The sequence below is a fragment of the Nymphalis io genome, chromosome 6 (genome assembly GCF_905147045.1).
Source record: "Nymphalis io chromosome 6, ilAglIoxx1.1, whole genome shotgun sequence".
NCBI lineage: Eukaryota > Metazoa > Arthropoda > Insecta > Lepidoptera > Nymphalidae > Nymphalis > Nymphalis io.
The window spans coordinates 9,724,692-9,868,870 of record NC_065893.1 but is presented as its reverse complement, the minus strand read 5'-3'; the positions used below and the strand labels follow the sequence as shown (position 1 = coordinate 9,868,870).

The following is a 144,179-nucleotide window of genomic DNA, read 5'->3' as shown; positions in this document are numbered from 1 at the left end:
TAGTCAATAACGGAATCTGTTTGCTTTCTCCTTGCATGTTAGTGAATTGACAACGACACAAATAATATTATACAAATATATATAGAGTTCTTAATTTTTGATGTTTTTGTCCTGTTATTATATTTATATGCAAAAATAAAATACACCTTTAAAAGTAAATATATAATTTCCTTTAACAATGCACTGGCTACAATTTTAATTATTAAGCTCGGAACAAACTTAGTCTTCTTATATAAAGACAATTTCCGGAAAAGGAATTAGAAGGGAAAATAAGCTGAGCACGCAGATTGTCCGAGGCAACGTCGCGTTGCACTTTGGGAGCTCTTGGGACGGGTTATACTGGGTGAGGGGGAGTAGGTGGTGTAAAATCACCCGCAATCATTTATACCCGAACTGCCTGTAGAATTACTAGCTGTCACTAAGCTCTCTAAAATTTTCCAGAGCTACAAACATTGCTTCGCCTCCTCTGACGTGTATCCACAAACTGTGTTAAACACAGCAATGTATACGTTTCATGGGACTGTTACCTTTAAATGTAGACTCAAATACAACAAGGCAAGTGTACTGCACATTTCGCTTCTGTATAATATATTGTAGAACACTCCCAATCGTAGGGTGTGTCGTGCACGTTAGGACGATAATTAATTTTATTATATTTAAGACAATGTAATGCATCTTATAATATGAAACTAAATACAAAGAGCAAAAAATATATAGACATATACAAAGTATAATTATGCTGACACAAGTCTAAATAGTAAAAGTTTTTGAAAAGGCACTATCCAAACAATATGTATATGTATTTGTACTTCCTTAAATTGTATTTTGAAACACCTTTTAATGCTAGTAAGCTCAAAGGTGATAAAATTCTTATTTTATTAATTAATTATAAAAACAATGTAAACAAAAACAGTAATGTGTTGTATAATTTGTAGTTATAAAGATAATAATATATAATAGTATATAAAAATAGAAATCTAACTATAATATACCAATTCAATTCGGTTGAACCGAAATTCAATTAGCAGTGTAAGAGACGGTGTAGTAGTTATATGATGCTACGCCACGTGAGATGCGACGCTATTCGTGTCAGGAGCTTGTATCCGTGACCCAGTTGCGAACACCCCTTCCCTTCCCGGACCCCGCCACTACCGTATATTTTGGTCTAGGTTATGTCATTCCTCTTTATAGCACTGTGCTTCTATTTGGTAGGACAAATCGTAAGATTCATATAAAATACAAACTGTTTGACTTAATGTTCTTCAAAGAACATCAACATTAATTTCAGAAACTAATTCTACGTGAATTCAAACGTATAAAAACATGAAAAAATTTTCATTGAGGGAAAAATAGCTAATGACTATTAGTTAATGACTGACAAGATCAATGCGTATTTACAAATCGCATGTCTTGCAGGACCAGCAGCCGTTTATTGCCACTTTTTGATTGGAATTTTGTAAAGGAACTTTGAAATCCTACTTAATCAAGATCACATGAGTATTTTAAAACTCATTACAAAATACCTACATACTCTCAATTAACTATAAATAATTAACAATATAATACGTTTTATTCCTTTAAAATAAGGGGCGGTTTTTTTGTGCCCCACGCGACAAGTTCTAAAACATGCTCCTAGATAATAAGATATACTTAAAACGGGTTTATCAATATAAAGGCGACCGCTCGTCAGGCGAATTTCTGCTGACTTCTGAGGTATTTGAAGAGATAAATCTAAAAAGACCTTCAGTTAAGTTTTCGATTTTACTTGGTGTAGCCTTTACTTTGTTATAGCAAGTAGTAGTAGTATTAATGCAAACCTAGTTGGTTTATTTAAAAAAAATAGCCGAACGCTGTACACATAAAAATAGTTGATGCTGAGCACATATTATTATTATTATAAGATGTTTTTAATATTATGAAAGTAAGCACATATCATAAGATACAACTCCTAAAATCAGCATTACTTAATAGAATTAATTATTTATTTTATTGATGATTGAAACAACTTGGATCTGAATTTTACAATTACAATGATGCAGAAAACATAGGTATTTTTTTAATAATAAAATTGCCATTGATTTATACATTAAATCTTTCGTAAAAATCATATATACAAGCTTTTTAAGACGGATAAAACATATGTTTAAAAGGTTTTTTAATTATTTAAAGAGTCTAAAAATCATAAATGTAGGTATTTATCAAGAGGACGTAAAGTATTAATTGAGCATAAAATTACAGACTGCAGACATCAAACCCAATGTATTTGAGTGATTACGATATATATTCAAGTATTTCAAGAGTCGACAATTTCTATTGTAACTGTTTCATTAAAAACTATCATTACAAAAAATATTACCTACATCGAAATCAGGGCATTTTAATAAGATATAATGCAATCAAAGGCTTATAATAGCGATTAACTAATATTATATACCTATTTGTTATTATAATAATTACTATTCGACCCTCTTTAAAAATTATTTTAGAAATGGAAAATTAATTTTAATTTAACTCACAACTTTCGAAAACATCGACGCAATTCTCACACTGAAAACTACTTAGCAACGTAAGCCATAATTAAGCGCAACAAATTAAGCAAACATGCATACGTAAATAGCGCTCGCATGGGTTTCCGTCGAAGCCCCTTGAGGAGGCGATTTTTCCGAGATTATTGTATGCGCACGGTAGCGGTTCAAATTAGCATGAGTAATGAGCGGTTCGCGCTGACGGTGTCACGATTGCCTCTAATTGCAATATCTAATTAAATGGAATATCGTTATGATCGCACGGTGTATTCTTTAGCTCGTATGGAAAATTAGACGCATCGACGCGATTTCTTATTTTTAATTAGTGTAAAAAAAGAGTACAGTTTTTTTGAGAGAAATCAATGTGTAATTAAGTCCGTTTTGTAAACGGATTCGATTATTTTTTTAACAGTTATATAAGTACAAGTTAAAAAAAGAAAATAATTGCTAGAAGTCGTTTAATAAAATTATTAATATATAATACATTTAAGAAAAAAAAAGCCGAGATGGCCCTGTGGTAAGAACGCGTGAATCTTAACCGATGATCGTGGGTTCAAACCCGGGCAAGCACCACTGAATTTTCATGTGCTTAATTTGTGATTATAATTCATCTCGTGCTTTACGGTGAAGGAAAACATCGTGAGGAAACCTGCATGAGTCTAATTTCACTGAAATTCTGCCACATGTGAATTCTACCAACCCGCATTGGCGCAGCGTGGTGGAATAAGCTCCAAACCTTCTCCTCAAAAAGAGGAGAGGAGGCCTTTAGCCCAGCAGTGGGACATTCACAGGCTGTTACGGAATACATTTAAGAGCATAATATACATACCGATTTCGAAATCGATTAATTTCTCATGTATACATAAGAATTTTGTTTCGTTTTACGTATAACCTTTAATACAAAAGACGCCGATATAGCACAGTATAAAAACACCTCGATAACAACCGAATATCGCAGTTTTAAAATGCATTTCAAAGTCTCACTGCCTTTCGAAGACTTAATTTGCGTTTATAATAAAATTCATCTTGCTGCAGCATTTGTTACATGTGGCTCAATAACCTCTACCAAGTAGCATTACAACAGCATGGAATAAACTATAAACCTCTTGAAGACGAGAACCCCTTTCCCACTAATGGGTCAGTATAGGCTGTTACTTCAAGAATACTCTATATGTTTCCCAGTTAAATAAGTAAATTATGCGTATCATGAAGGTATCATGTCGCATTAGAATGTAATGAAGGTAAACCTCTGACGTGTAAAAATAATTGATTTGTTAATTGCATCACCCAAAAACTTTTTGTAACAAATACTCTTATTTATAATTACCAATAGGTTTATTTTGTTTAAATTATATATAACGGAAAATCTTAAGGACGTAAAAATCACATTTACGGAATCCTTACTGTTTGTAACTGTACTAAACTATACTAATATTATAAATGCGAAAGTATATCTGTTTGTCTGTTACGGTTTCATGGCTTAACCACCGAACCACTGAATTTTGATGAAATTTGCTACGAAGCAAGCTTGAACCCCAAGAATAGGATAATTTTGTATACATAACACGCGGTCGAAGCCGCAGGTAAAAAGTGGTCATAAGCGACATGGGTGGGCCAGACTAGCTTTCATAATAATGAATCCTACAATCCCTTTAGATTACGTTTTTAATAGGAATTAACGTGACAATTATTTGGAATAAAAAATTGAGTATTGTTATAAAAATTAAGTAATTAAACTATTATCAAATATATTTAATGTTGTAAGCTATACCTGTCTAATTGATAATATTATAGGTACTTTATCAGCCCATCTATATCTGGTACATAAACAAATAATTTACACAGGCAAAATACGGAACCTTGACAAATTTTTAAAAAGTGAAACTAATAAAAATAGCAGTTGTGTTTCAAAATTTTATTCATACTTTAACGCCTTATGTAAAAATAGGCAATTTTTTTCTTCTATCATTTTTATAAATGATGTACAAAAAACATCATGAAATTGTTTAAAACTGAGGATACTTGTTTTAACCAATATATTACTGACTATTGACTACGTTTGTTAGTGTTTGACTCTGAAAGGTATAATCGGAAACATTTATCTATAATCTGTAGAGCAAAATAAAAATGATACGCTTGAATTTCGGAGTAAAATAGTAAGCAAAGATCGAGCTGAATGCTCGATAATTCAAACTTTTATTTAGCAAAATATCCATACGGGTATTTTATTTGCGATGGCCTATGGACACATTTTTAACTTTGTAAATCAAAAACGGTTCAGAAGACGTGATTTTTTTTAAAAAAATCCCAGTTTTACCTTAAATATTGCCGCTGCGACCGCTGGCAGCGATCGCTTCGAAAGCCTAAAATTGTTAATAGGCTTTCAATTGATAAGTAAAAATAACTTTCATAATCTGGCTTATCTGTTTTAGCGTTATACATCACAGACACGGTTCTAGTTAGTATATACGATAAATAAATTAAAAAAGATTTCAATTTAAAATAATACTTTTATTAATATTACTGAGGTGTGTCAAACATTATAACGGCTTAAAGTACGAACAGTTACAAATCTACCCTGCAGTAGATACGAAATAAACAGGCAATTAATTTATTAGAAAATATAAAAACACTGTGTCTCACACATGTTACTACAAAACACGTAAATATCACGTATTTTATTTATTTTATCGATTATGAAACATACTTACATAATATTCAAAAAATTGACTTATGTATACGATTAAAATTATTTACATAATACATATATGATCAACATAATTTCTATTAAAACTATTGTCCTTAACTCATAAGATTTCACTTTAAAATACAATGATAAAACAATTTCAGTCTGTTAAGGTCCATGTAATTTACTCAATACTGACTCTATATCAATATTCTGTATGTTGGCCGAGTTTAGTAAGTACTGAGTATCAGGTTTTGTCTTTTTGTTAAGCGACTCATCGGAGACACCGCTTTGTGCCCTTTTCCTCTTTTTCGTTTCAGATTTTTCTTTTACTTCTACATTTTCAACTTCTAGAACTATTTCAGCAACTGTTGTTTCATAAACAATTTCTTTATTACTTTCTTTTTTCAGCGGTGTATCTATACTTGTTAATGTTGAATCAAATATTTCAATACACTGTGCCCTTCGATCTTTCATTGGTGTGTATAGTTTATCTATGTTACATATTGAACTTACTGCTAATTCTGTTTCGTTCGTGTTAAAATCTTTATTCGGTTCGAACGAATTTTCTTCAAATAAACCATTAAAAGGAGTCGCTCTCAGCCTTATTGGAACTCCATCCTCTATGCATACTTCCATAGAAAATGTATCTTTCAATTTTGAAATGTGAACACTAGGTACAAAGCTTGACTCCTCAAATTCGCATGTAACAAAATTCTCACACTCCTCATTACATTCGTCAACCGAAAGTTCTATTTCTTCCGCTTCATCCTCTTCTTGTACTATAAGCAAATTATTTGAAATACTGCCATCTGACTCAACCTTATCACTAACATTTTGAGAAACCGCAATTTTATTTAAACTTGTAATGTCACTCGTAGACTGTACCGCAGTGTCTTGAACTGGCGTCGCATCAAGCAAATCACGCTCGATTATTTTTGCAGTCTCAACATCAAAACCTCGTCTCACTAAATCGTCGTGCAAGCTACCTTCACTTTCAGAAACCTGCTTTTCAATCACAGATTTTTCGATAAATTCTTTTATTTTACTAATATCGTCAGTATCAGTGTTCGATATCGATTGATTTTCTTTGTACTTAGTTTCTTGGGAACCATCATCAGACCACAAGAGAGGTTGTTGCTCAGTATCAGACTCCTGAGGACAATACGCGTTTTTTTCTCCAGTTATTTTTTGCGTGCTTTTAGATAAATCAGAAGAATTTGGATCAGCACTATCTGAATTAAAAGGTTTTGTACAATGCAGTTTTCTAGGTGTTGATGATTTTCTTCGTGATTTTGTAGGAACAGAGGTGAGAACAGGTATAATATTCGTACCTTTTTCCTTACTAGTTGTTCGTTTTCTTGAGAGTGATTTTGCAGAAAGCGTATGAAACAAGTCAGCAGTTTTTTTTCTACCCTTATTCGGCGTTTCTTTAACCGGTGTTTTTCGAAATGCTTTTATTCTAATATACTTCTTGGCAGTTTCATTCTTTAAGGGGGACTTATGTATGCTTGTAACTAACTTTTTAGTATCATTTTTACTTTTAGCTTTTAGTCGATTACGTGGCTCCATTGATTTGTCGGCTTTTCTTTCACGTGAACTGGCATTGCTCGTCTCACTTGACACAGAAGCAACATCTTGATTTTCAAGGTCCTTGGACCTTGCCGTAGCATTAAGACTTTTATAAGACACGTTTTTAGTGCACTTCCTCTGCGGCCGACTAGATTTTTCAGACTTATCTTTGACGTCAACCTTTGATTCCTTAGGTTTTTCATTTACAACCTTAACTGGTTCTTCAACGACAGTAACAGCGCACTCTAAAACTTCGCGTGCCGGAATATAATCTTGATCGTCTGGTTTATAATACGAACCTCCACTAGAATAATCAGTAGTACGGGACGAGTATGATGGAGTTGCTTGTAATGGTTTAGGCGTAGCTAGAAATCGAGGTGTAGGTATATTCATAATTTTTATATCTGAAATGGGTTCGTCAGGTAAATCGGCACCTAAAAACTTAGGAGTTTCCATTTGAATATCATACAATACTTGTTTATAAGGTGTCTCTAAAAGATCAGATATATTGAGTTTCGCTCCTATTACATTCTGTAATGAAAGTCTTTCCGTTTCTGGTGTATCGACCCTTTCGTCGCTATAATTAATTATTCCTATATCTGATTGATTATCTGTATTCTCCTTTGATTCCATAGTATTCCAATCTGTTTCTCTTATTATGTTAACCGTTGGATTCATGGAGCATTTTAAAGTTTTTTTGTCAGTAGGCTCTTTTTCTTCTGTAGATTCTAAAACGATTTTAGCAGATTTCATCTTTTTCTTGGATTTTTTTGTTTTAGGTGACAATTTTTTTTTACTCTTCTTATTAGTAAGTTTATCTGTTTCTGAAGTCTCTTGAACATTCTCATCTTTCGATGAAACCTTTTTCTTATTAATTTTGGCTTTCTCGGGTTTCAATTTAGGTGTAAATACAGCTTCGTCGTCGTTTTTCACGGCAAGGGCTCGTAATTCGGCATCCCAATTTCTTTTTTTAAAACTATTCGACTTTGTGGGAAGATTAGCATTAGAAGTATTGGAATCAGCCTGCTGAATTATTATTTTATCATTATTGACGACACTATCTTCAAGTGGAAAGTCACTATTTTCATTATTGACTACCTCATCTGATATGATTTTATTTGTATCTTGTTCGTTAATTGTTTCATGTAATATTCTTCTTGGTGTTGTGAAATCTAAAACTCTTACGTGCGACGTTCTTCGCGGCGTAGAAGAGGACTTTCGCGCTGGAGGTAAAATATGAGGTGTACTTGTCTTGTTTGAAACGGTAAGATTTGTGTCTTTTGGAACAGAGCTATGTGTGACATCTATTGGCTGCACTGAACTAATTTCTTGTGCCGCTCTTGAAGGATCTTTTGGTATTACTTCTTCTATTGTTTCAGAATTATGCGCAGGTACGGAATTATTAGAAACAGTATCTATCATTAGGGGCCCTAGCATACGTGCTGCAGAAGTAGTGGTTGTTTCTACAGTATTTACACTTTGGGCTGTTGAACTTTTAGCTGTTGTTGCGCTCTGCGAAGCACCTGTCATAAGACATATTACATTATACTTAACAATTTAGTGGTTCAAGTATTAAATTTATCATTTTATTATTTAGTATTAATATTACCTGATGCAGGGACTAAAATGATAGTAGGCATCGCCATAATTTCATCTTTAGTATAGCTAAAGTTTGCCCCTTGTTTGTTCTTATACGCGGGTGTACCATTAATAACAATTGTTTGCATTTGAAACAAAGGTGTCGATGTAACAGGTTTTACTGTAGGAGCTTTTTTATTATTATTGCTTTTAAAGCTTTTGCCTACTTTTACATCTGATAGTATTTTAATTTTTGGGTCATCAAACTTCTGTTTTGATAGACTTTTGATTTTAGGCAATTCACTTTTTGGTGTATTTATCGAATCATTAGTATTGCTTGCTGGACCATGTTGTGAATTAGCAGTTGTAACTTTTAGTAAAAATTGCGTTTTTGATTGACCTTTAATATGTGTTATTTGGTTTATATTTACTTTATTTTCTGTTCTTGCATTGTTCCTAAAAATTCAAGAAAATGATGTTATTTTAGTCAAAACTTGTTGGATTCTATGATAATAAAGATAACATAGACCATGGAGGTAATTCGTAATCCCATTTTCGGTCTCAGACAGAATCTTACATTACTGTAAAATAACGTAATTATTTAATAACACATTTACAGGTACGTAGATTAATGTTTATTCAAAATGATCAGAGATCCAAAATCCACTGAGAACATTTCTATTAAAACTTACTGTATACTAGAATTTTCTGAAGTACTTGAATCAGGAACAATTGATTTTTCCCTATCATTGCTCTCTGTAAACAACATTTAATATTATCAGAATTTATTTAAAATTTACATTTATAATAATGTTATAATATACTAGTGGTAGAGCTTTGTGCATAATGGTGGTAGAGCTTTGTGCAAGCTCGTCTGGGTAAGTACCACCCACTCATAAGATGTTCTACCGCAAAACAGCAGTACTTGGTATTGTTGTGTTCCGGTTTGAAGGGTGAATGAGCCAGTGTAATTACAGGCACAAGGGACATAACATCTTAGTTCCCAAGGTTGGTGGCGCATTGGTGATGTAAGCGATGGTTAACATTTCTTACAATGCCAATGTCTATGGGCGTTGGTGACCACTTACCATCAGGTGGCCCATATGCTCGTCCACCTTTCTATTCTATAAAAAAAAAAAGATTTATACCCACCACCTACGCCTGTTGCAAATTCTTGGAAAGTACCAGCATTAGGTATCGTTCTATTGGTAGAATCTTGAGAATTATAATTACTACCACTTGTTGGGGTTGAAGAATTATTATTGCTGCAAACTAAATTTAATATATTATTAAACTCTTCAATTTTTTGCTTTGATTCATCTGATTTCTGGAATATAATAAAATTAATCATTATTTTTTAAATATTACACTTTTCCCATTCAATCTTATACAAAATCTATAATTAATTGAATTGTTTTTTTCTTAGTTTATTTTATATTAAATTAGTATTTTTTACTATCATCATTTACTTTGTAGTAATAAAAAAGCACAGGCTTGCTTGCTTGAAACAAGTACTTGCTGAATAAGCAAAGCAGTCATAAGATGATGAGTAATTTCCATTATAGAAGAAGGTTTGATTGATTGAAACACATGACATAATTTCATCTGACACATGCATCGTCTGTTTCCTTACGTTCCTTTACCACCGCGCACGAAAAGTCAATAATAATTACACGCAATCTTCGGTTAAATTTCAATTGCTCTGGTCACTGGGCCATCTCGGCTTCCAGAGTAGAAAATTGTCAGTTAAATTAATGACACAGAGGTCGTAAGGATCTAACAGATAGTAGCCCAACAAAAATGAAAGATATATTAATTATAAATCTGTTAGAATATCATATAGAATAAAAACATTTAAATCTTAAATTACCAGAATTATAGAAAAATGTTCTTACAAGTCTTGAGCCTTGTTTTTATGAAACCTTATATACTGTATGCTATTAGTAATATAAGGTGACAAATTAAACGTTATAAGTCGGGTTATTTTTGTAAACTCTGTACACTGCACTGGTTGACAAAAAATAATTAATAAATGATTGGGAGTATTTATAAAATGTTAGTATATACTCAACATTTCGAAACACAAGTTGAAGACACGCAAGGCAGGTCAAAGGCGAATTCGTGTACATAACCCACTCATCAGATGTTCTACCGCAAAACAGCAGTACTTGGTATTGTTGTGTTCCGGTTTGAAGGGTGAGTGAGCCAGTGTAATTACAGGCACAAGGGACATAACATCTTAGTTCCCAAGGTTGGTGGCGCATTGGTGATGTAAGCGATGGTTAACATTTCTTACAATGCCATATATACATATAAAAACTGTTTCATACTTACAGAGATGATAATATCCTGTGTATTAAAATTTATAGAATTATTTATATCTTGCGGTGGTACTGAAGGCAGCTGTGGTTCATGGCTTGTACTACTTAAAGTGCAAGTATTCCAACTTTTTAAATTGACATCAGTTACTTGTTCAGTGGAGCTAGTTTGTGATGGCGCAATTTCTATCTCGGAATCCTTGGTAATTTTCTTTTTCGTCACTAAATTACCTGTAAAAGAAACACGTTTAAGATATATTGAAAATTGTTCATTTTATTTAATTGATGAAATTATCTATACTGATATAGTGAAAAACAACTGAACCGTTGAGTAAATTTGGTATGAAACAACCTTGAACCCTAAGAAAGGAGATAGGCTACTTCTGCCCTAATACCTGCCTCCCTCCCTCAAACACGTGGGCGAAGCAGAAAAAAAAGAAGCGAACTAATAAATTTAAAAAAAAAGTCTGAGCAAACGAAAATATAAGTTTGTTTTTTTAACAATAATGTTGATAGACAGACTGTGACATGGTGTTTTTATACAACGAAAATAAAACCAAAGCCTTTTAAAGGGGAAATGGGAATGCCTGCTTTAATATTGACTGGAATCAACATATGAACTTTAGGTAACGGTAAGGTACTTTACATTAATCTAATAACTATGATTGTATCTATCTAAATCAGTACATTACTGTGCAGTTACAGTTCAAAAAAATTATACAAATTAAATCTACTTGACCAACTATACTACTTATCAAAAATATTAGTTACTCAATCTTATATTTTGAAAAAGAATAATAGTTTACTAAAATTAAGTATGAAGTCCTTTTTTATTTAATGATAAATGTTTATAAATTTTAGTTTAAAATATTTGAGTAATATTTGGCATGTGTAAATCAAGAAAAATTTCTCAAGAATCACCTTTTTGATGGTTGTTATAATATTATATTCGACACATACATAAATAAATTTAAGAATGATATGAAAACCCAAATTTACGATGTTTGTTTGTATGAAATGTTCCTACAAACAAGGGTGGACCAAAACTCCGGTAACATTTGAATCGAGCGCTGCTTCCAATTGCGGGGGATAGGGGGGAGCGGGGCGTTACTAAGCGCGAGAGCGGCTAGTTGGAATTCAGTGCAATGGCGTCGTTCAGCGGAGCACAACGCGCGTTTTGCGTACGCGAGTACAATCGCAACAACGATTCTGCGACTGAAGCGCAACGAAAATTTTGTACACAGTACAACATACGAAATAAAAATCAAGCTCCATCAACTCGTGCAATTAAAAATTGGGTACAGAAGTTTGAGAAGACGGGTTCAACATTAAATCAACCACGATCCGGCCGACCTAAGACGTCGAGAGAGCCCGCAAACATAGAAGCGCGTACGAGCATCTGTTAAAGAACAACCTGGCCTGTCTACTCGAAAGCGGTCTAGTGTTTTAAATGTGTCTAGGACATCTTTAAATCGTATTCTTCACAAGGATTTACATTTACACCCGTATAAAATTCAAATTGTACAACAATTAAGGCCAAATGACTACACTCAGAGACTGCAGTTTGCCAACGAAATGCTTGCGAGGTTTACGAGCTTCAATAACATCTTTTTCTCAGACGAGGCACATTTTCACATAAATGGGCATGTGAACAGGCAAAATTGCAGATACTGGAGTGATGCTAACCCGCAATTGAAGCACCAAAAGCCCTTACACTCGCCCAAAGTTACTGTATGGGCAGCTTTATCAGCCAGTGGAATTATCGGTCCGTATTTTTATGAGGATCAGAGAAGCCGTCCCGTTACCGTCAACACACAGCGATACATTGCCATGCTACAGAACTTTTTTGCTCCAGCATTACAGGACTACTCTGGTTTTAATCAACGGACATGGTTTCAACAAGATGGGGCCACATGTCACACCTCCAACGACTCAATAGCAGCGGTTCGTGAAATTTTTGGGCAAAAAGTCATATCCAAAAGAGGTGACATTAACTGGCCACCCCGCAGCCCGGATTTGTCACCAATGGACTTTTTCCTTTGGGGATACCTCAAAAGTAAAGTTTTTAATAACAACCCTCAGTCTATTGAAGAATTAAAAGAAAATATACGCGAGGAAATTCAGAACATTTCTCCAAACACTTGTCGGGTGGTGATGGAAAATTTCCGCTCTAGATTACAGGAGTGCCAAACTAAACAAGGGACACATTTGGACGACGTTATTTTTAAAAAATAAAACCCTGATTTTTGTACTTTTAGAATAAATAAACATATTTTCTCTCATATCTCTTTTGTATTTTTTATAACCATTCGAAATGTTACCGGACTTTTGGTCCACCCTGTATAATATATGTACAAATTGTAAATATCCCAAAGCTACACAATAAGGCGATAAACGACAATTTATGTGTAATGGACATAAAATACTGTTAATTTTTGCAATAGTATTTAAAAAACTACAAGATTATTTTATATATACATATTTGAACTTTTAGTAAACATAATAATAATAATAAAATCCTGAGACATTTTTCACACACGGCCATCTGATCCCAAATTAACACGTTGCCTGTCCAGAGTACTTTGGGCACGGTTGTCGTGACGTCCAATTTTTGTTTTCGGCCAAACTGTTTCATTTTATGTACTTTATGTACTTACAAAGAATTTACAAATTATTATCAATAAAACTTTCGAATTTACTGAATTTCAGCATTGCATTATTTTTAATGCACGGACGTGACAGCTAGAATACCGTGCATTACAAATAATGCACAGACGTAGTAGCAAGAACATTATGGATTACATAAAATGCACGGACGTTACGAATTTAAATTAATACATTTTTATGAACTTATTATTGCTTTTCGTTCATATCATTGTCAATGTCATTCAAACTTTTCATTGTTATATGTCATAAATGTCAGTTTTACCGCTAAAACGTATCTTTTCGTTAGTAATGTTTACTAACGAAATTTTTCGTTGGTTCTTGTTATTGTTTTGAAGTGAAAATGCCTCTAAAACTTCTATCTGATGAACAAATGCGACGTATTTTGGAAGATAGTGATGGCGAAGACGAATTCTCGCGCCAACTAGAAGATTTGGACTCACACGATGAAGACGATTTAGAATCAGGTACATACGTATATAATGCACAAGATATCCCTATGCTTTCGGTGGAGGAGGATCTGATTAGTATTCAACAATTTATTGATATTACTAATACACCGAATGTAAACGCCGCTATTGCACAATCGGGTAACATAACCGCTTCTGCTTCTGATAATGACGAGCTTGAATGCCACCCTGCTAGGTCTCTTTCTCAGCCGAATGAAGTAAATGCTGGTAGTTCTGGTTTGCCTGCTGATGCTTTACAAATGTCTGCTGCTGATGATTTGCATATGTCTCCTGCTGATTCCATTTTTTCTACTCCACATATCCCCCAACTTAGTACTGAATGGCAGAGTGAGATAAGGAGTTTGATATGCTTTGCAAACCACAGTGAATGATTTGAGGCCCAACAGTCGTCTAAGGAGATGGAAACCAATAACAGGAGATGAAATGAGAAAGTTTTTAGGTGTTTATTTACTGACGGGAGTCATCAATTTTCCAATGCTCGAAAACTACTGGAAAAAGGACAAATTACACTATCATCCACTTCTTCACGAGATAAATATGTCCTACAATAAATTCGCGCTGATATTAAAATGCTGGCATTTAGATAACGAAGCCCCACGTAATGAAGGCGACCGTTTATATAAAATACAGCCACTCATCGACAAACTAACAAAAAACTGGCGAAAAATATTTACCCCCGGAGAACGTATAGTAGTCGACGAGTCGATGGTTGGTTTTAGGGAAAGAATTAAATTTCGAACTTACAACCCACAGAAATCTCATAAGTACGGCATAAAAATTTATAAATTATGTACTGATAGTGGTTATACCTGGAGTTACCGCGTTTATTCTGGTCAAGACGACCAAATAACTGGATTAGATAAACCGGGGTCAGTTGTTGTTAGTTTGTGCACAGATTTGCTTAAAGAAGGAAGAATCATGATAACGGACAATTACTACACTAGCATACCTTTGGCAAGGTACCTAAAAGAACAAGGTACTGATTTGTGTGGAACAATACGCAAAAACCGTCGAGAACTGCCCCAAGAAGTGGTTCAGCAACGTTTAGAAAAAGGTCAAATTTCTGTGCAGCAGAACAACTTTGCGACCATCCTAAAATGGCATGATAAACGGGATGTGCTTATGTTGTCGACGTGTCACAACCACGAAATGCAAATGTCAACTGGTTTTCGAAGAGTTTTGAAGCCTACTATGGTGCTGACCTACAATGAAGGGAAGAAAGGCATAGACTTGGCTGATCAACTAGCAAGTTACAATTCGCCGGCGAGGAAAACCTCTGTTTGGTATAAGAAAATTGCTGCGGACCTTGTATATAATATAAGTGTAGTGAATGCCATTCTGATTTATAACGAGTTACATCCACAGTCAAAATTGAAGGTTCTGGATGGTCATCAAATCATTATAAAGAAATTACTTAAGGTTGAAACTGAGAACTGTTCAAGTTCCAGTTCTGCGAGTTCTTTGCGTCCTACAAGTCACAAGTTAACGAAAATACCCAAGAAAGCTAATGGAAAAATTTGGCAAAAACGTTGTGCCAGTTGCTACAAAAAGCTGAAAGAATCGGGATTCACAGCTACTGATGCAAGGAAGAAGACTTCACAAGTTACAACTGAGTGCATTCCATGTAAAAAACCATTTTGCTTACAATGTTATAACGAATCTCACTAATTGCCAGTGGACTTTATTCAAATAATAATGCTTTTCAATAAACCAGTTCATGCTACCAACCAATAAAAAAAAATTGGCGGGACATTGGTGTTTTATTATTCCCAATTCACTGCTCATACGTCTGCAAAATATTATAGACGTAGCTCTCACGTCCAGTTTACAAAACCCCATTCAAAAAGAATAGGCTCGTGCATTATCGATAAAGCACGGGCGTCACAGCAGTAGCCAAAATGCATTATATATAATGCACGGACAGGCAACGTGTTAAGCTTGTACAAAGCTTGTGCTATGGGAACCAGACAACTGATATACTACATATACAATTTTTCTTTTGTAAATACATACTTATATAGATAATTACACCGACTTAGGACAAACAGAAAAAAATATATATAATATATATAATCATCAAAAATCTTTGTACTGTATAAATGAATATTGTTATACAAGTTCAACACCTATTGCAGTATGAAACTGATTGGTTGCTTAAAGTTTAATGTCATACTGCAGTCATAGTATTTATAAGAAAAGCTTTAAAAAAAAAACATTATATATATCTTTATAGACTTAAAATTTTATGAAATATATTAATAGCAAAATTTTAATTGATGATCTAGTCAACTTTCAATTGTAATTTACAAATGAATATTGTAACATGTTTTTTAATTTATATATTGCGGTGTGACACTTTATTTGCTTAAAATTCAGTGTCTGTAGTGGCAATGATAATACTTGCTTAACAAAGTATACAAACAAACCAATAAATTAAACTTTAATAAACTTTTAACAATAAGAATATGTTTATCGTTTATAATTTTGACATCTGTTGAAATGTCATAATGAACAATTCTCAAATACAGTTTTTACTTATGTAGTATGTTTTCATAATACCTTTTTATTATTTCTTTCAGAAATTTAAAGCAATATCAGACACATCATTAGCATATTCCGAGAACTTGTTAAATATACATAATTACTAAAACAGAACACATATATAGTAATATTTTTATAAAATAGCTAAAAAAATAATTAGTGTTTATAAAATACAAATCATATAGAGACAAACTCGTCTGTATTATTAACACAGTGCAAGTATACTTATCAATAATATATTCTTCTAGGAGGCCAATGAAACATTCAATCTTATTTTATTGAAAACTAACCTAACTTTTGTGAATGTTGTCATCAATTGAAATATTCAATCAAATTATTTTATTAAAAATGTAATATTTCATATTTCAATAAGAATAACAGGTATATAGAGAAATGAAATGTTTATGACACATGCCTGTATGCATATCCATACTATGTATCAAACTTTTTAGAAACAAAGTCTAAAATATAATTTACATTTTAGACAAATTTAGAAATAAGATTTAGACATATTTAAAAATTAAAAATAGAATTTCAATTAATAAACACAAAAGTATATTTTGAACACACATTAGCAGAAGAATAATGTCTGAACAACTTTAATTAACTATTGTGAACTACTACATGTTTTAGATAACATAAAGTGTACAAAACAATTAATAAGGAACTTTGAAAAAAGCAGTAAATACATATAATTAAGAAAGGTTTGTTTTTTTTTTTATAGAATAGGAAGGCGGACGTGCATATGGGGCACCTGATGGTAAGTGGTCTTCAAACGCCCTTAGACATTGGCATTGTAAGAAATGTCAACCATCGCTTACATAGCCAATGCGCCGCCAACCTTGGGAACTAAGATTTTATGTCCCTTGTGCCTGTAATTACACTTGCTCACTCACCCTTCAAACCGGAACACAACAATATCAAGTATTGCTGTTTTGCAGTAGAATATCTGATGAGTGGGTGGTACCTACCCAGGCGAGCTTGCACAAAGCCCTACCACCAGTAAATATGATGAAAACATAGTTGAAGATATGTATATATGTATGATTTACTCCAGAAGTTAAAGAGTACCCAGGTTAGAGTAAAAGATACTAATTACAGGATTACGAATATAAAATTAATAATATAAATGTAAACTTATAAACTTACCTGGCAAATCTGATAGTGCTGTTGTTTCTATTGAACTTTCTAAAGTAGATGCCTCTCTTTGACAAGCGGGATGTATCGTAGATACTGGTTTAGGAGATTTAGCCTTGCACATGCAGGTTTCCAAACTTAACGAATCGCAAACATCACACACACTGATTCTTGTATTTGAAGTATATTTGCTTGAACTAGAAAATAGATTTTTTATGAGATATAATGATCCATCGTTTTTCAGTTTAATTTAAATTATGTAAATAAAAGAAATGAATAGACTGTTAAAATTATTATACCTTATTTTATCTACATTTAACTCCTGTGCATGTAGTCTGTTTATATCTATATAACTAACAAGAAACTTTACAATTTCTAACAGATTTGAACATTGAAATAATTTCTTTCTTAACAAAAATGGCTTACATGTTTCCACTGAAATAGAAAAGAAAACATAGTTTAAATAGAGTATGTAAATAAATACAATCATAACAAAACAATGTAATTGTAATTTAATAAATAGAAATTGTGTAAAGTGATAATTAAACGCAAGATCAAATTGTGTATAAAAATAACTTTTTTCTCCTAACATTAGTTTATTAGCAGATACTCTTTAATAATGGAATTAAACACATTAACCAATATAAGTACTAATATAATATCAAACTGATGTTATAAATCAATATACCATATATTTTAATAGCCCTATATTCAGCTAGAATGTTCCTAAGTGATGTCATAAAGATCCTGTCATATTCATTTCTAAGGGCATCTAAATATGGGCTAGCCAGTAAAAATTCATCATAAGCCGTCATCAACTGTTCTTCGGCAAGATACCCTGAAATCCAAAACGACAATCAGAATGAGAATCGCGCAACAACAAATTCCGTTATGACGGTTTTCGCGCTCCCGCCAAATAAAAACAACTTACCTAAAACGAGTTTTGCCAAATCTTGTGACGGAAAGGGCGGTATAGCCATTTTTTCGTTAATAACAATTGTAATCAAATTAATAACGCATGTTATTTAATATTTTATTTCCACAATTAAATTATAACACCAAAGTTCATTTTTAAAAACCCAAACAAACACAGTGAAACCACGCAAAATTGGACGTCAAATGACATTTGGTATTTGTCAGATCATTTTCATTCAATTTTCACAGAAAATTAAAGAGAAAAAAATCGCTCATTTACTAATATTTTTAATAACAGTTATTACTAGTTCTTTTTACAGACCACATTTTATTAGACCGTAGCTTAAACATCATTATAAGATGTAACATTTTATATACTACTGCTAAGCACGTTGATACCTATTTTTCCTCATTGAATGATCAACTATCGTGTTCAACAATTAAAAATTTAAAGAAGCCGTAGTATGTAATACACAAGCATAAAATTTTGTAATTATAATTTAATTTTAGTTCATATTAATCGGTATTCCGAGTATGTTTTGATTGATAAGGCTTCCAAATTTTTTTACTGCACCTAAATGTATCGAAATTTACAAGTCTGCGATGAATTCATTAAATTCCCGATTAGCAAATTTCTAATTTAATGGTTTCCGTGTGGAAACCAGGAAAGTAAAGACAAAGGAAGAATAAGGTAAAACTGAACACGATTCTTAAAATATTAAATATCTCATAAACTATGAGCAATTACAAAACAATAAATAAATATCTAACAAAACATTTAGAAATGAACATACAAATCTTAATAATGTGCATTGCGCATTATGTTAAGATTTACAATTTATTGAACGATCTGAATTTATATAGAAATCTTAAATCTTCATTCATTCTTCATTCTATCATGGCGGTTATTCCTTTCGTCATCTACTTTGTCATAATTTATATTTGAAGTTTTCTAGCGTTTATTTGTGTTTTTTGAAAGCTTTGTTATTGTAACAATATTTGTAACTATTTATCATACTTCAATCATTTAAAACAATGAGTTCTGCTACTTCAACTGCTCTATTTGCGTGTTCTCGTTGTTTCTCAAGACATCCATTTGAAGAATTATCCCCTGGAGAACAACTTTGCAAGGTAATATACCTTATTTAAAGATTAATTCATATGACCTTCGTTGCTTATATTTACTCAAAAATAAAATGGCCCTTTTTTAAAAAACAAGTACTTACGTACTACGTTTACTGTTTTATTGACGTCAGATGTGACGCTGTAATTTTCTGGGTATTTCAGGAATGTCGTGGCTCTTTCCCGGTCGTCAAGTGTACGTATTGCCGTTCTGAGTTTCAACAAACAAGGTCAGTGCCATATGCCAAATCATGTGATAAGCTAGTTCAAATGCATACGTATTCATAAAAATTTTATCATAAAATTAGAAAACATTAGCAATCAAGCCGAAGCTTTCATAAATTAGTCTTAATAGTTAACAATGAATTTGAAATGTTAAAGGAAAATATGAAAATTAACAATTTATATTGGCCTAAAATACAAACGTTCTAAATAATTAAAATTACCAATATTTACTTTTAAGGGTAGGCTTTAGTCTTTTATTTATTTATTTAATCTTAGGAAGACAAACAGTTATGACATATACAAAAATATTTATCACATTAAAAAAAATCATATACCAATCAAGTCTTCACAAATAATTAAATCAAAAATACATAGCAGAATAATACAATTAAAATTAAAGATCATTTTAAATTTTACAGAGTATGACCAAATTAATAGATAATTTTGTAAAAAATGACAAATACACAAATTCTATTCAAGGTGACAATTTATGTTGACATTTTATTTCCTTCAATGGCATAAAAAATAAATCAAGATCATTGAATTTATTATCATGGTCTATGCATGATCTGTAAAGGAAGCTTTTGCGTACATACTTAAATTTAGATTTAGGAATATCGAACAAAAATTAAATTTTGTGTTTGCATGCGAGGACATCTAATGAATATATTACTAAGTAAGAAAGGAGATTCAATATAGTTATTCAACAATTTAAATAGAAATTTACATACTGGAAATGTAATATTTATTCAGTAAATATTTCTAACACACTCATTGATACATATATATTTACACTAATTTCATTTTCAGTAAATCAAATACTTCTTCAATTTGCAAAAAATGTGAGGCCAATGTTAAAGCTTATGGCAAACCAACAGCATGTGAATATTGCAACATTATAGCTGCTTTTATAGGTATGTAAATAAAAACAGGTAATTAAAACCATTTTCAAAAAGTATATTTTATTATATATAATATAAATTATACTCCTAATTTTAATTCTTGATACATGTTTAAAATAGCTGACTATGACTTTACCAAATAAATATTTTTTAAATGGTCTTAGGATATTATTTAAATTACTCTAAAATACAAATAATTAAATTAAAAAAATATATATTGTTATAAGGTAGATTAATTTTTGTTTACTCAAAGCTAGGAGCTTTTTTATTTACTTAAATTTTATTTTGACTAGGTAACAAATGCCAGCGATGTGCTAATTCAGAACGCAAGTATGGACCAGCTGTTACATGTGAGCAGTGCAAACAGCGCTGTGCTTTCGATCGACATGATGATAACAAAAAGGTTTCATATCTTATATTAAAATAAATATTTTCTTTTTTTAAAACTATTGCTTATTATTAAATAGTTTTCTCTTCAAGATTAAAAAAAGAATGGTGTTTAATTAACAATATTTAAGTGCTTCCAGGTGGATGGCAAGCTGCTCTGCTGGTTATGTACTCAGTCACTTAAGAGGGCCTTGGCTCGAACCAAACAACATCTTTCTTCTATTGATAAACATAAGCATCGTTCTCACAAGTTAGTTGATAAAATTTTTACATATGTTAATGAAATAAATGGTAATAAACAGATGTGTTTTATGTCCAAAGGTCGAAAAGCAGTCATAAAGATAAACGTAAATCAGACATGATGAAATCAATGAACTCGGGTGATCTCTCTCTAAGTGACTCGCAGCCAATGGAAAAGAAATCAAAGCTGAATCCACTGCAAGGTTTGTTTCATTTATTTTCAATAATCTTCTTGTGGAATTTTCATTACTTATCTGATCTGACATATATATTTTATTTGAGACTACTCAATTTTTTTTATTTTTGTCTATCATTCCTATTGGTGTTGATGGTGACCACTTAGGTCACCATCACCTCTTCACACTGACAGTAAGCAATATAAAATACTTCTTATGTAAGGTAAAACATGTCACTTTAGTTGTTGTTTCCTGCTTGTAATTATATTGATAATTTGAACTCCAAATACAAAATATTTAGTTAACAAACTACACTTCTAAGGTTCTGATGTTATGTTTAGTTGAATATTCTTCAAACTTTGCTATTGTTTCAATTTTACAAACAATGAAGCATTGCGAAGGAATTTAAATATGTGAGCCTCCAAGTGGATTTTCGCGAAATAATAATGACATTTTTGTACATGTGTTCATATAATTATAATCATGATCAGTACTCATTTTAATTGCACTGGAATCATACAAAAAATACTAAATTGAAAAAGTTAATACATTTAAAAAAAAAAGTTTTCTGTATGTTTTAAACTTCTCAAAATTGTTTAGTTTATTTTTTATATTATATTTTTATGTGCATTATTATGCATTTTCAGATTTTATTATTTTCATATGTTTTTTTATTTCATTTGTATTAAAATCAATTTCTCCTTATAGATATGTACTGTTTGTTAGGTGAATTAGACCCTAACAGTTCCGACCATGTTGTTGCCATGACTCAACTAAAAGAAACAATTGCAAGTCTACAGAAGAAAGTACAACAGAAGGATAATGAGTTACTTTCCAAAGATAAACTGGTATGTTTTGTTCTTTATGAATATATTAATTTACAGACCAATTATAAGTTAACTTTTGTTACTTTTTAGATAACTGAACTGAAGGCACAGCATCACAATGATACAACAGATCTACGTAATGAAATGAAAAATAAAGAACGGTTGAATGAAACTAAATTTAATCTTATGAACTCTAAAATTCAAAATTTACTCAAAGAAGTGGCAACACTGAGCAAATCTGCTAAAAAAAATAATAAATTTACAAAGTCCGCTCTCGCAAACACCGAGAACAGCGGCAGCGGCACGGACAGTCCGAGCACCAATTAGAACAATTTCTCACGTATTATTTATAGTGATATTTCAATGGGAAATAGGCATTTTCCTTTTATTTTTTTACTCTACAAATGGTTTCATTTGTAGACATATTTAAAACTTAAGCGTAAGTAGGTTTCCATTTGATAATTTTCTTTATCTGTAAGCAACTTACCATTGTTTTGTTTTTTAAGATGTATAACTTATTCGACTTGATGGTGCGAGATGGTTTCATTGGTAGGTAGAATGCGGGTGAATGTCATTAAGACATTCTAACACGGTTGCCACGTCCTACCTCTGGTTAATAAAAGCACCAAATGTGATTTCAATAATGTAAATTATTATTAGTTATATTTAATAATATCATTGTATTCAAAATCGAATTCTATTTTTATTTTTTTTATAAGTCATTTTAAAGTGGCAACTTTGTATCACGAAAGACAACCTTAGGAAATTGTGAGATTATTTTTGTATATTTTATTTTGAGAAATGCTTATTTGAAATTTGCATTGTGTCAAATATTATGTAACTGACAAAAATTTTTATTGTAGTTTTTTAATAATTTGACATAATTGTCTTCAACATTTATTAAATGTTCATGATAGTTCTTGTTTAGTATCTAAGTCGATACCATAATTAGATTTATGATAAATTGTCATATCAAAATTTTTTCTGATTTTTTCGTATCAAAGATATCTTCGTTTTACTTTTTAGTATCCAATAAACATTAAATCTTAACAGTAGAAATACATGCTTGAATCAGGGATACCATATTTTTAAATTAAATTAATATTTTTTGTGCAATTCTCATATAATTGTGATACATTACAATTTAATTATAATAAGTGCAAGAGAGTTGTCGTTTATCATTTCACTTAGACGTTACCTTGATCACCTGAATGTACAAGAAAGCCTAATGGTAGACCTGGTTGAGACAAAATTAATTGGAAATTAATGTGAGTTTTTGTAAAGGCAATTAATATGTAAAACATTTAATTTGTTTAATACTTAGATGTGATGTACGTATAAACATAATGTCAAAAATTTAAACTAATTGGTGTTGACTAGGTATATAGAATATATTTACAAAAGCTATTAGGTATCACTTTGTAATATCGGATGTTATCGCTATCGAGAATTATTACACTGTAATACGGACTTCTACGAAATTAATTTTGAGGCTGAAACCGAAGACTACGAAGTAATTTAATAATGAACAAATTCCAATAGAGAAATTTGACTTGTAAGAACGAAATTTTAAGCTTACGTTGAATTTGTATTGATATTTAAAAAAAAAACAACAAAATTGAATTTAAATCAAACAACAGACAGTATTGAAAATTATGAAAAGAGTATTTCAGATTCCAATAATTGTAACTGGATACATAATTATTAGAGACTAAAATGAATACAATAAATGGTGTTGAAAACATCTTTTTTTTTTATTCAAACCCTTCAACTTCAAATAAATTACATTAATGAATATGAATTATATAGGATAAAAAATATTATATAAATATTATTAAATAAAAACAATAATACATATTTTATGACTAAGCCCTGTTATGAAGGAAGGATTTGGCTGCTTGCTTGTGATCAGCATATTAGCTCGTCCGGAAAGATAATTTAAGACTAGATTTAAATGCGTGGAATAGAACCGCAACTGTATAATTTAATTTTAATATTTAAATTTGTTATTAAAATTCAAAATTGGAACGAACGTTCCAAACAACCATACAAATCGCTAATACCGCTTGCCTAATTGTATGTATGTATGTGTATAACCTAAAGAAATATCTTTTGTAACTGAAAACATAAATGTGAAGTGAGAGCCAAGTTGAATATTATGATATATGCCTTGGTTGTTGACTTCAACGACAAAAGAAGTAAGATCTAAATGGGTGCCACATTCAATGGTTAGTCCTGAAATTTATTTATAACAACATAAAATATTTTACAACAATTTACAATATCATTTCTTCTATAACTTAGGATAATATATTCAAGCCTAAGGTCTGACTTTGCTAGATTTCATATACAAATTATATTATAGCCTTCGCAAGTTCTAAAGCTGTAAGTTCTTATTTTATTCTTCCGAAAATTTGGCTTGCTGGTATAAACTAGTCAACGAACATAAGGCTCTTCCATGATTGTTTTAGTAGTTACTTAATAATAATTCGTAATATTGAACTTGGCTCTCGTTTCGCTCGTGGCGTTTCACATTTATGTTTTTGATGGGATATCATTACTTTTTGTATAGATTGTTTTATCGCATCACTTCGCTCGCATTTACTGGTGGTAGGGCTTTGTGCAAGCTCGTCTGGGTAGGTACCACCCATTCATCAGATATTCTACCGCAAAACAGCAATACTTGATATTGTTGTGTTCCGGTTTGAAGGGTGAGTGAGCCAGTGTAATTACAGGCACAAGGGACATAAAATCTTAGTTCCCAAGGTTAGTGGCGCATTGGCTATAAGCGATGGTTGACATTTCTTACAATGCCAATGTCTAAGGGCGTTTGGTGACCACTTACCATCAGGTGGCCCATATGCTCGTCCACCTTCCTATTCTATAAAAAAAAAAAACAATTCCCACCCCGCTACTCCATGGCCGCCGCACTGTGCACCGTGGTCCGAAATACCTATTGCTTAATTATTTATAAGTAATGATCTTACACTATTGATGTGCGCTTAATATTGAAATAATTATTAATACTAAATCCCAGTTACTTACGTAATAAATAAGAAAGTCTACTATACTCTTGGTTATAAGTAGTTATAAGTACTAAAACTGATATGTTTGGATTAAAAAAATATAAAGGTTGGTACAGAATCAATTAATTAAAAAATTATAATAAAATGATAAAAATTCACAAGTTTCTAATTTATTTCTTTACATTCACACAACTGCCTATCTGGATGCCAAATTTGAACTTTCTAGGTCATCTGGAACTAGGTTAGAATTTTGATCTAGAGTTCATTCAGTGATAAAAATGACGATTTTTGGAAGTTAATATCTAAATAACCGTTTGAGGTGTGTTTATGAAACTTGGAGCACATATGTAACTTGCAAGTCTCAATATATGAGCCAAATTTGATATGTTTATGTGAAATAGTTTTTGAGTTATGAGAGGGTCAAAAGTGGCTCCAAAAGTTTCGTGTAATATTACACACGGTGCTGCTCGCCAGTTCTGGTAGCTTGAACTTGGCTTGGTACGCTGCCGCGTGTCTAGATGTTTTGTAATTGAATTCATTTCATTAATATTTTACTTAGTTGCAGTTGTTTATAAGATAATTTCATAGCTAATAATATAATATTCTACATTTACCCATGAGTTTGCTTGTGATCTACTATGGGGTTCAAATTTGGAGCAGGAATCGAAAATCATACTAGAAGAAGTAAAATAATATATTACAGTAGTTTAAATCACTATTGCAGTTTTGTCACCCGCCGTCGAAAATAATTTGTCGTCATAAAAATTTGATTTAATCATTTTATTCGTTTGTATACATTTTGTACAAATATGAAATAGTTTAAAAATATTTACTTTATAGAATATTCAACTAATATATAAAATCAAATAGTTAAAACTGGTTATTTTTGTGTTCCGGTTTGAAGGGTGAGTGAGCCAGTGTAATTACAGGCACAAGCGACATAACATCTTAGTTCCCAAGGCTGGTGGCGCATTGGCGATGTAAGCGATGGTTAACATTTCTTACAATGCCAATGTCTATGGGCGTTGGTGACCACTTCCCATCAGGTGGCCCATATGCTCGTCCGCCAACCGATAATATTAAAAAAAAAAATTGACAAATTTAAAAATCAACAATAACGACAACTGAAAAAAATATCTAACTATTACGTCGCTAATCACTTGATTCACTCGTTCAACTCACTGTATCGTGAAACTATATATAACTACTAACGATAAATTTGATCATAATGAAATTAAATTAAAATTTTATTACATTACTAAACCTAGGTTTCACCTATGAGTAATATAATATATAGCATTTTTTTTTTTTATATAATAGGAAAGTGGACGAGCATATGGGCCACCTGATGGTAAGTGGTCACCAAACGCCCTTAGACATTGGCATTGTAAGAAATGTCAACCATCGCTTATAGCCAATGCGCCACCAACCTTGGGAACTAAGATTTTATGTCCCTTGTGCCTGTAATTACACTGGCTCACTCAACCTTCAAACCGGAACACAACAATATCAAGTATTGCTGTTTTGCGGTAGAATTAAAAAAGAATGTAGAATTAAAACGCATAGATGACAAACACTAGCTATCTTTTATTAAACGTTTAAATACACACTAGTATCATCTCTTTCACATGATACCGCAATGTAGTGAAATGTAAAACAATGCCACGGAATATTTTTTTCGTTTTTGTTAGAATGTAACACATTAAGTCCTTACATATGAATTTAGCGTGCGTCATACTGACCACTTTGATCTGAAATATCTCCTATTTGGTTAAGAATTCCAAATTCAAATTTATAAATTCATTTAGCTGGTACATTTGAGTTTTGAAAACAGTCATTCATTTGTTTTTTCCTCATTATTTTTTTCTTTGGCGTCGCTTATTACCGCACAATGGAAAAAATTAAATATCGGTATATTTACGAGTACGAGTTCTACCGTGGCACCAGTGCTGCAGAAACAGCTCGAAGGATTAATGATGTGTACGGCGCTGGTGTCGCAAAAGAAAGCACGGTACGTTTTTGGTTTGAACGTTTTCGTTCTGGAAAATTCGACCTTCAGAACCAACTCCCTGGACGGCCTGAGACCAAAGTGGAAAATGAAGAATTAAAGACTATTGTGGAAGCGGATCCATCACAAAGCACTTCAGAGATATCTGCAGGCTTCGGGGTAAGCGATAAAACTGTATTAATCCTCTTGAAGCAAATCGGGAACGTAAAAAAACGTTGGGTACCTCATGAATTGAGTGAACCGAACTTGCAAACACGCGTCGACTGCTGTGTTACTTTGCTTAACCGACACAATAATGAAGGGATTTTAAATCAAATCATTACTTGTGATGAAAAATGGATACTGTTTGATAATCGGAAGACACTCGTCACAATGGCTGAACCCTGGACACCCAGCCAAATCCTACCCTAAACAAAAATTATGAGTGTTTGGTGGACTAGCGCCGGTGTCGTTCACTACAGCTTTCTAAAATCTGGCCAAACGATTGCAACTTCAAACCATGAAGGAAGAACTAGCTGCTAAACAACCGAGATTGGTCAATTGCTCTAGGCCACTGCTGCTTCACGTTAACGCAAGATCACACAAAAAATAGTCGCATACAATATATAATATTAGGTATATGTTACTAATAAAATACTTGACCAGACTATTACTACTACTATATAAATTATTTTGTTTATTTTTGTCACACAAGCTATCCTCGCAAAGTTTAAGATTGAATAAAAACTGCTACTTACGAACCGTCCTTATATAGTGATATGGACATGATAAGAAATCGTCATAAATATGTTTTGCTGCATTCCGCACGTTTATCGCATAATACGATTTAGTACGCTGTCTATCTTCTGTCAGTTATTATGTTTGTCTATCACATTACAATGTCCTTAAAATAATATTTCAATCTTTTAAGAATCATACAAGAGTTTAACAAAGCGAAGGTCACTCTACATCTCTGAGAAAAACATAAAATTCTAGAAAAATATAAAGAAAAGGTTTTAAAGTATTGAAAAATTTTGTGTAACTAAATTAAGTAAATATAATTTTACATTGTTTAACATTTTTTAGTAATGAATGATATAAAAAAAATTGAACCACTGAGATGGAGCCGTAATTTGACTTATTTACATATTTTATATAATAAAGTTGTATTTTTTTTATTTTATTCAATCTCTTAACTAAACTTAATTGAAAAATCTAATCATATTGCTGTATTTTTATAATGTATGAAGATAAAAAAAGATGCATTTCAGTTCCGTCAGTAGATTGAGTACAAAAAAATTGGTACTATTCGGAAGCTAGAAGGTTATAGAGACTAATGATTGTTGCCATTATAATCATGACAAAGAACATAATAATCTCAGATGTATAAAATGGTATTTTTTGGTTTGATATAATAATTTACGTGGTTTACTTAAAACTCGTTGATTACTCTCTGACTACCCACGGTGTTTTTATTCAAGTTTTGGTGTAATGCATTTGTGGTACTGAATTTGTAGGGTATCTAACTATTGTGTGATTGTCAGGTCACAAAAGTCTTATTTTTAGACATTAATTTTTGTTCGTTTGATTAATAGTGCATTAGTAATATTAAAAGAGTTTCGCATAAATACTAAGACTTACTTATAATTAAAATAACATGTATATGCGATTCAGAAAAGTAACATTGAAATTAAGCTTAATAATAATTGATTGTAGGCAAGTAAAATTGCATTATGTATAATTAATATTATGTAAGTTGAAAATGCAATACCCGATCGTAATTCTTACCTTTTCATTTTTTTGCAAACCCTAATATTTCTTTTTATTTTAAGTATTCTTAATATAAACGTATTTTTTTTTACAAATTAAAGTGTCATTTTAAATTATAAGAAAATAATGTGAACAATTTATTGTTACAATCCTAACTTTGCTGAAGCATTTCTCGTCATTTGTGTATTAGCAATGAATAGGTATGCTGTTTTCAAGTCTACAAATTGAGTCAACTATATAAGCTATTTCACAGAGCAACGTAAACAAAATTCAACAGTTCAACATTTGCCGTGAGCAGCCTGGTACAGTAACAATGCATTTCCGTGGATTTATACTATTTGTTCTTCTACACTTTGTTCATCCGAAGGGTTAGTAATTTAATGTAATAAATAATACGATAAGAACTTGTTTAATTTTTATTTTTGTTTAAAAATAATTAAGTAATTGTTATCGTCATTTTGTAACTCACTTCGTATCTTACTTGTGAATTGATGAAACCGTCTTAAGCTATTTTGATGCGTATATTCTTTAAATGTTTGAAATATTATAGTCAAAGTTGAATATGATGCTTTTGTTTGTACAAATTAGTTTGTAGATTGTCTTAACTAGATAAGTACTTTAATTTATATAAATAAATAAAAGGTTATATAAATAGTTACTGTATTATGAAAACCATTTATAGGAATATTAAACGAAAGAAGCAATATATACACGATATTAAATGTATAGAAGATAAAGTTCGATGTTTAATTTTGTAGTTTCCTTGCATTTTCAATCACTTTTCAAGAAATTATATTATTATTTCAGTATTAGATTTATCATGCAAAGAAATCCGTGCTTTTATCGACGGTCATAACTCGCGCCGCCTCAGTTTGGCTAAGGGTAATGTTCAAAAACAACCTGCAGCATCTGAGATGAAGTACATGGTAAGCAACTACATTTTAGCAAACAGTTAATTAATAAAATTAATTAAATTATACACATTTTTAATGCCTTACATGACATAAATGCGAATGTTTTTTTTTAGATTTGGGACAAGGAGTTGGCAGCGAAAGCATCCAAATGGGCATCGACTAATCAACTGTCCCACAATCCCGACAGGACTATTGGTAACTATAAATTATCAGTCAATGTTTAATCGTCATCATCGTAATGTCTTTGAATAGTTCTTTAGACCGATTTCGGCCACGGCGGCCAATCTTAAGAGAGATTAGCCAACTGCGCAGGAGATATTATATTGCAAAAGTGTGTGCGTAAAATAGGGTGCACTATTTCTATCCTAGGTCTCATAATCCGATGGGACCGCAATTCGACACGACCGGAAAGAGTTCAGACGCAGGACCAACGGCTTTAAGTACTTTCCGAGGCACGGGAGTGAACGTACTTCCAACTTCAAAACTCCGGGCTGCTACTGAAAATTTTTTCACAGAGAAACCCTTTGACTTTAATTGGCCGACCTGGGAATTGAATTCTCGACCTCCGGGTCTGCTGCCTTACATCAATACACTAGACCAACGAAGCAGTCATAGTAGTAGATCTAGTTTGAAAATACGCTACAAGGCTATGTACTACTACACAAGATAACTCCCACACAATAACTCTTTTTTTATAGTAGCGGTAGGCGGACGAGCAAATGAGCCACCCAATGTTGAGTGGTCACCAACGCCCATAGACATGGGCATTGTAAGAAATGTTAACCATAGCTTAAGTGGGTGGTACATACCCAGGCGAGCTTGCACAAAGCCCTACCGGCTTTGTGCAAGCTCGCACAATATAAACCAGTAAACCTATAAGTACATACCTACGCAGAGTATTAGAGAAATATACGAGAGCTTATTATTATTATAATAATACTTAGATTAACCGAAATTAAAAAAAATATCATTTTCAGTCATTTAAAAAAATAAATTAAAATGGATTTTTATAATAGGATCCGGAAGATTTACAACAGGAGAGAACATATATATGGCGGGTTCCACTGATCTCAATTGGAAAATTAATGTTGATAGTGCGTTACAATCTTGGTTTGATGAACACAAAGATTACACCTATGGACCAATCAAAATTTCCGATTTCAACGGTTCCAACAAAGCTATCGGACATTATACACAAGTAAGAAATAAAATAAGTCTGCCATCAATTTAACAATCTTTATTATAATTGTATATAATCTTCTTTTTATAATCTTTATTTTCTTGGTTCTTTACGTATGTGTTATGTGATAAAGTACATTTATAATAGGCTTCCAAATAAGAAAAATGGTATTGTTTTAAATTCGTTTTGGCACTTAATGATCTGTATAGAATTGTATAGTAGAAAATATTGCTCACTGAATATTATATAAAGAGGTTCTATATGTTTCATGTTACTATTATCTTACAAAGTAATGATAAATCTAATTTTATTCCAGGAAGAGTAAGTTAGCAATTTGACAATCTTTATGTGAGTTTCTAGATAGAATAAAAATTATGTAAAATTATTATTTTTAGATGGCGTGGTCTGATTCGGTATATATTGGATGTGGAATTTCCGAGAATCAGAAAAACGGCATGAAAGAATATTATGTTGTCTGCAACTATGGTCCACCGTAAGTAATACAAAAACTTTTAATAAACTGGAATATTTCATACATTGAAAAATCTCTGACAACAGTTAAATACATATTTTAAAACATGGCAACTTTCTTCCCATTGTATAAGTAGGAATCCACGCCAGAAAAGAGAAAAATAAAGTAGGTACGGATGGATTCTGACTGTACACGAAGGCATTTTGAAATAAACAAACAGTTCGATTTGGAATAGGTTGATTAACTTTTGAATATTTTATGCACAATAAGATAAATCATGTTTAAGTACATGTTTATTCAAACTTCATATAGTTAGCAGTAGTATGATTGAGTTTTAGTTACCAAGTAAAAACGTGCGCTAGTAAAAATGTATTGATGTGTGAGTATTGCCTTACGAAAAGTGTAAGAAGTTCATAATATAACAGTAGTAGAATCCCATGCAGACTGAGACAAAAGAAAAACTCAAAATGGAGTCGAAGACTTGTTAGTAAACTAAAATATTTTGAAATAATTTAAATAGCTTAGAAGTTACAATAAACAACCTTTCTAGTCCCGAGCCCGTGCTACCTCAATAATTTTTGATGACACATTGGAACGTGAAATGTTACAAGCATTTACAAACTTGTAATGTTTTTTCCACGGTCAACAAAAACGTTAGATTCTAAGTTATAACGTAGCTAGTTACAAAAAAAAATTCTCAATGTTATTATTAAAATTTTGACAAATCATTATTGACTACCTATCTACACGATAATTCGTTTTTTGCTTTGTATTAAAACAAAAATGATGATTTCACTAATTTACATGCATAGTTTTGAAGTTTATAACAATTGTATTTAATTTCAGTGGAAATTATTTAGGTCAAACTCCATATAAAGCGTCTGGTAGCGGGAGTGGAAAACTGATTTGTTCTACTAAAGATTGCAGCCGCCCATACGGAGACAATTGTAAATAAAAAAATAGAGCCCATAACTATTAACTACTAAAAAATTATAGTCATATTCATTTGTAAATTTATTTATTAGAATAATAATATAGATGAAAATGTATTTGAACACTAATAAAGTACTTAGTATAATTTCGTTGTATCAAGCAATATTTTACCTCATTTATTTTACTTTTTGTATAAATTTATTTAGTAATAAGGTTATTAAAATTTATTTAAAGAGTGATTAGGGTCCGCCGTATATTTGAACTTGTCATGGTTATCTCAATTTATATGTACCGAGCATTGTTAACTCGAGATAAAACTAACGATGCAAATCTTTACGTATAAATAGTCTCTAAAAAATAAATAGATGAAACAAAATAGTGAGAAAATAATTAACAACTTTCTTGTGTCCTTTTGAATTTGAAGAAACATTCATATTTTATAACGATGTGAAATAAAATTACCGAATGATGACGTCTTCCAATTTAGGGGACACTAGCCAACTGCGCGGAGCATAGAGAGTGCATTTGTAATGTACTCTCTATTTCCTTATTTTCATAATCCAATGGGACGGTAAATGTAGCACGACCGGAAAGTGTATTTTAAGTCACCAACGGCTTTACATGCTGTCCGAGACTTTTGTGTAGACACTTCCAACTTCTAGGAAGTTCTAGTAAATTAATTTTGTAAAGTGAAAAGTGTATGTGCATCTATAGTACCTTAAAGCGATACGACTAACTAACGTAGTAGCTTAGCCCTTCATAAGTGCGATTAACGAGCTATAGTAAACAAAATGACAGTCGTCAATTTTTACCCCGACTATGGTTACATAATATCTTCTAATAGATTACAATTACATATATATATAAATAAAGGAATTTAAAAAGACATAGACATACATTAAATGACTAACTGGCTTCTCAATTTGGGCTATGATGAGACTGAATCATTACTAAAACGATCAATATAATATTGACCTAACCTATTCTTTCTTCCTACCCAATCCCTTCCTTATAGTATATATATTTAGATGTATATATTTATATAGTATATTTTGTTAAATTAAATGATATTTGATTGTTATGTTTATAATGAACAAATAATAAATAAATGTGCTGTCGAATTGGAGGGCGATAGTAGCTACGACACAGTTTTATACTAATGTAGTTCCTATCGTATTTATTGTTTAAGATATGTATAATTTGTTCAAAATAAATAAATAAATTAGATAATTAAACAGCTTGAAACTGATATCATGATGTATTTATAACATACTCATATTTATAGGAGTAGTAGATAAAGTCTCATCTTGATTTACCTCTAAACAAATTCAATCTGTTATTAAAATAATCTCATAAGTATAACCTATTACTCATACAAGAATATAATATGTCTGCCTAATATGATTACCTGGTTGGTCTAGTGGCTAGCTGTAAGACCGCAGGCTGTTTAGATTTTGATTTGTATTATAAACAAACACAACTTACGTATATATAATAATAAATTAATTACATATTTATGGCAAAACCGATATTTTGTGCATTGAATAAATTAATGAGATATGCCTAGTAGATAATCATTGTATATCGAGTTATTTTATCGTTTTAATCAGCGATAAGATGTCCCCAATTCACATTTCGGTAGTATAATTATTAAAACATTCATTTGTGTTTCATAGGTCAAAGATAAAATGGTAAGTAAAATTATATCACTATGTAATTGTATGCTTATTATATGTTTCCTTTTAAAGTGAATTGTCAAATGAAGTATTAGTATTAAAATATAATAAATAATCGCAAATCTTAAAGACTTACATGACTGTCAGTAAATTTAACAAATTAAAATTGACATTCATAAAATAAAGCTGGTCATAAAAAGGACATACGACTTTATTTATATAGTTACATGGGTTGGGGAATTTGTGTCCGAATTTATCAGATGAAATTTTATACAAGTTTACTTATGCGGCATTTACTTCACTGCCGAGCATGAGATAAATATTTACAATCACAAATATTTAAACAAATCGATACTTCTCCAGATTTGAACCTACAATTTTCGAAATATATTTAGGTGCTCTATCCAATGAGCTATATTCAAGGCTCTTACTTTGCAATCTTGGCTTTATACTTTAATTGTAATTGTATTTAATTACAACAAATATTTCAGATCAAGTTTTGCGTGTTAATGAACATTCTGACCTTAATATGGGCTGAACCACGTGTGATAGATCCTCCTCTGCGAGTAGATCTTCAACCGCCAGAAGAGTTTCGATCTCTATCATCAAGACATGTTAAGACAGCTTGGATTAATATGCCCATTGATCATTTTGATCCACAAAACAAGGATACATATCGAATGGTAAGTGCTTTACTTGAAGTGATATCTTCATAAAATTGAAACAGGTTTTATCAAGCGCTATTGAAGAAAATGTCCCATCTTTTAGAATAATTAAAAAAATAATATTATTTTATTTTTTAATTTTTTGGAAATTATTTTTATTATTTCATAGGCAGGCGGACGAGCAAGTGGGACACCTGATGGTAAGTGGTCATCAACATCCCATAGACATTGGCGATGTAAAAAATAATAACCATTCCTTACATCGCCAATGGACCACCAACGTTGGGAACTGAGATGTTATGTCCCTTGTGCCTGAAGTCACATTGGCTTCAAAACGAAACGCAACATTACTAAGTATTGCTGTTTAGCGGCAGAATATCTGATGAGTGGGTGGTATCCACGCAGACGGGCCTGCACAATGCCCTACCACCAGGTATAAATTTATAAGAAAAAAAAATCCCACCTTATACCACCAAGTAAAATGTTGGTATTTTTTTTTAAAACAATATGTACCATATTTTAACAATTTCGTTTGATTTGGGTAGATAGGTTAAATACTAGTTAATTTAAATTGAAAATCCTGTGTATTGTGCTACATTTTTAAGTTCTTACTGTGATTACATATTTGTAAATCTTACTGTTATTTTTTTGTAACGTTCTCCAATAAATTAGTATTTTCAATAACTAGTTAGACATAATCCTAACAATATCTAATACTGAACTATTTATTTTACAACACGGAATCTGTCATCTATGAAGTTAGATCATTTGAGTCTGTTTTTGCATTGGCTCCGTACCACTTTAAACTGAAACTAAGCTATTCAGCTATGATGGTAGAATAATTGATGAATGTTATGGTATATAATGGTAAATTGGGTGGATTATGATGTGGATGAATAATCCTTTGGAAGATGTTATGTTTAAATATTATCATTTCAGCGATTTATGTTTAACGATGAATTCTTCGGTGGAGAGGGTTACCCAATATTTATACTAGTAGGCGGTGAATGGGATATAGTACCAGGTTGGTTGCAAGGTGGAAACATGTACCTTATGGCTGAGGAGAACAAAGGGTACCAGATATACACTGAACATAGGTTTTACGGAGAGAGTCTGCCCTACAAGTAAGGAATTTTACTACAAATATACTTAATTAAATAAATTAAATCACAAAAGCATAATCACTAGCGCGTGGGTATTACTACAATATTACTGAGTATTCATGTACGTAATTGGTGTTTTCAGTTTATTTTGTGCATGGCGCTGATTAAAAGCGTCATGAGAAAAACTTTTTTCAAAATTCTGACACATATGTGTATGACCAAAGCTGATGGGTGAATAAGTCGTAAAGACAATACCTTTTTCTAATAGTGGTTTTGGGACAGAACGTTACTTTCCTAAAATTCTTAAACAACCCTATCGTTTAATAAAGTCATCTAACTTTATTCAAATATGTCACTAATAATGCTTAATTATTACCTACTTAACTTTTATTTATTTTAACAACGGGTATTGTATTGACACTTGGTTTAAAAACATTTGTTCCAGAAACTTCACTACAGAGAATCTTCGTTTTTTAAACGTAGATCAGGCATTAGCCGATCTCGCATACTTTATAAAAGAAATTAAGAAAGGGCCACGGTTTGCTAACAGCAAAGTGATATTATACGGAGGTTCGTACGCTGGCAACATGGTTTTGTGGTTTAAACAAAGGTACCCACACTTAGTTGTTGGTGGCGTTGCCTCGAGTGGACCAATTATGGGAAAAGTAGATTTTACAGGTCAGTATTTTTTTAAATTTAGTTTTCTATAATATGAAGGTTACTCATGTTCGTTAACGTTATTACGAAATTTATTAAATTAATTTTCCTAAATATAAATTCAATGAAACTTTTATTATATTTCCAGGATATTTGGAGGTAGTGCACGATGCATTTTTATCGGAAGGCGGAGAAGAGTGTACGTCTATTATAAATCAAGGAATAAAGGATACTATCGCCGCCTTAGCCACAGAATCTGGTCGACTGTCCATACAACGTGCCTATAAGTAACATAATTATGTTTTAGAAAAGTCGCACCTTGCAAGCTAGTGTCGAGAACTGTATAACATTTTCTTTAAATCCAGGTCATTTATTATGCAATAACTCTGTAAATTTAAGCATTATAAAAAAATACTAAATGCTGGATTAAGACCTCCTCCTCCGAAAAGGTTTATAGCTTATTCCACCACGCTGCTTAAATGTGGTTTGGTGGATAGATATGTGGCACATTTTCATCGGACACAAGCAGGTTTTCTCAAGATGGATCCCACCGCGAAGCACGAGCTGAATTATTAAATAAATCAAGCGGTGTTTGCCTGGTTTTGAATCATCGGTTATAACTTACTTGTTCTAACCATTTAGCCATTTCGGTTTTTGTGCTGTACAAATAAAAACTCTCCTAGATACAATATTTAAAAGAAATATAAGCAAATAAAGAATTACATTCATTTTTTTAACTTATTCAATGGTTTTTAACTTAGACTATGCGCTCCTTTGGTCCATACGAACGAGTATGATCTTGGCTTCTTTTCGGGACTCATCAGTTGGACCTTCTCCACGTCAGTGCAACAGGCGCGGCCTAGTACTCTCACCGCTATATGCCGTAACTTTGAATCTAACAGTTATGGTAATTTCCTAAATAGTATATTATTATTAAGTTAGTCGCTATTATCATATAACCTACATATAAACAAAATATTATATACCGTTATGCACTTAATTTTTTTTTGGTTACCAGCTCAGCCTCAACAGCTGTTAAGGTTTTATTTGTCTCGTTTTTCTACTACTTGGTTTAACTAATTTGGTTTAGCTAGCTAGCGCACTTAAGATTACCCCGATAAAATATTTTGGGTTTTCCTAAAGAAGCGTAGAAGGGTAATATGGGCTGTAAGTTAGAGCGGTAAAATGGACTACGTTTTGAGCAGTAAGTCCTTAAGATTGATTACTTATTAATTGATAAAAAATTATAATTTTAGGCTCGACCCCGATGGAACAGATTGGTGGATACATAGCTGCAACTCGAAATCTTGGCAACGATTGCTGGCAGATTGACTACGAGACATATGTTGAAAGATATCGCAATGAAAATTCCAATTGTAAGATTAATATTTTCTAATAAAATATAAAAATAATTTTCGAAATATTCACTAACGTCCAAAGATTGCTAAAATTTTTATGTATTATTTATTTATTTATTCATGTAGGTAAATGTAATTTAAAATATAAAATTACATTAACTTTCTGATCTCGGTTTTACTCGCTGTTCATAATGAGGTATTTCTCAACTGATCGAACGATCTACAGCTCCCATTTTACTTATTTACAAAATATTTTTAAATACACTTTTTTGTTAAAATTTAAGTATCTAATTTGTATTGGACAGTTTTGTATTATATTTATTTCTCTACCCCATTTTATCTATTAGCACTATATAAAGGTCGTCAATAGCAACAAAAATATGAAAATTGTTGGACAAATTAGGAAGAATAAGATCTAATCGAGTGTCGAGATTCAATATCATATATTATTGTATTATTTTCACTATAAATATTAATAAGTGACTGCCTTGTTGATCTAGTGCAGGGATACTTAGACAAGCCGATTGTCGTGGTTCCCACCCAGGACAGACATTTGTGTGCATGAACATGTCTGTTTGTCCTGAGTCCGGGTGTCATTATCTATATAAGTATGTATTTACAAGAGAAAAGTAGTATATGTAGTATATTAGTTGTCTGGTTTCCATAGCACAAGTTCTGCTTAGTTTAGGATCAGATGGCCGTGTGTGAATGATATCCCAGGATATTATTTCTTACTGGGGCCACAAAAAGGTTTCGGGATTAAAACAACTATGAACGGATTTATCGAACGGTGTTAATAAAAACCTTTGAAATTAAGAATAGTTTGAAATAAAGTAACATTGAGTGGGCCAACCAGCAGGTTGAGTACAGCTCGTCTATTGGCTAGATATAAGGCCGCATACCTCGAGGTCCTGGGTTCATATCTCATACAGTAACAGTAACAGTAACAGCCTGTTAATGTCCCACTGCTGGGCTAAGGCCTCCTTTCCCTTTTGAGGAGAAGGTTTGGAGCTTATTCCACCACGCTGCTCCAATGCGGGTTGGTAGAATACACATGTGGCAGAATTTCAATGAAATCAGACACATGCAGGTTTCCTCACGATGTTTTCCTTCATTCTTATCTCATGTCGGGCCAATAAAAAATTATTGGGTTTTTCTGTCGAGAATTATCAGTAGCAGCCCGGAGTCTGGAAGTGTGGACAATTCCGTTCCTCGGAAAGCACGTAAAGCCGATGGTCCTGCGCCTGAACTCTTTCCTGTCGTGTCGGATTAGGACGTTAGGGAATAAAGAGTGCATTTGTGTTTGCGCACACACTTGTGCACTATAATATGTCCTGCGGAGTTGGCTAATCTCTCTTGTCATTGGCCGCCGTAGCCAAAATCGCTCTGGAGGACATTATTATTATCATCCCTATAAGTCTTTAGTCTTATTTATCTATCACTTTACTATATATAAATATTATGGCAGTGGTATCCAGTAGAACTTCCTACTATGCACATCACCTTCTGGCGTATGACTAATCAAAGATGACAAAGATATATAAAACCACAGACAATTTTTTAGCTTTACTGATTTTACATATTCTTAACAATTTGCAATTATATTTCAAAGCTCGCGCGTGGTATTACCAAACGTGCACCGAGTACGGCTACTACCAGACAGCCCCGCGCTCTGGGACTGTGTTTGATCAACTCAGGTGGCTTAGCGTGCGTTTTTATGTTGATCTATGCCAGCAAGCATTCGACCAAAGGTAAATGATATATTTTTAAATCTTTTTATTTAAAGAAGACTTTAGACAAAAACTAAATTATTATTACTACTATTAATTAGACAAAAATAATTTTTAAGGACTACATTTTTTATTGGAATTAAACATTTAAAGTTTTCGCTATTGTTTTACATGAACGAACAATATTTAAATCGACTTAAAAAAAGGAAAATCTTTTATATTGCTCGTATGTTTGCACGCACTATTATTTTGTTTAGATTAAATTATTCACTGGATTAATGGTTATTATAATTAATTATGTTTAATATAAATTAATAATTATTAAATTAAAAAATATATTAAACTAATAATGTATTAATAATTAATTGCTAGAACAATATGGAACCAATGTTTTTAAGCCTTTAATTTTGGTAGATAATTTATAATTAAAAAAAAAATTTAGAGTGCTACACATAAAGATGTTTTTAAAACTACAATTACAAATAATTATTTAAAACTAAGATCTCATACTTAGATTTGACGAAGCGTTCGTATATGATGCGGTGGAACGAGTGAATCTGGTGTTCGGCGGCCTGCAGCCTGACGTCAACAACACTATCAACATCCACGGCACCGTCGATCCGTGGCACGCGCTCGGCGTGCATGACCGCGACCTCAAAGAAGGATCGCCTACCATCACCGTGCCCCGGTAAGCTCACATTTTACCTCCAGTATCGCGATTTATCCGAACAACATGTAATTAAGATTCTCACTTAATTCAAATTACATTTAGGAATCATTTCTAATAGGCAGGTCTTATAGTAAGTACACTCACGTCGGTTGTCTAAATCGGGTCGGGCCGGTCCCGGTGTTTTGATCTCGGAAAGTTGTAGCTGTACTCGACTGAAAAATTGGGTTTTTGGGTAGAGTATAGTTATGTATTCACTGGGAAACAATTGTTTATGAAAACGTCAACGTAACATCTACGTACTATCGTTTCTCTATGAGAATATTGCTTAATTTTCAATGGCAGCCCGGAGTTCGGATTTGTGTGATGGCAGTATTTACAGTCTCGAGCTTCGGAAAGCATTGAAATCTTTCCTGTCTCTGTGATTTACCAAAACTTTCACTGCAAAGCTCATTTACAAAATAAAATATTTACATGCCGCAAAATAATTGGTGAATATATATATAATATTCGAGTCTCATCGTCGCGGTGATCATCTAATGACCGCTCGATGCCACTGCATCGCGTTCACGTACTATCGAGAGGATTGTCAAAATTACTTTCTACAATTTTATTTTGTAATCTAGAAATTTATTTAAGATTAAATTTTATTCCCAACTCTATATTTTCTAATTTTAAATAAATTAATGTCATGTTAGGTTACGAATAATTTAATCGTATTAAAGACGAGATATCTTAGTTTTCAAAACCTATAATTTAATTATTTGCAAGGAAAAATTTATTTAAGTGTTAATGGGACTTGCATTATCATGGTTTCATTACATGCAGTATTTGCATTTAGTACGATACAATTATTTTATTCTATTTATGTATATGCTAGCTAATTGTATTTAGTTAACCAAACCTATTAGCTTTTCGCTCGTTGAGATCGGATCGAGTTGTCAACTATTACACGTATAGTAAATATATGAGCTCTTTTGGTAAAGTATTTTAAGTGAATATGTGATTTAAATTTTCCTCGGCAAGAGTAACAATTTCTTTTATTGCTTTTTCCAGAGCATCTCATTGTTTTGACATGGGCAATTGGCGGATCACTGACACGATTAGAATGACCAACGCACAACAAGCAGCCAGAAGACTTGTGGCTCAGTGGCTTTCGGAAACTGTTTAAAATAGAGATATTTAATAATAGTCACATCTTTTAAAATGTTATATTTATTTTATTAATAGATTATCTTATACTGTAAGGGTTTTATAAATAAAAAATCACTTCAAATTCCCGATAGTGTGCCGGGAAAACACAGTTTAATATTAGTTTAAAACTCCACATTCAGACAAATTGAAAATACACAGAATTTAGGAATTACAACTTCAACAGGTCGAAAAATATAATCGAAATGAACTCTACTCTCCCTACAGAGCGTCTAGGTTAATTTAATAGATTATTTCATTTAAAGTAAGAGATATTACGACTACGCTTATCACTGGCGGAATCATAATCCATATCGTATTAAATGCACAGTGTACTACTGCCCCAGACGAGTCGGTGTGTTTTCAAAATGGCTCTTTTCCACGTCGAATCCTTTTCAGAAACACAACACAAATGGTACTATGAAGAAGGCGACACGGGATATTTTTGTTAGGTGCACTTACAACGATGTATACGACACTTAATATCTTATTTAGTAAATAGTATGCTTAAGAATGAAAATAATGCCTTACTCCACAGTACTATATTTGCAGTGAAGCAAGAAAAGGAGAGACGATGTCGTATCGTCTCCCTCACTCGCTCTACTGTGACGCAACCGGGAAAGTAGTCTACTCTACAGGAACATCATAGCACTAACATTATCACAAGCTCACTCACAATGAAAAACATTCGAGATATATTGGCAGTCCATTGTTTAAATTGCTTAACTTTGTCAATGTAAAATGTGACAAATCAAAAAAAAAAAAAAACGGGAAACGAATTCAACGATACAGATATGTTAAATGGCAGGCAAATTGTTACAATGAAAAATAAATAGGACTGCCCCGTTTGTCCCGAACTAACTCAAATTCATAAATGACGCCACCCGTTACGCCATGAATCAAAATTTTAACGAATACTTAACAATAAACTGAATCACGCAAAGAACGGCGAATGGTCAACACTGTCACTAACATCCGCGAGATTGGTCGTATTAACAAATAATAATAGTCTATGTTTATAGAGAGTCGTCAGCGATGGCGGCCTGGCTCTCGTTCTACAGAAACACACGTAGACAAAGAGTTCAAAATAAACTGATGTAATATTTACAATAATCTAGGTAAATCACGTTACAAGTCAATCTACGACAAGGGGTTTGGGGCTCTCCCATGGGAAGCCCTCTCTGCCAAAGTGTCCGTAGGTGCTTGTTTTCTGATAGATTGGCGCTCGGAGATTTAGTTCTCTGAAAATTTAAATAAACCATTATTATCAAAATTCACTTTTATATTACCATATATACATATATGTATAACGAAGTTATTCTCTTTCAATACGTGTGGTTAAAAGTTATAACTAATTATTGACAAAACCATTTGATAATAAACCAAAAAATAGGTGTGAACAAATGAATTTTTTAAAAACAAACTTCTGTAAAACAATAATAAAAAAAAAAATCGATTAAGAGGTAATAGTAGGGACTCTCTTAACCATTTTATTCCAGAATAATAAAGTAATCAACTAATATTAAACGGTTCTAGGAAAAATCGATTAAATGGTATACATACTTGACGATTTTTCCCGGTCGAAGATCAAAGTTCTTTTGTACAATAGCAAGTAATTCTTGCTGAGTCTTGTGTGAAGTACCGTAGTCGAAGACAGTGATAGATAATGGCTCAGCGACACCAATAGCATAGGCAACCTGAAATTACAAAATTTAAAAACAAAGCGTTACTTTCAAGGCTACTCCTTGGTATACATTTTATTTATTGTCGCTGTTATATTCAACATAACGAAACTATTTGTAAGTTTACACCTTTGCATAGGACAAATTACGACTTAACAGAAGTAAATAAAATACGTAATTTTGAAAATAAAAAAGGTTATCCTTTTCAAGAGCTTTTTGTACTTTCAGAGATGTAGTTATAGTGAATATAAGTCATCCCCAGGAACATGAACAAAGTATTATGTACTCCTTTTACTATGCTCATATATAAATCTCATTGACAAAACACCTTTTTTATCGCTGGAAAAACGCATTACGCGTTTCCTCTACGGAAACAGTGAACCGCATACCCCATGCGGGACTTGCCGGTGTCCGAGGTGCCGAGTGCGCCCCGAACATCGAAATACCGACTAAAAAACCAGCCGTACGATCACTTGCGCATGCTACCGTTAGAATTGACAAAACACCTTAACTAACTAGACCAAAGAGATTCTTATTGATCTGAACTTAAATCCCTATTAATATTAAAACATGAGAAAAAATTATGGATATAATACAAACATAACAATACTCATTTTCTAAAGCAGTACAAATTATATTACATGGTACACGTTAAGATAGTATTTGTGTTGCAACATACCTGGACCATGCAGCGACGGCACAGGCCGGCGCGCACGAGCGACTTGGCGACCCAGCGCGCGGCGTAAGCGGCCGAGCGGTCCACCTTCGTGAAGTCCTTGCCGGAGAACGCGCCGCCGCCGTGCGCGCCCCACCCGCCGTACGTGTCCACGATGATCTTGCGACCCGTCAGGCCCGCGTCAGACTGCCGAGATAATATATTTATTAAGTTTTTAACTATTCCTATTCATACATTTCTAAAACATAGATAACGTTAGTGGTATGCGTTAGCGCATTAATTTTATTACATAATATTAATATTCGATCTATTACATTAATAATAGATCGAATATTAATATTATGTAATATTTGCATAAGACACTATCTCAATATTTCTATTTACAAAAATTAAGACTACTCGATAACGAATTTTCAATGAACACGGCAGGGTGTTTAATAAAACTACCAAACGTTGCATTTTTTAAACTGTAATATTTTATACGTTTGCATGCTATGGTGGTTAAAGATGGAGAAGATATAAATAATAGATAAAGGGATATATTTAATTTGCATAGGAAACTCATCATAATAAACATATTAAAGGAACTGATAGCAATGCTATAAATTAAAAAATATACAGAAAACACAAAAAAATTGCTTTAATGAACTTTTCTGTTAATCGTTCAATTTACATTTAATAACCGATGTTTGCTATTTATATATTCATGATTTTAGTTAGTAATTAAATAACAAATTTAAGATAGTTGACATCAAACACATTTTGTCTTTATTGCGTCATTGCCATCGACACGTGCTAAAATAGCCGAAAAACAATGGATTCATATATAAAATTGGGAGACTTTTATTCCACTCATTGTTTTCTGTCCGAAATTTGAAAATCAGGTAAATATGTGCATTTACCTGATTATCTAGGGAGAGTTTCGCAAGGCAGTAGTGGCCTGAAGATTTTAAATCTGAAGAGATTTGAGAATCGACGTAAAAGCTAAAGATATATATAGCTTTTTTAAATAAAACGTAGTATTTTCTTTTGAAAAGAATAATAGCAATGCCCGTATTTAAATAATTCCTATTCTGGAGGTTACGCATACTGCTTGTGCCAGGAGTCGAGACGACAATAGTCAAAGGGGTCAGGTTCGAACCAACGACTTTAACATCGCTCTAGACGGTTTCAAATTACCTACTTAAATTGCAACTATCAAGTATAAAACAAAAATTTTATTTCCGCGATTATTCAGAAATTAAGTGTATTCGGCATGTTAAAGGTTACTACGAACTAAGTTCCTAATTACTTGTACACTGGCCGCCAAAAAAATCGACCCACCCGTATTTTTTTACTTACAAAGTTGTTATCTTAACTATGCGACGACCTAGGTGGATTGTTTTACTTATGGGACATACATTTAACATTTTATTACCCACTTGATATTGATTTGGAGGAGTTGTAAGTGTTATTGAGGATATTTGGAATATTTTTAAAGTATTGATAAGAAAACGTTACTTTGTGCACAAAGTGCATGGTTAGTTTATTTCCAGTTCTTAACGCGGAGTCATCTCGGTTCGATGTTTATTATTGATTAAGTGTATGAAACTTTGTTGAAACAATAATTTTAATAAGTTTAAACATAAAAAATGGATACTACTGAAGCAGAAGCTGCTCAAGTCGTAGCTCTTATTCATGAGAGGTTAAGTCAGCGAAATGTGGCTAGAACACTAAAATTAAGTCGTTCAGCGGTGCGAAGAGTGTACAAACGCTACTTGGAGACTGAGGAGTATCGCCGGAGACCAGGATCTGGCAGGGGGTTGTCACGAACCCGACCGATGACCGTTTTATTGGTTTGACGTTTTTAAGAAACCGACATCTTTCGGCTGTTGACGTTCAAGGTAGACTCCGAGAAAGTCGTGGAGTGTCTGTGAGTGAAAATACTGTAAGAAGAAGACTTCGAGAGCAAAACTTAACCCCTCACAAGCCAGCAACAGGACCAAAACTCACAGCATCCCATCGACAAGCAAGACTACAATTTGCTAGGCAGCACGTCGATTGGACACTGGACCAATGGGAGACAGTATTGTTCAGTGATGAAAGCAGAATGTCTCTAGTAGGCTCTGATGGACGACGTAACGTCATGCGAAGGCCAGGAGAACGCTACTCTCAGTGTTGCATTCGAGAAACAGTCCGATTTGGTGGAGGCTCTACAATGTTTTGGGGAGGTATTTCTTTGACGGGACGCACAGAGCTGGTTTTTTTCCGTAATCGTGCTGTTAATGCTGAAACTTACATAACGGACATTCTGGAGCCTCATGTGATGCCTTACGCTGGATATATTGGGGATAATTTCCAACTTATGCACGACAACGCACGACCTCACGTCGCTAGAATTGTTAAAGACTATCTCAGGGAAGTCGAAATTCCAGTTATGCAGTGGCCAGCCAATAGTCCGGACTTAAAGCCGATAGAGCACCTCTGGGACCAGCTAAAACGTACGGTTCGAGCACGAAATCCAATTCCAGAAACCCTGAATCAACTGGAAGCTGCCCTAACTGAAGAATGGCAACGGACCCCACAGGAAGACATTAAAAAGCTAATCAGGTCACTTAATAGGCGTATGCAGGCAGTGATTAGGTCAAGAGGAGGAAACACTCCCTATTAAAGTAAGATTTAGGCACCCAAATTTAAAAACAAACGGCATAATCGTTTTGTACACAAAAAAATAAAATTGCGTAAAATTTTATGTTTTCGTGTTTTCTCACATATTTACCTAAAAACCTATTTTTTGCGCACTATTTCTGTTTTTGTACAATCCTACAATTGCATTTTTTCATTATCAATCTTAAAAATATAAATATGTGGTAGTTTAAAACCATACGATAGCTTTTTTACAAAAAATGTAGGTGGGTCGATTTTTTTGGAGGCCAGTGTATAATATAATATAATAATTTAGATAATCAAATATAATAAACTTGTTGTAAAAATCAAATTTCATTCTACATTCAAAACCGTTTACAAAGACACCCCTTTTCACTCCGTTGCTCCAAAATAAAATGTTGCAAACCCATGTTCCTGTTTTTTATCCAACACATCATTATTATGTTTTCCATCACCGCTGAGCATGAAGAGGAATTATAAACACAAATTAAGCATACGATAATTTTGCGGTGTCTTGCCCAGGTCTGAACCTAGAAACTTCAGTTATTCTAACCACTGGGCTATCTCAACTTGTGCCTCTCACCATTCTCGGTTTGTGCAAATGATTATATACAACTAAAAAATATATTGTCAATAAAGAATTGACAAATATGGGACAATGGTAAATTTGATATATTATGGATTATTAATTTACCTGTGGTCCACCAATAATGAAGAGTCCGCAAGGATTGATGTGTATAACAGTTCGTTCATCCAAATACTGAGCAGGAATAACTTCATTTATCACCTTGTTTTTGATTTCCTCACGCAGTGTTTCAATAGCAATCTGTTTATGAAAAAAACAACACAAACTTATAGACCAATTTTGTTATTAACAATTAAATTTATTTCCTATGACAAATGACACAATATAATTCATGTTGGCATAAATTCTACTTGATATTGCTGCATTTCACTTTACTATTATAATAATGAATTAACCATTATTTATAAATTATTATCAAATGCAGTCATGAAGTATGGAAAAAATTACAATATACATTTGCTGTAGTAGTAGCCTACTACAAATAAACGTAAGCTTTATTCAAGTATGCAAGTACAAGGAAAAAAATGAGTAGTTACTATTTTCTTCAAATGAAATTACAAAGTTAACTTACATATACAAATAAGTTTACATTTCCTGTATAGAAGTATCCACATTTTTTTTATCAATTGTATATTCTTGTATTGTGTCATAAGTCTTACTGATTAATGTTTTTATTTCAACTATGATAACAATTTATTAAGAGGCAGTTTGTTTAATTTCAATGAGATTATTTTTACAGTTTCATCAATTCAAAGTTAAATTATTTTGAGTCTGCAAATTTAAGATATTAATAAATAATTTAAGAAATTATAGTTATTGAGAATAATACAGTTTTCATAACAAAAACCTCAAAAATAATGTTATTGTTCCAATTCATTGTTGTGATAATATGTTAACAATACCTTCTCAGAATGCTGAAGTGAGACAACAACAGTGTGCACCCTTTGAGGAACTGTTGCACCTCCTGCAAACACATACTCGCAGGTCACCTAGAAAAAGTCACTCAGTTATATTGCTGGTAAAATTTTTATGCAAAACATTAAATTAAAAGATCAATTGTTATTTTGTAGGTCTATTGTTTTGGAATCATTCATCACAAACTCATGAATGTAGAAAAAAAATTACATTCTTATTATTACCTGTGTTTTGGAGTCAGGTCGAGCCCACCAAAATTCACCATTCCTTCTAAGTTCTGCAATCTTTTGATTGAGTCTGTGAGCAAGTACTACAGTGAGTGGCATACATTCTTCTGTCTCATCTGTAGCATAGCCAAACATCAACCCCTAGTAAAGAAAAATTTGATTTAGTAAATGAAATTCAATACTACAATTGTAGTACTGAAATATTTTTAAAACATTTAATTCAGTGTGCATATTATTCAAGCCCAATATTATAAAAAATTCAATCAATATTAATAAATAAACTGAAAATGAAGGGAATAATTTATTACATCACAATAAAACTAATGTAATTCATAGTTTCACTTCAATTTAAATATTAACCAACACAAATTTTGTTTAATTGCATTCACTTAAGCAAACTTAAATTTAACATAACCAGGAAAGCCCAATCGATTGTAGGTATCACATGTGCTTTTGGTGAGTTTTATTTTAGACCAAAATGATGATGAATGATTATTTTGATGATTTTTTATTTATTACCCTTAATAAAAAAAAAAAAAAATGAATAAAATTAAAACCATTTAAAAATTCCGATGATATTGTTAATTAATTTTAAATTTACTTTAATTCATAATTCTATTTTTAAATTACTGCAATTTAAAATAAAAAAAATTGTGACTCGTTTGCGTGCTATTAAACTCCTTTATTTAATTACCTACCTGATCCCCAGCCCCAACTTCATCTTCATTTCTGTTTTCATGCACACCCGCAGCAATGTTCGGTGACTGTTGGTCCAGTGCGAGCATCACACTGCATGTCTTGTAATCAAACCCTGGCCCAACATGCATATAATGATAATAAATGTTGCAATATGATACATCAGGTAAAACTATACAAATATAATTTGTACTTTATGTTTAACCAATTATCTTGGATGAGTAATACATACTGTAGAAAAACATCATCATATATTTGATTGCCATCTCGTGATGAAATACCCATAAGTTACACCAGATTTGATTTATTTACATGCAAATTTATTAGACAATTCAGACTGGTAAACCCAATTTATCGTGCATGAGACTCAATTTGAATACCTGGTCTCCAGCCCCAATATCAATTTCATCTCTGTCCTGATAGACCCCCTCGGCTATGTTTGGACTTTGTTCTTCAATAGCCACTAACAAATTTAGTGTACGCCAATCAAAACCTAGTGTACGAAATTATTATTTAAACTGTTCCAATATATGGAGGTCATGCTGAGAAATTTTGAACACTATATCTAATAGTACTTGGCAGCGTGCCAATATTATATGTTAATATTGTTTGTTTAATCTTATCTTACCTTTGGAAGAATCATCGTAACCAATGTGTTTCACTGTTTCTCTGACTACTTTTTGATAATCAACATTGGCTTTTGAGGTAATTTCACCGCACAGCAAAATCATTCCCGTCTTTGTGACAGTTTCTGTGGAATATATTCATATTTGAAACAGATGATGATTAAAATCTGCACATATAAACATTGAAAATATATATATGAAATGTACTCACCGCAAGCAACTTTGGCATCAGGATCTTGTTTCAAATGCGCATCAAGGATAGCATCGCTTATTTGATCACACATTTTATCTGTAATACAGGTTGTTGATTAGTATCCTGTTTACTAATCGGTTTATTCACTCACAATTATGATTATTGCAACTACTTTTAACCACGTGTTTTGATAATGTCGTTTTCTTTGACCGTTTCATTAATAATATGATGTAACCTAACAGTAACTTTGCATCAAAATTTATAGCACATGACATAGAAATGGTTAAATGAAGTATTTTAAGTTTATATGAAACAAAAACAAAATTCAAAACCAAAATATTTTGTATTGATGCAATATCTGCGCACATGTTTAAAGCGGCCATCTTTCATAGATTAGACCATTCCTCTACTCTTGGGAAAAACTAACCTGGATGACCCTCGCCGACAGATTCCGAAGTAAATAAGAACACAGATCCATCTTCCATATCATAACTATGACCATTTGTTTTAGCATATCCATTCATTTTTGAAGTTTCCGGCATTCTGAATTTAGAGTTAGCTCACTAAAATAACACGACAATTATCCCCTTGAATTAATACTGTGGAAAAGAGGCCCGGCGCGAATATGCGCTCTTATTTATAAGGTCGGGGTGGCGCTATTGAGCCAAGTATATTCACCAATCAGAGTTCGTCTTTAGTGACACTACACTACAACAGATAACCTGCTATTGGTCACAATATTTTGTTTTGATTTTGCTATAACCATAAAAATAATACTCACTCTGATTAGAAAAATATATTTAACAGTTTTCCACCCTAAAAAGTTTTCATTAAGTATATTATTCAATATTATACATTGAAACTAACCAATATAAATTTAATTTAAACTTCTAAAACATTATTAAAAATAAACTGTATTAAAAAAATTTCATTTATTGTAGAGACCGTTTTTTTCGTACATGTATTTAATTAGTGTATTATTATTCTTGCTGTGTATTTTTTTACAATTTGTTTATATTACCTTATCTCCAAAGAATAATTTCAAAACTTTTAGCAAAATATAACGATATTGTAATAAAGACACTTAATTTGCTAAATTCATGCAGACTTCTTGAACACTTTTCGCAAACTGAGTTCAAAACATGATATGTATTTACTTAAAAGATAAACCTTTATGCGAAATGTGCAGTTCATTGTTATTGTAAAATAGTACAAGAGCATTTTTATATTATTTTGAATAAATCTATTATAAATATATTTTATCATTTCATTTTTTTTCCTATGGTATAAACTGGGTAACTTTATTAACTTTAACTTGTAAATTTAAACAGAAGTTTACTTAAACATTTAATTTTTCAAAGAAAATTAACTTTATACACATAACATATATCGTATCTTTAAAACAAGAGGTGTGTGTCGGATACATTGGCCTTCTGTAACAGCCTGTACCTAATTGTCCACTATGGCAATATGATACGGGTGACGAGAGCAATAAAAGACGTCAAAGTTAATAAAAAAATATATTAAAACTTTTTTTAGTTTAAATTATAATACCTTTTCATCCTTGGCATCGATCTCGTTGTTTGTATTACATTGCCCTTGCGGCGAATTTACCAGCAGTCTGAGAAGGTTTTGCTACCATCCAGAGTTTTAAGGATCTTTAAGTTTAGGGATCTTTTTTATTAGGTTTGTAGCTACAAGGACACAACGAACAAAATCGGACTTCTGATGTCTTGCAGGAGGAAGTTTTCAACACGTCTTACCTTTATATATAGTGTTTCGTGCTTCCCTTTCATTGTATATTTCTAGTGGATAGCAATAAGGCCGTAGATGCTCCTAATCCTGAATTCAAACCCCGAATCGAACCACTAAAAAGTTATTGGAGTTTTTCAGTGGAACTTTTTTAGTAGCAGCCCGGTGTCTGGAATTTCAGAGTGGGTAACAACTCACTCTCATATGTTACAAATATATATTTTCATAACATTTAAACAACTTAAATTTTTAATACACAATACTATAGCTGAAAAATGTAGCTCCTTGACTATTAAAGATCAAACTTCGATGAAAGTTCAAAGATTATTATGATCTCCTGATAATATATTATATGTTTTATTATTTAACTATTTGAAAACAATAACAAAATATATAAAATCTTGTGTGAGAGTGACTTGTTACTGATGTCTTTATTTATTAATTTAAAAGTAAACTGAGAACTTCGCTTGTTTGTTCAGATATTTTTTGCATAAGTATTATGTATATTACTTATGTATAATAAAATATATTTCTTATACTTTTCTGTGGATCATTGTCATTATGTAAATCTACACGCCTCCAGCAGCAACTTTCAGCGGAAACGAAAAAGGTTAGCTAAAGTAGTAAAAGATTGTACCTACTTAATTTTATTGATTGAAGTTCATATATATACATACCATCTTCGATCGAATATATCAATTTCAATCAATTAAATTCAATATCAAATAAAATTAGCATTATCAAAATCGGCACGAGCACTAAAAATCAAGCATACTTTTTTATTTTTATTGTTTCATCAACAATGTGTAAACTGATTAAAATAATATAATATAACAAAAGTGAATTTTATTGTAACTGTCAAATTCACTTAAAGGACACAGAGTGCACAAAAAGAAAACAAACCAAAATCTTGACTAATATATAGTTTTTTATATTTAAAACTACTATAAAAAATATATATGAAACTTACACATCATTTTCGCTGCCCAGTGCGATCCTTTTCATAGATGCAGTGGACGTAACATTTAGATCGACACTCTTTTGATACTCATCATATCAGCTGAAAGACGTCCACTGCTGGACAAAGGCCTCCTCCAAGGATTTCCACGTTGGCCGGTCTTGCGCTGCCCGCATCCATTTTTATACTCATCATAAGCATTTGTGATAATGGCATATGTAATTTAAGATTGAACTTGAGCATATTTAAATTTTTAAAGTTTCTTTAACTTCTCTTTGAAATCGACAAGAAAAAATCAACTGATGTCTGAAAGTATGAGTACGTTGCACTAATTTTGACACCAAACGACATTAGTAATGTATTAAAAGTTAAAAAGTTAATAAAAAAACATATACGAGTATTTTGTAATATTTAAACATAATTTTAATATTTATAAAATTGATTTCAACATACTTTTATTTTTAGTGGTAATGATCTTTTTTTGTTTCTATAAGCCTATTTGAAGAATAAAAAAATTACAAAATGTACGTTGATATTATTATTGACTTATTTTTAGGATGATTTGATCCCAACAATAGAAATATTTCAACAAGGCTCTGAACGTGAAAAAACTAGTGGCGATGACTTTTTTTATTTCATTTACCACGAGAGGCTCATTTTTGGTAATAATACATTATTGTAGTAGGACTTGTGCTGTTATCAATTCTTCTTTCTCTTCTTTTTCAGGACAAGAAAGGGAACCAATAACATGCAGGAAGAACATTGGAAGTGCTGGTGTAAAGTTGCCACAAAATATATCTTTGTTTGTATGTATTTGTTTAATGGATTATGATAAGTTTTCTGACCCGGTTAAGCATGTAATAGACTTCATAGTCTAGACAGTCGGGATGGCCTTGCGCGGCCACTATGAAATAGTGAGGACTGCGGAAGAGGGGGACGAGATAACCTTCATCCCCGGAGGAGAGCTCCGCCGAGCCACGAGCGGAAAATAACAAGGAAGGGGCCGCATATCCGTTATCGACAAGATCCCACAACTTCTTTGATCCGTGCTGGGGAAGTGTTTAAGTTCGTAAGAATCCCACATAATCTGGTCCCCTTTCCCAAGAACCTTTCAGAAAGTTTACACTGAGGGAAAAAAATCAGCAGAGATCAAGAATGTGGACTGTAGATGGGATGGGTTAACAAATGGTTGGTAAGTAAATTAGCCACATAAAGAGCTTTACAGAAGGATAATATCAGAAATTATTCGACAGATAACTGAATCATTATAATATGCAAAAATGCAATCGACATAACCCATATATTAAAATTAAAAAGCAGATAGGCAGTTGACGTTGATGTCTTCAAACTAGGTGAACATACGAATATTTTTAAATATTTACATTTTTACTTTTTTAATTATGTAGCCAATTAATTTATTTTGTTTTAATACTCTCTTGAAAAGAAAGAATAATAAGGTTGGTAACTGTTATTTAAAACAACAAAAACAAAATGTAAAGGGATACGAAATGAGGATTTTGTTCTTTAGGTATAATTTTGTAGGTACATATTGCATTGCCCCCGCCAAATCTCACACAGTCGTAGCATCCTTTTCTCGAAGCCATTTAGAGTTTTCGACCTATAAATTAATTATGAACAAAACTACTAGCTTGAATTTTCAGTGACCAAAAAGAAATTATGTTCCCAAATTTCAGACTATTTGAACAAATAGTTAGCGAACTATCGCCGTCGAAGTTCTCTAATTTTGTCTCTCAGTCACTTAACGATCATCAAAATTCTAAGTTACTCCTAGAAGCCACAATAACTGCAAAATAAGAATTCAGTTAGTATTCTCCTATAAAAAAATATAAACTGAAACATTCCAAAATCTCAGTACCGATTTATAAATTTCAGTCTTTTTTTATTTGCGGTTAGTAAACTCTTCACAAATAGTTTATCTGGTAAAAAGTTCCTACTAAAACCAAAAGATATTGACAAATAAATAAAAAAAAAACATGTAATGCTAAGTTATACTGAGCTAATGTAAATCGAAATACAGGTATACAAATACTACTATTTGTAATGACTGATGGATAAGTACTTGTACTAAAGATGTGTTTGTAAAAAGCGCTGCCATCAGTACTAGATAGTAATAATTGTACGTATAGATACAAAAACATACCAATGTTGGCACTATAAATTACATACTTACTACATACTTACTATTTTACATCGCAATTTTCATAAAACTTGACATACCTATGTGTTTGTTTTTCATTAAATTTTACTCATTTCATCATCTTCATACATGTTTTATTTATTTTTGCTTCATTTAAAATATCGGTCAGTGATATATATGGAGACAGAATTCAAAGTAATTTGTCTATAAGTGTGCCGATTATGTATAGGTTGAAATAATGACCACAGGCATCGCTGGTCTTCGGGGCGATTAATCAATTTATCAATCGCAGGATGATTAATCGCTTTTGTTGTCACGATTTTTTTTCCTTTCGTTCATTTTATCTCAGATAAACGGAATTGCTATTCAAATAGGGAAATGCTGCTAGTATTCTTTACATCATTTCACACGGTCTGGTTTTCAAGTAATCATTTTCGGATTATAAATAAATAAGTTGTATTTTTTAATATTATATTTATTTGCACGGTTTTTCTGTTAAGCATATTAAATTTGTCGTTAAATGAAGTTCATAATTATGCAAAGTTGGCCTAAAATTACTTATCTCATAAATTATATAACCCGTGACTAAACAGCGACGCTAAATAATGTGATAGGAAATTGAGTTTATAAAATAATTTAAAAATTATCACTTAATTTAAACATACTCCTCTTATCATTATAAGTAAATATTGATAAACTTTAAACTTTAAATAGCCGCGTAAATATGATATTAGAAATTGTTAATGATGTAAGAAAACAATCAAAATAACTATATTCCTTAATATAATACAATTTCTATGAGTTACTTTACGTGAACATTTTATTTTTATTTTATTTACTACTTTGTTGTATTAATAAAGCCTCCTCTCCCTATTTGAGGAGAAGGTTTGGAGCTTATTCCACCACGCTGCTCCAATGCGGGTTGGTGGAATACACATGTGGCAGAATTTCGATGAAATTAGACACATGCAGGTTTCCTCACGATGTTTTCCTTCAATTAAATTAAGCACATGAAAATTCAGAGGTGCTTGCCCGGGTTTGAACCCACGTTCATCGGTTAAGATTCACGCGTTCTTACCACTGGGCCATCTCGGCTTCTTATTTTTTTATTTTCTTTCTTTCTTATTCTCGGCCTTAGCCCAGCAGTGGGACATTTACAGGCTGTTACTACTACTTGTTGTATTAATGCTACTTCGTTACTATTGCTTTCGAAGTGGAGATGCATTATTTAAATGTCTATAGAATGAAAAAAAATATGTATCTGAAATATGATGCTTAGACATTAAATATTAACCTTAACCTAACACATTGTTTTTAATTCAATAGAACTAACTAACTTTAATTCAATAGAACTAACTATTTAAATAAAAAAATGCATAAAACACTTTGAATCCTACATACATTACAAAACGTAGATAATGACTGTTATTGGAGTTCAAGTTTGCTCCGTAGAGAATTTCATAAAAATTGATTCAACGGCTTAGCCTCGAATACGTAACAAGCAAACAGACAAAAAATGGTTGTTTGGTTTTGGTAACTCGCAAATAGCCATATTAACTCAAATAGAGGCAGTTGTTTTGAAATCACAGACAGACAATTTTATTTTATTTATTTGTATAGAGCATTTGCGTTTTGAAGATTATATTGGACAAACGTGAAAAAAAAACAGACAAAAATGAAAAAAAAATGGTTATTTTGGTTTTGTAACTCACAAATAGCCAAATAAAGTTAAAAATGGCACCTACTATGAAATCACAAACGGACAATTCAATATCATTCATTTAGACTAAAACTTTGCGCGAAGTCTAATACGACCAATAGTAAGTACTTAATTATAATAAATTATGTGTATAAAACGGGCATGCATAATTCAGGCGCAACCACGAGACACAGCTAAGACATACCGAATCTTATTGATGTTTTATCTATTAGACTTATTTTATATATTTGAATTGCAATAAAAATAAAGAATCCTTTCTTCTTTAATTTCTTTTAGCAACAGCAGCTTAAATGATGTATATAGCCTTGTTTTAAAAGTAGTTATAATACTTGTGGTACGGCAAGCTCGCCTGGGTAGGTGCCACCCACTCGTCAGGTATTCTACCGCAAAACAGCAGTACTTGGTGCTGTTGTGTTCCGGTTTGAAGAGTGAGTGAGCCAGTGTAATTACAGGCACAAGGGACACAACATGTTAGTTCCCAAGATCGGTGGCACATTGGTGATGTAAGCGATGATTAACATTAACTTACAATGCCAATGTCTATGGGCGTTGGTGACCACTTATCATCACGTGGCCCATATGCTCGAGCGTTCGCCTATTCTTTAATATATATATATATATATATATATGTACTTCAATTTAATTGACAACATTTAATTAATATCGTTAAAGGCTTAATTTTTACTATTTTGATATAAAACATCTATTGGCAAGCCTTGGGGGTCTAACTGGGGGTGTACTAAGACCTTGTGTTAAGGTACACCCAATTGTCGTCATGGCAGTTATTCCATGACGAATAATGCTCTCTTATCGTGTCAAATCCATTGTACATAAGTATATAGCATACGGCACGAGTATTTATTTATTTTTAATTGTATATTATAGGTTTTCTTAAATTATATATCATATATTCTTTCAATGACCATTAATTTCGATGATTCACTTCTGCTGATTTGCCGGCCCGTGACGTCTACATTTTATTTTAGTTAGTGAGTAATAGGTGGGTGCAACTTGCCTCGGAAATAATTAATTAATTGCTATAATTCAAAATTACGTCTTTCACTAATTATTATTGCGAAATGTTACACCAAATTGCGCGTGATTTTAAGCAATGCTTATTTTTTTAAAGCTTGTTTTTTGACATGTTATCATATTATAAGACTTAAGTCTTTGGCCAAAGGTTATGAAGAGGTTGATATTGATTTTTAAATATTTTTATATTTAAAGAGATGCTAGTTTAGGGTGTTTTTTGCGTCCTATTTTAATTCAAACACGTGTCAATTTCAAGTTATGTAGGACATAATAGTGATATGTATATTTCAAGTTATCAGAGGAAAAAGAAAAAATTAGATAAGTACGCACCAAAAAAAATAAATTAAATTAAATAAAATGTATTGACGATGACAAAGCATTTTAAATAGTAATCATTTAGGTTCTGTTTTAAACTTTTCCTAAGTCTATTTAATTTAAGTGTATAAGTAAGCTATATATAATACATGTTGTATTTAAAGACATTTGCAAAAAAATACATTTTTCAACATTTTATGTATGTAAATGAGATTATTTATTTTAGTGTTTGGTTTAACTGATTTTTATGATTATCGATTTTTAATAGATTGGTAATACGGATAAATATATATCTCTAGAGTCATCAGTTAGTCAGTTCATATTCTGCGACAACATCGTGGAACACACAAACAATTAGACCGTATTGATAACGGTGCTTTGAAGTTAAATAAAAATATCTAATCACTATTACATTTTCAAGATGAATGGATGGAGACATACGTATAAAAAGTCAGTTTTGTAGAGTAGGTTTGAAGATACACATGGCAGATTTTCATATGCCTCGTGCGGGCTTCCGCACGATGTTTTCCTTTACCGCCGAGCACGAGATGAATTATAAAAATAAATTAATCAAATGACGTCCTTTCCCGGGTTTGAACTCGGATTGGTAAAGTATTTACGTTTCACGTGCTCGATCCAGCGGGCCATCACGGATCCTATACATAATAAAATTTAGTTATTTGTTATAAACCAACAAACAAAAATCTAAATTAAGTCTAACAATTCCAAAAAATTATTAATTATATAATATCGCCAAATTGTAAAAACCTTAAACAATTTTATACTTCCCAATTATTTAAACAAGACAAACAAGACTGGCCTTAACTAGTGATTTATCTGTAAGGGAGGTTGAAGGTTATCTGATATTTTCTTAAATTACAATCGTTTTACAAGAAATTTGTTCAGTATTTAATATGTTGTTTTGTTAATTAAAACGACATGAAGACACATCAATACTGCATAATCGTTGGTCATTATTTATAAAGTATCGTTTAATTTTAACAGATGATATAATTATGCAGATTGTATGAAAAATAAATCAGATCTTCCGTCCGCTAGTAATTGAGCTAAGTTCACAATACAATGCCAATCTATATTTTACTATGTATAACCAAGGTTAGTTAATGTATAAATACGTAATATCGTCCAATAAATTACACCGACAGAAAGTTTCATTTTTAACGTTACATATAAATGTTACGCTAAAATTTGACCTTGCACTTATTGCACTCATTTGAACGTTGATTCGTTTTTTATCGTCTCATTTTGTCCGTAATGAAAGTATATTTTCTTTTTTTATGTTATAGGTAGTAGGACGGGCACAAGGGCAATGATTTTAAGTGGTCTCAACAGCCCAGAGACATTGGCGATACAAGAAATATTAACCATTAATTACATGGCTAATGTGCCACCAACCTTCGGAACGAAGATGTTATGTCCCTTGTGCTTGTAGTTACACTGCTCCTTCACCGTTCAAACCGGAACACGACTACTAAGTATTGCAGTTTAGCGGTAGAATATAATATGATGAATATGTGGTACCTAGCCAGACGGGCTTGCACAAAGTCCTACGTAAGCCACCACGTAAAAGTAGGTTGTTTTTAGAAGTAAGTGAAATAAACTATCCGTTGATTTTCAATGTTATAAACACTCTTTTTTTAAATAATATATTATATAATATTACAAGTAAATTCATAGTTGATAGAGTAATCATTAACAAAACATATTCTGTTTTTGTCGTCTTGTTATTTTTCTGTTCTTGTCACTATGTCAGCAGAGTTACAGATTGCATCAGATTTTAACGTTGAAGCCAAGACTAGGCTACAAAAACAGTCACCTACGTAAGTGATATTATTAAAGTTATTGTTATTAATTTTGTACTTTATTATTATTTCTACTGCTTAATAAAAGATAGTGTTGCAAAATATAGATAAAATAAACCATAATATTTACATACACTAAGAAGTTTCTAGTTACAAGTCTACTAACTCTTTAAGCCTCTACTTATTAGATTAACGAGTTGTTAAATTAGTAAGAATTTATACAAAGAAAATTAAACAAATATTATCCTAACTAAAAACTAAAATATATTATGTTGATTAGCTTTTAAATATTAAATTCTAAGACAGTCTTCATAAAATTTTGCATGAATGTTGTTAGCTGTAAAGAAAAGAACATAAGGTGATTAACAATTCATCAAAATTAAAAATTAAAAATCTTCTTTAAAATTCTATATAGATAATGGTCTGCCTCGTTGGTCTAGTGACTTGATGTAAGGCCGCAGACAAGGAGGTCCTGGGTTCAATCTCAGGTCGGGCCAATAAAAAGTTATTGGGTTATTCTGTCAGAAAAATCTCAGTAGCAGCCCGGAGTCTGGAAGTTGGAAGTGTGTACACTCCTGCCTGCTGTGTGTGTGGTCCTGCGGCTGAACTCTTTCCGGTCGTGTCGAATAGAGAATATATATATATTCTCTATTCGATGATTGTTATATGATGATGATTATTATATGTTATATTAATTATTATATCGTCATCACGCCTGATCTATAGGGAAAATAATGTGACTTGGAATATGACACTATTTCTCAGCAATCATAGATAACCTTAATCATTGAACTAAATAATCATTATGTTTTGAATACAATATTTATATAAAATATGAAGAGAATTAATAAAACAATTTTTTATTGTTTTATAGTTTTAACACTTACGTGTTAAATCTGTATAAAAACTTTGAATTATATTTTCCATAATTTACTTTGTGTTATTTATTCAGTAAATTTGATATTTTTTATGTACTTGAGGTTTCTTAATTTATTGCAAGAGCTATACCATGATCCTAGAGAAAGGTAGAGGACGAGTATGTCAAAATATCCTTTAACTTTAAATTTTTAATTTGCTCGTTGGTCTTTAATGTTTTCTTTAATATTTAACTAGCTTTAAATTTGAGGTACCAAATCCGGGGAGGGGAATAAAAATAACAATTTTTTCTGTCAAGAAAACCCCAGACGCGTGTTAGAAAGTTGGCAGTTTTACAATTTCGTTTCTCGGAAAGCAAAGTAAGGTTTGCACTTGACCTCTATCCGGCTGTGTAGGATTACGGCCCCATCTAATTAGAAGAGCATTTGTATTTGTGTACAAGCCTATGCATTATAATGTAACTCTGCGCAATAAATTTAATATAAATAAACACTATGAATAAACAGATTTGTCTATTATTCTGCACTAAGGGTGTAAATACTGTCAATGTCAATGTATGAGCGCATGATGCGGAAGGTTCATTCACGTGGTATCAGATAAATAATGACGATGAACATTTCGTCTGAGATATAGGTTCTAATTAGGTTTAAATGTTCAATAATTGTCTGTGATATATTAACTGATGATTAATAAGGTCAAGAAAGTAATTAATCATCTAACACGTGTTGATGTTATCAATTTGTATTCCGTCATATATTCTTTAAGCTTTCATACACGAGGGTTTAAAAACTATTTTAATGATTTTAAGGTTTACATTTACGCATTTAACTGTGAAAAATAAATTTATATAAAAATTATATATATCTTACAAATCGAATATTTGTAAGATAGAGAAGTCCAGACGTCATCGGATGTATATTGTCTACGAGAATATAAAATAAGGTATTCAACTATTTCTGCCCACCATTGTTAAAAAAATACAAAACAACAAAATGTTACGCTTTTTATTATCAGATTGAATACAAATAAATACCTTTATTATTGTAATGAGTTTCAAACGTTCTTTTCACATTTAAATTTGTTAAATTTTAAATTTAAATAATCCTAGGTAAGGCACATTGCTTATTACAATATATAAAAACATAATTTATATTTCATAGTACAGTTATTTATTACTACAAATGTTGAATTACTGTTAATTACATACAATTATGTTGTTATCGTTATTCTATACAAACGCTTCTGAAAAAGAAAATCACTTTCGTCGCCAGTTTCTGAAATAATGATTAGGTATGCTTAAATTGCAGATCTATATATCTAACCTAATACTGAAAGCTCGTTGGTAGGCTATTGCGTCCTCGGCTAATTATTATTTTATTTATTTATTATTAGGATTATGTCAAACCAGTAAAAAGTAGTAAATTATCTATGGGTTCATTTTAATATATTTAATAACTAATAATATATTGAATACTACCTGTATTGACAGTATGCCAGAAGGTCGTGTATGAGTAAGGGTCTATACCGGATAACCCACTAGTAACTTACTAACTATCATAACTAGTCCGTTATGATAATTTTTACAATTATCATATCGGACAATTCTAATTCGGCAGTGTTGTCAAAATTACAAAAGTAAGTAAATATACAATGTGTTTTTCTTAAATTAGTTCGCATTGTTCAGCTATTGGCATTTTGTTGATCAAATAAGTTTAACCATTCGGTATTACAAATTACCGTTGCCATCTCCGACGATAAATGTATTCATCGAACCCTAAAAATCCCTCACATCACCAGCCGAAAGACGTCCACTGCTGGACAAAGGTCTCCCCCAAGGATTTCCACGTTGGCCGATCTTGCGCTGCCCGCATCCAACGGCTTCCCGCGACTCGTTCTAAGTCGTCGGTCCACCTTGTAGGGGGCCTGCCCACGCTGCGTCTTCCGGTTCGTGGTCGCCACTCGAGAACCTTTCTGCCCCAGCGGCCGTCGGTTCTGCGAGCAATGTGCCCCGCCCACTGCCACTTCAATTTAGCAATTCTTCGGGCTATGTCGGTTACTTTGGTTCGCCTGCGGATTTCATAATTTCTGATTCGATCTCGCAGAGAAACTCCGAGCATAGCCCTCTCCATTGCCCTTTGAGTGACCTTGAGCCTTCTTATGAGGCCCATTGTGAGCGACCACGTCTCTGATCCATAAGTCATCACTGGCAACACACACTGTTCGAAGACTTTCGACTTGAGACACTGCGGTATTTGGGATGAGAAGATATCGTGTAGCTTCCCGAACGCTGCCCAGCCGAGTTAAATTCGACGATTGACCTCTTTCTCGAAGTTGGACCTACCTAGTTAGATGGTCTGACCTAGGTAGACATAGTTGTCTACAACTTCGAGTGCAGAATTTCCAACCTTGACTTGAGTGGGTGCAACATGGATGTTCGACATGATTTTCGTCTTGTCCATGTTCATTTTTAGACCCACTTGTTGGGAAACCCTGCTGAGGTCATCGAGCATAGTGCCGAGGTCTTCCAAGGTCTCAGCCATAATTACAATGTCATCGGCAAATCGAAGATGAGTCCCTTCCTTTAGATAAAAGTCAAATTAGTTCATGTAATTTGGATCAGTGTTTCAGAAACTGGAAACTATTTTCTTTTTTTTAGAAACTTAGCAAACACATCACACTATGTTTTCGCAATTACGATATTCAAGATAAATCAAGAGAGATAGTTAATTTTAGGAAAATAACGGAAGAATAACAAGCCCAGCCGCTGAATTTCACCACTGGACATCGCGCCATAATTCTAAATTCCATCTTCACAATGTGTGGAATTCTCAACCATTTTTAAGGCATTTCCTACCTCGCAGTCACTCTGTGGAACCGGATTTGGCCGGCGACTTTTCCGAACCGATATGACATAGAAAAGTTCAAGAAAAGAGCGTACTCGTTCCTTAAAGGCCGGTAACGCACCTGGGTGTTGCAGCTGTCCATGGGCAGTGGTAGTCACTTTCCATCTGATGAGCCTCATTGGGGACAATCGAGCAGGCTAACCTGACACCTTACTGTAAAAAAAAAATGCACAGTGCAGAGTACTTACAAGTAGTGAGTGAGTTCATAGTTGTGCCTTCAGGCACATCATGAGAAATAAGCGATCGACGTTTTCTTTTGATTTGATCCGTTACTTTTCAGATCTAGGTATTTTCGTTTACGAACCAGTAATCGTTTTGACTTTGACTATAAATAAGTAAGTGTAATACTTCTATATGAATAAGAAAGAAAGATGTATGTATTCAAGTAGATCTATTCACCAACCGGCATGGAGCAGTAAGTTCGAAAAAGTTCCGAACAGTCTCCATAACGGAGGCAGGATTCGTATGTGTCTATTTATGTATCGTATTCGTAAAAGCTATTCCGTATCTTCAACGTGTACGTCAATTTAATTGTAGGCATAGACTGTAAGTTTCTGTAAGGCTTTGTGCAAGCTCGTCTGGGTAGGTACCACCCACTCATCAGATATTCTACCGCAAAACAGCAATGTTTGATATTGTTGTGTTCCGGTTTGAAGGTTGAGTGAGCCAGTGTAATTACAGGCACAAGGGACATAAAATCTTAGTTTCCAAGGTTGTTGGCGCATTGGCTGTGTAAGGTTGACATTTCTTACAATGCCAATGTCTAAGGGCGTTTGGAGACCACTTTTTTTATAGTATAGGAAGGCGGACGAGCATATGGGCCACCTGATGGTAAGTGGTCACCAACGTTTACCATCAGGTGGCCCATATGCTCGTCCACCTTCCCATTCGATAAAAAAAAGATTATTTTCATAATTTAAAACCGTAACAATCGTTCTTAATAATCATAATTGTAGCAATTAATGTAATCTTTAATAACATTAATGTAATAAAAAAAGACATACAAATTGATGTAATAAACTATTAAACTATATCACTACCGAAATACTCAACAACATGGGAAGTAAATTAAATTAATAAAAATTAATATGATTTATGGGTGGAATACCTGATAAGATTTTAATGTACGAATCACGGAGTATTTCATGATTAATCTCAGATAACAATAGATTGTAGCAATGATAATTTGTAAACAGTTGTTTAGTACAATTGCAACAGTGGTAGATGCAAAAGAAAATATATTCAATATTGAAGACAATTGTTAAACTGTTATGGTTTCTTCACAGGCTGGAATGCCTGACGACAATTTCTTTTAAATGTGTTTAGTACCCAGTACCCTATTACGAAGTTATAAGTGATTTTTGTGGTCTTTAATTTGTCACACCCTAAAGAATGTGCTATAATTTTAGTTATGATTCTATTGTGTGGAAAAAGTGCTATATTTAATGATGTGCAAAATAAATAAATTTTTAACTGTCACCTTTTATATATGGATTTCCAGTGATGCTCAGGTAAACTAGAACTAATGTTGAAATTTTTTGTCTACTGTCTACTCTGTCTATCCTTAAGCAATATTTTAGGTAAATTTTATGTTCAGTCAATATATCAGTGTTGTTTTTGATAAAATATATAATTATAAATATGTATTAAGTAATATGTAATATTTAATCTGAAAGAAAACAAAACACGTCTACTGTCAATAAAAAGTTTTTTTGGAACCGTTAATAAACAAAGAAGTATTATATTAGTCTATATAAATAAATAATCAATAAGTCTTGACTTAAATTATTAGAGCTGTTTTGTTTTCTGTCAGATTTGATAAATTACTTTATGACATTGATAACAACCCTATTATATGCGCTCAAAGCACTTCTATCAATTCTTTGTTCTGTGTTTAATGCTACACATTGCTCTTAAAATTACGTCACACTTAGAAGAATTATATTAAGCTAAAAATAAAGTTACAAATTACGCTTTATTACAAAACTTCTTTATTTTTATTGTCTACGAATCACAGATATACATAAACGGTGTTGGCGTCAATAGATATATATAAACTGCATCTCATATAAATCGGCAGTCCTTTTATTGTTAAATTAAAGTACGTGTCTGCTCTTAGATCTATTGCCTAGTTTGCCCTCGCGGCTTTGCACACACGGGTGTGTTTGGCAAGTGTTTGGTACACTAGGTCCTATTTTGTACTCCTGAAAACGTGTAAGCAAAATTTCATGATGATCGTTTGGGAAGTTAAAATGTGAAAGCGTAACAAGCAAACGAATAAACAAAATCAGTTTCTCATTTATAATATTAGTTAGGATAGGGTTAAATCATATTTACTTCGTAAGTATATAAAAGCTAATAAAACTTCAATTTAATAAATAAAATAAAACTTCAATTTTAGTATATACTATGCATACATACATATAATGACGTTGTAGAGAGTACAATATTATACCTGAAATTAAATGGATTTCTCATTTTCAAGAATATCCGAACAAAGTCCGGAACAAAGTTAGTTAATTTTACAAAGACATATAATCCGATTGCAATGTAATGATTGTTTGAACGCGCCTGTATAATAATTTGAGCAACATCTTATGTAGTGTTTTAACACATCTATGTGCTTACATAATATTTAATACAATGAACAAATCAGTAATACTTTGATATTTATATTAACTATATTAATAAATGTATACTAAATATTTAACAGGTCAATTGCTATTTCAACGATGGTCTTAACCCTGTGAAGTTCGACTCAATAGTGTGGGATCAATATGAACGCAACCCTCGTGTGGCTCCTAAAAACATTCAACTTGCTTGTGAAAAACCCGACATTTATATTTGCGAGGTAAATTTGTTGTGCATTTTGTACACATATTATAAATTGACTTGGTCAACTTGACAGCCGAGATGGCCCAGTGGTAAGAACGCGGGAATCCTAACCGATGATCGTGGGTTCAAACCCGGGCAAGCACCAATGAATTTTCATGTGCTTAATTTGCGATTATAATTCATCTCGTGCTTTACGGTGAAGGAAAACATCGTGAGGAAACCTGCATGTGTCTAATTTCACTGAAATTCTGCCACATGTGTATTCCACCAACCCGCATTGGAGCAGCGTGGTGGAATAAGCTCCAAACCTTCTCCTCAAAAAGAGGAGAGGAGGCCTTTAGCCCAGCAGTGGGACATTCACAGGCTGTTACGGATTATAAATTGAAGTCATTTAAACTGTCTATGTGTACGTTAGCGATATCAGCGCATATAATTTGTGAATATCTAAGTACTTCGCGCTAATTAGTTAATTTTACAACGATATTGGTCGATTAAATCCGTAGAAATCGTGTCCCCTTGAAATAATTAAAGTTACATGAAAATAAATGTTGGAGGAATTGTTATTCCCCAAACAGTTCTAATTAAAAGTCCACGATACAATCACAGTTCACATGCCCGTGGACACTTAGTGCTACCCGCGCAAGCGGAGCGGGTTGCCAGTCTAACACAATCTGGGAGGCGGCAATGCATTTTACGTAGTGTCTTACCCGTTCGATTGTTTTTTCGGTGGATCTGATATGATAAATAACATAACCACGCGTTTCTCCAAGAGTCCATATGTATGCACTTTGACTGTTCTATTAATGTAATATTACTAATAATGTAGATATTACAAGTAATAATGCTTAATTTAATTTCTCAATTTATTTCGATTATAATATTTTTTATTATAGTAATAAATTCCTCTTTATGATATACATAAGAGCAGCTTAATTTTAACGATTACAAAATAATTGAACTAAGTCAAAAACTTTTAAATAAATAAGATATATTGATTCTATATTCTCAAGTCTGGTCTGGTTTTGGTTGAATAACTAAACGTCATTAATATTACCTGAAGGTCAGTTATGTAGTAAAAGTCAATGCATTGAAAAGATCTTAACAGTTCATTTACCCGCGAATTGTGTAAGCTCGAAAAAGAAACGACTCATGAAACCGTTAAAAAATGTTTTTTAGATATTTATAATATATAAAATAAATTAGTTTTATCAATAGTTATATAAATATTGAAAATGATGACGAGAAAAGTTATGCAAAGTTTTTTTACTCACTTTTCTATATTTTCATAGGAACCTTTGGATGTAATACCAGTGGACAGCGGCAAAAGCTGCAACTTCCGGAGTGTTTGGTATCATGAACAGGTGTTCAAGTGGGTTGCAGGATGGGGGTGCCTTCTCTATACCCCAAACTTCCTTTACGTTGGAGGGAAAAATCCCATAAATATGAGTTCAAGATGTGTATATGGTGATATGTTTGCGCCGTGCTTGGAAATAGTTAGTATTCTATCCTTTAGGTTTAAATAATCGGTACAAATATATTTTTCAATATTTAGCTTATTTAAAAAGGCAGTTTCTATGATTTCAAATATGGGTGTAATGACTACGTTGTAGAATCTTAACTGAAGAGCACCTACATGTATTGAATGAAAGAAAATCTTCTTAATAGGTTTTAATTAATAATTAATGTTTTAATATTTGAGCAGCGTGGTGGAATAAGCCTCAATGAAACGCTACCTAAGAAGGAACTCCATATATCTCTGACATTATTAATTCATTAATTATATTCGCTGATCATTTAATCTTTGAACTGCATTTTTAGTACAGGCACAAGGAAAATTATCTATCTATCTTAGTTCCCAAGATTTGTGGCTCATTGATGATGTAAGAAATGGTTAATATTTCTTACAGCGTCAATGTCGATGGTGATGTGTTGATTTACCATCAGGTGGCCCAATTGCCGCCTTTCTATTTTATACAAAAAAAATATACAAGCAATTACAGTTATTATATGCACTTGTTAAGTCATGGTTTTTCCAGCGAAAAAAAAAAAAAAGTCATGGTAATTTTTGAAAAATTAATCTAATTAGAATTATATTCATAACTAGTTAGGTTTTATTGCGAGTCGCACTTACCTGAGTAAAATTGATTTGTTACACGATTTTTTTATTTAAACTTCAAAGTAAACAGGGCTTATTAAAATATGTATTACAATGGGTATTGAAAATAGTTTCAAATACAGAAAAAAATTAGCGTTATATACGATCTATAATATTATTGAGCAAATACAATTGATTATAATATCATGAAATCTAGAATATTTTGTGATCGATCTGATAATTTTTATTGAAGACGTATATTTTTTTAATTGGACGATATATGAACTAAATAAAAATGTAACACTTCTAGGAGCATTTAATCATCATCATGTTTTCGATAATATTGATGAAAATCGTTAATACAACGATTTCGTATCATTATTATCTTGATGAGATGCTACGTATTCGAGATTAAAGGTGAATTAGTAAGTTTTTAATTTCAAACCTTATTAAAGGATGTTCATTGTCATGTAATGTCAAAGAACACAGCAACTCAGTATTGTTCATACTGAATTGCTGTGTTCTTTAAAATGTCAAATCAATGATGGCAGAAATATATTTAATAACAAATTACACGCGAGAAAAAGAAAAAAAAAAACAAATCGCACGATAAACAACGTTTATCAAGCTATTATTTACTCGAACAACTATTCGAGCCAGAATACAAAGTATTGCTGTTGGCTGTTGAATATCTGAATATCTGATGAATAATATATGTTCATAATTATCTTTTTTATTAAATTGTATTAAGCGGGTGCAGACGTATTTAGTTAACACTTATTTATTATATTTATGAGTACCATTTTTTAGGCTCGAGATGATGGCACATGCGGTTGTTATCCATTTGATCCTAATTTAGAAGAAGTAGCTGTTGCAGTTCGCAATGCATTAGTATCATCAGCACAAGGACGATGGGAAAATTGTTATTACGCAGCCAGCGATTGTTGTAGTCATTTTATGAATGAAAATATGTACGAAAGAGGTAAGGATTTATTAGATAACGAGAAAGTAGATAACTGTGCATATGTGCAACCAGTTCTCCCCTTCAGTTTTGTCGGGAGAGTAAGCGTTGTCAACTTCTGGACTTGGATCGAAGATCTTTTTAATTCTGAAGATTGGAAGAGAAACGTTGTTCATTTTAATCTGAATGAGATATACCTTATACATCAGGACGGAATATAGATTCTTGGCATACAAGTTTGCTACATAGCTTGAAATATACTTATATGACGTGTGTATTTTAATATAGTTAATAATGACAATGAAATGACTACTCGGCTGAATGTCTATTTATTCAATATTTCAGATCAATGTGGACCGACATTCGACGGTTGGACTTGTTGGCTACCCGCGAAGAACGGCACCATTGCCAACTCTGTGTGTCCAGAATTCGCTTACTCCAACACAGGCCCATCCTGCTATCGTACGATATATTAAATATTCTTTAATTCAATGTTCTTTGTATAATGGTTAAAATTCACGGTAAAATATTCTATTTGTTTCATAGTTTGTTCTGTTTATAGCTGATGTTTTTTCCATAACATAAATTTGTTTGATTTTTCCTTTTAGTTTTATACTTTTTACAAAGTAATCATCATTTATGTTTTAAAGAAAATGTTTTTTTTTCTATCTTTCAAATAAGAATTGAATTTTTAACCATTTCCTGACAACTTTTTCATTTTAAGACTATAGCAACAAGCCATGCTACGCTAACGGCACCTGGGAACAGCAAACCGATTACAGCACGTGCAGTGTGACGCCGCGCCTGCTGCGCCGATACCGCTACCACATCGCAATGCTCGCGTTCTCCATCGCAGCGTGCTTACCCGCGATCTTCATCTTCTTCATCTACAAACGTCTTCGTGTCATCCGAGTGGCCTTGCACAGGAACTTGCTTATCGCTATAGTTATGAGAAATATTCTTGTAATTGTCAGTAGAAGCGAGGTGAGTAATTCGTATTATATTTATATAAATCGTCTGTTATGTTACGAAGAATTATTCCTTGCAGAAACTGTTAAATTTACAGAAAAAAAATATCAATAGCTTAATGTTTTCGGGCCGCCTAGCGATGTAAAAGTTTGTTTCTGGCCCATTGGGCTATCGTCGTCTCCTACATAATACAATAGGAATGTTAGTAATTTACTTAAAACGAAACTTATTAATATTCTGTAAAAAAACCTTTAATACCACTTCGTGCACTTAATGCACCACGTGATTTAATTTCTTTTTTTTTATGAAAGTTAGGTACATATACAAAAAAACATACCATGGCGATTTTTTTAATTTTAGATCTACATAAATGAATTAATCACCGTAGATGATACAGCGATGTCGCTGCACGGCATCGCCTGCAGAGTGTTAGCCCTAATGGAGCGTATCGCTGCCAATGCTGTGTTTGTATGTATGTTGGTGGAAGGAATATACTTGCATAGACTGATTGTAGCGGTCTTCAGACAGAAACTGAATATTATATGGCTGTATGGAATAGGAGCAGGTTTGTAGGTCGACTAAACTTTATATAAACAAAGTAAAATAATTTAATAAAGGTATTTACACACATTCCATATAAATTGTAATTTTCTCGTTCTCGTACGGGTAAAATTCATGCAAAGTTACAAGAAATTTCTAAAAATTCTTTCTTAACGGAAAATCCTATATTTTACGAGGCTGTATATTGATAGTTAGTCAGGATAAAGGATTTTAAAAGTGTGTATAAGATTAATATAATGTTCAAGATAATCCAGTAAATAGATCAAGTGAAACACATATATCGCATGCTTAAGATCAAACAAGCACTGAGATTTTGTCTTTAATTTTTATTTATAATAATCAATTTCGGGCTCAATGGCGTCGAAAGACATCGTGGAGGAACTTGCATGTGTCAGATGAATCCAACATACAACTGTTTTTAGTGGTTGCCGTTCTGCCGGTAGTGGCATGGGCCATAGTGATGGGCCTACACAATGACCATTCCTGCTGGGTGGTGTACACTGTGGACCACATTCAGTGGGCGCTAGACGGCCCACGCATCTTTATTCTTGTTCTCAACACGATCTTGTTCATCGATGTTTTAAGGGTTTTGCTAACTAAGATACGGAACACAGAAAATGCTAACCAACTGTAAGTACTCATCAAAACATTTTAATCTTCTTTTTAGAAGACAAATTAAACTCAGTAGTTACGTACTAGTTTTCATCAGCCATATATGTACTTATACTGATGACGTTGTCCTCCTGGCTGATTACAATCACTACGGTCGATTTCAAGAGAGATTAGCCAACAGTGCAGGACATATTACATTGCACAAGTGTATGCACTAACACAGGTGAACTCTCTATTCCCTCTGTTTTCTATCGAATACATTTCAGAACATGGGCTCAGGAATTACAGAATTTAATTCCAACCGCCCCCTTTTTCTTTTGATCGAAGCGCTTCGAATCTACATTTATTATTCGCTCTCTAAAACTGTGGAGACAGGATCTGCGGCCTTATACTCGTATCTAGCCACTAGACTAACGTGGCAGTCAATACTTAAAGGTACTACATGTATTATATATAATTAATCGTCATACTTGTATGAAAATCTACAAGCATATATTCAATGATAAAAATAAAATTATCTGCTAGATTTTATTGACTGCGAAGTTGATAACTTTGCAGGTTTATCTTTAGGTACTTACTTCTAAAAAAAATCACTGAATTTGTGAATATGCATGATATTGTTGTAATAAAATAAATTAATTTGTTATTACAGTTATGAGATATTAATAAAAATGTCAAAAAAAAAAAAAACAATCACAATGATTTTATGAATACAAACAATATTAATAATGTTATGATTTTTTAATTTCAATTTCTATGTGTCAGGGTAGTGAAGTTTGTGAGCTGTCTGTTTAGATTATATGGTTATATATAACGTGTGTATAATATAAATTCCTTGGTTGATAAACGATTTTACTGATCAATTATTGCTTTGACTTCTTATATATTTTTCTAAGCCGCCGTAAAATAAATCAGTTAGAAGAACATAATATCCTGCAAGAATGTTCATTATTCGTGTAATTAAATATTATATGACTGATAGCGTCACTAAGGTCACTTCAGTTGCAGACTTTTAACAAGCACCTTAATAAAAGTTTAATTCGAATTTAAAAAATTTGAAGCTATTTCATTTTAATTATTTTTATTCTATTTTTTTCATCTAGAAATACCGTAAAGGCGACCTTGTTTCTGATGCCAATCTTCGGAACTCAGTTCATTTTTACCGCCATCAGACCAAAAACGACAAACTGTACATTTGAGCAAGTTTATTACTTTATTGCTTATACCATAGAGGGCTTGCAGGGATTCGTGGTAGCTATACTCTACTGCTACCTGAATAAAGAGGTAATATTTTAAATAAGTATTTTTTTATCGAATCGTACTGTGTCCAATTAGTTTAAGGGTACGTTTTATGCAATCATGATCAATCTTCAATCATCATTTTTATATATTTTGAAAAAATGGTCTTACACATCATTTTATTATTAATAATTGATTCAAATGCTAAGAATTGTTATAGGTTAAATGATTGAGGCAATTTTACTATTTCCAGGTCCACACACTTATTAAGACAACTTACAAAAAAGCCAAAGAGACTGTGGTATCTCGCATCCAAGGATCAAGCTATCCTAGATTCAGTATCGATCCCAACACTGATCGAAGACTTACATATACAACGGGTCTCCATTCACAGAATACAGATTACACGAAAAACCGATACTCAACAATCACACCGAAATTACATGTCGCTGAAATAGTTTCGATACAAGCAAGCGAAAGGTTAGCTGAAATACTCGACCCAATTTATGAAACTATAAACACTGGCATGGTCAACGAAGGTTACGATTATTTAGAACGATCCGACTGTGACTACGATAATAACACCGGGTATATGCCCAATAGAAATTCTAAAGTTGAAGACTACTATGGTTTTACGAACGCTTCAAGTGTTTCAATTGGATGTCCTGATTGGCTTAAATGTACTTCGCCAAATGGTAGTGTCTATAGCAACTCAGTTACCACGAGCGATGTATCACAATGTAAGAATAAAACCGATAAAATGCGGACAAATCATGAAATTAATGTACTTAGAAATGAAGAGTTGGAAGAAAATTTTAAATTACCGGAAGAAAATCATTACAAAGATTCCATTGAACCGCGTTCTTCTTATGTCAGTATAAATGCATTTAAACATGATAACAAACCAGTACCAGAAGATATGGATATAGAATTGAAACACAGTAGTAAAACTATGCTTGATGAAATAATACAATATATGGTAAGCAATAGCAGTAAAGATGTCAAACTGGATCCTAATCTTCTATCGCCAAATAGACCTGAAACGGAAAGAATTATATTTTTAGACGAATGAGATAATGTTTTAAATGCTCAGTCATATAATATTCAAATATATATGTTTTGTAATAATAACGATTCCATTAATAAAATATTTGTAGTACAAAATAGTTTTTTTTATTTGCCAAGTATTCTATTTAACAAAATATAACTGTTGGATATTTTAAACACATTATTTTTTGCAACCTTTTTTTACCAAACATGTTGCAACCTAAGCGATCACATGTTCAAATGTTAATTGAACTACTTGTTAAAATACTAGACCCTTTCCAAGTTGGGTTACAAAAGTGAGCGTAAGCTGTTGCGTACGCGCAGTTTATGTTGTATCTCCGAGTGAAGATTGTCAAAATCACTGAAATATATTATTTAAAAATGTTTGAAAAATTAACTCTGATTCTACTAATTTGTTGGGGTGTGGACAGTTTTCCCGATGGTGCTCCCGTAGACGCGTGTGTGAAGGATCGAGCGAATCAGCCTAATCACGGCCAACATCGCACGCAACCACTCTCTACCTTACCTTACCGAATAGTGGCATCATCTGCCAACTATAGCCCAAATACAAGGATTACAGGTTCGATTTTTATTTAATAGTTCTTAATAGTATCGGCGACCGAATATATTGTTAATACAATACTCGTACAATATATCCGGTAATATTGCTGTCCGTGTTGCGTTTGTTTCTTTAACATTTTAACAAAGCTATTATAACAATTAGATATTTTAATCTTATAAAATCATAAACATAATTGTCATACACAGAGAGAATTAATTTTCACTTAATCGTAAATTTATTTTCAATTCATTTTTATACAAGGTGTGTTGTAGACTCTTAATACATAAATTAGTGATAATTTATCAATTTTTAAATAGAATATTGAAAATATTTATACGACTTAGGTGTAGTTGTAGAACCTAATATAACAAATTCCACGAACAGATGTTTTTGTAAATTATTTATGAAGAAATAAGTGAGAATGTGGCATTTTATTTTTATTATATAGGTAATTTTTTAGGTTTCGTAGTAATTAATAGTAACTGAAATATATGTTATATTTTTTTTTTTATCAATTGATAATACTTTATTATTATTATTATAAAGTAAATTAAAATTAATATTTATATATTTCCAAGGGATATTCAGTGATAGTTCCAATATAGCCTGAATGCGTCAATTTAACATATAAATCTGATATTATCTAATTATTATATATCATCTTATCCATGCGTAATATGCTTTACATACAATGTAAGGCTGTGAATCTTGGATGCTGCGATATTGTTACACAATCCTTTTGGTTTTCGTCGAGCGAGTTTTGACGGGTCATAGTTTTGCAACTCGTAATTATGAAAGACATAATTGCAATGCTTATCTATTTCTTAAATTATAAATATATTATACAGATTCGTTTAACTTATTATTTTTATATTATTGAAAATTAATAAGATTCTCATACCAACACATTTCACACACACCAACTGTTATAATATACACAAATATTAGCGAATATTAAAATGTAAGTTGAATATTATATTATTAATCCAGTTTCTTTAGATAATTTTTAATAAATATACGTACAAATGGATCGAATTCTGTTTTATTGATGAGCTCTGTTCATTGATAAGTACTATCAATTCTTGTACGAAATGTTTGAATTGTGCAAGTTTTAATGTGATGGCATTGTAGGTCATACACTTATGGTCTCCGTTCACCTGACCGGTTCGCCTGAGGTAGATAAATAGACATTTATGGATTAATTGACAATGCTCAGAAAAATCTGGATTTTCTATGAAACTTAGTACTCTTTAACCCTATTACGTATAATTAAATTGATTCAACATCAATATTTTATAGTATTTCGAGTAATAGTTATTCCGATTCCGTAACAGCCTGTGAATGTCCCACAGCTGGGCTAAAGGCCTCCTCTCCTCTTTTTGAGGAGAAGGTATTGGAGCTTATTCCATCACGCTGCTCCAATGCGGGTTGGTGGAATACACATGTGGCAGATTTAAGTGAAATTAGACACATGCAGGTTTCCTCACGATGTTTTCCTTCACCGTAAAGCACGAGATGAATTATAAGCACAAATTAAGCACATGAAAATTCAGTGGTGCTTGCCCGGGTTTGAACCCACTATCATCGGTTAAGATTCACGCGTTCTTACCACTGGGCCATCTCGACTTCTAATAATTTAATTTACATTAATAGTTATTAATAAATCAAAAATTAAGAGCACGCTAAATGGGGTAAAGTAAATAATGGGTAAAGTGCGGGCTCTCTTAAGATAGTAGATAGTAAGAGATTGGATACATATTTAATGATTTCATCCGACAAATCACACAACTAACATTCTCATGATGATATTCATCACTATAGACAAGCGAAGTACATGAAAACTTAGTAATATTTACAATGAACACCGAGGTTTGAAATGAACACATGGTTATCTCGATTTAAATTAAATCGTTACTAAAATAATTGTGTATAATTCTAGTAACCATAGAGGGTGCGGAACCATTCAAAGGCTTCTTTATACAAGCGCGGTCAGTTGAAAACGATCAGTGGCTTGGCTCGTGGGAGGACACTCCAAACACGACCATTCACCCCGAGTGTTCGGCGATCACCCATGCAGATCCCAGGGAAAAGATCAAAGCTACAATAGTGTGGAAGGCGCCACATAATTCGCATGGCCGCGTTTACTTTACGTAAGTGATATATTTTTTTTATTTCTTTAAAATAGTTAGACCGAGTGGTGTATTGGTACCACCAGATGGTAAATGGCCACCGCCGTTGTTAAATATATTAACCACGCTTACGTCTTACATCGCCAATACACCACCACCCACGAAACTTGGTAAATAAGCAGTTGCATTATTTGTGAATATTACACTGGCTCACTCAGCCTTTAAGCCGCAACACATGTTTTTTTATGTAACAGGGCGGTATCTACCCAGACTGACTTGCTCAAAGCCCAACCCCCAAGTATATATATATATTTATTACAATTAATACTTTGTCTTCTCATATCAACTTATTATGTTGATTGTCATATTAGTAGAATAGTTAAATAATGTTGAGGTTAAGCCTTCAATTATATCTTTTAAATCAAGATTTTTCCGCGAAGACAACATTCACATTATAAAAACAATCATAATTCATTTGGTTCTCATAAAAAAATATTTTTAAAATTGTACTATAAGAAACAAGCTTGAACTAATCCACTATATTTTTTTTTTTTATGCAAACTGGATAATCTTCTTTGACAGCTCAAAGAAGATTATCCAGCCTTTTCTTGTGAAACCGCTTAAGGTAGAAGGACAGGCAAATAGATACATCGAATATTTCAATCGTACCTTTGAGACGTAATTATGTCAAACTCGGATGAAAAAAATGTCTTGAAAAAAATCGGAATTTTTTTCAAGAATAAATAAGTGTGTCTTTAAAAATATAGTAATATATAATAGTCTCAAGTCACGCCTAGTTAATCAATGAACACTGCCAGTCAAACTCACGTCTTACGCACAGAAAATCTGACAAAAATTTAACGAATAAAATAGGTAAATTATTTGCTACTGTCAAATATTTTTTTTAAGATGTGTAAATAGACAAAGAACCTCAACAAATGTAAATATAGCTTAAAACTAAATTTTGTCATTTGCACTAAAACTTAGAACGAATAGACATACAAAATGTTGAAGTATTATTTTTAGAAAGGAAACACTATTTAATAATTATAAAATTTTACTTCTAAAATACTTGTATTGATCGTATGCATAGACTTAATTAATAAACGTCAAGCTACTTAGCTTTATTTTTTTATTTAATTTAATTTACGTAAAAAAATATATTTGATAGATAACATTTTAAGTGACATATTAGAAAGGATAAAATTGCAGCATTACGAAAATAGAAGTTAAAATTAAGATTTCGTTAACCCGTCCCCTGACTAAGCACCTTTCACTTCGACCCATATATCGTCTTGTGAAACATGTGTGTATGATGTGGTATCACCGAGACCTTTAACTCAAACTAAACGGTCGTTCGTTGAGCGGAAATCGCGTTCGAATTATTAGTGAATGTATATCAGTTATATATATGGTTTTGTTTTAAGCCTTTAATTTATTACAATCACTATACTATGCACTAAACAATATTTTTATTTTTAATTATGACTACAGCTCTGATGACATTTCGTTATTATTTATTATTGTTTTTATTAAATTTCAGGGGCACAGTTTTGAAAAATTACGGCACGTTTTGGGCGAATCTCATTGCGGAAGCACCACAAGATCCCGTCGCTTTACAACATCTGTTTTAATACTTTAATATATTTTTTAAAATTAACGTAACAAATATAAAGAAGCTATCTTAACTAATTCAGCTAATCCTACATATTAATCCATGAATAGTTGGATTTTTTGAATGGAACTTCTTAGAAATCATAATGTTGATTTATTTGTATGCACAGATATACAAATAAATCAATATTTTGATTTATATGTGTAAACGTAGATATTTGACAATAAGGAGTCGTTTAAAATTGTATCTAAAAATATGTCATCGATTATTTAATTTCAACCAACTCAAATTACAAATTTGTTAAAAAAATTAAGGCCAGGCTAGTTTTTTCTTAAATTATTCAAAAATAATATTTAGTGCACACCTGACTGAATTGGGTTGTTGCATTTAAACCATTTTAAAGTGTCTCCAGTAAGAATCGTGATGCATAAGTTGCATGGCACGCATTGGGTGTTATTAATTGAAAAAAAATGTTTAAAAAGCGTTTTTTAATATGATATACATCTTTGATGGATGTAGACATCCAGGATCTGATATTCAGAAGCTTTGAGCCAGCCCAGCCCAATATATATATTGATAAGTCAAAGTAACTCAAAACATCAAAAAATCGTTTACGAAATATCAATGAAAGTAATAAATGTTACAAAGTATTTATTCGATAAAATCGATCGATTACATATAAAGGTAAAAAAACATCCTGCTCAATATTACAGCCAATTTTATTAATATTATTCTTAATTAATTAAATGATCGTTATTTGAGTTATCATTATTTATACGATTTACATTTACGATTGATGATCAGGAATGATAGTTCTACCATATATATTTTTCCCGATAGGTATTTCCCGATAGGTACAATGTTGGTGTCTTCAAATCCAGAGTAAACAGGTTTCTTATAGGCAAGCGTGCTACATCTTAGACCGTGTCGATTCTTAACATCAGGCAAGTCAACGGTCAAACGCTGGCCTATTAATTCTACATTACGACATCTATTTCTCTTCAATCCTTATTATTATGAAACATAAGCAAATCATATACTAAAAAGCTCATCAGCCTTCAAACCAATAAACATAAACATTGGTTGCAGTCAAATCGAAGTATTATTATAAATCTATTTTCGTACTTAGGAATATTCTTGCCTCTGAGCCTTTAAAGCCAAAGTAATGATTTTTTTTATCGCCGTTTTAATTTGCGTTAGAACCGACAAGATATACAGTGTAAACTCCATGTAGCATCACTCGATTTAACGACAAACTCCCTAAAGCGTTTCAATGTTGGTAGGGCTTTGTGCAAGCTCGTCTGGGTAGGTACCATCCACTCATCATATATTCTACCGCAAAACAGCAATACTTGATATTGTTGTGTTCCGGTTTGAAGGGTGAGTGAGCCAGTGTAATTACAGGCACAAGGGACATAAAATCTTAGTTCCCAAGGTTGGTGGCGCATTGGCTGTATAAGCGATGGTTGACATTTCTTACAATGCCAATGTCTAAGGGCGTTTGGTGACCACTTACCATTTGGTGGCCCATATGATCGTCCGCCTTCCATTTTATAAAAAAAAAATCACTCGACTTTCTCACTCTTTCGTTTGGTCTAGCTTGTTTTCCATACAGTGATGCACTTCATGTAGCGTTACACCCACTCTCAATAACGACAACAATACGTCATTATTAAGTTTTAAACAGTACTTTCCAAGTTGCCCAAATTAGTAAAAACTGCAGCTGTACGTTATTAGTAATAAACTCAACTAAATAAGCGCTGTTATCCGCTTTAAGTATTAATGTTTGTTGTTTGTAAATTTTATACTTGATCGGTAAATAATATAATACATAGTAAAACAATATTGATTTTTCTTCTCTCCATTTAACGACAAGTAAAGTTGTTCAGTTAAGTATAAGTTGTTCGCACACTATGCTATTAATGATTCTGGCAAAAAAACGCATTATATTTCTCTTTACAGAGGTTGCCTGGAAGAGATCACTTTAAGTGATAAGGCCACCTTTGCATACTAAATGTACTACTTCTTATTATATGTTTGTAAATTGCGTGCAATAAAGAATGAATAAAATAACTCTCAAAACCGCCATAAAATGCGCATCCTTCAGTATCGTTATATAAAGTTTTCACTGTATCCGTGAATAATTATCTCTTCGTTTGTAGTACGATTATATCCGATTACTATATTCAAGAAGCGATTCGTTTTGTTTACGGATAGTAGGCTACTACATAATTCAAAAGCGTCCCAACAATAAAACCTTTCGTAAGTTTTTGAAATCATGTTTTTCAATCATCACAGGTAGCGTAAAAACTTGTAGCGACTTATTTCCAACAGTTTTAACGTCTCGTTAAATATAGGACTCAGCAATTAATCTTATCGCTCAGGCCTTTAGGTCATGAAAAAAATGGATATACAGTATAAGGATTTTTCAACTAATAATAATGTTTAAATGTACTACTTTTGTACTACTTTGTACTGTAATTTGTATTACTTTATACTGTAATGTTTAATTGTAAATAAAAGATTCGTTATAAGAATAAGCATTTTTTTTTTTAATTCTGTTATATTGTGTATACATTTAATTTGCCTGAACAAAGTCGTTAATACAAACAAAATGAAAGTGCAAGTTTAGTTAATACCGTTAAAATAATTATACCTTTGTAAAGGCACAAAGCAAGTTAATATTCTTCGGCTAATCTTCAAAGCCATCAAATTATGAAGCGTATAAAGAAATACATTATTAAATCACAGATTACGGTGCCTTCTGCTTCATCACCGGACGTTTTATACTCATAAGGTCACAAATCTCATTTCTTATTGGCCTTAACTCGCTAACATCCTTCTCCCAATCAGTCTCAGCGAGGATTGTCATAACCTGAAAAAGAAATAAAATTAAACACTAATTCCCTCATATTTATTCAAATTTAAAATTTTAATTATTATAGTAACAGTTAAAAAAATGCTAATGATTATTATATAAATGAGGTATGAAAATGAAAAAAAAAGACCTTATTGTCATATATAGAATATAATTTTGTATATGTAGTTGTGTACGCAGAGTTCCTTTTTTTATAGAATAGGAAGGCGGACGAGCATATGGGAAAACCTGATGGTAAGTGGTCACCAACGCCCATAGGCATTGGCATTGTAAGAAATGTCAACCATCGCTTACATCACCAATGCGTCACCAACCTTAGGAACTATGATGTTATGTCCCTTGAGCCTGTAATTACATCATAATTACCTGGTCGAGGTTTTCTTGCGGCAGGTCACACACGTCCCCGTAGAGCGTGAGCGCTTCGTAGAGGCGGGCGGCGGCGCAGCGACGCACGTAGCGGTCCGCGTAGCACACGTAGATGGCTAGCTGACCCAGCGACAGGCGCCACGCGTCGCGCACCTGCACGCGCACACGCACACGGTTAACGACAGCGTTACGACATTAAGCGACAATTATCTATCTAATATTATATATCTATAAGAAAGTAGGAAGTATATTTGCTCGACAAAAAAATCTCGCCCTCAATTTTTAAGTCTGGTATCTTAGTTGTCATTTAAAAAAAAAAAAGAAACGTAAAATATTTTTAATATAAATAATTGATAATGTACTGTGTGATGTAATGTGTGATGTGATATGAAGTCGAGATGGCCTAGTGGTTAGAACGCGTGAATCTTAACCGATGATCGTGGGTTCAAACCCGGGCAAGCACCACTGAATTTTCATGTGCTTAATTTGTGTTTATAATTCATCTCGTGCTTGACGGTGAAGGAAAACATCGTGAGGAAACCTGCATGTGTCTAATTTCATTGAAATTCTGTCACATGTGTATTCTACCAACCCGCATTGGAGCAGCGTGGTGGAATAAGCTCCAAACCTTCGCCTCAAAAGGAGAGAGGAGGCCTTAGCCCAGCAGTGGGACATTAACAGGCTGTTACTGTTACTGTTACTGATAATGTACTACTGAAAATAAAATAATGAGATAAGTATTTACCTGAATGAGTTGACACAGAACGTTTATAGAGTCCAGTAATTTATAAATATTTTTTCCACCCCTCAGTTCCAATTGCAAATACTTTAATATGTCTTTTGCAAATGTCGATTCTGGATCATCCAAGATCGGCGATACGGAACCTAAAATAAGTTATATTAGTTAATCAAAAAGCCAAAACATATGTTGGCCGGTTGGTGTGGTTGGTACATACATGCCTTTCAAGCCGAAGGTTGTGGGTTCGATTGCCACCCAGGACAGACATTTGTGTGCACGAACATGTCTGTTTGTCCTGAGTCTGGGTGTAATTATCTATATAAGTATATATTTACAAAAGAAAAATAGTATATGTAGTATATCAGTTGTCTGGTTTCCATAGTACAAGCTCTGCTTAGTTTGGGATCAGATGGCCGTGTGTGAATAATGTCCCAGATAATTATTAGTGTTTTCTAGCATAGATTTGAAACGATACATTTTTTGTTATATTTTTTGTATACAAGTCAGATCAGATTGTCAAAATGTTTTTCTTATTTTCTCGTGTTTAGTATGACTACAATTTGCGAGATGTGCAAAACATTATAACTTACCGGAACTTAACAATCGATCTAAAAAGTTGAACATCGGGCCAGTGATCCTTTTCACATGTAAGTTATCAGCGAACACTTGTATTATTGTATCACAAATACTCTTCAGCGTCTCCTTGTCGTCGTGCAGTGTGTTCAGGTAAGAGAACAATGATTGTGTAGTATGTTTCACCTGGGACAAAAAAAAAAACGAGACAAAATTGAACAACATAAAATAAGAAAAAGAAAATAACGAAAATGAGCTTCATGACTCATTTCTAAAAAGGTCTTTTGGTTGCAGCGAATAGGGTGAGATTATTGATGATAATTGAACGCCTTATCTGCGCAGGTACCACTCATTCATCAACTGTTCTACCGCAAACTTAGCACTCGTAATGTTTAATATAAATTGATCCTAATGCTCTTTTGTCTTCTTTATAAAAACGAAAAAGTTACAATTGCTTACCAAACTCTCCGTCAACTCTCCGGCACTAACCACGAGCCCCTTGACGATGTGATAGCGATACTCTGGGAAGGCGAGCAGTTGCACGAAACGAGGCATGGTGTGCCCGGGGAACAGCCACAGCACGACGGCGGAACTTTCGCTGGTCTCGGCTTCCTCGTGACGGGGTCGCATCTCAATTTCCTCACAGGGGAATATGCGTTTCAATGCCTCGTGGTGGGGTATATTCTTGATAGGCGGATCGCTGGAATTTTAAGAATTAAGGTAGTCAAATTATGATAATTATAACCTCGTTAGACCGGCCAAGCTACTTATTTTAGAGTGCGTAAGCACTATAACTCCAACTCTCATAATCCGAGGGGACTGCAGTCCGACATGAACGAAGATAGTTCAGAAACGGGACCAATGGCTTTCCAAAGCACAGGAGTATAAGCAATTCCTTTATCCATATTCCAGGACGATCTAATAATCTAAGCACTTCTTGATAGAAAAACCTAATTTTTATTCGCTCGATCCGGATTTTGAATCCAGAACCTCGGAATATGTAACCTTATAAACCACCTATTTTTGCAGATAAGTAGTTAAACGTGGAGCAATTAACGGAGCTTTCGAAAACGGTTTAAAGGCTATATTGATGTATAGATTTAATGTCACGAAAACAAATAGATTATAATAAATTATACATTGATAAAAATTCGATTTTTAATATATCTATGTATTACATTAACTTTAATAAACAACAGGGAATTACGCGTTAAGGAATTCGGTCGCTTATAAAAAATGATTTGAAATCAAAATATACATTAAGTAAGTATATTTCGATTTTGACAAAATTAAACACCGTGGAATATCTCTCGTTCGGAATGCGTATACGCAAGCACGCACACGCACGACACTCACTTGTAGAGCAGCGCCGTGAAGACGCGGCCGGCGTGCGCGCGCGTGCGGTCGATCTTCTCGACGGCCTGCTGCGCCACGCCGCGCAGCACGCACAGCGGGTCGGGCGCCGCCTGCAGCCGCGCGCACTGCCGGCACAGCGACAGCAGGCCTGCGGCGGCTCATTGAGTTGTAGCCACGGGTTGTACGAGTAGAACGAGAGCGAACTCGCGACTGGTGTCCGTGTTTATTTTCAATTAACGGATACGATTGAGTTTCAATAACTTAAACTTGTATAAGCTTAGTTTATAACTATCTCCTACATCGAAAATTTTATTCAATGATACTAGCAAACGTTGCTTAGCAAATTAGATATTATCTCTTGGATTCGAAATCTATACTAAGATTATAAATTCAAAAGTACTTTAAAGCGTAACTTTTACGGCTAAGCCCTGAACTGATTTTGATGAAATCTGGTACGGTAAATCGCCCTTCAAGGTGATAAAGTGCGAGAATTAATTTTGTTTACATACAAAATTAGTTTTACAACTTTCATGTTGAAATTGTAGAAATTGCTATGTAGAATATTGAAAAAGATACAAATTACAAATAAAAAAGGGATAGTACTATGGAATGAAAAATAGAAGGGCCACATACGGCACTGCTGTACTTTGCCAATATTGAAATATGAATACTAATATTTAGGCTTTAACGGTACAAATAAAAAGGTTTTATACTTAAACGTTAAAATGGCGCGATCTAAGATCACAATCGCTCGATGCACGAGGACGAAATCAAGCCGAGCCGCTATTAGTATATTACCGGAATTTCAAAATCCTAGACATACATAGGTACTGTCAAATTTCACTACCACTACTCACCGGTCATGCTCGCCTCTCGCACCCATGCCCCGATATCTCCCCTCATATCCACGGTATACTCCGAGAGGCATTCCAGCAAGGCGGCTCGGATGTGGGGCACGAACTTGTCCAGCCCGCCGCCCAGGCCCAGCGTCTGGCACACCTCGGTCAGCCCCACCACCGCGTCTCGACGAGCCTCGGCCCACTTCGACGTGCTCTCGGTAACTTTCGTGCAATCTATTAGTGATTGGATTACGAGCTGCATCTGTTCCTCGAGAACGAACTTTGGCAAAGAACCTGCAAGTATTCAATTAAAGATCTATAACGATTCACATAATATTACGATTAGGACAATTACTACAAACAGTACATTACATATTAATAATATTGTTGGCGTTATTATTGGAGAGCAGTACGTTCAACGGTTCAAATAACTATATGTAATTTATTTGGTCATTTACTCATTAGCGAATAAGTAGCTTGCGCGATTCAGGAATTTTATATATTGAATCAGCGCCATCTATCGGTACCGGATTATAATATACCCAATCAAACACTTTTCATGTTCTAGATTTCCGCATTTTATTACATGACCTTGTAGCTGATTTCGATTATTCGGTTTTATTAGAACTAAATTGCAAACTACACAAATAATTGTATTATTTTAGAAAGTATTAATAATTAAATTATTAAAAGAATTAATTGTATAAAGCATTTCTTCTAAGCTTTGTACTAAAGCCCAACTTTACTATTTAAAAAGACTGTCGTCCATGGTAATCGGATTAATTAGTAATTATTATAATCGAAATTTAATAAATCTTATTAATTTTTATACGTCAAAAAAAAAATCATTATCATGTATGCTTTAGAATATTTTTTCTTCCGAATGTAAATAGAATAGATTATTATTGAAATTTAGTAAATATATCTTGAGCACTATTTGTCGAACGAATATTAAAAGCAATAATTACCTATAGCGCGTGCGTACCCCATCCTTAGCACGAGTCCGTTGACGCCCGTGTTACCCAACTGGTCGCAAAATCTCTCCACAAGCTGCATCCTCTTTTGTTTGGCGTTTATATCACCGTATTGAAGATTATCATCTTGCAAGTACCGCTCAAACAACGGTGGCAATGCCTCGATCGCTTTCTCGCGTATCGCTTGAACCTCGTGAGCGAGACACTCCTCGATGAGGTTTAACCATTCATCTAAAGAGAATCAAAGTCAAAATCATTATTAAATATAGCGTTAGCTCATTTATTATCAAAAATCTACAACCGGGTTGGAAAAAAAATATTTTAGGCTCGAGAAGAACAGATATTAAATACAGAAGGGTTATTGTTTTTCTTTTAATTTGTTTTTGGAATACAATCATATATTTTTATTTGAAACGGCTTGGAGGTGATAATTTAGTAATTAAAAATGTTTTCGAAAATTATATTACATATTACAATATTTTAGATAAATCAATGCCTTGAGTATTAATTATTCTCTTGTGTGAAACGAATACCTCAAATGACCTACATTGTGAAATCGATTTGGCAAAACTTAGTCGTTTTTTTTTATAATATACGTAGGCGGACGAGCATACGAGCATACCTGATGGTAAGTTGTCACCAACGCTCATATACATTAGCATTATAAGAAGTGTTAAATATTGCTTCCATCGCCAATGCGCCACCAATCTTGGGAACTAAGATGCTATGTCCCTTGTGTCCGTAATTACACTGGCTCACTCGCCCCTTAAATCGGAACACAACAATACCAAATACTGCTGTTTTACGGTAGAATATCCGAGTGGTACCTACTAGTGATAGGAGTGGGACCTACCCAGACGAGCTCGCACGAAGCCCTCCCACCAGTAAAATATATGTTAATTAATATGTTAGCCACTTTCTAAGGTGTCACATCGCATCAGGTCAGCAGGTGCGTGGAGCGCTCACCGACGGAGGCCCCGCAGTGCAGCGGCGCGCCGGCCCGCGCGAGGCGCGCGGCGCAGTGGCACGCGGCCTGGCGCATGAGCTCCCCGCCCAGCCCGCGCAGCAGCTGCCGCGCGCGCAGCCCGCCCGCCAGCGCGCGCACGCGGGCCCACGCCTCGCCCGACACCAGCGCCGCGCCGGCGCGCCCTGCGGTACTCACACCTAGTACTCGGTTCCGCCGGGTGACACGTACGATCGAGGAGTTGTTGAGTTATATTTAATTCAACTAAATATATTGATTTCGATTATAGGTATTTTTTCGAAGCGACACAGAGGGACTATCCCTGTTTCTTTTGATTTGATTCTGTTCACCGTTGCATCGCTCGTTCTCAAAAGTCATTATAATAAAAACAGATATTTGAAATTCAAACAAAGAACGCGTTTCGCAATAAGCACTACTCAATGAATCTCTAGAAACTCATCAATGACTTCGCGAACGCTAAATCTATTGTTATATTAGTAAATGATACATGCTCACCCAGACTTTCAAAAAGCCTTAACACAATTTGCGTTGTGCTTTGAAAACGTAGTTGATCCTACTCATTATTTATTTAGTTTTATTTATTAAATGCAAAGTATTCTTCGAAATTGGTAAAAAAAATTCACTATGCATATAATATACTACTTATTAGGCACAAGCAGAAACTTTATTACTTGATAATATTCATTTTGAAATAGAAGAAAAGCCACTAAAGTCATTTCAAGACAAGTAGCTTCACTGACATGTTTAAAATTAAATAAAGTCAAAAGTCAAAAGTAAAAACTAAACTTAAGCTTGTGATCTTATATTCGGAACTATAAAGAAAATTTTATACTAAAATGATAAAGAAGAAATCTGTGAACTGACCGTCCGGTAAAACGGTTTGAGACAAAGCGTGTATTGCCTCTCCGATACCTAGTATAGCACCATGCCTTATGTTGAGATCTATAGATTCAGTCTTCTTTATTAACTTGGGTAATATTTCATGGGCCACGTATTCCGGTGTCTAGAAAAATAGCACAATTAAAACAATAAATATCATGTCATATTAATAATAACTTTATGTAAACTAAGTTCGCATATAAAATAGTTGGCAGTGGAATTATAAAATATTATTTATTTACTTCAGTCATCACTGTTGAAATGTAAATTGCTAAATAGAAATAATATTAATAAATAAAATACATCTAAGACATTAAATCTAATACAGCTAAACTATAATATTTTAATTAAATAATAAATGACATTGATTAGTTCCATATTTAAAAAAAAAAATTGTGGCCAGTGTTGACAATAAAATGTTTCAAATGAAAACTAAATATATTAATGCAACTGGATTTATTGCGGAAATAAGAGGCCTAGTTCGCATGAGATTTGTAACACTGCTAAGATATTTGTTAGAATTGAAAAACATAATATTTATAGTTACATCTAAATATTTATATAAACTATAAGAGTAATGTTTGCATGTATTTGCATTTAATGATCTTATTATGGTCATCTTTGACCATATGATAATTTTCCCATCCATTAGTTTAGGAACTTCAATCTGTACCCAGTGCCAATTTTGCAAATAAAAAAGGTTGGCAATAAAAGAAAAGTATTATTACATATATAAAATAAAAATAAAGTATTACCTTATCGGTTAGCTTATTGAGCGCCTTAGCGGCAAGCTCTCTGATGACGCAGTCCCAGTGCTCCAGTTTGAGGTCCACGAGGTGGTCCAGCAGCGGACGGGTGTACTCGGGGAAGGTGGCCACGTAGGGGGCTACCGAGAGGTAGGCGTGGGTTCGCGGGCCCACGGACTGGAAGTCAGCCGCCGTCAGCACGTCGATGCCGTGCGGGAACAGTCCGTGGCGGCCCACGTTTTCCTGGTAGGCGGCCGACGCCGCGCGACGACAGTTTATCTGTGATATAAGAATATAGTTACAGAGGTAAAGTTTGTGATGTAAATTGGATTTAATTTGTAATTCGGCTAAAATATGAAAAAAATGCCAATCTTTTTAAAATAATTTATCTCAATTAATAAGCTTCTTACTTATATACAGGTGATATTTATTTTTGTAAAAACCCTATTGAAGCATTATAGTACTTTAAAGCGAAAGCCTTTCTTAACCGCATTATAAAAAATAGCTTGGACAAATTACACACTTCATTTAAGTTTTATTTACAATAAGTATATATACATATTTATTAACAGCTGAAAAAGGCAAAAAGGCTCAATAGAAATATTTGATTTTAGTTGTCTTAAAATGTATATATTTTATAAAAGCGTGTTTTATTTTTTAGTTAATAAAATTATTTAATTATTTAAACGTTTTCGATTCAATAGGCGAATCGAGTTAAAATAAAGCATGAAAAAAAAAACATTACAGAATATTCGTACAGTACAATTTTGACCGATCGCCATGAGTTTATTCATTAACTAAAAACCTTTTTAAAAACATTATTTTCGTCATCAATAAAATAAAACTGTGAAATAAATCCTGCTGAAAGATCATATAGAGTTTACAGTCGAGTGCCGTCACCTCTCTGTCGAAGCAGGCGGTGGCGATGAGTGCGTTGGCGAGCGAGAGCGCGTGCGGCGCGAGCGCGACGGCGTCGTAGGCGCGCGCGATGGCCCACGCCGCGTGGCAGGCCGCGTCCCGCGCCGCGCGCCCCCCGCCGCCGCCGCCGCCGCCCGACGTGCGCGGCTCGTCCCGCGCCAGCGCCGCCGCCGCGCAGCGCACCGCCTCGCTCAGCTGCTGCGGCGATATCAGCCCTCGGCGACCTGAAACCGAAGACAACATTTTGTTTTAATAAGCAACTGATAACAAAACTCAGAGTGTACTGGTCGGAGGGTAATACGAGCAATATCGTTAAATATATAGGCATCGATGTCGGTTCGTCATTTATATCGACGCACCCAGCTCCGCGAGCGCCATGCAGCCGCCGTGCCACGCCGTGTCCCGTTCGTTGTCCGCGAACAGCGTGAGTACACTGTCGCACACGTCAGCGGCGGCCAGCGCGGGCAGGCGCGCACCGATGCGGCCCACTCCCTTGGCGGCGGACCAGCGCACCACCGTGTCGTCGTCGCGCAGCGAGCACAGTAGCAGCTCCACTACGTCTTCTACCTGAAAAACGAGACACATACTTTATAAAAAACTATTGTTTTAGGAAAAGAAAAGAAGAAAAAATGAACAATATAAACTCGATGATGCTTACGATATAAAAACGTCAAACCCATCAACATTTCTTACATGTATATATTATATTGTTTTCAGAAAAATATTAAAAAGCCGATATATACATACAAATAATCTAAATAACATATACATATCATTATGTCATAAAACAACTAATTCCATACTAGTTTAAACTTTCAGGTCAATTTAAGGTCAAAGTTTATTCACATATTTTTTTCTACTTCAATTTGAATGGAGTATATAGAAACCTCTATTTTTCAAGAGGTAAGGTGCAACTACTTTAAGTAACAAATTTAGCAAACTAATTACAATTTTTAATATGTAAACTAGAGCATAAGATTTAGGAAAGTAAAAATCTATTTCATCTTTGACTTAGCAAATTGAATTTAGATTGCATTCCTTGTTTTACTAGTTCTGTTTAGACAATATAAGAAAAGAAGGAAATTAAAAGTAAGAGGAAATTAAGGATAAATTATGTAACCTCTTGCGGTATATCCTGATCATCATCATCATCAGGTGGAGTAGTGATCGGTTCTGTATCACCCGCAGCCGCTGTACTACCACCTAACGTTACGGTCAGAGAGCGCGAACCACGCGTATACCTCCACGAAGCAACACGTGGACGAAGGAATGTTAGACCTGGAATTTTACCAAATGATCTCATATTGAAATTATTGTTTTGAAAAAAATTGAAATAAAACAATAAATTTTACGAAGTTAATTGTAGGAAAATTTCAATAGTGTATCAAGTAAAACCCAACAATTAATGTATTTTATATTAATTGGGATCTCAATCATTATATAGGCAAATGTATTTATTTATTAATCCTTTATTGCACACACTTTATAAACATTTAAAAACACATAATAACAAGTAGAAATATAGTATGCAAAGGCTAATCACTTATAATGATCTCTACCAGGCAACCTCTGTATAGAGAAATGTTTGTTTTTTTTTTTTTTTTTGCTAGGATCACTAATCGGGCAGTGTGCGAACAACTTATTCTTAAAATTTATTCAGCTTAATACAAATATGTAATATGCCAACATACATATATATATATGTATGTAATCTTAACCGATGATCGTGGGTTCAAACCCGGGCAAGCACCACTGAATTTTCATGTGCTTACTTTGTGATTATAATTCATCTCGTGCTTGACGGTGAAGGAAAACATCGTGAGGAAACCTGCGTGTGTCTAATTTCACTGAAATTCTGTCACATGTGTATTCCACCAACCCGCATTGGAGCAGCGTGGTGGAATAAGCTCCAAACCTTCTCCTCAAAAAGAGGTGCGGAGGCCTTTAGCCCAGCAGTGGGACATTCACAGGCTGTTACGGTATATATATATACATATACACTTATACATACATACATATAAACTTATATAAGAAATAAATAACCATATACATATAATAATACAACATGCTATAGTTATATTGATAAATAATAATTATGCAAACAACAAAACAAAACAACTCTTAAAAATATGTACAGATTCAGCTTGACGAATTTCTCGAGGCAGGGAATTCCATAGTTTGACTGCTTTAACCGTAAAGGAATTGCTGTATATTTTAGTACAACTCAGAGCAATCAGCAATTTATTGTCTTGGTCAGAGCGTAAATGATTGGTGTGTGTGAGAGTCAAGGAAGGTAAACCGCTCTTTTAGGTAGGTTGGAGTTTGGAGGATGGTAGAGTATGGTATAAAGCAATTAAGGACATGCATATTTCGACGCAACCGTATTAGCAGCCACTTTAGTGTTTACGATGCTGAAAAATATGATCATTTTTACGTAATCCAAAAATGAAGCAAATACACATGTTCTGTAAGCGCTCTAGTTTATTTAGCAGTTCCTCAGAAATATCTAAATAGACCGAGTCAGCATAGTCCAATAGGGATAATAGCAAAGAGTTGGCTATGGCGAGTCTGGTTTTATATGGCAAAAACATTTTCCAGCGCCTGAGTGAGCCAATGGAGGAGAAAATTTTTCGACTCACCTTTGCTACTTGAGGAACCCAAGAGCGCGACTTAACTATTATTAGCCCTACATTTTTAATCATTGGGAGCAATGGAAGCGCTGTACTATTAAAAAGGATGGGAAGCATTTGGGATTGATTAATTTAGTGCCATTGCTGGGAGCTGCCGATAATAGCAGCCTGCGATTTGCTCGGATTGGATATTAAAAGTCCATATGAATGACACCGTACTGCAATTTTTTGTTGTTGATAATGTATAATTAAATCTACAATCAATCTTACCTATTCTCTGAACAATTTTCACACCATACTTTCTAACCAACATTGCATTATGTTGCTGATAATTTTGTGTTGTAACCCACTCCAGTAACTTTGGTGTGTATGGCAACAGGTCATCTCTCTTCCCATGTTTGAGCACCGCTGCTACTGCTGCTAATACTCCATAATAAATGGTGTCTTCTTCTTTTAGATTGGAATGTAAATCACATGCCCAGTCAAAAAACGAATTCATGTACAGCTCTTTTACATCGGACCTGTAATTCAGTAAGATGTTTTCTAAATCAAAATGAGCTTATATCAAGGAGAATTTTAAATAAAAAAAAAAATAAAAAATATCATATATTTTATATTACGAATAACTTTGTAAGCCGAGATGGCCTAGTGGTTAGAACACGTGAATCTTAACCGACGATTGTGGGTTCAAACCCGGGCAAGCACCACTGAATTTTCATTTTGCTTAATTTGTTATTATAATTCATCTCGTGCTTGACGGTGAAGGAAAACATCGTGAGGAAACATGTGTCTAATTTCATTGAAATTATACCACATGTGTATTCTACTAACCCGCATTGGAGCAGCGTGGTGGAATAAGCTCCAAACTTTCTCCTCAAAACGGAGAGGAGGCCTTAACCTAGCAGTGGGACATTAACAGGCTGTTACTTACTTACTAGAATAACTTTGTAAATATCAAGTATGCATACAATTGTATTTACTTTTCATTTCAAAGTATATTTGTTCAAAACAATTAAAAAAAAAAAACAATTATTAGTGTTTTTTTTTTAATGTGGTCCTTAAAATATTAAAAAAAATTATGTGTTATAATGTTCAGAAAATCCATGAAAAATATGTTTATTTGACTGGTGAACATATGGTTATAGTGGATTTTGTGTTATTTTTCAATATTGTTACAGCAAATTATGTATATTTAATCTGCATCATATTTATTTTGACTTGGGAAATTTTATATTGTATAGTCAATTTATCTAAATCATATTCAAATAGTTTTGAACATATACAACTTGATAATGAAAAATGCATTTAATTATTAAGCATTTTGTTATTTTTTTTGTCTTTTTTTATTCTTTTAGTAAAATTAAACCATTCTATGACCATTATTTAAAAATAAAATATTAATATTACCTAATTAAAAACTTAGAAGCTAGATATGCACTTGCTTCAGCACAACTATCTTTACTCATTGCATATGTCTTACAAATGTTAAAAATTCTTTCCATAACTGTCATTTTTTTAGAACTACCCGCACCTGAAACAATTATTAAAGATTTTTAATTTTTTACTTGTTCCTAAAAGAAAGAATTAAAAATTAGAAAACTAACTAAACATTATAGGTAGACTCATTACCTACATTCCATATATTATAATGGAATGAATATCAAACATTGATCTAGAGGAAATGAGTGAAGTGATGAGAAATATTTAGGAGCAATTTTTTTATGTACTGAATGTACCTGGTTGATCAGGAGCAAATCCATCAAGTCGACTCATATGAAATGGTATGATGACAACAATTGATAGCCACAGCAACAAAACAAATCTGCTTCTCCATGTTTCCTTGTCATTAGGATCTTGGGCCTCAAGATACATAAGGACAGTTAGCAGGTCTGACACCTACAATTTAATTCAAGTAGTTTAAACATATCAAGTATATAAAAGCATATATAAAATTGATAACAATAATAGTGGAACAAAATTTATTTAGTTTCAAGAATAGGAAATAAAAAAATAGTAAATGTTATATATAATAACAAACATGAAATCAAATATACCTCATGAGGAAGATGACGTACAACAACTTTATATCCTCTGACTCTTATAATTTGATACATGTAGTTGAATGTGGCATGCTTTAACTCAAAAACAGACTCCTTATCCTTAATTATATTCATAAACTTAGCCAGAATTTTCTCCAAATGAGGATCGAGTAAATGCGGTTGTTCATAGTACTGTTTTAGTATAGTATACAGTTTGTCATACTCAACTTCCAAAGATGATGTGTTATAAATATTTTTAACATTGTCTATCATATTTAAAACATCTTCAATTTCGGAAAAATGTTCTAGAGCGCATCCCAGTCCAGTATTGTCACAGTCGTCGTCTCTGTCCATATCTGCGTCAAGTGCCACCATTTTCGGTAACAAATTGTTCAATTTTTAGAAAAACTATTAAACAATAAGTTTATATTTTCTTGTACCGTTATTTTTTCTGTATTATATAGGAATGTATCCAAATTATTTTAAAGTTATATTGATTAGTCGGCGATTATTATGATCAGCTCAAGAATCATAACAAAATTCCCAAATCGTGAAATCACCAAATTAAGTTTATTTTATAAACGTCACTTTTGACTATGCTGTCAAATTTGACAGCTTGGAATGCTAGTTCAAGCTGATTAAAGTTCTTAAAATATTAGTATGATTTTGTATCAGTCGTATTCCTAGGAACAATATGAGCAACAATCGTAACAATTTATTATATTCGGTTATTTGTACATTCCAGAATTTTTGTGTGTAATTTGAAATAATATGTTAATAGTTATAGTTAACATCTTAATAATTTTTAAAGTTTAGGTTTACGTTTGAGTAGCCACCTTCTAAACAGCTACATTACATATTTAAAAAAAATTGTAAATAAAATAAGATAAGAAGTCTATAGCACAATAAAACTAGAACTAAAAATTATATAATGTTATTTCCATTTATTGTTTCATAAAAGTCTAGTATAATACATTTAAGTAATATAATTAATTATATTTTGACCTCTAGAAGCAACTTACAGTCTAAAAATTTATTAGATCTGTGAAATATATTTTATTATCTGTATGGCGTATGCTTAAAATTAGGATAAGCAAGACATATTGTATCATTTGTAGTTTGTACCTCAAGTGTATATTGCTTATGTTAAAATTCTATAAATAAAGTTCATTATTTCTTTTAGTAGTTGCAGAATTTAGATAAATCATTAGCTAAATTCTTATCTCTAAAAGTTTTCTATTATATTATATGAATTAGTGAGAATATGTTTCTGTCATAATTTCGCTAGCTGTGCCTACTGTCTAGCGTAATGTTATGTTCACGTTAACAATATAATATTGTTTAGATAAAATTTACCCTTTATAGTTCGCATTATTAAGTTATAGGAAATTTTTTGATGCGACGTGTTATATAAAATGAATAATCGTAAGTGTTTGTTTATATAAATATATGGCATGTTTTTGGTGATTATTACAAAGCCGGTCATAATATACTTATTGTAGAGACTAGAGGTCCAGCAAAGCGTAAGGTCAAGCCCGTTGAACAACCACAATCCTTATTGGACTTCGATCTTGGTGAGGGCGAGAGTTCTGACGATTCCGATTTTCGAATAGAAGACCATCCGGAGGAAAGTGACGACTATTCTATAAACACTGATGATGATGACAAAAGTATGACATACGTTATTATTTTCTTTTTAATAAATGTTAAGATGATGATGATGTGGTCCTCTTGGCCGATTTTGACTTGAAGACCATTATCAAGACAGACTAGACAACTGTACATGAGGTATTATAGTGTAAAGTTGTGTGTTCAAGGGCATTATCTTTATTTTTCGCATAGTTCGGACTTTGCTAGTATTTTAGTAGAGTGGAAAGTATTTTAGTAGCTAATATACTGATAAACTGACCAGTTACTATTGCCCAAAAATTATTCACACTTTGCTCAAGTACATTTCACAAGTACAGCAAGAAGTGTTGGATGAGGAAACAGTGTCATTTTGTATGGACCCTGCCGTTAACCTCCAACAGTTATGTGAAGTATGGAATATATTTATTTGGATCCAAAAAAAGTTAAAATTCCTGTTTTAGTTACATAATTGATTGGGTTCGTTTTTGATAAAAATAAAAATAAATTATTTTGTGGAAAAATGTGGTTATTATTAAATAAAAACCATATTTTTACATAAACAAAGTATATTTTACATAAAAAAAACTTGATTTTATACAAAAAAAAAATCTTAAACACGTAAAGCCGTTGGTCCTGCGCCTGAACTCTTTCCGGTTGTGTCGGATTGCCATCCCATCCGATTATGAGAGTTAGGGAATAGAGAGTGCACCGGTGTTTGTGCACACACTTATGCACTGTAATATCTCCTGCGTAGTTGGCTAATTTCTCTTGAGATTGGCTGCCGTGGCCGAAATTGATCTGGAGGACATTGTTTATTATTATTAGCATATTACTAATGGCCAAAAATAGTAATATGCTAATTCAGACCCACCTTCAATCCACACAGACTGAAGTCTTATAGCCACTATAAGTCAATCGACTAATGAGCTGCCTTATTCATCATTATTTTGCAAATAAATGAATAAAAGATAAATATTTTATTGAATGTGTGTATAATATTATTATTACCATTAACCTTTTAGAAAAAAATGCAAATAGTGGTAGCTCTGAAGAACAATCAGAAACAGATAATGAAGATGAATACAAAAACACAACAGGCAAACTCGGTGAAGAGATGAGTGTAGCAGATCTTCTTGAGAAAGCCAAATTACAGGAATTCAAGGTATTTAATAATAAAACTGTACTCCAATATAAAAGTTACCCTTAAAAAATATACTTTATAATTGTTGATTATAGTTTCCAGAACTAGCCAATGTGATGATATGTGCGGGTTGCCTTGGCTCAAGGAGTGATGATTTTAATGAAATTGTTGAATGTGATGGCTGTGGTGTCACTGTTCATGAAGGTATATTACTTAAATTTTTATTAAAAAATATTCTTAAACAGATGAGTAAATAGTTTGGAAAGGTGCATATTTTTCCATGTAATAATGTTACAAAATTTTCTTCAAAGTATTTCCATATTTTTTGCTCATCTGTAAATTGATACTCTGTTTTAGACTAATAATAATTGTTACTTTTAGTGCATGAAGTTTAATTGCGTGCAAATGTTAAATTTTAATGTGTATTTGAATTGTTATTACAATTCAAATACTTTATGGATGTCAATTAAAAACGATTAACGGTTTTACCTAAATATGCTGTGTACTCTTATTTTAAATGTCAAATTTTAAAATCAGTCATGACAGGCAGAAAGCAGTGTTTAACTAAACACACAAACAATGTTATGAATAATTCCTGTAATACTTATATCTATAATTATAGAACTTGTCAGTTTTAAAATTAAAAAAATATATATATTTAAGATAATAAGGAATTGTATTTTATTTTAGGTTGTTATGGAGTTTCTGATGTAACAAGTGAATCAAGTACAGTCAGTTCGGCATCAACGGAACCTTGGTTCTGTGAAGCTTGCAAAGCTGGGGTCACAGATCCTAATTGTGAGCTATGCCCCAATAAAGGTAATATTTTCTATATTGGCTTATCTTATAGTCTATGTTACTTAAGCTACATTGTGTTTGTGAAATACAAATTTATTCTATAATATATTTAATAAAAAATGTGAATAAATTTTTTTTGTTTTTTTTTTATTTTTTTATTATGCTAGTACATATAGTATAATAAAATATTTTGGTCATCAAATGTTTATTTTTTAATTTGTTTCAGGTGGTATTTTTAAGGAAACAGAAGTTGGTGCATGGGTTCATCTCGTGTGTGCACTTTATGTGCCGGGAGTAGCATTTTCAGAGGTATTACATAATGTATTTAATTTTTCGAATTCTCTATTTTAGTTCAATTTGTATATCAGAAATTTGTTAAATACCTATATTATTTAAAATATTGAACCAAACAAAGTCCCTCCGTCGCTTTTGTCTTGTCTTCTGAATGCGATAAACTCAAAAATTACCGAATGGATGTTCATACAGCTTTTACCAACCGACAGGTTAATGGGAAACGTTTATTTGTATTATTAATTAAGGTTTTGTGTAAATTGGACGAAATATGATGATTATTGCTTAAGATGTCTGAAAAAAATTATGCCGAATATACCGACCAAAGGCTCTCCGCCTTATTGGTGCGCTCTGCGTAAATGAATAGTGTTATATATATTTATATTCTACCCCTGCGAGTCTGGGAGGGGTAGCTAGTTTGCAATAAACACTGCAATAGCTCATATCCCATCATCAAAGTCTCTGTCCATCACCCGATCATTGAATGGGTAAAGAAGGCTCGGCCTCGACCTATCGGCTATTGTATCGCCAAGCGGCGATACCCTTAGCACGGTGTTCGGCAGTGAGGGGGCGGTAGTGAGTGCGTTTGTACCCGTGCGAGTGGAGCAGGTGGAGCGGCTGTCGGGCGTGACGCTGTTCGAGATGGCGTACTCGCGGTGGGGCGCGCGCTCGTGTGCGCTGTGCGCGCACGCCACGCTGGCGCGCACCGGCGTCTGCGTGGGCTGCGACGCCGGCCTCTGCAAGACCTTCTTCCACGTCACCTGGTAACTACTACACGCGTTATACTCGTATAGCGGCGCAATGACCTGATGATATGATTTTTACTTTTTAAACGAAATAATAAATTGACAAAAAATTTATATTATTATTCTTATTTTAAAAATTTTAATTCATTTCAATTTCAATCGTATTCATAGTTGTTGCAAAAGCTTTGAAGCTGCCAATGTCAAGGACGGACGCAAAAGATAGAAACAGTTTGTTACGTCATTAATTAAAATAAATGTGATAAATACACGCCAATGATAACGCTTTTCTATGAATTTATGAAACATTCCCATATTCGTGAAATTAAAGTACCTATACCAATGTAAAAATATATAGGATTACCATTAACTTAAACATCATATTAATTAATAAAAAGTGTTAAGTTTAAGGTTTTAATCTTATTTTATCTTAAAATAGTGGACAACGTGAAGGACTCCTAGCTGAAGCGCATTCGGAAGAAGCAGAACAAGCGGATCCGTTCTACGCACATTGTCGCTTGCATTCAGACAAAGCGCTAGTCAAGAAACGTAAGAGAAATTGGTTAGCGCTGCAGCTGAGGACGGAAAAAAGGTATATTTAAAATTTATATATTATATAATAAAATTAAACGCAACAATAAAAAAAAATGTTCTAAATACGTAAAAATAAAGTTGCTCGTAGGTTTATTATCTGTACTGTTTTGTTATGCGAACATTTCAAATATTTACTTTAATTTATGTCTAATGGATTTACAATAAATAAACATTTTATTTATTTTATAGAAAATTGGATTTGCAAAATAAACTAAGTACAGAGGAGAAAAAAAGGATTCAGCGGAAGCTAATCAAGTATAGAAAGAAATACTCGCAGCAGAAGGAAAACAGGAATCCACCATGGGGTACTATATTCTATATTTGTATTGTACAGACTTGTTATATACTTTGAATCTATTTTAACTATATGAATTCAGTCCACATTCAAATTAACAGTATTTTTTAATTTTTAAATAATTTTCATTTAAGTCATGCTCAGGTCTAATTCGTTCGCATGACTTCATCGTATATATAGTAGCCTGTTCATGTCCCACTACTGGGCTAAGGCCTCCTCTTCCTTTTGAGGAGAAGGTATCCACCACGCTGCTCCAATGCGGGTTGGTAGAATACACATGTGGCAGAATTTTAATGAAATTAGACACATGCAGGTTTCCTCACGATGTTTCCCTTCACCGTCAAGCACGAGATGAATTATAAACACAAATTAAGCACATGAAAATACAGTGGTGCTTGCCCGGGCTTGGACCCACGATCATCGATTAGGATTCACGCGTTCTAACCACTAGGCCATCTCGACTACTTACATCGACATCGTATATAGGGACAAAATATCATGTTTAGTTTTCATACAATTTAGTGAATATCGATAGAGGTTTGCACGCATAAACTTAGATAAGATTGATCATTATTAACGGACTATAATGTCATTAGAAAATGATTCGCTAAATCATGAAATCGAGTAGCCTCTATAACCGATTTATATTATTCCGTTCTTTCGTTCATTCAATGGACGAGAGCCAAATGTAACGCCTCGAAGTCCACCTGGTAATGAAAGTGTCCGTGTGCAGTGCCGACGCAGAAGATGGCTCGCATGGTGTACAGCAGCGCGGGCGCCATGCGCAAGTTCCAGCGGAAGGCGCAGTGCATGGGGGTCGACACGCACGCGCTCGAGTTCCAGGACGCGCAGGTCCACCATCTCACTGATTAATTCACACACTAATTCGTTCGCTTTTAAATTTATATTCAAGAATATTAAAGTTGCGATTTTTTTTTTTTGACTTTGGGAAATAATTCTAACCTAACCTGATCGTTGAAAGAAATAAAATGGGTTTGATTGCTTTGAAAGTCTCTCTTGTATATATTTGATGTGGTTTCATTATATTCAATCATCCATTGTCGACAAGATGGCGGCCCTGAAGGACGTGTCCCGCCGGTGGCACGTGCCGCCCGCGTTTTCCGTGGAGTTCGTCGGCTACTACCTGGAGAGGAACACTCGCGTCACGTCCTTGAGGAAGTCCCTCGAGAGACTCACCAAGGAAAATGAGCAGCTGCTGGTGGACGACGAGAAACTTAGGACTGATTACGACGAGGTAATATCAAAAAATGATAGACAGTTTTTTTTATAATTTGAAACTTGATTTAATTTTTTTAATAGACAAGTGAGTTTTGTGGACTTTAAAATTATTAAAGGCAATAATATTTTTTGTAAATTTTTTCGTTATATTAATTTGATACATTATTTAGATATTATAAGATAACATAAGCATCTTGTCGTCAAAAAATACTTTCTCATAATTCAAAATCCGCCTTTGTTTTTATGCGGATGAAAAATAAAACATTTCAAAACAAATAAGCCAATCGATCTATTATAGGCATCAAAAGAGAATACAGACGTTTTAGCAGAGCTAGCGTCCACGCGGCAGGGCCTTCAGAAAATATACGATGCGATCATAGCTTTATCACCAAAGAAAACGATACCAACCATTATGGAAGAGAAACCACTTATACCGTGTATAGTACCTCGATCCACACCCAAAGTGACCCCACAGCAGCTACACAAACGGTATGGTATTATTTCGATTACAATTCGTTAGTTTATGATGACGCACCTGTCATACAAACAATTTATATCTGGATTCGAAATTGAATCACTTTCTTTTTTATATATATATATATATTATTTAAAAAAAATAAATATATATATATATATATTAAAGCTTGTACAAAAATGATTAAATTTAAAATTTTAAACTTTCATATAAATAATTATATTGTGAAAAGTGGGTAATGGGCTAATTTGGTGCATGAGATAGAATATATCTATAAAAACCAAATCAGAATGTTCAGTTATTGAAAATGGTACTTTATACAGGATGGCAAGTTGACATTGATGGTTTTTAAGGATTCCGACCTAAGTATAAAATACAGGATTTTGGTATTTCTATATACATGTCGTGAAACATCAGTTACACAAGTGTCCTTAACAGCTAAATGTTAAGTTGCCGTCCCGTATTCGCACGAGAACCAAGTGCGTGTTATTATGGGCGTACTGTATGGTGGGCGGGCCAGCAGGTCGATATCTGTACCCACCGCGGCTGCACTTAAGATGGGCGTTGGTTTTCCTCTTAGCGACAACCCGGACGCTCGCCAAGGAAAAGTTCTGTCTACTTCGTTAGAAGGTCCGTACTACATTACTATTTATGGCATGTTAACATTCCCCGTTGTAGTTTGTACGATTGTGATGAAAATATTTCACTCGTTACTTATTAAACGTTTAAATATTTTTAACGCTCGTAACGTTAATATTATTTGTGCATTATATAATTCAGCTGATATAATTTAATGTACGAAAAAGTAAATTTAAATCGTTAGTGCGTATGCTAAAACGGTGTTGTCGTACTCTTACCCCCGAGCGCGCTCGAGACATTCCGTTGCGTGTCCGCTTCATAATACTGGAACCGCCCGTATCGTTTGCGTTTGTCGATTGGCGCGGCAGCGACGGGCGCGCTGGCCCGCGAGTGCGCGGTGTGCGCGCGCAGCAGCGAGCAGCACCTCATGGCGGCGTGCGACACGTGCCGCCACCACTACCACCTGCACTGCCTGCGCCCGCCGCTGCAGCGCCCGCCCAAGAAGAGCAAGCTCTACGGCTGGTGAGTACCTCGTATTTGTGATTGTAATTCATCTCGTGCTTGACGGCGAAGGAAAACATCGCGAGGAAACCTGCATGTGTCATTTCATTGAAATTATGTCACATGTGTATTCTACCAACCCGCATTCGAGCAGCGTGGTGGAATCCTCCTCAAAAAGGGAGAGGCCTCCTTAGCCCAGCAGTGGGACTTACAGGCTGTTACTGTACTGAGTACCACGCACTATATATAATAATGTATAACTTGTTTAAATATGGATGTGTCCAATAAAACGACCTATATTCAATGATTTATACTATTGTCGCAAGTTTTGTCAATAGTAAAGATTCCAGGAACGAGCTAAGTTATGCTGCACGTAATTTTTTCTAAGATTTATAACTGTTCGTTTCGTCTATTTGTATACGAAGATTGACATTTTTTGTTTAATATTATGTGTATTTTCGGATATTAAAAACTAGTTTTTACCAATTGAATTAGTCGTAAAAACGTAAGGTGTAAGTGGTATAATAATTTATTTCTTTATCAGGCAATGTTCCGAATGCGACAAAACATCAGATTCAGAACCTGAAGTGCTGGAAAAGAAAGTTCCGCGCCGGTCGCGTATTCGCTACAGCAAAGACGGTGCGATCATATCCGAACCTCATAGTCCGGGCTCCGTCCCGAATTCCCCACCACCGAAGCCTAAACCGGAGAAAATACATAAAGTGGAAAAATCAAAGAGTAACATATCTTCGGAAAATGTTTCGCCGATAAAGGTGACGATAAAACCGTTCGAGTTCAGTAGCGATGGCAACGAGTGTACAGAAATAAAGTCGAAAAGAGAGAAGAAGGCGAAATCTAAAAAGGACTACTCGTCGACCTCGGGCGGTGAGAGCGAGATATCGACGAAGAAAATACACAAACGTAGTTTCACGTCGCCCATTCTCACGAACACGCCGCTCATGTCGATAACTCCGATAGTCGCGGACAGTCCGAACGATTCGCACAACGAACATTCGAACGATTCAGCGAACGTCGTTCCGACGAAAGATTCGAGTTTCTATTCGCAAAACTTATCATTTTCAGCGCTCCTCAACGATTCCAAGGAGAGGGACAGTAAAGCTATCGAGAGCTCGATAGAGAACACACTCGCTAACTTATCGTCGGACATCGCGATGTACAAAGCGAATAGGAAGCGAAGAAAGGAGAAACACAGATCTCGTTACTCGCCCGATCTGATGCGATCTCCCTCGAAGTCCCATAAACATAAAAGGAAGAAGAAGACGCAAGATATAGAGAATCCCGATCCCCCGCATCCGAGGATCACGATCAAAGTATGTATTTGTTGATATATCGTATTTATAATTATGCCAGAATGTTGACGTTAGAACAATCTTGACGTTAGAAAAAATGACTAATTAAAAAATCATTTTAAGTTCATTTTTATATTATAAATTAATTATACTGGTGGTAGGGCTTTGTGCAAGCCCGTCTGGGTAGGTACCACCCACTCATCAGATATTCTACCGCAAAACAGCAGTACTTGGTATTGTTGTGTTCCGGTTTGAAGGGTGAGTGAGCCAGTGTAATTATAGGCACAAGGGACATAAAATCTTAGTTCCCAAGGTTGGTGGCGCATTGGCTATAAGCGATGGTTGACAGTTCTTACAATGCCAATGTCTAAGGGCGTTTGGTGACCACTTACCATCAGGTGGCCCATATGATCGTCCGCCTTCCTATTCTATAAAAAAAAAACATATTTCTAATTCTATTTATTGTCAGTTTTCATATAGTTTTTCAAGCTTTATTTTCGCCCGTTATTTCTTTCTTTCTTCCTTCTTATCATGTAAGTACGACATAAAGGAAATATCTTCTCGAAATATCATACTCTCGGCGTCATATCTCTCGAAATATCTGATATATGGGGCGATTATATATAAGACAACGTTCTCAATATTTAAATTCGGTAAAATATATCCTACAGTTAGTACTATGCCCGCTCTGCAGCCACATGTCGTGTGGCTGTGCCGGCAATTACGCAAATTTGGCATGTCTACTGATCCGTTCCTTGTGGTCGTAGTATGAAGTACATAAGTTTGTCGTATAGCCAATAGGCTTCCTCAACATACATATTTATGTGATACAAAATTTTCAAACTTTACTGGTGCTATTAAGGTTAGGACATTAAGTATATTATTGTAAATGTATTATGTATTATACTAATAATGCTAATAAATAATAATATCCTGGGACATTTTTCACACACGGCCATCTGATCCCAAATTAAGCTTGTACAGAGCTTGTACTATGGAAACCAGACAACTGATATACTAAATATACTATTTTTCTTTTGTAAATACATACTTATATAGATAATTACACCCAGACTCAGGACAAACAGACATGGTCATGCACACAAATATCTGTCCTGGATGGTAATCGAACCCACAACCTTCGGCGTGAAAGGCAAGCATCCACCAACCACGCCAACCGGCTCGTCAGATAAGATTTTCGTCATTTTCGCTAATAAGATTTTTATTTTCAGATAAAACCTATTCCCAAACCGGACGGGTCTCTAGACACGCAGATGTTCTACGTTCCAACGGATAGCAACGACGGACCTCCTCCAGCCGTCATTAAAAAACTATCTAAGGTAAGGTATATCTTTCTAAAAATATACGGCCTTATAAAAGTTGTCGGCGAGTGATTAGTTGAATAATACCCTGTTTCTTCTTTCAAATGTCATATCAATAATGACTGAAAGAGAGAAACAGAGTGTTTAACTTAACAGTCGCTAAGCATTAAATAAGGCTGATAAAGATGAGATTCGTTTAAATTATTATATAACTTTAATAGTTTTATGAATAAACGTATAAGTATGAAAGAAATATAAAATCTTTTTTGAGAATTTCGAGGTTGAAAGTGTATGTTTGTCCGCAGCACGTAGAACACGAAGCGCCCACGTCTCCGCTGCCAGCGATACCGACGACACCCGACCCTCTCGCTAATACATCCGTAAGTATATGACAAACAACATAAGTTTAAAAGTTATATAGAATAGGTAAATTTTAAGTAAAAATTATATAAAATATATTTGATAAAAAACTTTTAATCTATTATTTCCAAGCTTCCCAATCAGGATGAAAAACCGATCGAACCGGTTGCGATAACAAAACCGAAGGTATTAACATTTTATCACATTAACATGATCATTCCATATATATATAATCTTGCCGGTTCTTCACGATAGAATCTACATTCCGAACCGGTGGTAGCTTTACTTATTCGATACATATGTGATTTGACTTTATTTAATAAGAATGAAGAAATAAAATCAAAATATATTTTTATTCAAGTTGACTCTCACGAGTTGATTTTAATCGTCATTTTCACTAGATTATATTAAATGTAAAGCTACCGAAAAACGACATCAAACTGAATGGTTCTGAAACTTTTTTCAACAAATATATAATATATTCTAATTGCAGGAGGATTAAAGATAAACAGACTTTGATGGTTATAAGACTTGATTAGGACTGTATCTAATTTCTTTATATTTTTTAATATGAATAAAACACCCGTTCTCTGTAACTGGTTTATTGCGACTAACTTAAAACATATAGTTTACGACTTACATATATCATGATTTATATGACCAGATTTACATATACCATGATTTACATGAAAAAAAAAAAAAGCCGAGATGGCCTAGTGGTAAGAACGCGTGAATCTTAACCGATGATCGTGGGTTCAAACCCGGGCAAGCACCACTGAATTTTCATGTGCTTAATTTGTGTTTATAATTCATCTCGTGCTTTAACGGTGAAGGAAAACATCGTGAGGAAACCTGCATGTGTCTAATTTCATTGAAATTCTGCCACATGTGTATTCTACCAACCCGCATTGGAGCAGCGTGGTGGAATAAGCTCCAAACCTTCTCCTCAAAAAAAAAAGGGAGAGGAGGCCTTAGCCCAGCAGTGGGACATTAAGAGGCTGTTACTGTACTGTACTGTACTGTACTGATTTACATGACCATATTTACATACACCATGCGATTCACTAATGGCTCTGCTGTATTATGCATTACGAAGACATCTTCATGAATACGCATATATTGTTTATTTACAATACATTACAATTCAACTATCCTTATATCCGTTATAAGCTTACTTCAAGTTTAGATAAAACTTCGCGTTCATTCGAAACGTTTTTTTTTTTGCGAATTCGAAACGAAGACCACAGATTATTTTCGATTTCGACTAATAATGTCTTGTCAATTATATGTCAAGATCATTTGATTATCTCCTATTGGTATGGACAGTAAACTTAGTTATGGGTGTAGTTGCCAAGAACATTTTTTTCTAAATATTATTTGTTTACACGCAATATGACCGATAATTGATCGAGTCGTGATGAATGCTATTCCAATGTTAGGAAGAAAAAATATAAACAAACGTTTTTATACATATATTTTATGCGATGTATTAATAGTAATTTACGACCACATAACATTTTAGTGTTGTGGCTTTCATGTACAAAACAACACAATTCGAATTAGCGGCACATACATACATCGCTCTAGTATATTTCTAAGACGCCATTTATTTCTCGAATTTTCAGTTTTTAAAAAGATTTTTAAAACGATGATGTTGTAATGTAAATTGAATTATTTAACTTTTTACGATACATATAAAAGGAATAAAATTGTGGCAATTGAAACGTATAATTATGAAGATTATTGGTAATGATAGCTCAAATAAAAATATTATACTATTTCTTTGAGGAAATAAAAAATGTGTTTATTATTTTTTTAATATAAACAGGGAGTTTAATTAATAACATTTAGAAATTCTTCAAATTTAAGTTAAATCAAAATATAGTTAATCCTAGTAGGCTCTGTCATATACTGTTGAAGCATTTTCCTTTACTATAGTAATGTCATGTCATAATCTAAGGAATTCTCGTCTGAGCAAAAATAGAACCAATGAGACACATAAGAAACTATTTACTTGGTGGTACTGCTTTATTCAACTCGTCTGGGTAGGTAGTATCCACCCATCATATATTCTACCGCCAAACAACAATATTTAGTATTGTTGTGTTCCAATTTGAAGGGTTAATGAGCCAGTGCAACTACGGGCACAACGGACATAACAACGTTCCTAATGTTGTTGTAAATATTTCTTACAACGCCAATTTCTATGGGCGGTGGTGACCACTTACCGCCAGGTGGTTTGCCAATCCGTCTACATACGTCATAAAAAAAGGATTACGAAATGCTTAAAAGCAACGTTCAATGGAATGGCGATAGGAAGGACATGAATAATGTTGTAATATTATTTAAAATAAAATAGTGTAAAATGTGTTTTATAACAGTAGGCATGCATATTTACATATTTCATGGCTCTTCTATTACATTGGAATTTAATTTATAATTCAATAGATTAAACATACATAGAATTATGACAAAGTTGTTTATTTACCTTTTATCTCCTTCCTTTGGAATGAAGAATTAAGTATGAAATAAGGACTTTCTAGCATTGGCAGGTAACTAATATTTTCATGGAGTGAATTGAGAATATTGGTCTGACTCGGTTAATCTCCAAGCGTTGCTAATTCTATTAAAAATGAAATTGTACAAAAGAACCTTTATTCATAGCTATTTTAATTACGATATTTTTTTACATTTATAATGAATTTTATGTAAAATAAGTATTCCAAAAGTGAAAATGATTGGGATTATTTTTAGACTATATGTACTATAATGTAGAGAACAGTTACTTTACAAATCAAAAGACTTTTAATCCTTAGGCTACTAATAGACTTGTCTTTAAAATATAAACTAAAGTTAGTGCAGTTAATCTCTTTGCAATACTTAAGGAAAAATATATGACATAGGTATATATACATTTAAAATTCGTAAAGAAGTTGATAATGAGAATGAATAGTGACGTTTCACCTTTAAAACGTTATTCATACGGCAAAATGCCAGAGAGAAGAGTTTTACTAAAGACGTACTTGGCACATTAGACTTTACATTCGCAAAGGCTGGGGGTCTGCGATATCTTTTGTTATCGCATCACGTATTGTTACGCGGACGAAACAATGGACGAGACGAAATGCATAAAAATCTCCAGAGATGTATGCTTTATGTATACTTGGTCTTTTTTATCTTTCCATTCGGAATGTTCTGTAATAGCTCCGATTAGGGGAATATATTTGGACAATATTGATATAAAACCTCGTTTTGAGGTCGCAGGAGTACGATATTTCATGTAATATAATATGTGTTTGCCAAAACAATAGTAGAATAATCATAAAGTAGAAATTCGTTTAATTTAATTTTGGGTTTTCTTCAAATTGGAAGTAATTTAATGTCGCACATACTTAACTGTTTTTTTTTTAATATTAAGACGGTATTTCATTATAATTCGTTAAATAATGAAAATGTTTCAAATTTTCGTTTGTAATTATAATTCATACGACGGATACGAGCAAACTATTATTCACAAAATATATTTAATTAAAAATCAGAATAGAACGATTATGGTTTTTTAAAACCTGTAGTCTTATGTAATTATTTTTTTACGAGATCTCGTAAAATCGATAATAGTAGTCAGTTGAAATAAGTTGAAAACACAAATTTCGTTTAAATTTTTTTATGCACATTGACCAATATTTGCGACTGTCGTGTATCGTAAATTGGGCAAAGTTACACACACTAACTTAATTATTGATTAGGGATTAAATCTAAGCGGACTTGCTAAAGTAGTATAAAAAAATTAAATGTTGATAAATTATTATCGCCGCTCATTGGGAATAGTCCTGAAAGATAATTCATTAACTATTCCTTACCCAATAATGAGCGACCATGGCAACTAATATAATATGTCCTTGTGCCATTATTTAGTCATACCATTAAAACCGAAACAAAGCAATAATAAATAACACTGTTTGATGGAGGGGACAGAGGATGGGTTGTACCTACAAAAACGAGCTCACACAAAGTCCACCGGTACCAATTTGTACATTATAACCGAAACAAAGCAATAATAAATAACACTGTTTGATGGAGGGGACAGAGGATGGGTTGTACCTACAAAAACGAGCTCACACAAAGTCCACCGGTCCGAATTTGTACGCATTCCCTCGTATTGTCAGTAACAAAAATTGACGGCTAGCGTTCGCGTGAGAGTCGCGTGCGCAGAAGCGGTGGCGCCGGCGAGTCCGCGCCGCACGCGAACGCTCTGCCGCCCCTCTCAGCCTGCGACGTGTGCGAACAGCCCGGCGACACCAGCAACCTCGTCAGGTGATCTATCATACATTTATGTTTCTACCTGTACATTGCATGTTATATTTCGGTTTAAACGCATACATACATATTTATTGTTTACATTTAAAATTCATCTTTTCAATTTATAATTTTTAATGCATTTTAAAGCGACACGAACAAAAGAATGGAAAAATATGATATATCTTTATTTTATTTTTTATTATTATTCGACGAACTGAGGGATTCTACATATTATGTTATCGCTTGGTTTATTAGTGCGCGTAACGTTATTCCGATTTTTTTTTTTAATCTACATAATAATCTTTATTACTCTACCACATTTTATTATTCTGCTTTATTTTATGTCATATATAATTAATATTTGTTTTATAAAATAAAATTTATTATTAATGAAAAAATTAAAAATTAATGATTTCAATTTTAATCTGTCAAAATGGTGTATGATAATGATATAAACAGTCGTTAGTAAGATCCAAATAAATATTTTTAAAAAATACAGGAATTCAATAGTATCGTGTATCCAATACATTTATTTTTAAACAAAACAGCATAAATTTCAACTACATTAGCATTTAAACTAATCGCGAAACATACACGTAGCCAAGTTCCCAGCTATCTATTAAGTTAAGCGACGAGTTACGAATAGTTGGAATCCTCTAGTTCTCGAGCAAGCAATTGTCTGTATTCAGATGCGACGAGTGCAGCAAACGTTACCACTTCACTTGCTTGGAGCCGCCTCTGAATAAGAATCCGAAGAAGCGAGGCTACTCGTGGCATTGTGCCGACTGCGATCCCACTGTGAGTGTTTACCTTAACTCGTGAATGTTCAAAGTTTTTATTTGATTACGTTTTCGAGAGAAAATATAAAAATTTTTGTTGGCAAGCACGAGTTCAAATTGTTTTCTTTGTTGTTTATTTATTGTCTTGATTTCTGTAAACTGGATTTTGCTTTAAAATTTACGATACTTTTACTATATTCATTCTTTGAAAATTCATTGCCCAATCGTTTAATAAATTACCTGATAAATAAACGATTACATAAATCATTTAATTTCGGCAAAAAATGTAAATGAGTTTATGAACATTTTATAAATTTTATAAAATTGCTTTTCTTTTGTTATCACGATCAATTGTTTTTTTTTTTTTTGAAAAATTTTAAATAATTGTATTTACCGAATAATTCTCTGATACTAATTAGCTAGGGAGTTGGCAAGCATTTCGGTATGTATTTAGCTGAGGTTTCATATCGATGATATTAGTGCAATACGACACGAATTTGTCCAAAAAAAAAAAAATTGTCCTACTTCGCTGCGTTTTTGAGTTATAGCGCTTCAAATTAGTAAAAATAAAAAAAGCTTACAAAAATCTTTGCTCCTGTCTGCCTCTAAGGTCAAAATCATCCTGAAAACATCCCTGAAATTATAAAAATCGAAAGGACGCTATTAGAACCATGAGCATATTATTAATAGAACTTTTTACATTTTCAAAATTCCGTCACACGATAATGCAAAGCGATGGATGTGTGCCTCATCGGTTTTCTTTGATTGTATAAGTAATGCGAACATCCCTCCTAGAGGCAGATATGAGCAAGTTATATAGTTAAATTTTTTCGTCATTTGGAGCGCTGTAAATCGACGACGCAGAGGAAACATACTGGCCAAGCATTTTTATGTAGTCTTTTATAATGTTAATAATAGAACAATTCAGGTATGTCACGTGTGCACATCATATATATATATATATATATATATATATATATATATATATATATATATATATATACATATATATATATATTTTTTAATTATAAAAAAAAATAAAAGATATTTTGCTACAATCAACAGCCAATCGTTGTCCACTGCTGAACATAGGCCTCTCCCAAGGTGCGCCAAAGCTCCCTGTCCTCCGCCTTCCGCATCCAGTTGGTGCCCGCCACCTTCTTAAGGTCGTCGGTCCACCTGGCTGGAGGGCGCCCTACGCTGCGCTTGCCGATTCGCGGTCTCCACTCTAGGACTCGTCTGCTCCAACGGCCATCGGTCCTACGACATACGTGACCAGCCCACTGCCACTTCAGCCTGCTAATTTTGCAAGCTATGTCGGTGACTCCGGTTCTTTTCCGGATAATCTCATTTCTGATCTTATCCTTCAAAGATACTCCGAGCATAGCTCGCTCCATAGCACGCTGAGCGACTTTGAATTTGTGGACTAGTCCCGCAGTTAGTGTCCACGTTTCGGCACCGTATGTCATGGCAGGTAAGACGCATTGGTTGAAGACTTTCGTCTTCAAACATTGCGGTATAGACGACTTGAGGACTTGACGAAGGTTGCCAAATGCTGCCCATCCCAAGCGAATTCTTCGATCGGCTTCCTTCTCGAAGTTGTTCCTACCGACTTGTATTATCTGTCCTAGGTAGGTATATTCACTAACAACTTCGAGAGGTTTCCCCTCGACGTATATCGGTCCCGGCACGACATGCCTATTGAACATGACCTTGGTCTTGTCCAAGTTCATACCGAGACCGACACACCGGGAAGACTCGCCTAGGCTACGCAGCATTTCGGTGAGTTGTTCCAGCGACTCTGCTATGATGACGATATCGTCGGCAAATCGAAGGTGTGAGATGTACTCGCCGTTTACATTGACTCCATACCTAGTCCAATCCAGCGTTTTGAAAACGTCTTCCAACGCGTTGGTGAACAGTTTCGGGGATATTACATCCCCCTGTCTCACCCCTCTGCGCAATTGGATCGCCTTCGTCTTACAGTCCTGGATGTGGACAGTCATTGTAGCGGCATTGTACAGACATCTCAGTACCTCGATATATCTCCAATCGATATGACATCTCTGCAATGAGTCGAGCACTGCCCAGGTTTCGATGGAGTCGAAGGCTTTCTCGTAGTCCACAAATGCCATACACAGCGGCTGATTGTACTCTTCGGTCTTCTGCACAATCTGCCGAACAGTATGGATGTGGTCCACGGTGCTGTAGCCTGATCGAAAGCCGGCTTGCTCTGGGGGCTGGAACTCGTCAAGTCGTCTGGCGAGACGGTTCGTGACGACTCTTGAGAACAGCTTATACACGTGACTCAGGAGGGAGATTGGTCTGTAGTTTTTCAAGAGGGTTTTATCACCTTTCTTGAAAAACAGTACCACCTCACTCCCGCTCCACGTTTCCGGGGTCTTGCCATGTTGGATGACGGAATTAAAGAGGCTTGCTAGCTCTTTCAGGACCGGAGTCCCGCCTGCCTTAAGCAACTCTGTTGTGATTCCGTCATCTCCCGGAGATTTGTTGTTTTTAAGCTGTTCTAGAGCCGCCCTAATCTCTCCTTGGTCAACGACCGGGAGCTCCTCGGAGTAATGGCGCATAAGAGGGGCGCGCTGGTCATCAATACTGATTCCCATGGGTTTATCCGATCTTGAAGAGAACAACTGCCCATAAAACCTCTCTACTTCTCCGATAATCTCAGGCCTAGAGGTAACGACCCCACCATTTTCAGTTTTAAGTTTTGTCAGACGCGGCCTCCCAAACTTGCGAGCGAACACTTTCGATCCCCGATTTTGCTCAATCGCAGCCTTGATGGCACGGGTATTGGAGCGTCGGAGATCGCGTCGCGCCAGCGTTATTATTATTTGATTTAAGGCCTTATCTGACAAAAACGATGGTAGTTCTCGTCGTTTTCTCATGAGCTCGAGTGTCTCAGCAGAGAGTTTTGGTGCGTTGTCTCTTCTCTGTGGCGGAAAACACTTGCGGGATGTGTTTTGCAGTATTTTGACCAGCGTGTCGGTTCTCTCATCAATGCTTTCCAATGGTTTCCAACGCGGTGAATTGATTTTGAAGTTCCATTTGGAACTTTTCGGAGCCTTGAGCAGCTTGGAGCATGGTAGGTCGGAGAGTAGACCTCATCATTCTCGATCTTTCGGCTTTTAAGTTGATATTTAGAGTGCCTCGAACCAAGCGGTGATCACTTCCGGTATTAAACCTGTTGATCACTGAAACATCTCTAAATATGTGCCTTTTATTCGAAATGATAAAGTCTATCTCGTTCCTTGTCACGTTATCGGGGCTTCGCCAGGTCCACCTCCTCTGAGGCTTCTTTTGAAAGAAAGAATTCATCAAAAAAAGCCCCTGCGCTTCGAGAAAGTTTACCAGCATTTGCCCCCTGTGATTTCTGCAGCCCAAGCCGTAAGGTCCGACTTTCGATTCACCGCTATCTTGTACTCCCACTTTAGCATTAAAGTCTCCCATAACAACATTGTAGTGGGCCCTCGAGGTGTCGTTGAGGGCCTTTGCGATGTCCTCGTACATCGCTTCGACCACATCATCAGAGTATGTCGAAGTTGGCGCATATACCTGTACAACCTTCAGGGAGTACCTGTCGGAAAGTTTTAGGACAAGGTACGCTACCCGGTTCGACACACTACTGATTTCCACAATGCTGCTAATGAGATCCTTTTTGACTAGAAAACCGACACCACCCTGGGAGAGGTTATCACCTTCGCGGAAGTAGAGTAAGTTACCGGACTCTAGAGTTATCGTGTCCTCCCCCTGTCTTCGGGCTTCAGATAACCCCAGTATATGCCAGTTTATATGACTTAACTCTACTTCTAATTCGGCGAGGTGATGGTCCAGCCTCATCGAGCGTCCATTATACGTTGCCATTTTCAGTCGTTTTATACGGTAGCCTGCCGTGAACCGGTGATTCTTAGCACCCCCTGCCCTGCCGATACCGCGACCGCTACCTTGGTCGGGCCTAGCGGGCTTGCCGGTAACTGGGGGCCTTTTTTTGGGCGCATCTGCCATTTAGGGAGGGGTTTGCCCATACTCGCCGCGCTGGGCAGGCGTGTTGGCGAGCGCAGTAGGGGGTAAGATGTTTATGGGAGGGGGGACGCTGCTGCCCATCCCCCCTTTTCCCCGTCCCTCAGTCGCCTCTTACGACACCCACGGGATGAGATTGGGGGAGTACTATTCTAAGCCGGTATTCCACGGCATTTTGCTACAATAGTCAGTTAAGATGTCTCTCTAATTTTCGTCGTTTTCAGAAGGAATTTGAACTTCAGCGTCAGAGACAGGCATGAGCAAATAATATATATCTATTGTTTGTTAAATTCAAAGCACTTTCAATTGACAATGCAGCGCTACCGTGGTGGCAGACGAGATCCTTAATGTTTCAATTATCTATCTCTTAATAGTGTAATAATTTCTGCCATTTGAGCAAATCTTCAAATCAAATTTTCTTCGCCAGCTCCCTAACCACGTTTTTTGGAATAGAAATATTTTAATTAACTTTGTATATGTAATATTTTATTTACTTTATCACAAGAAAAAATAAAAATATAAATGAATGATAAAATTATCTTAAAGTAAATAGCTTTGAGGAAAGTACACGAGCTCGCGAGCTGCGTTTTTTAATTTGCATTGCTAATAATTACTTAAAGTGCTTGAAAGCGCTTTAATGAATTAGAACTGTGATCTAAGAAGATAAAGTGTTTTAAAAAACTTATTGCAAAGCAACAATCTGAATAATTAGTATTATCTTGTACTCTTAAATGTTTTATCTTATATGAATGTTGTAGTTTAAAAAAGGTTTAACATTAATGCGTTAATTAAATTTAAGGCTGTGATTAAATTGATCCTAAACTTGGTAATTTAAGTCGATCATTGCAAGACAGCGAAAAGAACGTATTGCGAAAGAATATAACAGATGAGTGAAAACAATTAACATGTATACATGCACTGTTTTATTTTTTTATAAAATAAGGAGGCGGGCGGGCACTTGGGCCACCTGATTATAAATCGTCACCATCACCGATAGGCATAAGCGCATTAAGAAATATTAACCATTCCTTAAATCATAACGTGCCACCAACCTGGGTAACTAAGATGTCCCTTGTGCGTGTAGTAACACTGGCTCACTCACCCTTCAAACAGAGCACAACGATCCTAATTATTGTTGTTTGGCGCTTGAATATGTGATGAGTAAACGCTGACCATAAGATGAATTATAAACACAAATTAACACGAAAACTTAGTGAAGCTTGCCCGGGTTCGAAACAGCAATCTTCGATAAAGATTAGCGTGATCAAGCACTGGGTCATTTCGACTTTTATTTAAATTAATTCCTCGCCAAAATTTTAATTTGTTACGTTTTAATATCGTCACGGATTTTCCGAACAGCCGTTTGGCAGTTTTTTAACGGTTATTATATGTAAAAACAAAGCACGTTCGGTTCAGGTTTTACACTTTATTTAAATACTATTTTAACAGAAACACAAATTTACAAAATCGTATAGTAATTTTAATGATGACTGGAGAAAAAAAATATACATTTTTTTTTATGTTATAGACTAATATAACATTTCTTACAGGATCTAGAAGAAAACAATTGAAGCGACAAACGTATAACGAGCACATATATGAAGTATGATGTGGCGTCTGTATGTATTACAAAGAAAATAATTATAGGGATTTGGATATGCTTAGTCTATTTTAAGTATCTGTTGTGTTGTTTTTTTTTAATATATGTGCCGTGAAAGTAAATATATTAATTATATATTACATAAGTGAACTCTCAATATGTTTAATTGTAGCATTATTGTGTTTCTTGTATCACTGATGCAATAAATAATAACTGCTTTATATTGTGTTTTATTTTTACGTAATATTTATTACATTGTTTAAAGTATCTAATTGTTTCGTTGTTTTTTTAATCAAAATTATTATATTATATTTTTAAAGATTCGTAACATTTTTCTTTTTTTTTTCAGAATGACTTTCTAATGTATTCAAAATATATAATACAATTTAATAATTGTTTAAGGTATTATTTTGTTTTCAAAATTACTTTTGTATTTCTTATTAATAAAATAATCGTAAGCAGAAGCTGTTGTTTGGAATTCACGCGATAGATATTCTACATAACTCTTTAACCGTCGTCACCGTATTGCGGATTTAAAAAATGTAAAATAAATGTGGTTTTTCAGTCCAAGATCCATCTAAATTTTTACGTGCCATACCCGTGGTTTTATTAAAACTAAGGTAAAGTAAAGTAACAGCCTGTGAATGTACCACTGCTGGGCTTAGGCCTCCCCCTCCCTCCCTTTTTTGAGGAGAAGGTCTTTGGAACTTATTCCACCACACTGCTCCAATGCGGGTTGGTGGAATACACACGTGGCAGAATTTCAGTGAAATTAATCACATGCAGGTTTCCTCACGATGTTTTTCTTCACCGTTAAGCCCGAGATTAATTATAATCACAAATTAAGCACATGTAAATTCAGTGGTGCTTGCCTGGTTTTGAAACCACGATCATTGGTTAAGATTTACGCGTTCTTACCACTGGGCCATCTCAGCTTTAAAAACTACGATAATAAAATAAAAAAAAAAGAGAAATCCATGATAAAAAAATAATAATTATCCTATATTTTTATACACCTATTAACAAATCAAAAATTAATAAACGCCGGGAAACAGAATTTTCTTACAGAAAAACCCTATAACTTTTTATTGGCCCAACATGGGAATTGAACTCAGTATCAGTAAGGTCTGCGCCCTTACATGAAGCCACTAGACGAGGCAGTCAAATCTTACTTGCGTGTGTAATGTTGTTCTTGTACCAATAATTTTGAATGATGACGTACTACTGTAACTATGAAATATATAATATAATTTTATTACACTTTACCTGTTTTTTTATTTAGACAATTTCTCCACAGACGTGTGTCCGTGCGGTGGTTTATTTGGTTTCTTAATTGGTATTAAATGTTCACTCCGATTTTAAAATTACTAAAACTAAATAATTATTATATCGTACTCATGTACATCGGTGACCTTTTATTATACATTTATGTCAGTATTTAATAAGCTTTTAGACTAAATTCTAAAAACATGACAAATTTTTGTTGTAAGTTGTTATTGTAATTGAGTGCAAAGTTTTTATGTTTCTATCTATTTATTGTATATACACGAAACAAACGAAGAATAATCAATGTTTTATGAATCGAAGCTTGGCGGTTAAAGGGTAAAAACATGAATTTCAAGTAAAAGTAATAAAGCTTACTGACAAAATCATATTTCTAAGAAAAGCTTTAGAAGCTATAACACAAACGCAATTAAGTTTATCATTTTTATAAAAACACAATGTCTAAAAAGGAATTCTACTTGTATTATGAAGAGGTAAGTTTTATTTTTTTGTTTAGCAGAAAGAGGCATTATAGTGACAACAGTAAATTAATTTTTTACCGTAACAGCCTGTGAATGTCCCACTGCTGGGCTAAAGGCCTCCTCTCCTCTTTTTGGGGAGAGGGTTTGGAGCTTATTCCACCACGCTGCTCCAATGCGGGTTGGTGGAATACACATGTGGCAGAATTTCAGTGAAATTAGACACATGCAGGTTTCCTCACGATGTTTTCCTTCACCGTAAAGCACGAGATGAATTATAATCGCAAATTAAGCACATGAAAATTCAGTGGTGCTTGCCCGGGTTTGAACCCACGATCATCGGTTAGGATTCCCGCGTTCTTACCACTGGGCCATCTCGGCTCCTTTAATTTTTTACAGTATATCTTATTAAAATAAATAACAAATTTATTTTAAACGTTTTTTTGTACATAAATATTGCTTTTTACACTTTAAAATGTCTTGTATGAAACGTGTACAGTGTGGGCGAATAGATGGTGAAAAAAATATTGGGATAAAATTCTTATGTTACTCGTATGAAGTCGGGACGGGCTTTTTTGTTTTAAGTAAATTACTTAGTAACATGCGTAGAAAATATTGTTTATATATAAAATGCGACGGTGTATTTGTATTAAAATATATAATGTATTAAATATCGATGCATTTTACTAATTGGAATAAAACATAAACTATGGATGTGTTAATTATTTCACACATGGGGAATATGAAAACGACGCGATGCGTTGATGTATAAGCTCAAAAAAGGATTTCTTTTTTTTTTTTATAGAATAGGAAGGTGGACGAGCATGTGGGCCACCTGATGGTAAGTGGTCACCAAACGCCCTTAGACATTGGCATTGTAAGAAATGTCAACCATCGCTTATAGCCAATGCGCCACCAACCTTGGGAACTAAGATTTTATGTTCCTTGTGCCTGTAATTACACTGGCTCACTCACCCTTCAAACCGGAACACAACAATATCAAGTATTGCTGTTTTGCGGCAGAATATCTGATGAGTGGGTGGTACCTACCCAGACGAGCTTGCACAAAGCCCTACCACCAGTAAATTTATTTCAGTAAATTCTTTATTAAGACGGAAGCTTGGATTGATGAAAATTTATGTAATTTTGTTTTGTACAATTAGTTTTCTTATAATGATACATACATACATATATAATAATATAATAAACCTCATTTTGGTATAATCGTATATTAATTGATAGATAATATAATTATAACATTTTCGGCGAAAATCAATAATTATTTAGAAGTAGCTTTAAAAAAAAAAAGAATAGGAAGGCGGACGAGCATATGGGCCACCTGATGGTAAGTGGTCACCAACGCCCATAGACATTGACATTGTAAAAAATGTTAACCATCGCTTACATCACCAATGCGCCACCAACCTTGGAAACTAAGGTGTTATGTCCCTTGTGCCTGTAATTACACTGGCTCACTCACTCTTCATACCAGAACACAACAATATTAAGTACTGCTGTTTTGGGGAGAATATCTGATGAGTGGGTGGTAGCTACCCTTTTTTTTCTCACTGGAAAAACACATTTATTTGTTTCCTACATGAGGTGGGGGGGTATGTGGGACTCGCCGGCGCTGAACCGCCGGAATATCCACTAAAAACCAGCCTCACCGCTATGATTCTCTACGGCCTTCGCAAGAGAGCGTCCACCCAGATGGGCGCACCGTACAGAGCGATGAACCGCACGACACCGGCGTATAATCGCCGGCATGGCTTTTCCGGCCCTCCTACATATGGCAGGAGCCGGCTTAAGGTAGCGGCAGCGTTGATGAGCTTCGGGCCAAGTTGGACAAAATGCTGCCCGAAGCTCCATATTCCGTCCAGGGTCAGGCCCAGATACTTCATGTGGGCCTGCACCTTAATCACCGCCCCTGGACGGTGATACACGCCCCTCGAGGGCGGCGGGTGGTACCTACCCAGACGAGCTTGCACAAAGCTCTACTTGTTGGTAACAAGCAGGATTGTAGAAAATAACCATCGTGTTATATGGGGAATGGCAATCTGCTTACTTTTTACATATAAAAACAGATAAACAAACCAACAAAGTACTCTTTACCTGTAAATCTATAACTATCGTCTAATAATTTTATCATTACCTCTTTCATTACGAAACTAACTGAAGTATGGGCGCGTCATTCTAGTTTCAAAATTAATAATACATTCCTGGAAAATTCGATTTAGAATTGAATAAAACACTAGACAGGGTTGATAAGGTCGTTAGGCAAGGTGGAAGGTGGTTACTCGCCTGCGATGCAACTTGAATGAGCGCTCATTTTAACTGCCGCTTCTGAAATTGGAAATCGATTCTCTAGAAATGTAGGATAAAAGAGTTTATTATTAAATTTCCGACTCGCTTTATAGATGATTCCGATCAATTCGGAATTTGTTCTTTATTATCTACATGATGTCCAAAATTTTTGCATTTTTTAATCCTTACTTAATATTATAAACGCGGAAGTAAGTTTGTTTGCTACCCTTTTATGTTTTAACTATTCAACTGATTAAAATGAAATTTTGCATACACGTTGTCAGGAGTAAAGAAAAAGCCATAGGGTATCTAAAACCTCATCTTCTCCCACGGGCGGCACGAAGCCGCCAGCGGAAACGTACCTAAAATAATATACATCGCTTGTATTTCAAATTAAATGATAGCATATTTCTTAATTCACCTTTATAATTTAAAAAGGCAGAGCAATTAAGCAAAATATGTTCATGCTTTAATTGATTTAAAATGTTATTTTACAAAAAATATTGCTTGAATTTTGACAATATCTTTATTCGCATTTATGTCTTTTAAAATTTGTTTTCATTTCATATGTTACTATAATATTATATTCATTATATATTATGTATATTTATAATTTTGTAAAAAATCTAATTGTAGAATTAAATGTAAGTATAATTAATATATACTTATTTGGTAAATAATGTTATTATTAACGTACTTCGTGACTTGCATGGGTCTCACACGCAATAACATTTAAGTAAAAATACATACATAGGTGGCCGACCAATATATTTAAAAATATATTAACCAAACGTTATAGAAAAAGAAGAAAATAATATATTTGTATGAAAATATTCTTTATTAAATTAGGCTGTTATAAGCCCTTTGAAGTCGTCATGTTACATGTTACTGTATTAAATAACAGCTAGCACTGGTTCGGAATTTAGATTATACCAAAAAAAAAACTGAAAAGAAACTCAATAATAACTATTTTTCACGAATTAACGTATGTTATCATGTTGTTATGTTAATTAAAACAATTAAATTATTATTTAGCCTGCATAAAAATCAACGAATACTAACTCCACATTTTTTATCGTGTATAGTTTATAGCGAGTAATGTTATATTTATAGTCCAAGTTAATGTATAAAATAAATTGACACTATTATAAATAAAGAGAAATAACGATGAAAAAAATATGTGGCAGATGTGAAACTACAGAATAAATTACAATTTATATAAACCATTTAATAAACATGGAGTTAAATAAATAAAGACACAGTTTCGTAATAAAATAAATAAATGTGGCAATTCCTTGACCGCAAAATCTGCGTTGTCGTGAGTTTTGAAAGAACAAAATCTATACCGTAAGCTCAACAGGCGGTGAAGTCGCGTCTTGAGTTCTTTGTATTTGTATAGTTATAAAGTCATGAATGTATGTATCTTCATGTCCACTTGGAAAACCGGGTTCATCTTGAAATATTTGTTTCAAAATGGAATACCGACTTTCATAATGGAGAAAGATCCATGATTAAGTCATTAAACTTTAAAATTTCTAATTGCCGACATATGAGCTAATAATTATTTACCATTTCAACCGAGATGATTATTCTTGTGTTGAAAATTAAACATAATTTAAAAACTGTCTAGTTTCTTTGATCAAGGACTACATATTTTCTGAGTCTGAGTTTTTTTGTTCCAAGTAAACAATAACATTATTATTTTATTTTATATTCTAAAGTTTAATTACAACATATTGGTATGTTTGCACTACCCCTCTCTGTAAATTTTATCTCATACCTGAGGTTGCTTGAAAGAGATCGCTAATAGTGATAAGGTCAGCCTGTCTTTGTATTATATTTTACGAGTATTTTTCGCAACACTTCTTATTTTTGTAATGAAGTGTGATAAAGTTTTTATCTATCATTTGTTTTATTAAAATTATGATGGATGTTTAACTAGAAAAACTTAAATTCAAATATCATGTGAAATTCCTTTTGAACGAATCTTGTTTAGATCGACATTATGTTTTCGCTTCTTTAATAAAAACTTTAAATTTAATAAATAAAAGTTTTTTAAACTTAAACATTCGAGAATAATCGTTTATCGTCTGTAAATTATTCCAAGATGATTGGACTTAATTCTTAACAATTATATCACAGCAATATTAATTATTTAAGAATCTAATAATACAATCAAACTATTTAATAACAATTTTAAATAATTGAAAATCAAATTATAGTTAGTGGGTATGTTATATGATCAATGAATACACAATGACTTAAACATGCCAATAATAAGATTATTGTTATATTATTATTTATAAGATTCCAAATTCAGATTGATTACTTTCAAAATGAGAAGAAATAAGATAATAAAGCTAAACAAATAGCATTACTTCTCAAAGCAGCAAAGAGGTTTAACATAAATATATGCATATTATGTTAGCGAGATGTAGGAAATGCGGTCCAGAAGCAGATATGTTAGCGGATGTGCTGGTACAACATTTGCCGTCGTACTTATCAACTTACCTGAGGCTGACAGTTGATATATGGTTGATATTCTACGCTTATGCATGTTGAAATAAACCTAATGCGATTCAATTTTACTGAAAATGTTATCGTATTGTTTGCTGTGATATAGCTTTAATTCTTTATAAAATTCAATTTAATTCTCTAATTTTATGTAATCTATGTTTGAGGGTGTGAGAGAGACAGAGAAAATCATCGACTCTTTCTGCCATACACCTAATTAAATATTACAAAATGTTTTTTGACCTACTTCAATAGTTAAAGTATATATATCGATTTATGATAATTAGTTTAGAAATTATGCGGAAACAGATGAACGTATGTAACATATTACATACCTTATAACTTTTTTTTTAATCTATAACACAATATCTTTTATACTTGCTATACAACTTTTTGTTTTTAATAAAAATTAGACTACCCAAAATATTATGTAAAATAACGCTTGTAAAGTTCTAGTCAACCAGTTATTAATATTAGAACTGTAAATTGCTAATTATTTTTATTAGTGTCTGAAAGCGCTTCACTCGTTAGAACAGCGCTTTAAGAACCTGCAATGTAAATTTTAAAACACTTTGAATTTAAATTTTCATTTTGAAAACATTTTATGTACATTTAAAGTGCTAAATAAAGATAATTTTACATGGAAGAAACTTTTTTGCAATATCCTCTCAAAACCGCTTATATCCTTTAATCATTGACATGAATATATATATTAATAAATCATTAAAATAATTTTATATTGCTAGAGTTTATTTATATTTTTTTATTTATTAGTTGGACTTTCGAAAATAGTATATTTTTAGAGAAAAGGCCAAATTTATATGACTCCTATAATCTTTAGTATAATAGAAGTCAGAAGAAGAAACAAAGCGTCGAATATTAAACAAACAGGAATATTCATGTCAAATATATGTAATTCATGTAAAATATATAGATGTCAAAATAATAAACAAGCTGCACTTAAAAAGATCGTTAAATCTGTGAGTTCTATGCTGCGTCACATGGGTTCAAATAGTAACAAGTAACTGTGAATATTCCACTGCTGGTCTCTTTTTATTTAATATTTCGAGCATATTCTACCATTCAGTTCTAACTCGGGTTGGTTTTCCACATTAAGCACATTAAAACTCAGTGGTTCGAATGTGAGCCCACGCGTGTTCCAGCCTCTCAGCCATCACGTCTCAAGCTTTAAATTACAAAACAATAAAAGTATTCTTTTTTACTTTTGAATAACATATCTTTAAAATAATTATTCCTTTTATCGAGAAATATATTTCTGTAAGATTCAATCAATTTTATGAAACTAAATGAAATCCTCTGAGTCGTTACTAATATTCCAATTCTTTTGATTCTGTTTCATTCTACACAAAATAAAAGATGATACAAAATCAAATCATTTCAAATATCGATAAAGCATGCATGTTCCGTTCACGACGAAAAAATCATGATATTAAAATATTCAGCAGTAAATAATGTTACAAATATTGTCTTTTATATAATGCTTGACGTTGATTTTATTAAATATTAAATGGCCATTTACGGTTGTATAGCACTTTCAAACTAAAGAAATATGAACGTGTCACGATGCAAGTTCTGCAGGAAATTACTTCGAACTTTCTATACCAACGTGTAAGGGAGGTACTAAATCTTGCACCCGAAAACTTTGCCTTCTTTGTCCAAGTTTCGTAGTACAGTAGATGGAGAAACAATCACTTAGGCGAGTTAGATGCGCTTTGTTTTAAAATTGTCGTATGCCGAGCATGTTTCATTGTATGGCGGTATTCGGCGACTTCAATAAAGGAAGAGGTTCTTGTATCGTATTCATATCTATAAATCGTATTTTTCTGCTTTCGAAATGCAATTGATGCATATTTAATTTTCAGTTTTAAGAGCCTTATTGTACTATGACTAAATATTATATAGATATGAATAATTATATTACAGTAGAATTGCTTTAAGAGGAATTGTTAGTTTTAATTTTTCTTGTACAGTTTATTGAAGAAAAAATATTCATAAGATAATATAATTTTTGCAACCGATTAATTCAAATTAATCAATTGAAGATTAAGGGAACAAAGAACAAATAATTCAAAATAAAATATAAAAGCGATTTGGTTAGGTGGTGGCACGCTTGCAATGCAACATGAATAAGCACTCATTTTACCCCACACCTGTAAAATTGGGAATCGATTTTCTGCGAATGAAAGGATAGAAATTCTCATTTTATTTTCATGTCTCTTAAATTAGTATCGATGAATCTATTTTAACTGCTATATTCAAAAACGACTTGAAATAAAAGTACTTTGTTTAAAATTATTAGTTTATTTTATGCTTTTTTATAATCTTCTCATAATATGAAATTATTTTTAAATTCAACTTAAACCTACGCTTCAGGCGTATTGATATTAATAAATAGCTCGTTATGATAATTGATATCATTGATGTTTCAAACGGATTGATATTCGAATTTCGCTTTTTAAATTGAAACAAGCTGTAAATAAAATTAATGAATTTTGTAGTTAATACATCTTTTGAATTCAGTCGTTTTGTTTCATACATACATATATTAATTTGCTTTTCGTTTAATAATTATGCTTTTTAAGTTTTTTTGATCTTCGACGGTTTTTTAATATGTAATTTCAATCAAAAAAAAAATCGCCTGTAAATATCTCGGTGCTGGGGTTTAAGCCCTACTCTTTTTTTGAGATGACTTGCAATTTACTTCACCACACTGCTTCAATGCGGATTGGTGGATACACATATAAACAGATTTACATCCGACACATACAGTGTTATAACGATGTATTTCTCCGGCGTCCAGCGTGAGATGAACTATAAGGATAAATTAACATAATAGGCACATGAAAATTAATGGTGTTTTCCTGGGTTTGAACTTACAACCATTGGACATTTGATATTTAGTAAATTAATTATTGAATATAATTCACGTTTTCTTGAATTTTACAATATGGTGCAGTATGACCTCTTTTTACCGATTTTAAGTGTTTAAAACTAGTTTCGAGCTTGGCGGGTAAATGAAAATGAAGGAGGACTTGCTTTAGGAGCAGCATGCATTGGACCAGCGTGATGAAAAAATACAACATTATAGATAAACTTTACTATAAGATATCGACTTAACAAGTCGACTCCAACAAAATTGAAGCACAGGCGGTTCGTTCACAGATAAAAATAATTTTACTATTTTTAGTTTCTTACTCAGATTTTTCATTTTTCCCACGTCAATTTTGTGTTCATTACGATGTTCATTATTGACGAGAAAAATACATCCAGGGAAGATCTGAGCGGTCCGGACAAGACTCGATAATGCCTACCTTCTTTTTCATTTCATTGCTTCATCACTTTAAAAATAATTTTATATTCTTTATTTTTTCTATTCGAATATAAATCAGCTTAATTTAAGTCGAGAAAATTTCATTTATAAAGAAATGCTTAAAACGTCATTTCTGAATGTATGATATGTTATTTATTTCTAAATGTTTGCTTTATAAACTTGGCTTGGCTTTTTGAAGAATAAATATATTTATGGGACAAAGTGTGTTTACGTTAAGAGGTTCTGAGCTTATACTCGAAATAAAGTAATATACTATAAATAATAAAGATAAAATAATAATAAAATGTATACACTCAGAAGTTTCACTAGAAATACTTAAAATTTATAGACGCTAGATTCTTAAATGATGACATCCAAAAACCGAACTTCACCACCATCTCCAACTCCATATAAAAGCTTCGATGGGCTTTAATATTAATTAGTTATAATTATTTTTGTGTAAACACTTTCTTTTCTGGAAAGACTCCTTTATTACATATAAACTTAAAAAAGTAAAACCTAAATACACATGCAAGATCGTTAGAACCGTTTCCGAGATACACAAATACATGTGCTTACACAAGAATTGCTCATTTAATATTATAAGATAATTTAATAATACATAATATTATAAATAAGCTTTTGATACTGGTAGCTTATCCTGTATACATTGTAGGTTTCATTCAATAATAAACTTTATATTATGTTAATATCTAGATAAATCGTATTAAATTTTATCGGAAAGGAATAAGTCTTGAGTTTATCTTGGGTCAAATACTATGAAGTGGAAAATCGAAAAAGATTGCATGTAAATTAAATCGAGCGTAAAATTATCTTTGTCTCCGGTAGAGATTATTAAAAGGAAATCATTCAAGATTAAGAGGCAAGAAGGTGAAGTGATTAAAATAGGTAAACTCACAACTTAATTTTGGTGCTGAGTGGTGAATGGAAACATCAAGATGAATTCTGTGTATATCGGAAGAAAATCTGCTCCATGTGTTACGTCTTTTCTCGGCCCTTCCGCAACTTTTACTTTGACGGACCACTTAAAGTATTCGTGACTTCCTCGCAGGCGTGACAGGAATACGATATTAATAAAGCAGTAAATTTCTGAATTATTTTAAAGTAACATTAATTTACGATAAGGTTTTAACTGTTATACAGTAGTAGTTAGTTAAATAAATGTTTATTTAGCTATGGGTTGCGTTTGATTGAATTTTGTTTGCCGAGTTCTTTTTATTTGTTTCGATATCACAAACAAATCGTTGTTTGTGTATATTAAGCTCACAAATAAAAAGCAATCATTAATGAAATTAAAGGAGAATGATCAAAATATGTGACATTTGCTTCCGATTTCGTCGTATAATTAATTATATTGCATAAATTAATTTGAATTTTATAATTAACTTTACTCCATTACCATTATTTCTACTACCCAAAATAAAATAAGTATGTAAGTATGTTTTTTCTTCATGCGTAGTTTTCGTCGTCGTCTTATGTCCGGTTACAATATCCAAAAAACGATTCGTTTGTCGTATGGATGATATAATTGTCTACAAGGCGTAATTCAAAAGCAAGTAAATTAAGAGAAAAAACATTGCATAAACTCATAATACAATTTTTACCAATCCTTAGAATAAAATTAAGATGTATCGCATTATTTTGATTCGATATTTAATCGCTTGTTTTTCGGAGATTCGTGCCCAGAAAAATCGTGCCAAGTAACTGCTTATAATTATATTTGCAAAATGTCTCTCGGAGCAAACAACCACTGCTTGCATGGCTTGCTAGTATAACGATTTGATATTCGTAAATAGTCGCTGAACGAACGCTCCGATTTATCGTTCAAAAAGAGATGAGTTGTTAAATTATTCAGATAGGAGAATTTTAAACATTAATATTTAATGATATTTTAAAATTGCATGCACTCTTCTGAATAAATTTCACCATTGAAATTGATGACTCTTATGTATTTCTATATTTAGATTGCAATTAGAAAATTAAATTAAGAGAACCATTTAGTTGAATACATTTATAAAAATATGAATATGTAAGAGAGTTATCCAAAAAAGATTATTAATATAATATCCGTGCCTCGGAAAGCACGTAAAGCGGTTGGTGCTGCGCCTGAACTCCTTCCGGTCGTGTTGGATTGCCGTCCGATCGGGTTATGAGAGTTAGGGAATAGAGAGTGCACCTGTGTTTGGTCACACTATAAAATATTCTGCGCAGTTGGCTAATCTCTCTTGAGATTGGCCGCCGTGACCGAAATCGGTTCCGGAGGACATTATTATTATATTATTTTACAGTTGTTAACTTAATACGTTTATCATACTCAGTTGCCATGACTAAAATTAGGAAATGTCACGTATTTTGAACAGTAACAGTAACAGCCTGTAAATGTTATACAGTACTGCTGGGCTAAGGCCTCCTCTCCCTCTTTTTTTGAGGAGAAGGTTTGGAGCTTATTTCACCACGCTGTTCCAGTGCGGGTTGGTGGAATACACATGTGGTAGAATTTCGATGAAATTAGACACATGCAGGTTTCCTCACGATGTTTTCCTTCACCGAAAAGCACGAGATGAATTATAAACAGAATTTAAGCATATGTAAATTCAGAGGTGCTTGCCCGGGTTTGAACCCACGTTCATCGGTTAAGATTCACGCGTTCTTACCACTGGGCCATCTCGACGTATTTTGAAACGTTTATTTTTTTTAATTTATGAAACTTTTTCTTAATTAAAATTAGTTATAGCCGATAAAAGGTATAATATATCAAATTCAACGTTTTAGAGATCAATTTTCCAATTAAATCAAATTTTCCTTTGTCTTCAAAACCAGCAGCTATTCCGGTGATATGTCAAATTATTTAATGAAATCGCTGGATAGGACGATTAATTTTATTTCAAATTAAGAAGTACGTAACGAATAATCAACTTTGGGCTAATATTGTTTTATAGTATTTATATATAGATATCTGATTGGTTGGTTGGCCAGCTTATGAGGCTGCAGTTCTCGATGTCCCGAGGTTCCAATCCTGGGTCGTGCCAATAAAACTGATTGGTTTTTTTTCAAAGAATTCATAGTAGCAGTCCGATGTTGGAAGTGTCTACATTGTCTAGCCTCATAAAGCCATTGGTCTCGCACCCTGAACACGCGCGATCGTGTCGAAGTGCATCGGTGTTTGCGCATTTACTTGATATCTGAATAATATCTAATGAATATCATAATATGTTATACATTCATGTATACAAAAGTTATTTTCTGTGCTTCCTAAGGCTGGCTGGTAGAGAATGATTTTAGCATTAAGCTCTACTTTTGTACAATAATGTTTTCTGTTGTGCTATAAACTATAAAATAAGTATACTTCATTTCAAAATTATATTAACCTCGTATAATGTATGTTACGCCTAACAGCTGCTTAATACTGATTGTATTTTTTTTTAAATATAATAAGGTTATATGTAAAACCTATTAAATTATCCAGTGTGGGGTGATCGTGTTTTCCCCATGTACATAGAATCAGTAAGTCTATTAACAATATCATGGGGCTTAATACTAAAAATATATATATATACTGTTTCCGTTGGTAGCGTTTGACGATTTATAAGTACTTGTAAAAGTCTATTTAAATAAAAAATATTTTTATTTTGTTTAATCTTTAGTAAAGGGAAACTCGTGAAGAAAGTTTCCAGCTTATTCCACAAATAATTTGGTTCAAAAAAACAGCTCCATTATTCACAAGTTTTCTTACGATATTTTCTTTTACCACCGAAAACAAGATGAATCAAGCATGTAGAAAGCTTCGTTTATGATACACGTGGACTAACCATTGCACCATCTCGTCTCTTTACATATTGTAAACAATGTAAATATTTACTGGATTTAAAGTTAAAAACATTAATAAAAAATATAAAGTTTCTCTATGGTCTCGTGTGTTTTGCTTTTTTAATCTGTATCTGGAGTTGAAAATGAGGAAGCTCTTTGTTTCAATCACAGGGTAAGACTTTAATGACCGTTGAGTATTTCAAACGGCTTAATTTGGTAGACTTTAGCTATGCTTTTAATTTTGAAATGAAAAATTATAATATTTCTTTTAAGTTTCGTAGTTTTATATTTTTTGGTTTATCTAAGATTATCATTATAACATAAAAGTAATGAAACCTTTATGTTATTATTAATAAAATATTACTTTATTGTGGTAATATATATATATATATATATATATATATATATATATATATATATATATATATATATATATATTTGAGTTTTAGCTTGAAATGAAATTAGAAATCTGAATGTAAAATATATGTACTTTTTTTAAATATCTTCAACACCAAATCAGATATTTTATATGACGAATAAATAACTTAATATATAATTAATATTAATCTATTTTATACATTTGAAGAAACATCATGTCGATACCACATACGATAGGACGATAATACGTATTAAATCGTAAGACTCCTTTTGCATGTTTCGAAGAGATAATAAGCAAGAAAAAAAAAAACAATCCTTACAATTCTATACCTTGGTCTTAAGTAGTTTAGTACTTGGTGGAGGGCTATGTGGACGTTTGTCTAGTAGTAGGTACCACCCACGATATCCTAACGCAAAACAGCAGTACTTAGTTTAGTTGTGTTAATTTTTGAAGTGTGAGTGAGTCAGTGTGCAAGGGACATAATATATTAGTCCCCAAGATTGGTTGCGCATTGGTGATGTAAGTGATGTTTAATATTTCTTACAGTGCAAATATCTATGGGGGTCGGTGACCATTTGTCATTAGGTGGACGTTTTTGCCCGTCCACCTAGCTTTTCTAAAAAACTGAACATTTTATGTTGGATTTGTTTTTCAAAATGTATTCTATTTAATAATTGGTAAGTATTTCTGTTTTGTTTTTAAATATGTTGGCAGACTTGCAAATCCGCCAACTGGTTGGAGACCATATATTAACCAACACTGAAACTGCCCGCGCCCACTACCTTGAAAACAAAATGTTATGTCTCTTATGCTTGTAGTTCGACACTATTTCTGTTGCACATCAATGATCTGCTGATGCACTCTATCCGTGGGTACGCAGATGACTGCACAGTTGTCGACGACCATAAGCACATACGCACGAGCTAGTGAGGCCCAAATCCAGGCTCAGAGAGAGGCCATGGTTGAGCGCCTGAGCGTGACCCATAAGGCAGTGTCCGATTGGGGTGATGTCAATTTGGTCATGTTCAATGCACAGTTACACTAGCTCTCTCACCCTTTAAGCCGGAAAACAACAATACTGCCTATTGTTGTTTGTACTGTAGAATATATGATGAGTAGGTGGTATCTGCCCAGATCAAGCCTTGATATTACCATGTTTACAAGGCAAAAAGTCAAAATGTTTAACTGTATACTAGCCAGACATAACTTACCCTCGTTTATTACGTCGCTGGAAACGTGTTTTAAATATCCTTTACGAAAAGGTATTTCGATATTTTTATAGGATTTGCTATAAATTATAAAATAAGCGATTTAATTCTAATTCAAACTAATTTATTAATTTTTTAATATGACATTGTAATTATATTATTAATAACCGTTTTCTTTTAGGTTTTAGGCAGGCGGACGAGCAAATGGGACACCTGATGGTAAGTGGTCGCCATCCCATAGACATTGGCGATGTAAAAAACAATACACATTCCTTACATTGCCAATGCGCTACCAACCTTGAGAACTGATATGTTATGTTTCTTTTGCGTGTAGTTTAGGCTCACTCACCATTCAAACCGGAACGCAACAATACTAAGTATTGCTGCTAAGTGGCAGAATATCTCCTGAGTGGATGGTACCCACCCTAAAGGTACTGACCCTGCACAAAGCCCTACCAGGTTTTTAGTCTGTGTATTATGTATTTATAGCATTATATATAAATATTAAGAAATCAAAATATACTTCATCCTAGAAGGTTATTACAAGCACTCTTAAATAGATATGTTATATAAATTTATTTACCTGCATCGCAGATAAAGCTTATGTAAAGTTTCATGATGATCGATTGAATAGTTAATATCTGAAAGCATAACAAATTCACTCACGCGCTTATAATATAAGTTCGAAAGTTAGGATATAATCTTCTTTGTGTTACGTAATATGTCGTATCGTATTAATGTTATTTTTACTTAATTTTTATATAACAAAGTTTTAAATATATTAATCGGCGAAGTTACAATATATTCGGAATTTTATTATAGAATCGAATAAATTAGTATATATTGTATAATAAAAAAAATTTACATAACCGTAAAACACCTATTTATGCATGTTTTCTCGATCTGTCGAAAGTATTTGATTTGGTTGCCTATGATATCCTTTGGACAAAGCTGGAACAAACACAAATACCACCAGAGGTTACTAGAAATTTAAAACATTGGTATAGCAATCAAATTAACAATGTCAAATGGGATGGAGCGCTATCTCGATCATATAGTTTGGAATGTGGGGTAAGGCAAGGAGGGCTAAGCTCACCTACGCTCTTCAATCTTTATATTAACAAGCTCATTGATATACTCAGTAACCAGCGTGTTGGTTGCCATATTGATGGAGTTAACGTCAATAATATCAGTTACGCTGATTATATGGTTTTGCTTAGCGCATCAGTTTGTGGTCTAAGAAAACTATTAGCAACTTGTGAAGGCTATGCCAAAACACATGGACTTATATATAATGTAAAAAAAGCATGATAATGATATTTGAAAGTGGTAATAAATGTCCAAAAATAATACCTTCGGTAAAAATTAATAATCTGAGCTTGACTCAAGTTTTCCAATTTAAATACCTTGGACATATACTAACTACCAATCTCAAGGATGATAATGACATTGAAAGGGAGAGGAGAGCATTGTCAATAAAAGCTAACATGATTGTCAAAAGATTTGGGCGTGCTTCAAGGGCTGTAAAAAAAACATTATTCCGCGCTTACTGTACCTCTTTTTATACTTGTAGTTTGTGGGCTAATTATTCATTAAAATCATACAATGCTCTTCGTGTCCAGTACAATAATGCTTAGATTGCTGATGGGTTTGCCTCGCTTCTGTAGTGCTTCAGGGATGTTCGCTGAATTTAATATAGACTGTTTTTACGCATTAATGCGAAAAAAGTGTGCATCCTTGGTTCACAGGGTCCGGGACAGCTCAAACAAAATTATAATCATGGTAGCTAACAGACTAGACTGTATATTTATAAACCGCTGTTGTAAAGTTTCGGCTGCACCAGTAAATTATATAAGTAGTAAATAGTAGTGTTTATTTTATTTTTTGTAATTTTGTATATGAGTCTTGTTACTTAAATAAATACATTATTATTATTATTATTATTATTATAGTAATCTAAATAGGTAGTAAGGATGTATAGACTTTACGGAGTCGAAAACTTAGCATTATATGCTTATTATCATTTCTTGTGTATCTATAGTTATAGGTACATGAAAATGATCAGAGATTAAAATTTATCAAATGTATTAGTTTTGAATCTGTTACTTTAGAGTTTGAGAAAATATTTAGATGTATTTGTTTGTTATATACAGTGGCGGATTTTTTTGATGACTGGGGCGCCGGCACTTTAAATTTAAGGAAAAAGACGTGTTACCTACATAGTCAACTAGCGGATCACATGCGGCTTTACCCGCGTCATAATCATAAATCTAGTTAAACGGGATAAGAAGCCCAAATAATGTTGATTATGTCATATTTTAACAGTGATAAAGCGTAAAGAAGTAACAAATATTCACTTCGCACATGACGTTTTGTATGATATGAGTTTGATATAATAATATTATTCTTGTAATTAAATAAAAATGGATTTTCTGAATTATTGTCCTGCCTTCTTATATACTATGTTAGGTTTAGTATTTCCATTTGCTAGAACAACGGTATAATTTGCATGGCATACACGTGAACATGTTATATATAGTTGCCCAGCAGGAAGTAATAGAAAAAAATTACAACCCTTCTAATCTTATTTATATAAAGTTAAAACAATCCTTTTAATACAAACTTAAATAAATTTATGCAAGCTAACTATTAATGAAAATTGAAAATTAAAACATTACCTTATAACTAAAGAAAAAAGATGTACCTTGAAATACTTCTTATAATTAGTAATTTAGTAATTTAGTTATTTTAATTTGCAATTTTTAGAAGTTTTAAGGTTTATTCTGGACAAACAGACACAGACAAAAATAAAAAATGATTGTTTATACTGTGTAATACAGTTCATTAAATGCTTATGTTCAAGATACTAACCCGTAATCACGCTATCAAGCGGTCCAGGTAGAGGTAAATAAGCCGGAAACTGCACTTTACCAGCAATACTTCACTTTTTAGCTAAGTTTTGTATAAAGATACGATTTTCATGTACCTTCCTAGGAGATATTTATCTCTGGGGGTACTCCGTATTTTGGGAACCCCCTCTAGGAATAGAGGTCAACCGTCGGGGCGTCACGATAGGATGCCCAAGCGATCCCGTGACGCCTCCTCGAAAAAAGAAGATGTTTATATATTTGGATATTGTGTATTTTGCAATTCACTATTTGCACCCCGAAATATGCATATATATATATGTTTATCAGTAAATTTCAAACAGATAAGATCACTTTTAACACTAATATTTTCACCCCATTTATCCTGTTTGGTATCTCAAACTTTGTTTGGATTGCCAAAAATGACTACATACATATGCATTTATTTTTGCTTAGGAGCTTTAATATTGAATTTCATTCTTCAAACTTAAAAATGACAGACTTCCTGTAAAAACTTTTAACCCTATTTCACTCTTTTGGGCTATAGGTTTTCAAAAACCCTGATATATATATTTATTTATTTCTAACCAGAAGCTTGTATATAAAATTTCATGCTTATTACATCAAAAATAACGGACTCCCCATATAAACTTCTAACCCCTATTTCACCCTTACAGAGGATAGATTTTCAAAAACACTGATATATATATTTATTTATTTCTAACCAGAAGCATGCACGAAATTTCATGCTTCTAACTTTGAAAACGACGGATTTCCATACAAAGGTTCATCCCTTATTTGACCCCTTTAAGGGTGGAATTTCCAAAAATCTGTTCTCAGCGCGTGTTTTTATAAAATGCATCAACTGTCAAAATTTCAAATCTTTAACGTTTAAGCTCTCAGGTTCAGCTTCAAGGTTTAGGCTTTGCGTTGATGAGTCAGTCAGGACAAGTCATTATATATATATATATATATATATATATATATATATATATATATATAGATTATTATTTATGGTTTTTTAAGAGTACGTAAAAATAATTGAGTTTTACTGATTTTATGTTAATTAGGTATGTTTTTCAAGTCAAATCAAAACCCCCTGATCATAGGGTGAATACTCTTTGGTTATATATCCTAATCAAATAAACGAGTTAAATAACATTGTACGCATAAGATACATTAAGAAAAATATATATAACTTTTAAGCCCTCTAATTTTTTTGAATCAATTAATACTTAATTTCTGAAAGGAACCTCAAAGGTAATATTTTATTGTTAAATAAAATACAACTAATTTTAAAAGTAATGGAACTATGGAGCCTTCTAATTTTTAAGTTTTCATAATGAAGTTTCTTTACCAAAGGTATAGTGATGAAAGTAAAACATATATATTTGTAAATAATTCCTTGAATACTAACTCAAGCAAAGAACTAAAATAAATGTAAAGCGAGAAAGTTATTCTGGCCTGAATAAACAGAGTCTTATACGATATGAGAGGAATTTTGTAATTACGAAGAGACTTGGAAGAGATGGTAAAATGTAACACAGATAACATAGGTGTTTCGCGTTATTTGTAATGTGACTGCTTTTGTTACTTGAGGGAAACTTAGGCTACCATCACACTAGGCAGTTTCCTTATATGGTCTATATAATGGCAGCCATCCAAGCATAAAAGAAAAAAAAACTATAATATGGGGTTCATTGCTAAGGATCACCATATTCTTAAGAAGATTATTCCCTTTTTTTCTGGTCGATTTATCTGTCGTCGAAATCCCCGCCTTTATATAAATCTATGCATTTTATTTGGGATTAAATGTTGGCACAACTGTTCTTTAGCCAGTTATCTTATTGTGACAGGTCCCTTATGATTGTGTTGAATATTTTTGTTATTTTAGAAAAATAAAAATATAAATGATTTTATAATTCATGTTATTTATTTCTTATATAAATTATCATTTTACACAGTTAATCATAGTGCTTTTACTTAATATATTTATATTTGTTTTAGCTACGTTATCCTTTTTAGTTAAGCATAAAAAATTAAACAAGATCAATATTTTATTAAATCAAAAATATACTTTAAGTAAATGGGCTCTTAAAAGGCAGTTTTGAATCTACATTGTACAAGATAAATTGAAAGTAAGCACCGACTGAGAATTCAGCGCGAGAACACTCCGCAAGAAACTCAGTAGATATTCTTTTTCATCAATTATATGTATATATTTATTATATACAATAAAATTTAAATAGCCAAAATGAAAATCAACGAATTTTTTTTTTTTATAGAATAGGAAGGTGGACGAGCATATGGGCCACCTGATGGTAAGTGGTCCCTGTCCCTTAGACATTGGCCATGTAAGAAATGTCAACCATCGCTTACATAGCCAATGCGCCACCAACCTTGGGAACTAAGATTTTATGTCCCTTGTGCCTGTAATTACACTGGCTCACTCACCCTAACCTAACCGGAACACAACAATATCAAGTATTGCTGTTTTGCGGTAGAATATCTGATGAGTGGGTGGTACCTACCCAGACGAGCTTGCACAAAGCCAAAACCACTATGTATGGTATATTATTATATAGTTTTATATAGCGAGTCATAAGGTCATTCGATTTATATTTAATTGGATCTGAATTTTTAACTTAAAATCGAAAAAATAAAAGGTGTTCAGTTTTTGTGTCAATTTAGTATATTAAGAACCAGCCCAGGTTTAGGAATTAGGTGGTGTTATACTTATAATTACACTCTCGTGTCTCCGATAGGATCTGAAACCACAGATCCTATTCAGATTCTTAACCTTTGATTATTAATTTTGTTTTATAATATAAAATATAAAATTTCAAGCACATAAGGCACGACTAGTCTTTAATATTTGACTCCATAGCCCAAATTCGGTTAAGACGTAATTATACTTATATATTAACAGTGCATATTATATGACAAAGTCTTCGTGCAGCGTCTGTCTGAACGCGATAAACTCGAAAACTACTAAACGGATTGTCATACGGTTTTTACCAAATTGGTGAGGAAGGTTAAGTGCATAATTAATTATGTTTTTTTTTTTTTTTGTAAAATGGCTGAAATATGATTGTTGAAGATGTCAGAAATGTTATTAACTTATTGTTAAAAAAAAAACTATAAGTGAGCGTAAACAATAAAGTATAACATCATTGGAATGAAATACAAACAGTTTAATTGGAAATGTCTATCTAATCAGGATGCCTCGCTACTGTGTGTACATTTAATTTAAACATGAAATGCTACTAGGTTTCGTTAATGGAAATTGTCGTTCGAATACGCTGATATTGAATCAACAGGTATCTAGAGTAAGAATGAAGTTAATTAAACGCATGTATTAAAACAACTGTGAACCTGATGACTTAAATAAACATAATTATTGACGAATTTATAGAATCATTCAATAGTTTATCGACAATTTTATTGTTTAGAAGAAAGAAATTCTATAAAGAAGAAAGAAAAAATAACCTTGGAACAGCCAGTAAACTTCGGTTATTATAATAATAAGTTCAAGAAATATAAAGTTAATAATAAGTTCAAGATAAAAAGTTAAAAATAAGTTCAAGAACTTATTGGAAAGTTTAAACATTATGAGAGGTCATGTTAATATAGCTAACACGTGTTTGTATAGGCACGATCACGATCTTATTGCGTATTTGTTATCTTAATGTTATTTATAAGTAAAACACGCTATGATTGACCTTTGATAAAGATTAGTATTTGCTGCGTTGACTGACGTCTTTGCGAATCGACTCTTATTTGATAACATTTTAACCACACAATATAACAATTTTTTTTAAAAACATTATTCATTTTTTTATATAATTAATTTTGTATTTAAAATATTGTACTTTTAGCTTTAGCATTTCATTTATGAAAAGTTAAATTAATATTAAAATATTAATATTATGCGACGGACGTCCAAACACTCGTTGAATTATTTGATATTAAATAGTAAGGGACAACGGCAGCGCTGTATGCGTCGTATATTGCTTTCTCAGCGCATTTTATTAGCATGCTCAATTGATAACCTGCACCAATAATATATAGGGAGACGGCAGTGCTTACTATTTCTCAGTTTATTTTTGATTAATCAGATGACACAGACATTATTCACCAAGCATTTTATTTGTATCAAACTGAGGTGAGTCTTACTACACGCCATTATACTACACAAGATTGTAATAATCCATTTTTTTAAATAAATATCATATAGGGTAATACTTTAAATTTTTAATCTATATTCATATCGAAAATTATAACAATTCTTTTACTCAACATCTCATTCCTCAGTATCATTCAAATACCTATTTATATTTTACAGATACAAAATGTTTCATCCAAAGTTAGTGGTCTTGATTCTTTCAAGTTCAGTATTATCTTGCCTAGCAGGAGATATAGTGATAACTGCGAAAGAGGACCATTGTAGAACATTTACTTCGTGTTCCTCGTGTATATCACAGAACATTTGCACATGGTGTGTCACTAAAAGTTTATGTACGAAACAACTTTGCGGCAACGACAACGTAATATATCCGTCGCAAATTCCTGCTCTTATGTCTGGACCAGACTTTTGCCCTCGAGTTGCAGAAAAGAAAGAACTAACATTTGCAAGCGGTCAAAAAGATATCATAACTGTAAAAATAACACAAATATATCTTTATATGGCGTTCACACCTTGGAAGTGCGAGATTGATTTAAACGGCGAAGATATTGTACTGCCGGCGGTGTTGATTGGGGATACTGTTTTCTGCGAGTCATTTGAAATGACAAACAAATCGGAGAACCCATATGTTGAAGGTAATGTAAAGGTTTTATGGAATTACAATAAGGCTTTCGACGGATCACTACCTTTTAAAGTTTGCCGATGCGATTTGGAGCCGAATTGTGTCGCTTGTAAGAACGGTGAAAAATAGAGGATTGTACAGCGACTAAAGAAATAAAACGATTTGTGAACAGAGCTGCCTTCATTGAAAAAAGTTTTTCACAGAAACGAAAAGAGAGCAACGGAACAATACGTTAAAGTAATACTTTATTCTTGTGAAATTGAGATTAAATATTATTTGTATACATTTTCGTGTTCTTTTTTTAAATATAGTTTAGACTAGCTGTGCCTGCAGTTTCACCCGCGTATCACTTAAAAAAACTCTTAGAGCTTATTATAATATTTCAGTATATATACAACATTTTTAGTTTTATTTTCGTAGGATATTAGTATTTATTAAAGAAAATAAATACGTATGAGTACTTTCAAACAACCTACTCAACTACCCGTTGTAATATGTCAAAACTATAAAAAGTAATAAAAACTGTCAAGCACGAGATGAATTATAAACACAAATTAAATACATTAAAATTCAATGGTGCAGGCAAGCACCACTGAATGGGTTTGAACTCACGATCATCGGTAAAGATTTACGCGTTCTAACCACTAGGCCATCTCTCTGCCAGCATAAGCTGAACCCTATTTAATATTATTGATCGAATAGATCTGTGTTCAACTTACATTGGTAGTTCTAAGTCTCTGAAACTGTCCATTTTTTAACTTTGTTTTGTTTCTATAAACTTTCAATCATCATCATTTAATATAATATTTCAGCCAATTCTACTGAACTTTTTTAGCAATTTTAGCGAATAAATGTTAAACGTGATTCTTTTAATTGACATAACTCTATTATTTATGAACCGATTGAAATAAAACAAATACTAAATATTAAATAAAGTTTGGCCATAATACATTGGTGAAAATCACACTCAAATCCGTTAAACCGTTTCTAAGATTATCTTGCACAAACGCACAGACAAAAATTCTAACAAACATTGTTTTGGGTTCTGTTGCGTTGATAACGGCCCGCGGTAATCGTTTTACCGATATATCTTCAATGTACAGACAGCTATCAGTTACAGATTTATTATGTATATTGATAGTAACAACTTAATTTAAATTTAATATTTAACAATTTAATATTTTAAGTAAACTTACTAAGTAACGGTTTCGCAGTTTTATTGTAATTAGCTTTTATTATAAACAAAACAAAAAATCAAATGTCTATCTATGTAATTTACTGGTGGTAGGGCTTTGTGCAAAGCCCGTTTGGGTAGGTACCATCCACTCATCAGATATGCTATCGCAAAACAGCTGTTCAAGATCGAAATACATTATGCCTAATATTATTTAGTTTATCTTCTCGCCAATAGATGGCGTTAGATGTATTTTACATCGCGCTATAAGAATGTTTTTTCAAAGTAGTAATTAAGTTTTTTAAATTCATGATGAGTGAGAGCAGTTACACTATCTGACCAACATTAGATACTCGGTGGTTTTATTTTGAAGTCACAGTACCAATACTACCGGGTAACTCCAAACAGTTGGTCCAGTTGAGCCGGAGAAGATAGGGTTTTTTGTAAGCGGTGAAGCCACTTCTCCTGCGTCTCTGCAGTGGATTGCTGCAGTAAGGAAACACGTACGAAGTACTTGTTATTGTTGTGTTCCGGTTTGAAGGGTGAGTGAGCTAGTGTAATTACAGGCACAAGGGACATAACATCTTAGTAGCGCATTGGCGATGTAAGCAATGGTTAACATTTCTTACAATGCCAATGTTGGTGACCACTTACCATATGCTCGTCCGCCAACCTATACTATAAAAAAAGTTATTTAAATAAAAACTAAATAACTTCTTGTAAGTGTAACTAACCACAAAAAACCTTCCAATATGCATATATAGTGCGTCTTTAACAAATCGCTAGAGTCTTCAATATCGCAAAACAGACACAACCATCAACGACGTCGGCCCTCACGCATAGCACCGCGCGGCGCGCGCTCACTCGTCGTAACTTTAAACTATTTGTCCAAATGACATAGTGTAAAAGACAAAGTTTGTTTACTTTAAATATTAGAAGTGCTAATACAAAATATGCATTTTGGAAATAAATATCAAATTTGATTGTATTTTATAATAATAATAATAAAATCATTTATTTCGTCTAAACAGGTTTCATAAATACAAGACAATAAATAGTAAAACGACAAAAATTACAATAATAATATTTTACAGATTTTACATATTATAAATTAGATTAAATTAATTCGAATTAAATTATAATACCAAATAAATTAAAATTAATTAAATAAAAATAAAATTTGAATTTAATCAAATCAATTCAAATTCAAACTAATCGATTACATTAAATTATAATAAATTAGATTAAATCAAATAAAATAAAATAAAAAATAACTTTAAATCAAACTATGTCATTTTCGATTCACTATTTTAGCGATAATGAAATACACATAAAAGATAAATATATGCTGTCGCGGACTTTTTTTAGAACTATTTAACAGATACATTTCCACAATACATAATGTATAGTTCGTAATAATAATTCGTATAACTCTTACGATTTTTGCAGCGCACGCCAGAATGGCTTGCAGATAGGAGATTTTTTTCCGACTTACGTGACACTTATTCTTATATTTTGGCCAATTTAATCAATGTATAAACTATAGCCTATGTATGTTATTCTGATGTATGAGCTATATTATTGTAAAGTTTCATAAAAATTCATTAAGTGGTTTTTACGTGAAAGAGTAAAAAACATCCATACAAACTTTCGCGTTTACATGTATATTGTATTTATACATGTATATAGAAGATAGAAGATTTATGTTGAATTAGCTAGATTTGAATAGCATAAATCAGTTCTTTAAAATACAAAAAAAAAGCAAAATACACAAGGCTCTAATTATAATTAAATATATTTGTACAAAGCTGGAGAACAGTAGGTATGTGTAGTTTCTTACTATACTCTGACACTTCACGAAATAAAGAAGATTGTACAAATAAGGTTATGTTTTCGAGAAATTCCGTTTTTAATCTCGTGCTTAACGATAAAAGAAAACAGCGTGAGGATCTCACATCTATTGGAAGAAATTCCTACACAGGGACATTCATGAAAAAGGCTTCAAATTTATACGTTTGCCGAGCATAGAGACATATACGAGCTGTTGCTTTAGGGTTTTATTTATCACCAGTTTCATCTAAAAATTGTTTTTATTAAAAATTCCTTAAAAAACACATTTGCCTTATTTTAATAATTATTTGAAAAAAAAAATTACTGCGAATATAAAAAGACGGCTTCGTATTCGAAATTAAAGCTTGAAGTTGATTATTGATTTTTTAGTTAGATTTTGTTCAAGAAAGTTAAGTTTAGGTTTTATAAAGTTGAATTAAGCAAGGATCCATTCCGATTGCGTTATATAGTGAAGTTGCAATGACAGGAAAATTGAAAAATGATTATAGTTCACATGCTGTCTACTATTCTAAACTCGTGTTTTTCGTGAAACATATCAACCATGTGAACGCCATATTATCGGCTCAGTAGTTTGAAGCTGTCATGTTGTCAAACAAAATAACAGGAAAGTTGGATATTGTAGGATATCAGCGTCTATATACATTGAAAAGGCATTAGTTGTGTACAATAAACACACGTAATAAATATCTGTAAAAATCCATAACGAAAAATAAAATAACTTTATTTATTTTTAATTTATTTTCAAAGAATATTGATTTCGGCTGACTAAGTTAGGTTTTGTACAACGATGTATTAATATACTTATATGAGCATGTTACAAGCAGTTTTGACTATGAAATGTATCGTTATGTATAATTTTGAAATACTTCGCAACACTGTAATGATAATTGCCTATTGATATTAATTTAGGTGAAAAAAATGCAAAATATAGTTGCATATTTATTATATTAACGATCGAAATTAAAAGTACAATAATAATAAAAATGACCTTATTTTGTCATTTGTTTTCTCAAAGTTTCGGTAAAACGGACAATTACTTGCCTTTTTAACATTAAGACAATGTAATCTTAAGCATTATTTTACTAATAGACCCAGTAGCAGAGATTAAATTTTTAATGAAGCAACGGCGCTCACTTTGAGTCCAGTTTAATTTGATCTGGAAGCGAACGCTGCCACAATACACCGCTTTATCACAAAAGAGTCCGCGTAAATCCAGCCAACTCCCTTATTTCAATTAACAAATGTCAGAGACAATAATTTTTCTTGCAAGTTTTATGAATAATGCTTAGTACGATAGCAATGTGATATAAATTCATAATTATTTTAAGTACGTGAATTATTCTTTTAATTTTGTTGGCATGTTTAGTTAAAAATAGCACTTGGCCCGCGGCTTTGCGCGCATCATAATTAAAAATCCAGTTAAACGGGATGAAATGGTCAAACTATGTCAATTTTAGCTGTGATAAATTGAAGCGTGAAGAAAAACTAATATTCACAACACACAAAACCTTTCGTATTAATGATATTAGTGCGATTATTATTATTCTAGTAAATAAAGTTAAATACTGAAATATTGTATTTCTATTTGTTATATAGTTAACATATAGTTAGTCTGCCTGCCTCGTTGGTCTAGTAGCTAGATGTAAGGTCGCAGACCTGGAGGTCTTAGGTTCAATACCCAGGTCGGGCCAATAAAAAGTTATTGGGTTTTTCTGTCAGAAAATTTTTAGTAGCAGTCCGGAGTCTGAAGTTGGAAGCGTGTAGACTTCCGTGATGCGGAAAGCACGTAAAACCGTTGGTCCTGCGCCTGAACTCTTTCCGGTCGTGTTGGATTGCCATCCCATCGGATTATGAGAGCTAAGAAATTGAGAGTGCAACTGTATTGACGCACACACTTGTGCACTAGAATATTTCCTGCGCAGTTAGTTATCTCTCTTGAGATTGACTGGCCTTGGCCGATATCGGTCCTGAGGACATTATTATTATTATTTACTACATAAAACTATATGACCCATGGTAAAGCAGCAGCAAGTTATAGAAAAAATACAACACTTCTAATCTAATGAAACTATAAATAAGGTTAAAACTAAACAATTTAATACAAACTTTGTTAAACCCTACAAACTAAGGAATAGGTAAACTTAAAAGTAAAAAATAATGATTTATAATTTCAAAACAAAAATATTAACTTTTAATACAATATTTATTTTAGACAAAATTAATACAATATTTATA

The 144,179-nt window shown here is 33.2% G+C and overlaps 10 protein-coding genes across 23 annotated transcripts; 7 read left to right on the top strand and 3 right to left on the bottom strand.

Moving 5' to 3' along the window:
- Positions 1–5,057: 5,057 nt before the first annotated feature.
- On the bottom strand, positions 5,058–18,625 carry LOC126768869 (uncharacterized). 2 transcript variants are annotated; one of them, XM_050487245.1, is made up of 9 exons: positions 18,423–18,625; positions 18,180–18,329; positions 17,791–17,926; positions 17,504–17,688; positions 10,696–10,910; positions 9,514–9,688; positions 9,054–9,117; positions 8,393–8,817; positions 5,058–8,306 (listed from the first exon to the last, which is right to left on the bottom strand). In XM_050487245.1, the coding sequence occupies exons 1-9, from the start codon at positions 18,469–18,471 to the stop codon at positions 5,380–5,382; spliced, it is 4,326 nt and encodes a 1,441-aa protein (XP_050343202.1). In that variant the 5' UTR covers positions 18,472–18,625; the 3' UTR covers positions 5,058–5,379. The 2 variants fall into 2 exon arrangements, with proteins under 2 accessions (XP_050343202.1, XP_050343203.1); XM_050487246.1 differs by lacking the exon at positions 18,180–18,329.
- Positions 18,626–19,280: 655 nt separating this feature from the next.
- Positions 19,281–24,029, top strand: LOC126768990 (protein FAM76A). Of its 4 annotated transcripts, none has more exons than XM_050487521.1 (8): positions 19,281–19,537; positions 19,694–19,758; positions 20,564–20,667; positions 20,949–21,058; positions 21,183–21,292; positions 21,364–21,485; positions 22,185–22,306; positions 22,376–24,029. In XM_050487521.1, the coding sequence occupies exons 1-8, from the start codon at positions 19,442–19,444 to the stop codon at positions 22,610–22,612; spliced, it is 966 nt and encodes a 321-aa protein (XP_050343478.1). In that variant the 5' UTR covers positions 19,281–19,441; the 3' UTR covers positions 22,613–24,029. The 4 variants fall into 4 exon arrangements, with proteins under 4 accessions (XP_050343478.1, XP_050343476.1, XP_050343477.1 ...); XM_050487519.1 differs by having other exon boundaries at positions 22,167–22,306; XM_050487520.1 differs by having other exon boundaries at positions 21,174–21,292.
- A 5,252-nt stretch (positions 24,030–29,281) lies between these two features.
- LOC126769032 (venom allergen 5-like) lies at positions 29,282–32,712 on the top strand. The gene is made up of 6 exons (XM_050487569.1): positions 29,282–29,436; positions 29,876–29,994; positions 30,096–30,177; positions 30,999–31,180; positions 31,558–31,655; positions 32,481–32,712. The coding sequence occupies exons 1-6, from the start codon at positions 29,382–29,384 to the stop codon at positions 32,587–32,589; spliced, it is 645 nt and encodes a 214-aa protein (XP_050343526.1). The 5' UTR covers positions 29,282–29,381; the 3' UTR covers positions 32,590–32,712.
- A 1,452-nt stretch (positions 32,713–34,164) lies between these two features.
- Positions 34,165–41,605, top strand: LOC126768946 (putative serine protease K12H4.7). Its single transcript, XM_050487428.1, has 10 exons — positions 34,165–34,258; positions 34,735–34,926; positions 35,848–36,032; positions 36,457–36,689; positions 36,817–36,955; positions 37,430–37,575; positions 37,925–38,044; positions 39,639–39,777; positions 40,271–40,444; positions 41,480–41,605. Exons 1-10 carry the CDS (start codon positions 34,256–34,258, stop codon positions 41,592–41,594), a joined length of 1,446 nt encoding a protein of 481 aa, XP_050343385.1. The 5' UTR covers positions 34,165–34,255; the 3' UTR covers positions 41,595–41,605.
- Positions 41,606–41,693: 88 nt separating this feature from the next.
- LOC126768974 (S-adenosylmethionine synthase) lies at positions 41,694–51,006 on the bottom strand. Of its 3 annotated transcripts, XM_050487485.1 has the most exons (11): positions 50,883–51,006; positions 50,289–50,424; positions 49,880–49,957; positions 49,671–49,793; positions 49,045–49,157; positions 48,344–48,487; positions 48,107–48,193; positions 47,313–47,444; positions 43,976–44,158; positions 43,178–43,311; positions 41,694–42,855 (listed from the first exon to the last, which is right to left on the bottom strand). In XM_050487485.1, exons 2-11 carry the CDS (start codon positions 50,401–50,403, stop codon positions 42,750–42,752), a joined length of 1,215 nt encoding a protein of 404 aa, XP_050343442.1. In that variant the 5' UTR covers positions 50,404–50,424; positions 50,883–51,006; the 3' UTR covers positions 41,694–42,749. The 3 variants fall into 3 exon arrangements, with proteins under 3 accessions (XP_050343442.1, XP_050343441.1, XP_050343440.1); XM_050487484.1 differs by lacking the exons at positions 49,045–49,157; positions 50,883–51,006 and adding an exon at positions 49,423–49,535 and having other exon boundaries at positions 50,289–50,610; XM_050487483.1 differs by lacking the exon at positions 50,883–51,006 and having other exon boundaries at positions 50,289–50,605.
- A 2,573-nt stretch (positions 51,007–53,579) lies between these two features.
- On the top strand, positions 53,580–73,824 carry LOC126768902 (pituitary adenylate cyclase-activating polypeptide type I receptor-like). Of its 2 annotated transcripts, XM_050487312.1 has the most exons (10): positions 53,580–53,763; positions 66,112–66,249; positions 67,523–67,726; positions 69,139–69,310; positions 69,635–69,751; positions 70,014–70,273; positions 70,619–70,823; positions 71,242–71,449; positions 72,535–72,715; positions 72,924–73,824. In XM_050487312.1, exons 1-10 carry the CDS (start codon positions 53,740–53,742, stop codon positions 73,740–73,742), a joined length of 2,328 nt encoding a protein of 775 aa, XP_050343269.1. In that variant the 5' UTR covers positions 53,580–53,739; the 3' UTR covers positions 73,743–73,824. The 2 variants fall into 2 exon arrangements, with proteins under 2 accessions (XP_050343269.1, XP_050343270.1); XM_050487313.1 differs by lacking the exon at positions 66,112–66,249.
- Positions 73,825–74,098: 274 nt separating this feature from the next.
- Positions 74,099–78,042, top strand: LOC126769235 (putative defense protein 1). Its single transcript, XM_050487872.1, has 3 exons — positions 74,099–74,297; positions 76,219–76,429; positions 77,952–78,042. The coding sequence occupies exons 1-3, from the start codon at positions 74,099–74,101 to the stop codon at positions 78,040–78,042; spliced, it is 501 nt and encodes a 166-aa protein (XP_050343829.1).
- A 2,532-nt stretch (positions 78,043–80,574) lies between these two features.
- LOC126768873 (tubulin-specific chaperone D) lies at positions 80,575–94,523 on the bottom strand. The gene is made up of 18 exons (XM_050487252.1): positions 93,961–94,523; positions 93,643–93,802; positions 93,314–93,437; positions 92,177–92,427; positions 90,397–90,554; positions 89,636–89,843; positions 89,259–89,500; positions 88,368–88,637; positions 87,598–87,736; positions 86,715–86,897; positions 85,743–85,979; positions 84,793–85,068; positions 83,936–84,083; positions 83,039–83,279; positions 82,597–82,765; positions 82,013–82,152; positions 81,268–81,420; positions 80,575–80,898 (listed from the first exon to the last, which is right to left on the bottom strand). Exons 1-18 carry the CDS (start codon positions 94,318–94,320, stop codon positions 80,776–80,778), a joined length of 3,582 nt encoding a protein of 1,193 aa, XP_050343209.1. The 5' UTR covers positions 94,321–94,523; the 3' UTR covers positions 80,575–80,775.
- A 541-nt stretch (positions 94,524–95,064) lies between these two features.
- LOC126768879 (PHD finger protein 14) lies at positions 95,065–116,136 on the top strand. 7 transcript variants are annotated; one of them, XM_050487270.1, is made up of 21 exons: positions 95,066–95,370; positions 95,448–95,615; positions 96,597–96,736; positions 96,811–96,919; positions 97,406–97,534; positions 97,740–97,822; positions 98,411–98,568; positions 98,987–99,139; positions 99,331–99,446; positions 100,170–100,288; positions 100,506–100,691; positions 100,974–101,164; positions 101,731–101,780; positions 102,098–102,251; positions 102,775–103,561; positions 104,773–104,880; positions 105,168–105,242; positions 105,355–105,408; positions 109,409–109,536; positions 110,211–110,319; positions 115,889–116,135. In XM_050487270.1, exons 1-21 carry the CDS (start codon positions 95,361–95,363, stop codon positions 115,907–115,909), a joined length of 3,048 nt encoding a protein of 1,015 aa, XP_050343227.1. In that variant the 5' UTR covers positions 95,066–95,360; the 3' UTR covers positions 115,910–116,135. The 7 variants fall into 7 exon arrangements, with proteins under 7 accessions (XP_050343228.1, XP_050343227.1, XP_050343222.1 ...); XM_050487265.1 differs by having other exon boundaries at positions 101,671–101,780; XM_050487266.1 differs by having other exon boundaries at positions 95,067–95,370; positions 98,414–98,568; positions 101,671–101,780.
- Positions 116,137–138,174: 22,038 nt separating this feature from the next.
- Positions 138,175–139,204, top strand: LOC126769034 (uncharacterized). Its single transcript, XM_050487572.1, has 2 exons — positions 138,175–138,276; positions 138,457–139,204. Exons 1-2 carry the CDS (start codon positions 138,230–138,232, stop codon positions 139,046–139,048), a joined length of 639 nt encoding a protein of 212 aa, XP_050343529.1. The 5' UTR covers positions 138,175–138,229; the 3' UTR covers positions 139,049–139,204.
- The last annotated feature ends 4,975 nt before the right edge of the window (positions 139,205–144,179 follow it).

Coding starts and splice junctions, on each gene's coding strand:
- LOC126768902 (XM_050487312.1), top strand. CDS start 53,740: ATGGGATGGGTTAACAAATGGTTG. Junction 69,311..69,634: donor TGAAAATATGTACGAAAGAG/GTAAGGATTTAT, acceptor TCAATATTTCAG/ATCAATGTGGACCGACATTC. Junction 71,450..72,534: donor ACAGAAAATGCTAACCAACT/GTAAGTACTCAT, acceptor TTTTTCATCTAG/AAATACCGTAAAGGCGACCT.
- LOC126768946 (XM_050487428.1), top strand. Junction 34,927..35,847: donor ACAAGGATACATATCGAATG/GTAAGTGCTTTA, acceptor TTATCATTTCAG/CGATTTATGTTTAACGATGA. Junction 40,445..41,479: donor CCTACCATCACCGTGCCCCG/GTAAGCTCACAT, acceptor TGCTTTTTCCAG/AGCATCTCATTGTTTTGACA.
- LOC126768990 (XM_050487518.1), top strand. CDS start 19,442: ATGAGTTCTGCTACTTCAACTGCTCTATTTGCGTGTTCTCGTTGTTTC. Junction 19,759..20,563: donor TCTGAGTTTCAACAAACAAG/GTCAGTGCCATA, acceptor TTTCATTTTCAG/TAAATCAAATACTTCTTCAA. Junction 20,668..20,948: donor CATTATAGCTGCTTTTATAG/GTATGTAAATAA, acceptor TATTTTGACTAG/GTAACAAATGCCAGCGATGT.
- LOC126769034 (XM_050487572.1), top strand. CDS start 138,230: ATGACACAGACATTATTCACCAAGCATTTTATTTGTATCAAACTGAG. Junction 138,277..138,456: donor TTTATTTGTATCAAACTGAG/GTGAGTCTTACT, acceptor TATATTTTACAG/ATACAAAATGTTTCATCCAA.
- LOC126769235 (XM_050487872.1), top strand. CDS start 74,099: ATGTTTGAAAAATTAACTCTGATTCTACTAATTTGTTGGGGTGTGGAC. Junction 74,298..76,218: donor CCCAAATACAAGGATTACAG/GTTCGATTTTTA, acceptor GTATAATTCTAG/TAACCATAGAGGGTGCGGAA. Junction 76,430..77,951: donor CATGGCCGCGTTTACTTTAC/GTAAGTGATATA, acceptor ATTAAATTTCAG/GGGCACAGTTTTGAAAAATT.
- LOC126768879 (XM_050487265.1), top strand. Junction 96,737..96,810: donor CCAAATTACAGGAATTCAAG/GTATTTAATAAT, acceptor TGTTGATTATAG/TTTCCAGAACTAGCCAATGT. Junction 100,289..100,505: donor TCGAGTTCCAGGACGCGCAG/GTCCACCATCTC, acceptor ATTGTCGACAAG/ATGGCGGCCCTGAAGGACGT.
- LOC126768974 (XM_050487485.1), bottom strand. CDS start 50,403: ATGCCGGAAACTTCAAAAATGAATGGATATGCTAAAACAAATGGTCAT. Junction 47,445..48,106: donor CACTTCAGCATTCTGAGAAG/GTATTGTTAACA, acceptor TTTCATAAACAG/ATTGCTATTGAAACACTGCG. Junction 42,856..43,177: donor CGACCGGGAAAAATCGTCAA/GTATGTATACCA, acceptor TTAAATTTTCAG/AGAACTAAATCTCCGAGCGC.
- LOC126769032 (XM_050487569.1), top strand. CDS start 29,382: ATGCATTTCCGTGGATTTATACTATTTGTTCTTCTACACTTTGTTCAT. Junction 30,178..30,998: donor CAATCCCGACAGGACTATTG/GTAACTATAAAT, acceptor TTTTTATAATAG/GATCCGGAAGATTTACAACA. Junction 31,181..31,557: donor CTATCGGACATTATACACAA/GTAAGAAATAAA, acceptor TATTATTTTTAG/ATGGCGTGGTCTGATTCGGT.
- LOC126768869 (XM_050487245.1), bottom strand. CDS start 18,471: ATGGCTATACCGCCCTTTCCGTCACAAGATTTGGCAAAACTCGTTTTA. Junction 18,330..18,422: donor TTTGGCAAAACTCGTTTTAG/GTAAGTTGTTTT, acceptor TTTGGATTTCAG/GGTATCTTGCCGAAGAACAG. Junction 8,307..8,392: donor CATTTTAGTCCCTGCATCAG/GTAATATTAATA, acceptor GTCTTATGACAG/GTGCTTCGCAGAGCGCAACA.
- LOC126768873 (XM_050487252.1), bottom strand. CDS start 94,320: ATGGTGGCACTTGACGCAGATATGGACAGAGACGACGACTGTGACAAT. Junction 88,638..89,258: donor CCGCCTGCTTCGACAGAGAG/GTGACGGCACTC, acceptor CTTATATCACAG/ATAAACTGTCGTCGCGCGGC. Junction 80,899..81,267: donor CGCAAGAAAACCTCGACCAG/GTAATTATGATG, acceptor TTTCTTTTTCAG/GTTATGACAATCCTCGCTGA.